At 47.1% G+C, this 131,598-nt stretch overlaps 16 protein-coding genes and 1 long non-coding RNA gene across 19 annotated transcripts; 11 read left to right on the forward strand and 6 right to left on the reverse strand.

The window, feature by feature from the left end:
• Window positions 1-28,176: 28,176 nt before the first annotated feature.
• LOC128730430 (O-phosphoseryl-tRNA(Sec) selenium transferase) lies at window positions 28,177-29,872 on the reverse strand. Its single transcript, XM_053823478.1, has 4 exons — window positions 29,756-29,872; window positions 29,558-29,687; window positions 28,552-29,463; window positions 28,177-28,466 (listed from the first exon to the last, which is right to left on the reverse strand). The coding sequence occupies exons 1-4, from the start codon at window positions 29,870-29,872 to the stop codon at window positions 28,177-28,179; spliced, it is 1,449 nt and encodes a 482-aa protein (XP_053679453.1).
• Window positions 29,873-30,737: 865 nt separating this feature from the next.
• Window positions 30,738-35,202, forward strand: LOC128730440 (epidermal growth factor receptor substrate 15 homolog). The gene is made up of 4 exons (XM_053823489.1): window positions 30,738-30,765; window positions 31,482-31,646; window positions 31,732-31,797; window positions 31,856-35,202. The coding sequence occupies exons 1-4, from the start codon at window positions 30,738-30,740 to the stop codon at window positions 35,200-35,202; spliced, it is 3,606 nt and encodes a 1,201-aa protein (XP_053679464.1).
• Window positions 35,203-35,566: 364 nt separating this feature from the next.
• On the reverse strand, window positions 35,567-39,818 carry LOC128731579 (acyl-CoA synthetase short-chain family member 3, mitochondrial). The gene is made up of 8 exons (XM_053824709.1): window positions 39,610-39,818; window positions 38,564-38,708; window positions 38,337-38,481; window positions 37,940-38,242; window positions 37,472-37,860; window positions 36,269-36,565; window positions 35,844-36,189; window positions 35,567-35,733 (listed from the first exon to the last, which is right to left on the reverse strand). The coding sequence occupies exons 1-8, from the start codon at window positions 39,816-39,818 to the stop codon at window positions 35,567-35,569; spliced, it is 2,001 nt and encodes a 666-aa protein (XP_053680684.1).
• A 1,936-nt stretch (window positions 39,819-41,754) lies between these two features.
• On the forward strand, window positions 41,755-43,118 carry LOC128731615 (dromyosuppressin). 2 transcript variants are annotated; one of them, XM_053824747.1, is made up of 3 exons: window positions 41,755-41,877; window positions 42,291-42,508; window positions 42,584-43,118. In XM_053824747.1, the coding sequence occupies exons 1-3, from the start codon at window positions 41,870-41,872 to the stop codon at window positions 42,679-42,681; spliced, it is 324 nt and encodes a 107-aa protein (XP_053680722.1). In that variant the 5' UTR covers window positions 41,755-41,869; the 3' UTR covers window positions 42,682-43,118. The 2 variants fall into 2 exon arrangements, with proteins under 2 accessions (XP_053680722.1, XP_053680723.1); XM_053824748.1 differs by having other exon boundaries at window positions 42,291-42,502.
• A 791-nt stretch (window positions 43,119-43,909) lies between these two features.
• LOC128732237 (C2 domain-containing protein 5) lies at window positions 43,910-48,387 on the forward strand. Its single transcript, XM_053825408.1, has 14 exons — window positions 43,910-44,086; window positions 44,194-44,309; window positions 44,389-44,558; window positions 44,619-44,779; window positions 44,841-45,025; window positions 45,098-45,300; window positions 45,364-45,528; window positions 45,597-45,765; window positions 45,831-46,151; window positions 46,220-46,837; window positions 46,925-47,334; window positions 47,432-47,595; window positions 47,663-47,935; window positions 48,047-48,387. The coding sequence occupies exons 1-14, from the start codon at window positions 43,910-43,912 to the stop codon at window positions 48,110-48,112; spliced, it is 3,198 nt and encodes a 1,065-aa protein (XP_053681383.1). The 3' UTR covers window positions 48,113-48,387.
• A 277-nt stretch (window positions 48,388-48,664) lies between these two features.
• LOC128732238 (innexin inx1) lies at window positions 48,665-53,226 on the reverse strand. Of its 2 annotated transcripts, none has more exons than XM_053825409.1 (5): window positions 52,825-53,226; window positions 50,085-50,486; window positions 49,877-49,984; window positions 49,300-49,808; window positions 48,665-49,237 (listed from the first exon to the last, which is right to left on the reverse strand). In XM_053825409.1, the coding sequence occupies exons 2-5, from the start codon at window positions 50,331-50,333 to the stop codon at window positions 49,003-49,005; spliced, it is 1,101 nt and encodes a 366-aa protein (XP_053681384.1). In that variant the 5' UTR covers window positions 50,334-50,486; window positions 52,825-53,226; the 3' UTR covers window positions 48,665-49,002. The 2 variants fall into 2 exon arrangements, with proteins under 2 accessions (XP_053681384.1, XP_053681386.1); XM_053825411.1 differs by lacking the exon at window positions 52,825-53,226 and adding an exon at window positions 50,685-51,120.
• LOC128732239 (uncharacterized) lies at window positions 51,785-53,276 on the forward strand. The gene is made up of 3 exons (XR_008411692.1): window positions 51,785-52,810; window positions 52,916-53,065; window positions 53,137-53,276. It is a non-coding gene; the product is annotated as an uncharacterized LOC128732239 (long non-coding RNA).
• A 1,911-nt stretch (window positions 53,277-55,187) lies between these two features.
• Window positions 55,188-56,730, reverse strand: LOC128731845 (innexin inx7). The gene is made up of 4 exons (XM_053824993.1): window positions 56,591-56,730; window positions 56,231-56,505; window positions 55,618-56,155; window positions 55,188-55,533 (listed from the first exon to the last, which is right to left on the reverse strand). Exons 1-4 carry the CDS (start codon window positions 56,728-56,730, stop codon window positions 55,212-55,214), a joined length of 1,275 nt encoding a protein of 424 aa, XP_053680968.1. The 3' UTR covers window positions 55,188-55,211.
• Window positions 56,731-57,976: 1,246 nt separating this feature from the next.
• On the forward strand, window positions 57,977-63,191 carry LOC128720550 (glutamate [NMDA] receptor subunit 1). The gene is made up of 12 exons (XM_053814225.1): window positions 57,977-58,144; window positions 58,329-58,451; window positions 58,619-58,840; window positions 59,013-59,215; window positions 59,308-59,473; window positions 59,548-59,653; window positions 59,753-59,913; window positions 60,212-60,428; window positions 60,506-61,075; window positions 61,148-61,421; window positions 61,496-61,922; window positions 61,995-63,191. Exons 1-12 carry the CDS (start codon window positions 57,977-57,979, stop codon window positions 62,250-62,252), a joined length of 2,895 nt encoding a protein of 964 aa, XP_053670200.1. The 3' UTR covers window positions 62,253-63,191.
• Window positions 63,192-66,577: 3,386 nt separating this feature from the next.
• On the forward strand, window positions 66,578-71,933 carry LOC128730572 (uncharacterized). The gene is made up of 8 exons (XM_053823640.1): window positions 66,578-67,014; window positions 67,091-67,202; window positions 67,268-68,341; window positions 69,364-70,035; window positions 70,109-70,796; window positions 70,866-71,100; window positions 71,177-71,409; window positions 71,556-71,933. The coding sequence occupies exons 1-8, from the start codon at window positions 66,578-66,580 to the stop codon at window positions 71,741-71,743; spliced, it is 3,639 nt and encodes a 1,212-aa protein (XP_053679615.1). The 3' UTR covers window positions 71,744-71,933.
• Window positions 71,934-72,735: 802 nt separating this feature from the next.
• LOC128722077 (biotin--protein ligase) lies at window positions 72,736-81,781 on the forward strand. The gene is made up of 11 exons (XM_053815896.1): window positions 72,736-72,862; window positions 72,939-73,397; window positions 73,458-73,645; window positions 73,714-74,535; window positions 74,610-74,755; window positions 74,827-74,965; window positions 75,029-75,229; window positions 75,295-75,480; window positions 75,550-75,699; window positions 75,788-75,931; window positions 81,272-81,781. The coding sequence occupies exons 1-11, from the start codon at window positions 72,736-72,738 to the stop codon at window positions 81,779-81,781; spliced, it is 3,072 nt and encodes a 1,023-aa protein (XP_053671871.1).
• LOC128722076 (kinase suppressor of Ras 1) lies at window positions 76,201-80,363 on the reverse strand. Its single transcript, XM_053815895.1, has 2 exons — window positions 80,006-80,363; window positions 76,201-79,925 (listed from the first exon to the last, which is right to left on the reverse strand). Exons 1-2 carry the CDS (start codon window positions 80,361-80,363, stop codon window positions 76,666-76,668), a joined length of 3,618 nt encoding a protein of 1,205 aa, XP_053671870.1. The 3' UTR covers window positions 76,201-76,665.
• Window positions 81,782-83,822: 2,041 nt separating the features above from the next.
• On the forward strand, window positions 83,823-89,045 carry LOC128731332 (homeobox protein unc-4-like). Its single transcript, XM_053824442.1, has 3 exons — window positions 83,823-84,366; window positions 88,396-88,598; window positions 88,665-89,045. Exons 1-3 carry the CDS (start codon window positions 83,823-83,825, stop codon window positions 89,043-89,045), a joined length of 1,128 nt encoding a protein of 375 aa, XP_053680417.1.
• Window positions 89,046-89,363: 318 nt separating this feature from the next.
• LOC128721022 (AP-3 complex subunit mu-1) lies at window positions 89,364-91,164 on the reverse strand. Its single transcript, XM_053814726.1, is given in 7 exon segments — window positions 89,364-89,630; window positions 89,736-89,900; window positions 89,964-90,264; window positions 90,332-90,491; window positions 90,560-90,885; window positions 90,976-91,063; window positions 91,130-91,164. Coding segments are annotated over 7 exon segments (1,272 nt in total). The 3' UTR covers window positions 89,364-89,433.
• Window positions 91,165-91,799: 635 nt separating this feature from the next.
• Window positions 91,800-93,528, forward strand: LOC128720301 (26S proteasome non-ATPase regulatory subunit 5). Its single transcript, XM_053813963.1, has 4 exons — window positions 91,800-91,966; window positions 92,029-92,771; window positions 92,831-93,017; window positions 93,081-93,528. Exons 1-4 carry the CDS (start codon window positions 91,800-91,802, stop codon window positions 93,442-93,444), a joined length of 1,461 nt encoding a protein of 486 aa, XP_053669938.1. The 3' UTR covers window positions 93,445-93,528.
• Window positions 93,529-100,606: 7,078 nt separating this feature from the next.
• LOC128730451 (nose resistant to fluoxetine protein 6) lies at window positions 100,607-112,709 on the forward strand. The gene is made up of 10 exons (XM_053823500.1): window positions 100,607-100,892; window positions 109,834-110,096; window positions 110,164-110,339; window positions 110,442-110,728; window positions 111,059-111,193; window positions 111,256-111,514; window positions 111,577-111,742; window positions 111,816-112,121; window positions 112,192-112,509; window positions 112,584-112,709. Exons 1-10 carry the CDS (start codon window positions 100,607-100,609, stop codon window positions 112,707-112,709), a joined length of 2,322 nt encoding a protein of 773 aa, XP_053679475.1.
• Window positions 112,710-118,778: 6,069 nt separating this feature from the next.
• Window positions 118,779-123,048, forward strand: LOC128721154 (uncharacterized). Its single transcript, XM_053814879.1, has 8 exons — window positions 118,779-118,931; window positions 118,988-119,209; window positions 119,281-119,420; window positions 119,491-119,696; window positions 119,961-120,565; window positions 120,676-121,430; window positions 121,510-122,179; window positions 122,243-123,048. The coding sequence occupies exons 1-8, from the start codon at window positions 118,779-118,781 to the stop codon at window positions 122,348-122,350; spliced, it is 2,859 nt and encodes a 952-aa protein (XP_053670854.1). The 3' UTR covers window positions 122,351-123,048.
• Window positions 123,049-131,598: the final 8,550 nt, after the last annotated feature.

The following is a 131,598-nucleotide window of genomic DNA, read 5'->3' on the forward strand; positions in this document are numbered from 1 at the left end:
GCGCAGTGGACGAAGGCGAACACGGACGACTCCACCACAACCCCTAAAGTCCGCGGGCTCGCGCGCAGTTGAAGAAAAGTTCACGCGGCGATGGCGCAACAACGACGGGTGTTAAAGATTTCGGGGTGCGGCGTTTACGCGCGCAGGAGAGAGAACCTTTTTTCGTGGGCAGAGGTGGCAACGACACACGCGCGACCCAGCAAAACCCGTGGGCCACATTTTGCCGTTATGGCTAACAGTACCTGTTTTTCCTGCCTTTCGATCGCGCCGAGTTGAAGAGGAAACCCTTGTGTGATCGGTTCGAAGTGTGATTCCAAGGGAAAGCAGCAGCAGCAGCAAAAACAGCGAACAAATATGCCGCGGTCACTTCACAGGTCATATTCACACAACCCTCTCCTACACCGTCATGTACCGTGTGGTTGCATTGGTCACCGACAGAAGAGAAAATGATCATATACGCGCATTCTCAAAAGGTGGCAGCAAGGTGGTAAAGGCAATGTGTGACGAATCTCTTACGGAAATAAATCAATTGACACGCTGCTAGAAACGCATCTTCCCAACCGTATCTCAATGGAAACTTTCCCCTCCACCCTTAATGCTGAAGACCAGTAGTACCAGCTGTAAGCCGCGAAAGAACTAAAATAGAAATAGAATGAAGATAACATGCGTTGCCGCTGTCTGCTGTAAAAAGCAAACAATAATTTATCGCAAAAATAAACAATGCATGCTAAATATGTCGCCTATTTAGGATTTTTTGCACAGTTTATAAATAACCTTTCTGGCTGTCGTAGATAGAGGATCTCTTATACATTAGGAAATGAAGGAATATATATGAGTATGAGCAAAAGATTTTGTTAAAATCGGTTAGAAAAAGAGCTATCACATCATCCTCGAAGCAAGCCCCCCATAAACTAAATTTCAGAATCATTTCCGACACTTATCATGGCCATAAACTTAACGGATCGTCGTTTTTCTCGCCCTGTCGCGAAGAACCTTAGGGTATATACCGTTTGATTACGCGCGCAATCGTGAGGTATATCGGCGCCGGAGAAAAAAGAACCTTAAGCATACACCACCCATCAAAGACGACCACCTTCCACCCAGATAAATTACATCCTGTAGCATCCACGCACGCGAACGAAATGGCACCATCGTTTTGTACCTTAAATTGTTGTATCGATTCTGAGACAGACATACTCATTCACGGAATGCGGAAAATCTTAGCCCTATGCGCGGGACGTGAACTTAAGGAATAGCGGTGCTTCTGTTGCTCTGCCGAGAAAGCTAGGGAAATCCGATCCTCCCCGTTATATAGTGAATCTTCTTGGACCTTACACCCTAAGATCGCCCCCATCGTTTACGTTTTCTTTGAAACTCTCCATCTCCCCTTCGTTCCCTCGCTAACTGTCGTCTTCTGTCGAAGAGGGGTTCGATGATCTTCGATAGAGCTGAAAACGGGACATATCTTCTGTCATTTCCCACACGCTTTTCCACCCGCTGAGTTCAGCTTCCAGCGATCTTTCCGCTGTGGTTCGATTTACATAAATACAGTTAATCGAAGCTGCACTAATCTCTAAATGAATTACATTTGTATGAAGCAGAGCTAGAAGACCCAATTCTTTTCTTCGAGGAAAACATACCAGACTGATCACCAATCTCGTATTGAGGTAAACATTCAAAGTTTTATCGTACACTTAGTTATACCAACACAGAAAATCAAGCGACACTCGGTGAGGCCAGCTGTTTCCTTTTTTCTCGATGATAAAGAAAACCAACATTGCATTGAATCTTGCTGGACCGTAGTCGTGGGTTGACACGAGACGTGTGCCGTACTGAAGCCGACATAATACACTGGCAGCTGGATACTTTATCGAAACTGATAACCAAGAAGCAGCTGTTTAAACGCATGAAGCAATCGTTGAGTAATGCTGTTCTTACGAAACTCAATACGTTCTCTACAGGAATACTTTCCAAAGAACATATTTGCAGGTGGCAGCATATGCGAGGACATTTGATCATTTTCGAACAGTGAAAATAAATTAAATAAAATTTCCCAAAACTGACGTTAAAATGTCAGAACTCTGTGTAACGAGCAATTAGCATGCATTTCAATGATTCTCTGCTTTGCTGGTCTCGTTTTCTTGAATTATTTCGGAAATGTTAAAATTATATGTTGGTGTGTTATAATTTTGAGCCTTTTTTCCATTTCAAGAGCGCTTCGCGCACGCTACAAGAGGCTACATGACTTCATGCTTCAGAGAGCAGCACCATCACTTATAGAATCCAAGCAAACTCGCTCGCTAGTGTATACACGCTCCTCGCGCTATACCATATCATTTAGCCATACATATGCACACCGCAGAAGAAAAAATTGGTCATTATTATACCAAAAGGAAGACGAGCATCAGATGGTGAACCGAACCACACATACCACATTTCCAACAAAATTTTGTGTAATAAATGGTTCGTCTTTGCTTACGATTAACTTCTTGACTGAAATAAATTTCTGACTACTTTATGAGTTCCAATTTTGAAATCTACAAAAACAGCGATACATACGATGCACAGTTTTTTGTAGCAAACGAAGAAGCCCTTTGAGTATCAACCCTACTATGGTGTTGTTTTTCCATAACAAAATACACTATGCTGCTTACCACAATTCATCATTCTGAGAGAAAATATCAGCCCAACGGACAGGAGAAACTAATACGTTTGATGCGAATGTTAATACCTGTTGATGTTCGCCCACCGGAAGACATTGACCACCAGTTGCTCGCTCTACAGAATACTTTAGCCAGTTCCCCCCCGTTACTGACCACACTTTTGCACCAGGTGCAAAGGAGTGTACGTTCCCCGGTGGATTAAGCCGACATTACTAGAAAGAACTTTCAGCAAGAGGCGTTTTAAAAACCCGGACGAGTTCGAAATATCAAGCAGAAGAAAAGTATATCTTGGAACACTTTCAACCCTCTGCCCAAAATATTTCCACCAAACACCCACCCAGCCCCTTAGCTGCTGGGAAATTGTCCGTTTCGTTCAAAATGAGCCTCAAAACCCGTCCCTGAAAAAGATCGACAAATGGTGGCGGAAACGGAGCAAAGGAAAAGGAACTGACTGCTAAGTTCTTCGAACCGCGTGTACGACGATCGAGAGTCTCGCTGCTAGTCTGTACACGATCGAGCGAACCAGCGAGAGAAGCAGCAAGAACAAGCACGTTCGGTGAGCTTCAAAAGAGTGGAAAAGAGGAGGAAGATATGGTGGTAACCGAACCGCAACTTGGACAAAAAAAAACATTCAAACCCGTCGTCCGACAGAGTCCGTTCCGGTTCGACAATTTTTCACTTAAACTACGCACTCCGCGCCACACACTTTAGTCCCTCTTTCCGCAGCGCCCACCACAGGGCTGCTTTGTTTCCACGATTTTCCATCCCGTTCACGCTCGTTGGGGTGGCGTTGTAAAGCGCGGCTTACTCTGATCGGCGTCGACACCAAAACGCCCGAAAAACGCCATCCAGTATCATTCGACAAAAAAAACATCAACGAGTCTCCCCTACTCCAGGCGACTAGAAAACCTGTAGCATGGTGGCTTGTAGGTTTGAAGATATGAAAACGCGATTGCTCTGAGTAATTCACTGGGTTCCGGTAACGCAAACCATTGAAGTGTGCACCACTCCAGAAACACCTCAAAAAGAACGAACGAATGATATTCAGGATATTCGCGTCATGCGCTATTCGTCAGGATAAAGTAGTTTGACTTGGAAAATTACATCCAATAAGACTGGTTAAGGTAGACGAGCAGCATATGTTATGCTGACCATATTTCTCGTCTTAAACAAAAGACCAATACAACAAAATCACAATTCTTGAATCTCCCTCTTTATGCTATTAGAAGGAATATTTTAATGATTAAAATACTGAAGCTATGTACAAATACTTACTAATAAGAAAAATATCGTCAAAAATTTTATCCAATATACACTGATCACTGATAACACTAAATTAGCTTTCAACAAAAGCTGGCTGAATTGGTTCCGTGGAATATTGAAAGATATATAAGATAAAAATTTCAAAGTATACGTAAAGCAGATTACTTACTCAGTCCACTGACGAATGCTTTGAAACGCTTCTGGTGCGCGTTGTTTAATGGAGCTCGCGTCTGTTTACCACGTTGTCCTGAGATTTTTACACACTGATCGAAGCACTTCCGAGAACCCGCAGAAGTTCACCATTATTTGGCTAGAGTCAAATCAACACCCCACACTTAAGCGCAAATCTGTCGTAAGAGAAAGAGGCTTTCGATGAAGATCCCCCGTTCTCCGTACGCAAATGAGAAGCCGTGCTAAAATATCGTGACACTAGCACACACCAATCATCCAGTTCCCACTCGTATGCACTTGAACTTCTTCCACCGGCCGGACAGGGTAGGGGCTAATTGGATGATCAATTGTCACAAACCATGAGCCACCAAGAGATCGAACTAAACGCACGCACCGCCGTATACACAAGGCTTCCGGACACCCGAGATTCGCACGCTGAGACACGGAGAATGACTATGACTCACTTGCGGTTTTCGGTTTTTGAAGAAGCGCGAGAACATATGAATGGTAAGATTCAACACGCGCTTCCGTCACACCATAGTCAAAAAGCAGACACACCGGCATAGTAGTTACGCACGTCAGCGCGCCTCGTTTGAACGCGGGGATAAATAATCCAGCAGGTCGTCTATCGCAGTTATACACACCCCAGGGATATACCAGGGAGTGTCAGGTTTTTGCAACCCTTCGACTGATCAGAGGCGTTAATCACCAAGACTTTGAGGGGGTGATTTGGAGTCTGTTCACAACTCAGTAACTTCCAACTAGCTTAACTTTATCCCAAGGACGACTAAGCCTCTACTCACCGCTCCAACGCCAAGCAGAGAAGAGCCAACACGTCCAACTCCGGCAACTGCGCGCGCACGAATGAACTGTGCAGAACGATCGATCCGTCTGCCAACTGCGACCTGGATCGCACTGCTACCGGAGGCGTTTTTTGCTTCTTTTGTTTCGCCCAAGCGTTTCGAGAGCACCAAGCGTTATTCTCTCACTTTGCGCTTTACGCTTTCTCTCACGTTTCACACGCTCGCGCTCTTATTTCGCCTGTCGACGGATGACATGGATTGGACGTTCCTGTAAGGCAAGAATGTTCTATACCGCCACAGTTCTTCTGTTATTGCGATAGACGATTTTTTGTTTGAAATTTTCAAGAATAATGCTTTGCTTGAGAAGGTAACATTTATTGTACACATGAAGACCTGAGGAACGGGTAAAAATATTAAAATGTATTCTACATTCCATTGGTTACAGGATTTTTTTCTAGTTCTTTCGCCTTTAGATTTCTGGCAAATATTTCATATTAATTTCATATAAGTGGTTTTCTCCAATTTATCGTTACAACCATTCATGCTTTAAATGTGGCTATGCTAAACCTTCTACCTTAAAACTGCATCGAAACGTAAGAAAGGCACACACACGTTAACGCTGGAGTATATAACCGTTTTGCCATTCCTTCTCCCTCACTTACATCCATGGAAAGCCGATCCTTTCGTGATCATACGATGCGATTCTAGATCGCGCTCCGTGCAAAGAAAAACATGTTCCAACGTTTCCGCGCTCCGCAGCATAAAAATTCATGCTCACACGGCTTCTGTCTCGATTTATTGCTTCACTCTCTCTCTCTTTATCATTTGTCTCTCTCCTAAGTCGATCGGTTTAGTGAGAGATATTATCTTGCTCTTCCCTCGCGCTACGCAGAATTATTTCTCGAGGCTCAACCAAAGGCCTTTTTGTAACTCATTTTCTGCTTTTCAAACAGTTTTTTATTCGGAGTTTTACATACAAAAGCATAAAAATGGAGGCCAAACCACGTTGCGTGTCAGATCGTACGTTACTTGTACGGTCATTTCATGAACCATTTTCATCAAGCTCTCTATATTATCGCCGTGAAGATTATACTCTATCTGATGGATTTTTAGCATATGGAAAGCATAATAAATCCCTCATACGCTCTGCTATCCAGAAGGTTGGAGCAAAAACATAAAAAATATATATAACAAACCAAACATTCCATCAAATGGAATGACGATTTTTTACACCTTCCAACCGGAAGCAAGACACACGGGTTGATACAACTGTTTGTATGCTAAAATTAAACAAAAAACCTAAAAAGAACAACAAGATTTCGGTTTGTGTTAACAGCGGAATTTGGACCAATACTTCCCCGTGAATGAAACACGTGGTTCGGCGTGTTATATTCTAGCACGGCGAATAAGAAGCTCCAATGGTCCGCCCAAGGGATTTCGATCGAAGATCTGCCATCACACAACCATGCATGAGATGTGCTGCTTCCAAACAACACGGTGCTGGTTTCCCTTAGTTTCACCCCAGTGCAACAGTTGATGCAACAGTTGTGGGTTGTGTGTTTGCTACCAGACCCTCTGCCGTTATCGTGCCCGAACCTTGACCTTGAGCGGTTGCCAGAACGGATTGCGAACCCGTTGTCGTAGGGGAACTAAGAACACCCTTTCGCCTATGGTAGGAAGGGCGTGCAGCATAAAGATCAAAACATGGTCGAATGTTTATGCTGTACGGCACACGCACACAGCGCCAACCGATTGATGCTGGTGGTGATGCAATTTTAAAACGGAGCCGAAACACCAACGTAATATTTGATGTAAAGAGAAATTACGCCGTATGCCAGGCCCGGCTTCGAGTGCAGAGAAACAGAAGAATAATTGAGCCGGTTGATGGGCATAGAAGGGCGAGCAGAAATCAGCAATTTATGTTGGTTGATTTTCGCAAACCATGCCCATGAAGTGCTGAATATTTCGAATTGAATATGTTGAAATGCATTACACGATTGTTTTGAGATGTATTAGCTATGCTATTTCCACAACGGAAAATCGAAGGCCGGCTAGATAGAGGATGGATGTTAAAATTATGCGAACAACGGACTGACTATCGTACCAACAGAATAAAATCTACAATTCCACTCCACCGTGGGGATGACTCACGCTCTACGTACGCATTATTTTGCGCATTTACTTTTCACCTCGGGCAAACACAAAAAGGGCCGTGGAACAACAGGGCGAACGGGTAGCAGGACGACAGCGCATGACGCGCCATTATGTGGAATAGCCACACACACACACACACACATACACACAGCAGAGCGACTTTCTGAAAACGTGGCGGGAAAACGAGCGACCAACCCATCAAGCGACCCGTCCCAACTCCAGGAAGGAAGGGAAAACAAAAGGGTCGCCGCGCCCGATCGAACGGCGGCAGATGGTACACGGGGCTGCGTCTCCGAACCTGGCGAAGAAAAAGGAAAGCGAAAGGAAGCAGAAACAATAAGTGGGCCCTAGCGTCGTCAGCTTTACATTTGGGGCGCGCGCGCGCACACTCGCACTCGTTCCCTTTTCCCAACGTGCTTTTGTCGCAACTCCTGTCGGTGCCATCGTCCCCGAGTCCTGCCGGTGTATTGTTGTCTTGTTTTTTTTTCTTCTGTCCTCCACACGGGCTGTTTTTCCGTTTGAAATAAATTCTACTCGATCTTGGGGGCCTCGAGGACGGGGCAACAGACCTGGTGGTGATCGGTCGCGGTATTCGCTACCTAGAATTCTAGCTCAAAAAAGGTTCAGCTCGTGCGGGTACATTATTTCTAGCGTGGAACCAAATTCCACACCCAAATTCAATGCGCCCGCGATTGTAAACAATTGCGATGTATGTCGAGCTGAAATTCCCCCCTTTTTCCGAGGATTTACGATAAGGGTGTCTACGTCAGCTCGATCGTGCACCGACAAACTGGACAATATCGGGTGCTTGCTGATTTCGTACCCGCAGCAGCGCTTGTTTCTCGGTAAAATTAGCCCACCACGTGGAGTTTCTTTGTCCGCAGGGGACTTCCGCGTGTGCTGTTAGTGCAAAGAAAGTGTTTGCTTTAAGCTAAAAATTTGAAATTTGTCAGACCCGAGGTTCTTTTGTTACTTGGGGTTGTAAATCAATCGAACCGTCGACGACAGTTCACTTGACGACAATCAAAGGATTTCCTGGAATTGTACCACATCCACCCTTCGACTTGATGTGTGTCATAGAAATTTATTACTGCTGACACGATATGCCACCATGCGTTTTTTGACGATCGCTTTCGTCTCCAAAATCTACCCGGTTGTACTAGTAGCACAAAGCTGTGCTGAAAACAAAAACAAAATGCAAAACATGTCTCGACCACCAAACAAAAGCGCTGCCACGTGGACAAAACGTGAACGATCAAGGACGAGCGAGACGCACAATGGGCGCTTCTGTTCCGAATTCAAGACACCAGGTGCACCGGGTTTGGCTAGAAAGGACGCGCGTGTGCCCGTAGGTTCGGAGCCTTCCTTTTGTGTCATTGGTTTTAATCTTTCTTCCCCCCTCTTCTGGGTGTTATTTTCGTTATATATATATTTTTTAAGACTCAGAATCGAGCAAACGACGTCCTTTTTTTGTGTCTTTTTTACGTATCCTTTCTCGACGAGGCTGTCGAGGGATTAAAGAAAAAAATAGGCGCGTAAAAAAACGTGTCGAGTCGAACGAAGCTGCCATCTGTTGAATGTTTCGCTCTCTCCCTTCACGGTTTGGTAGTGGGAAAGAAAACGTGGCCATCGCGGATGAAACAGAATGAAACATGTCTTATCCTGGATTTGAGACAGTTTTAAATGATTGCGTGCTGCAGAAATCAATAATATAGACCTACGAAGGTATGAATTCCGATGGTATAACCCTATCACAGCGCTATTCCATCAATTTGCTTGGCTCAAATAGACCAGAAAGCATCTTTGAGTGCTATAAAAAAGGTCCCGCATTATTGTCTGATCACCATCCCAAAACGTACCAAATACTCCAAGGACACTTTGAAGCTTGTTTTTCGTCGCCACACCTAAGATGAAAGTCCTTCCACTAAGGGAGTGGAACCGACGCACGTGGTCGAGACCCTGCTGTTGTTGATCTATAACGACCATGTTCGGCTCATGGTAGCGGTTTGATTGCGCCTCCCGTCTGTTATTATGCGCCACTAACCCAAGACATATGAGACAGGGTGCTCGTCAGGCTGCACACGCAGAACGCACTGATTGCATTTGCCTGGGTCGGAAGCGAGCTTCGTTGTGCGATAATTTTAGTTCTTGCGGGTCCCTTGCGTTTGTGGTCACCGTTGCCACCATCCGAGGGACCTTTGGCGTGGCTTTTTCGATTCGAGGCTTAAGTGGTAAGCTGCTTAAGCACGCGGTAGCAAATGACTGGCGTGGCGGTGAGGTTTTGGGCCCAATCGGAAAGGCGATGGCGCTGGTTTCGCTGATGGGCCAGTCGTTTGTGCGCTCGGGCGCAGAAATTACCCCCCAAACAATTATTATGCTAAGTGTTCCGGCTCGGGTAGCTGGCGGGCAAAAAAAAACGCCCAAAACGCGTTTTGCGAGAGCAAATTTTCGACGTATTATCTTGTTCCCGAAAATCGCTTTGGACAGCCGTGCATCGCAAGGCAAGAGTTTAAATGATGGGGTTGTTATTTGCTTCCCCAGAACTAGGCTTACTACAACTTTTTTGTTGTTGTAAGTAGAATGCGTTATAAAAAATCAAGCAATTAAAGAAATCAAAACAAGTTAGCCAAGTGCGCATAGATTTTCTGTGCGATCGACAAACTAAACCGACGCTTTGTTGTGGGGAATTGCAACCGCGCCATTGTGCCCCATACACCACCCCGTGAAGATTCGTTTCCTTGGAATGCAACTGCATTTCGAAGCTTAACCACCGCTCGGCGAGAAATCACTGATCGAGCCGCAATCAACTGATCGAAGGCCGGCAATGATTGCGTTCGCGATATTCAGCAGAAGTCGGCCGATCCGTTGCGGTTGAGCAGTTTCATCTGATCGACGAGGAATTCGCTCTCTACGGGAAACCGAAACGTGATGTACTATTTGTAAAATGTTGTTGCATCGTAATGGGTGCGAAGGCAACATTGTCCTTGTACGCGCCTAGAACGGGTTTAATTTTGCAGAGAATATTCGAACGTAATGTGTTCGCGAATAATGGAAAATTTTGTGATCATTATGTCCACGCTATATATCGCAATGCTTAAACCCTGAAACACTTTACGGTGACTTTAACAGCCAAAGCTGATCCATGCGTTGTATTTCTCGATCGAGAAAATAATGCCGCTCCTTTTAATCCGGCCACATTTGGTTGGTTGCCTGGTGAAATGCAATACATCTCGCCGAAAAATATTATCCCTCAAAACGGAAGTCGTAATGTATCCGCCAACTAACCGCCCAGATCATCGAACGAGCGACCGAATCGATCGAGTGTTTTCGTGCGTCCAGTGAGAAATGGCCGTACAAAACAGATCTCCGATCGAAGCGAAATAAACCTGAAGCGGATGCACCTGACGCATCATAATGGGCCGCCATGGTGTACGGAAAGGACCGTTTAATTCACCCTTGATTTAACCGGCAACTTTATGTGGATTCTTTTTTTGTATACATATTTTACAGTCAATCGTGCATTTATAGGTTTAGTGTACGAATAGATATTGGGGTATTTTTGTTTGGAAATAATCCTATAATTATAAACGTGTTAATGTATTTTTGGTAACACGATCGAATACATTTTACGGTTACAACATCATTTAAAAAAAACCCACGTGGCAGGTATTTGCGAACGAAAAAAGAAACAGCACACTGTTCAAAATTTAACTGCTGCACTTTGTTTGACCGACGAAATCGTAAAATCTCCGTAAACCAGACGAAACTGGTCGAAGGAGATGGAAAGCTAAATCAACCAAAGAGTTATGGTTCATCTCGCGCGGATTGTGCGCTCCTCCGAAAAGCCCTTTTTTTCGCACCACCATAGCCTGCGGCCCTGCTGATATTTGCTTTCGTTCGGTTGGTTCCAGTTGCTCAGAAACCGACGGCTGGGGCTTCAACAGGCTCTACCAAATTACCCCATCTGCGCCTCGGCACCCTCCGGCAGGTCGAATTCAGGGTCGTTTTCCTGACCAAAGGTTCGTCGCTTGTTGCCAATTTGGTTGCAGTCTTTTGATCGCGTTCTGCATTTCCTTGCGCAAATACTGCTATCTTTCGACGGTGGTAGGATGAGAAAGAGGCCAGAAGGTCCACGAAGGGGATTCGATCAATGATGCGATCAGAGTAGAGGGTGCAGAAATTGATGTTGTTCACAAGAAACCATTAAGAAAGGCTTGATTCGCTAACAAAGTTGAAACGCATAATTTTAGAAGCAATATTTTTTTTACTCCTTTTGCGCCTAGAATCGTACAGTTATAGAGAATTATTTATAAAAATAGCCAATAAGCGCTACTCAAAACACGAGTTAGGTTATGTGCTGTCCTAGCTTAAAGCGAAATTTGGCACGCTAAAATAACACTCACCGCCCTTGAATGGCTCTACTTTTCCACACAAAAAATTGGTCCCACCCGTTTGTTTTTGGGAGGTTTTATGTGGAGGGTCTTTATAAAAAAAAACGACCAGAGAACAAGGAAAAAAAACTCACCTCACAAATGCCCACAAGAAAAAATCTCTCTCCAAGCGCTCGGAAAGATAAAGCCTGTCAGGCCTTCCAAATGTTCGGCGTTTGGTAGCGGTTCGTTATTTCAGCCCTCGTCTGTGACCGGTGCTGTTTATGGAGGCAGATGTTTAGCGTTACCGCATCATTATATCCTGCATTCCCGGCCGGTTGCGGCCGGACGATCGAAAGAAGATCCGCTCCGTAGCGTCCTTCTCGCATCTCTCGGTTCCCCACGGTTATCTTGATCCACATATCCTTCAGGAGTGAGGAGATTTGTGCGCACGTTGCCGGCCACAAAAGCCCCGTGTCGGTCGGTGAACACGACACGCAAAAAGGGAGCCCCATCGTAAGGGAGCGTGTTCAAAATTTACCCCAAAATAGATCCCTTACCGATACTAACGTTAAATTTTGCACAGCTCTCAGCACAACGAATGTAAAGGTTCGCCTTTTTTTGTAATGGTGAGGTTAAAAAATAAAACAAATTGTACCATTACCTCCTCCAGAACGTCCAGATGGTCTGACGCTCAAAGCTGGAAGAGCAAGGAATCGAAGAGAGGAGAATCTGAACGTACAAAAAAATGCATGTTCGACCCCATCTGTTGCTCTGGTTGTGAGTGCACTCGGCCGGAGCGTGCAACCTGCATCGGGTGCATCGTGGCATCCTCACCGAGCGCCTCAACACCAAAACGCCCCCTCAGGGAGCTTGCAGAGCCGGGTGCCCGGGCTGCGCGGCGAATTATGATTGTTTTCTGCACCACGCTGCCACAACAATGCGCACCACAGATTTGTGCGCGAGAGTCAGCTGGATTCGCTAGCCGCGCGGAGGTGTTGTTGTGTTGGGTTTCTCGCTCTTCCTTTTGCTGCAGGGGGGCAGCCTTTTTTAATGCCCTTTCGCAACTGCTGCATTTGTTGCAATTGCAACAAATCGCTAACTCGCCGCCGGCCAATGAACCCGCTGGACAGGAGATAATGATTCTGGCTTCGTCGGTGGCAGAGATGCTGCTGTTAGCGCTGCTGGCGATGATGCTGCGGATCCGCACGCTGGGTTGTTGGGTCGGTTGGGTGAAAAAGGCGATCGAACGAAAGCTGCCGTATCGGAAGGGCGCGGCGTACACTTTGTGGTGGCCAAAGAGGTGCGCCCTCATCCATCCGGCAGATCAATCTGCATGTCCCGTTAGGTGGGCGATCCAGTTCGATACTGCGGGAATGAGATACGATTGGCTTTCGGAGCAGCTTGATGTTTCTGAGAAAATTGTTTCACAAACTGGCTGAAGCTGGTGGTAGGAATGCTTAATTTTGTAACAGATTTAACGTGAGATTAATTTCCTTTTAGATTATGCTTGTTTGCGAGAGCTTTTTGGAACGATTCAAGTAACGATTTATTTAAACAAAAAGATTAAATATTAAAACGTAAAAAAATAATTCTTAAAGCATTTTAGGTGTTTATGATAAGTAGTGAAATACAAGTTACGTTTTTCCCTAGTTTTTAAGTGAATAATGCATTAGAAATTTTTACATATGACCTTTGAAACACCCCCTGTTGCTTCCTACACATGCTGGGACTTTCAACGATCCTTTCTGGCGAATTCTTCAGTCCGAAAAACGGAGAGTGCATATGGCACAATTCGAAGAACCAGGGCTTTCACCTGATGAAAACTTTTGACCTCGAGAATGTTTCTCAAACCACCCATCGGGGGAGTGGCCTATAATTTGACTTAGCAGAAAAGTGTGCATAATTTTGGAGGCTGGTCCGAGCAATAACGAAGTCAAACTTTTCTCTAAACATTCTACCCACTAAAGGGACAGGTACCAAACGCAAACTTATTGGCAATACCGTCCGTCAGAGTACATCCTTACGGAGCAGATTTTGCATCAAGGACATTCTGCATGCACGCTGTCTGGATGGTTTGAGGGATGGCTCCCGGCAGTAGTACCTGTTCGGGAATGATCGTCGTAATTTCTAGGAGTGGAAAAGACAACCATTACTGACGGGTATCCCATAAATCTAGCAAGGCGTTGTTATAAGAACCTTAGGAGCATAAGAACCTATGTTTTTCGCGATTACAATGCGTAGTGAGCTTATGAACGATCGCTTTATGGTCAGTGGTAATCTCGGAGAGTAAAATTCCTAGGATCGAAAGTCAAATGAAAATTTTACAGCCACATTCCAAGGGGTTTTTTTTGGTACAAGTTGCATTGTTTTGTTGCTTTACAAGTTTTCATGGTGAATTTATTAAAATGCCCGTTCATTTGCATACATTTCCCTGCATCACTCAGACAATTATGTTTAAAATTTTACTAGAGTAACATCAAACCCGAAAGTGCCTCTTTGCCCATCCTTTCGGATATAAGCGGCTAAGAGCCCACAGCCCAATAGTTTGAGCTTCTTTGTTTGCAGCTTGTAAGCTCGCACCCGATGATGAATCCGGGCTTTGGATCAATTACCACCTCACATGCAGCCTTGCCAAGAACAATACCCGAACCGGCACTAATCGGCAGCACACCGACAAAGATTTTCGGTGATTATTTTGCTTTTCCTTGCCGAATCCGGCAGGGTCACCTGAGATACCCCCGCCGGAACCCAGCGTCCATTTCCGTCCAAACCTGCTGCGCTTCTTATCTCGCCCGTAAAGAGGAACGCCAAATTCAAACCCAGATTGGGGTGTTACGATCGATGCTTTCTTTTCACGGTTGCGCCGGCACAGTCGCAATGGTTGGGTGGAACTGTGAAAAAGGAACAACAGCTCTCTGTGGAGAAGCCGCCAGGTCTTCGAAAAATTATGTGCATGACCGTTCTGCGTGCGGTATGCCGTACCGCAGGAAGATGCATACATTGTGCTAGCGGGACGGCACCGACCAGAGCATAATGTTTTTTCTCGGAATTATGCAGGTGAGCAGCTTTACGGTCCATGTTTTATATTCACGCTCACCCGAAGCCCGGCCTTTTTTTGTTTTATTCTCCGTTGCTTAATGTTGCGTGGGGAGCAGCGTTTTCGGTGAACTTCACTCGAACGAAGTAAAAAAAAACGAACTAAGTGTTATGCATCTACGTTTTGGTTGGGCTTTTCTGCTTACATTGTGCAGCTCGAGAGAATGATCTGGTCCGGACTAAGTGCGGGATGATGGGTGGGTCATTTGAAGATTTTAAAGCTGATTTGCGGACAGTAAAAAATGGATTATGCTTAAATAAAAAGTATATTGTTTTTTTTTTCTTCAACAGTTCTGATGCTGCTCATTCTTGCACATAACAGTAACAGTGTTTTATGGCTAATTTTTTTGTGGATAGCAACCAAATGCAAGATATCATCAGCCGCGTTAATTGGCCGACACTTATGTGAGGTGAGTTATTGTATTAACGGGTATGTTCTGCATGACTGTTGCCAGAATAAAACGAAAGCCCATAACAACTCTGATGCAAAGTTCAGAAAATTGGTCATGAAATGAAGGGAAATCTAAAGAACATATTCGTATGCAGAGCTCAATATTCCGCTATACAACCTTCCTCGGCGCCATGTCTTATTGAAAAGATCTTTCACTATTTAGAAGTCAGTGAGCCCATCATACACCAGCACGATGCATTCCCCATCTAATTAACACCACCAACCGAAAGACGTGGTTAAAACAAAACGGCACAGCTCTGACGAGGCGCCCGATCAATTGATGGTCCGAGCATCTTCGGGCTGCTCTAATTACAACGTTCTTCCTGATTCGATGGTCCGCTCCGTATCTACAAGAACAAGCTCAACCGGGATCGTGCCCTGGGTCTTGGGTGGTTTCGGGGTCAGCCCGACGTGCCTAATTAATCATTTACGATTTCCTCCCCTGGCGTCAATGCCATAGCTCAGCACAGGCAGCGCCATACTTCCGACCGGTCAATTTCCTTCACCTTCGAACGGGACCGGCTTATGATCGGGTCGGGGGCAGGCGCTTTCCATTCCACGGCCGATTTGGCCACCGCCATCGATCTGCCGCGGTCCAATTAGTTGCACAATCGTCCCTTGCGAAGGGCCGCTTCTGGGCTCCGGAATAAGGTTATTTCGATGATGGCGGAGTTTAGCTTTTGGGTCGATGCCCAGCGCCGTAATGAGTGCATCGTGTTGAGGAATTTTCCGACCCAACAGATCTAAAGGAATACGCATCCGGTAAAGATGGTTCTATGTCTGATAACTTGACTCACAAGAATCGTAGCTGAAATTAAGGATTTTCAAACCAAACGGAATTGCAAATGGTGAAGAAATGAGCACAATAAAACTCACTGTAAGAGTTTTCATTTGCCCGTAAGAAGGCTTTGCATTACGCCGAATTGCAAGAGCCACGTTATCGTGCCACGTTGCGGCAGCATATCAATATGCGATCGCGAGAAAGCTACACTTTAGCGCGACACCTGCCCTTCACGCGGACGTTTTAATTCTAATTGGTTGCTCTTTGCGCGATGCATTCAGGCACGTTCTTGAACCTGAAGCGATTGGAATTTGCTGCTTCCACCTTGTAGTAAAAGCCAGCTGCTCGGCGTACCGATTCCACCGCGTCACAAATGGCACAACGGAGTGGCTCAAAAATGGGGTTCTGTTTTAGAGTTATTTCGACAATCGTTCGAGCAACCCTTTCCGGCTCGGAGCCACTCTCGACATGCGCGGCATATGCTCTCGGATCGTGCCCGTGCATAAAAGAGGACCTGAGGGTCCACTACTTTACGACAGCCTCGCTTATCGTGCCTGCCAAATCGTGAAGGTGTAGCATTTGGGGAAGCAGACGTCATAAAAGCCTCATCCGAATACCCTCGTTTATGGATGGGAAGAGGGAACGCACGCCGACCCGGGAGTGGTTTTTATTTCCTGCAATGCCAGCGAATTGACGGTCAATTGCGGGACAAGTTTGGAATCCGCTCACCAGCGGGTCCCATAAATCATTCGCCTCTATTGCAGCCCGAGATCGCTCGAAATGCTGTAGGTCCGCATAGGGCGAGGTTCAGTCGAGGTGTGGAAAATTAGACTAAAGTTCTAGTTTATGGCGGGGACATGTGCATGCTGACTGGTGGAAATGGATTCGGCTTATATGGCATCTTTTGCGCAGCATTTTTGTGCCCCTAACTTGCCATGCGGGACGTACAATGCACAGGAACACCTGAAGATCCTGGGGTGTGTTATCACGTGACTGCTATTTCGTTTAGAGAAAGATGAAAAGCACCCGTAACTGTATTGCGACGATCGGTGGGCTACAGGAAAGAAACCTTTTATGGGTCTTCGAAGGCCCTAGTTTGGAGCTGCAAGCGTACTTTCTAGTTTATGATCCAAAAATCCAAAGATCGCTGTCTTTATTTCAGAATGGTGCTTATTTATGACGGACGATTGTGTTTCTGGATTATGATTTTCTGCGTTAACATCGTGAGATGGCTGGAAACGTAATTTAAATATAACAGAACCGAAGGAAAAAGGTCCCATAGAAGTACATTTCTTTGTTTGGGATGAACAACTCGTCCCTTTTCGGTTAAGCGCATGACGCGTCGTAGCACAAAAGTAGTTTATAAATTCGCAACGGATCGTTTTCGCTCAAAAACAAACCGCTTATCGATTGTTTTCTCGACTGCACGCATTAAGAGTGTGATTAAAACCCCACAATAGGTCGCACGCTGATCCCTGTCCATGCGCTTATGCTTTTCTCAGCCCCTACGGATGCCGCTTCAGGGTACAGAGTGCAACGGCAGGTTCGAGATCCAATGCCTGCTGCTGTTGCGGTCGGTTGACATTGCGCTGCATACTAAAATATTAAGCTTTCTACCTCGCGCTTATGCCGCTTACCTCACGTTTATGCTGCACCCAACTTACCCTTTCGTTGATCCTTGTACCAGTGCGAAGATTCCCAAGCTTCTTTTACCTTTCGCCAGGGTACACATGGTTAGGACCTGGGTAGCAAATGGGTATATGATATGCTTTATTAATTAGCACCTCATTTGCCTGACAATGCGTGCAATGATAATCACTTTCCGCACGGGTAGCAACCGGATTCTTCTGGAAGGATTCCTTCGCCAAACCCTTTTTCTCGACCATCCGGATTTGGTCCGCTTTGGTTCAGGCAGACGACGACGGTGCAGGGAATGCGCACTTTTTCCCCCTTCGCAATCAGCCTGCTGTCCTGGAGAGCATCCTGCTTGGTGTCGTCCTTTTTCTTTGACGAATGGATCATTCCCAGCGGTCATACTGTTGCCAGCTCACCCGATTCAAATAAACCCCGTTGAAGTGGTAACGTTGTAAAAGGAGTGCGAAAAACCTTGAGCGGAATTTCCCCGGCAGATGGACAATAATGTTAGAAAAATATTGCACATAAAATGGTGTTTCTTTAGGGCGTGTGTCGGTGGAGGGTTTTTCCAGCAAGCCAACCCTGCAGGGCATCATTGAGCCACAGGAGAAGTGCATCTCGGCTGCGTGTCCTTCCAAGTGGAGCATATTATTTTGTAAAATCAGCTCACCCCCACCACGCCGTTAGTAGCAATGTGAAGGAGTGACGACCCGATTAAATCTATTTGCCCTTAGGTCAATTGAGCGTGCGTTTGTGGTGCACTAACACCCCTGCGTGGCCAAGAAGCAGTGAAACGTAATGCGCAATAAATCCTTCACACCAACCAAAAAGGGGGAGAGCGACTTTGCCGTGAATTCAATCCCGAGTCTTGTTCGGAAAATAATTTCGTTTTCCCACCCAAAGGGCACGGCTTGTGCTTCACTTAAGGGAAACATTCAATTCAAATCAAACGGTTGTTCTTTTCATCCCTCCTCCTGTATCGCATCCTGCAAGGAGGGTTGGCAAACCCTTGTTAGGGATCTCTTTCCGTTTCCCTCGTGCGCTTACATGCGATGATTTCATCGTTGCTTCGGTCGGTTTGCGAAATATTTATGACTATCAACACGAGACCACATCCTAAACACCCGTGAACAGATCGTAAATCGATCGTTAAGCCGTCATCGATCATGGGAGCTTGCAGTGCGATCGTAGTGCGCATTCCCACAGTGGACTTGGGGTTTTTTTCGGGTGGAAATAAATCACAACTACATTCCGCCGTAACGGACACCGCGAGACAGGATGCCTAAGGATATTCTAAGAAGCTGGGGGATCTATAAATCGACCATCGATTGGATCTCGCGTCCCGGGTCATATAGTGACAAAGAAAAATGGCACCCGAAGAAGAAAAGCCTCTTTAGGTAGCAGCCACAAATTAAATTCCTGGCACTGAGGGAAACAAAACTGCTCTAGTAGTGACAGTTTAACGAGCATACCATAGCCAATAAATAATCCTCGGCAACTGTGGACTGGGACAGTTGGTTTCACCCTCCATTGGGATCCTAGCTGAATAATTGAGACGGAAATGAAAGGGACAGTTTCGGCCGTTGGAGTGGTCAATTTCCAATCACGTATTTATATCCGCTCACCGTCTGTTTGTACAGCTTTTGCTTTCGAAAGTGCACTGTTTGGTGCAGTGAACGGAAGCGCATCTGCAATAATAATTACGCCCAGTTGCATTGAAGCGATTACATCCCCAAACACTCAAATTGTAAGGCGTTTGGTAGCAAAAAATAAACGATTACAAGGGCTGCATGGATGAGACTTAAACCTAGACAAATATTGCATCTCCTGTTTTAAAAGATGCTCGGGGAAACTATGCATCCTTATCGAGCCGCTGGACACGATGGGTCACAATGATGAGCATAAAAGGTGCTGTTTTTCCTTGCACAGCTCAAACCGGTAAGAAGCATCCCAGCATCATCGGGACCATAGTTAAAACGGTCCGCAGGGGTTCAAAGAAGAAACGCTTCCGGGGGCTGTACACCCCGAATCCCGTTGTTAAGGGTAGCGGCAGCAGTTTTGCTAAGAAGCGTAGCTGTGCGCATACGCAAACTAACGCTTCAAGGTCAGCATTTTGCAACCCCTAACTGGTGTACAGCCGGTACAGGCCCGGGGTGGAAATTACAAATGCTTCCTTCCCCGTCCCGGATGGACGGAAGGAAGTGGGGATTTATTTTGCAGCTTACGGCTTATGCGTGAGTTTTATTTGATTTTGAAAAAAATCCACACTCGATTTCGCACCGGGGTGGTAGTGTGCCCACAAAGGGTTGCGTTTGATCCTTTGCACGTGCAAATTTCGTTGTACCAACGGGGAACAGAAAACGGGATTCTGCACGATTTCGCTTCTGGAGGTGGACACCGGAAAGGAAATAGGGTAATTTTATACGCAAAAAAAGGGGGATGCCGTTTATGTGTCATACGAGCAGGAACGACACACTTGAAATCGAAAATCAAAGCATGCCAAGGCGACCGTTTGTTGATAAACAAAAAATGTTCTCGTATTTGAAATTTATTGCACCGATTTACTTGCTTTGTGGTGTTATTTTGTGAGAACAACATTCGACAACTACAAACATCTATTCGTTGTCGATCAAACCTGTCTAACTTGTTTCGACCAACTGGCATAATGCGTATGTATTTAAATCAAATAGATCACACCTTGGGTAGAGAGAAAAAAATGATACAGAAACAAAATAGCTTCTATTCTTAACCTGTTTCCCTTCGCTAACGAAGGGAGGGAAAGAGATTTTCTTACACGAGGACGAAAAATAACACGCCACCTTTCCCGTTTGCTAGCGTTTCGAGTCGGATGCATTTCCACTCCAGCATTCCTTCAGGCAATCCGTACAATGCGACGGACAGCAGGATGCAAGCCTTTCGTGACGAGTCCTGCCAGATGCAGTATGCACCGGTTGCCGTACTGGTTCATTCAACAATCCAAGCTTCTACGCTTAATGGCGGAACAATGCTCGGTGGCTCATGCAAAGAGATGAAATGAAGATCCGCCATGCAAGCGGACGGTAGCTTCCTCGCACCGGCACCAGACAAACGACACGCAAGACGTGAAATGAAATCAGACCACGGGGCGAAACTTCAAGATCCAAGAAGGAAATGCGTCTCGCACAATGTGAGGTACACGCTCGCGGGTTCTGCCAGCTCGGATGCGAATGTCCCGATGGCCCGACCTCAAAAGGAGTATGTTCTCACGCATCACCAAGCAGCAGCATCGTGTGGTTTGGTTTTTTTGTTGTTGTCGTTCCCTTTCGTTCGGTTACGGTTCCTAGCAGAAGACATTGCACGAAACACGTGAAAATGCGCTGCTGGGCCGCCGTAACTGTGGAAGAGCCGTGAGAAAACGGACCGAACAGTAGGCCGGTTTTTTTTGTGTATGCTACATCCTTTTGGGAGGTTTGATTTTGATCGAGAAAAATTATCAAGCTCTCTTTGTCGTTCTCCACGTGCGCCTTCCCATTTCGGGCGGTATGCTGATATGAGGCGAACGAATGAGAAGGATGTCAAAAAGGAAGTAGCTCCCCACATAGGTAGGATTAGAGCCAGGAAGGTCCCGAAGATGTCAGTTTCAATTTATCATAAGAATGGTCTACATTTGCATACCGTTGCCGTTGTTGCGGCTTCCTGGCAACCCAACGGGGCATAACCGAGAGGGCTCTCTCCTGTGGTTCCGTTGAGGGTCTTCGAAAATGCGTGGTGAGCTGGAACAATCTTAGACGTCCCTGAAACATTGTTCGTTTTGGTGGTCAGGCCAGGTTGGTTATCCGTTTTCTTGGTGGCTTTGATGGGTGGTGGACCTTCCGATCGAATTTATATTCCGTTAGGAAACTGTACGATCCACAAGCGTCCTTAAGAAGGATCGGGAACATACTTTAATAATAATAGCCCTCCTGATTGCACCAAAACTTGTCCTTGTCTCCAAGGTTTTCCTGGAGACTCCGTTTCCTTCGCTGATTTGTTGGCACGTTTGCAGGACATGGGCACAAATGGGGACATAGGTTAGAGAGCACGTTTACAGCACGCATTCAATCATCAATCCAGACCAAAGGTAGGCCATGTTGAGCTTCTTAGACCCGAGCAGCCGGCTTGGGTCGCACATTTGACACCCTTAATTTTAATTTGATTGTTTGTCCACGGGCCTCAGGTAAGAGATTAAAAATAGACTGACAGAATGCATACTGTTTCCCTTTCGTCCTTCGTTACTGCGTGCAATCGGCAAACGATACCGGGGAAAATAAGGATCGGTACGTTGTGGAAACATGAGCATAATATTACCATGCAATCGAGAGAAAATTTATAGTAATTTTAAATAGCTCATTTAATTTCTTACATTTTATCCACATTCCTACCATTACTTTGAACATTGAATGAACTGTTTGGACATCGAAACTGGATTTCACATGCAAAAAGTTTTTCACCACTGATTTCTATAATTGCCACAAATCCTTCCATTTTGAAATTCGCCACACACCACGAGAGTCTTGTGAAGCAAAAAAAGAAAAATCAAAACGGAAAGGACACCAGGAGTTGTGTATAGAAATGCAAATCGGCTTTTGCAGCACGCATTTCTAAGCTACCGGTGGCAGCTGGACCGAAGCGGAGGGAAGAATCCAGCCAGCTTCTCCATTCCGGTTTATTGAATTCTTTTGCCGAAGATGGATTGCCAGAATTACGATCCTGCAGGATTGCCAAGGTAAGCAGGCCGTGGAGAAAGGACCACCGAAGCGGATGGCAGACGTTTCGGAAGAATAATTCTGATCCAAGCATGCTTACAATAATACCAATGGTTGTAAAAGAAGCTGCCGGTCGTAAAAAGGGCGCATTGAAGGAAGATGCTGCCAAGGATGCAACGTTAGTGTAGATAGGCTAGAATCAGTAATGCTGTGATTTCTTTCAAAGGATAACCGGGCTGAGGCAGTTACTACAGCATCCTTCATCTTTGAGGTAGAATAACCGGAAACATGCGTTTCAGAGACTTATTTGATATCGTTAGACGTTCTTTCAAAACATTATTTCAGTTTATCGAGTGATCGAATGCTGAATAAGCAATGGTTAATCGGTGACGAGCTACATGCGAACCTCATTTGCGCCAGAAACTATGCACGGAAAATATCAAACGATCGTTGGAGAGCGCTCTAACCGAACACTAAGCATTTCGGGTGCTCACGAGTGGGGAGTATCGAGCCTGCTGGTAGCTGAAGGTGAAGGTCTCGAACGGCGCGGAATAATAATAAAAAAGGAACCGTCGAAGCCCAAAACCTGTCTCCGCCACCCTCACCCTAACCAGCGCAAAGGCAGCAAAATCTTAAGGGAAAGGAAACACCTGGAAATACGATCCGAGCGATATCCGTTATCCTCACGCTCCTCATCGCCTGGAACGAGCAGGCACACTGAGCGTACCTGCTCAAAGTTTTTCTTCCCTTAGTCCCTTAGTGTGTCCTTTGTTTGGCGTTCGTGTCCATTGCGCCGTGTGCAGTTGCCCAAGAGCAAATCCGTTGCCCACCGATCGTCATCAGCTCAGGATGCGTCCCGGTCGAAGAGGATCTACCGGGTTGGCTTGGCTGCAGGCGAAGAGAGAGAGAAAGACAACCGAAGGAGGAAGGAGCAATCTCGCCCGTAGAACCCGGGGAGAGGATCGAATTTCCAGCTGGACCCCTTCACGCAGCCACGCAGCGCATTCATCCGGCGGATTATCCCGAACCGAAGGCCCAACAGGTAACAAGAACCCACGTCCTGCAAGCTCCTGCGGCGGCACGGTGCAAGCGGCAGGACGACGGAGCCGGGTCCTTGTTTGGTTTGGCGATTGGCGAACCGGTGTGTGTGTGTGTTGTTGTTGAAGTGCTTCGTTTTTCGCAGCCACCGTACTGCCTCGCGCGATCGATGGGACGGACAGATTTCGTCCGGTTTGGGTGTGCGTTGGGTTGATGCAGTGATCGATGGGAAGGCTTCGGACGCCTCGAATCTCAGCAGTCGCAGCTGTCCGGGACGTGCTTGGAGTTGGGTGATGGAGACAACAGCGCACATCGCAACGTTGCGAGGAACTGCCTGTCGAAGGACATGCGGTGAAACCTTCGACGAAGAGGTAGGCCACGTGGCTGCAAATTAATGTTGTCTAAATAGAACACTGAAGCGAAGTAGCCGCTTCTGGATGGGTAGGAAACATGTACAATCACGTGGAATGAGGCCAAGGGAATAATATTTTATGGAAGCAAAAATTCTTTATATTTGCGTCTAAAGCTAGCTGAGAAGCTAAGTAAAAGAACTACAATTCGATGGGGCGTAAAGTTTCTCATAATTCTCAACCCATTTGAGGATAAGGCAGGAATTGGCGAAGGAAACGGGAAAGTTAAAGTCATAAACATTGGGTTTCATATGTGATATGATTGAAGGTAAAATTTATGATCAGTTGAAGAAAAGACCAAACCATTCGAAAAAATTCTACATGGCAATGCTATTTTTGATCGTTCAATTTTGCCGGATGTTCCTATCGTAAAATAATAAAACATCCCTTGGCGACATGGAACCGAATGTGAACCGTTTCGATATGCTGGTTTGTAGGGCTTAGGTTGCTTCAAACAGATTTAAGTGATTTTAGTTATTTCAGATCACCAGAGAGGGGGTTTTAACTCACCCTTATTCTCAGGTTCTCCGACCGCCCGTATGTTCTAGGTCAATCCCAATAGGCCGAAATTTAGGAGAGATTATTTTAAAAACCGTGCATTGGGTTTCACTCAATTATCAGAACCAAAACTCCACTCAAATGAAATCCCCAACCCACCTGTACCGCTCACATCAGATAGCGCCATGAGAGTTACCGCTGGCAAAAGCTAATCATGATGCGAAGGAAGAAAAAGGGCGCCCCGTAGGAAGTGCTATCACCCTCCAAAAGCGACATCCGCCGTGCGGAGACGCTTTGCCGGCAGAAGGTGGCGCTTAAGCGAGCGTTTGAGACACAACCTGCCGCTCTTGCTGGCTTGTGAGGATCGAAAACAAAACCCATCAACATCAAACCAAACTCCAGGATAAGGATCTTATAGCAAAAGGGAAGCAGGAAATGCTGGGGATACCGGTCAAAACCATACGGCAGACGACGCATCACCACCACCAGCAGCAGCGCGATCAACACCACCATTACCAAGGCAGTGGGAAGGACAACAGCACGAGATCATTTAATGACTCAACGAAGGGAGTCCAACACACGGGTTTCTCCGGTTGATCCGCAGGAGACGTCCAACACCTAGTGGTCTAATGTAAAATTAACGAAAAAAAAGGTAAGGTAAGATGCGAGACGTGCTCTTAGGAGAGGGACAGACGCTCGCACACGCTAACGGACTCGCAGCTTGAGCGGACACGGGGAAATGGCCTTGTCGGATGTGCAGCTGCCGTCGGTTTCGATGGGGCAGGCTGCAGGTTAAGGGCTGGTATGATGGCACGGCGGAAGGTACAACAACAACAGCACAAAAAAAACCGCAACAGCCAGAGCCACTGAAGATGGTCGAAAATTTACTCATGTAGGGCATTATTTCAGGGTAAAACTTGCTGAGCTAGGAGTTGGCATTTGAGGACTTTCTTTTACGTGAGCAATGTATTCAAAATTTAAATGATGCAAGGATATTGAAAAGTACGTGGTACTGCAACAACACATAAACTATCTCGCAGGATACCGACTCTGAGGTTGTTTGAAGCGGTGTAATTTTAAAGGAATTTCGTGTATAAAATGGGGAATTGTAGTGACAGGACACAGCTAAAAGGGCCAGCAAGCGGGACCACCAGCAACAAAATTGATTGCAAGCGATCCGGCAACACGTCTACATACCATGCCATGCGGTAAAATTATCATTAAGCTATTAATCGTACGGCGGATTGGCGCAGCTGGCGGATTTTTGCCTGCTGCCTGGAGTTTCTCAGCCAAAACCGGGCGCTGACAGAATTCATTATGACCTCGTCGCTCGTGGCGGCAGTTGGCTGGCTGCGCATTGCGATCTGGTTTTTGGGGATATGATTACGCTTTCGCTTTGGCGATCAACCAGCAGATGGTAAGCATTGCGATCGGCCCTTTCGGTACATGCGTTGTTTTTAAAAGGCACGTTTCGGTTGAAGGTTTTCCGTTAAATTTGCGTTGCTTTTCAACTGACCGGTGGTGATAGAGACGTTTCTATTTGCTTGTGAGCTCCAAAGTTTTACTGTTAGCATTGGTTTGCTTCCTATTGGACGCGATAAGGCATTGCATCCTGCTTTCATAAAAAGTGCCATGACAATTTCCCTGGCACGCCGAAACGAATGATCAAAAAGAGAGAACAACTGGCTGTAGTTGTTAATCGCGTGGAGCGTGTGGAGACAAGCGCTTCGCCTCGTCCTGCCAAGTGCAAGGGCACGCGATGCATTATCGCCGGGTGCCACGATGCAAGAGCGGCAGGTGCATTTAAGGTTTCGATGTAAAAGCGGCCCGTATTCGTGGGGTTACATTGTGCCTGTGTGTGGTGCTGCAATTTGTATCGCTGCTGCATCCGTCGATGGAGCCTTTTGGGTGATTTTTACACGTTGCTTTCTTTTGCTTGCTGATGGGCTTTAATGACTTTCAACATTTTAATAGCCGATAACAAGCGATGACTGGCTCTACACGGCTCGCGCCATCGCTTTGGATTGCTTTTTTTCCACAGCACATGAATGCTAGATATCATTGATCCGACAGAGGGTAGTTTTATTTTGAAAACGAAAAATAGAGCGCATATTTAAATGCCTAACAGTTCATGCCATTCAAAAAACCAACATAAATTTAACGAATTACTTCAGCTCAATATGGTTTGATCGTATTCTCCCCTCAACAACCAGCAATGGCACGACAAATGAGCAATCCATTCTGCCGATCCTTTTTTTTCTCATCAATTTCACACCTTTCTTCTCGAAAATAGAGGAAAAAGAGGAAATGGAACATTATTTTTCTTCTCCGTACAAAACGGTGATCCTTGTTCGGGATCGTTACCACGTGCTTGGCTTGCTTTTCTCGACACAAGGACATGATGATGCAGTACGATTGCTGCCCACGGGATCGACCCGATACGCCGATAGAAAAGGATCCGTTGCGTGTGGATGCGGCTCATGCCTTCGAGCGGAAACCCAAACGCAGACTTTGACCCGCCTGACCGATGCAGCTGAACGGTGCGTCGTTCTTGCCGCACAGGATACCGCAGGCAGCCTATTTCCCTCGGTAACCGAAGCGGGAAATTGCAAAACGGCCAAACACACAGGCACATACCAAGCAGATCGTTTCATCAATCTTCATTAGGGCGAAAACCCAGGGCGCCCTCTTCTTTGATGATTGGCGTCAAATCAATAGTTACCGGCGTATCGCATCATCAATCGTCCTGCGGTCTCGGGCCGTTCCGATCGGCAGGACGTTTTACTTTTCCTGCTTTACGTGTACTATGTTTGTTAGAGATCGCCGTTGATTGCAAGTCAGTACCGTTCGATGGCCATCTGCGGCGATCGATTTACTTTAGGTCACGCTGTTTAAGATCAAGAGATGTGTTTCGTGTGTCATTTTCTTCAAAAGTGTCTTTAAAAATATGAGTTATAAAACAAACATAAGCTTCATGAAGCATCTAAAAATGTGATATTGACTTTAAGCCATCCGTTAACAGTATTGGAATAGATTATAACGTAAAGGCGTATCGTTTTAAATTAGGGGACTTGGTCTTATCGAACAACTTTCCAAAAACATATATAAAATAGAAACAATGAATTTCTCTACTAACTGTTACCATTCAATTTGAGGTGAATGATTATAAAGTGCGCTGTGGTGTAACGATAACGTTAACGTAGAGTGATGCGTTTAAATTTCTCTTCATTTTGCTCGGATCGATTAGAATACCGAACGGTACAGTACGGGCTTGAAATAAAAGCTAGCTTCCCTCCGTATTTACCGGACGGCGTGTTCCAAAGTGCACAAGCACCACGGTGTACGACGATCCATCACAAGCCCGCCGGAAGTGGGAGCGGTTCTAATTGTCCGATCGAAATAATGGAAACCCTGAAATGAGGTGGAAAGCAGCGCGCCACACCTCACCGGATCGAATCCACGAGCTATTCTGCGCTGGTGTACCGTGGACAGCAATAAAAAAAACGGAAAACAAGAAGCAGTACCAATCCTCAATCAGAAGCAAGGAGTGGCCCCTTCTTCCCCATCGTGTCACCGGGAGCAAAATCGGTCGGGGCCGCACGTTGGTAATGGATCAGCTGTGGTGCCGGTGGCCAAGTTGAGCGTACGCTTCCATTGGAGCAACGCATCTAACCGCCGCAGGTACTACGAGTATGCACGCACCGCGGCCATCTGCCCGGTTCCCAAAGGGTGGCCATTCTGGCAGTCTCACAGTTCATTCGCTTTTGTGCGCACATTGTTTCGCGCGCTTTTGTTCGGCTTCAGTGCGTTTCGATCTCGTTTCGAGCGGTACACAGAAGCGATGATACGCGGCCGAAGGAGAGGTTTTGGGGGAGGTGTCGTGGAAATTTTATTCCCGGAAGCTGAGCGATTCCTTATTTTGAATCACTGCTTTCCTAAAGTAATGCTTACCTACATCCCTAACATCACAAGAGGGAATCATATTTAAATTACGAATAAAGCAATGCTTTTTTTGTTAGTTCTATTTACACCATTTTGAAAATGATTAGTATAACATAACAACACCACGTGGTTATAAATATACTTCCTTTGGCAACGGTTCGGACGATCCTACCTTTAACTCTGAGATGCCATGTGCTTAGAGCGATACTTACGTAAAACTTCATCCAACTTGGCGAGAAAAGCTGATACTTCGGCCGGCTGGACTCCAAGCGAAGCACTAGCCGTCAAGTAAGGAGTGCTGGCTCTCGAGCTATGTGCGCCCCAACGTGTAAAGCAATGTCCTTCGATGGTTTTACTATCGGCGGTGGTTACCACCCGACAGCCAGATACGCCCCGCTTCAGCAACATTGAACCGATCATCTCCAACCGGCTCGAAGCATTTTGGAACGTATCAAGTGACATTGCTGTAATGAAAACCGAAGGTTATAGAAAACAAATTTCCACCAATGTATGAATATCGAACTGAAATAGGCGAATCGCATTACGTACCTATTGAAATGGGATTACGGCAAGGTAAAATTCGCTCACCATGGGATTCTGCTAGCTTTGCTAAACCATCCAGCAGTAACTGGTGTGTTTGTTTACGTTCCACGGTTAGCTTCTTATATCCTTCTACTCCGAGGTTCAAAAGCGTCATCAAGACATCCAGTGACTGGGAACCGGAAGCTCGTCCAGGATACATACGAGCAACTGCATCCACTGTGCTGGTGTTAAATCCCGCAACTATAGCACCTCCGACGGGTACTAGTAGATTTTTGTCCGTGCTCTGAACAAACGCATCAATTCTGCCCGTTCGAGAGCCTTGATTTAGCTGGTGGCACAAATACGAGCTCTGCAGACCGTATGCGTTGTTCACCACGTGTGGTATATTGTACGTTTGACAAAGTTTGCCCAGCTCTATAATATCGTCGCTACCGCGTGGCGCAAAGCAGCTCGTGGTGGAGAGTATACAACAGATTTGGGTGGCACCTAGCTCTTCTATTTTGCTAGCAAATCCATGGAGGTCAGTTGCGTACGGATACGTCTGCCGCGGGACGCATAATTCGATTTCTCGGTTGTCCTCCTCTAGAAGACTGTCGATAATAATTGGTGTTAGTCCAGCGGCAAGAATGCTTTTGATGCAAGATTGCTGATCCACTCGCGACCACAAGACGAAACGTGACGAAGGTCTTTCCGTATGGACGGCTCGTAAGGTAAGCATCATTGTCATACCCGTTGCCATGGGTACAACTAGTGCATGGGTACAAGTCGGGATTCCTACCGAGCGGATTAAATCTCGCACCAGGCTATTGGTGAGATTGGCCATGATCGTTGAACCGGCAGCTTTTGGCTGTGCGTCCGTTAAATTACCGGAACGACCAATACCATGAGCAAAGTTGTAATGTCTTTGGCGGACAAGGCCTGCGATGCATGAAAAAAGATCATATCGTTCATGTAGCGACTTAAGTTGAACACTAACTTACTTATCAGGATCGCTAACTTACAAATAACTTACCACAAATAATTCGCCCTTCTCGTTCACCAACTCCGCAACGTGATGGAAAATTGTTGCTGTCCATCAAAGCTATTTCGCTTATAAAATATTCTATCATAGGTTCGCTCCATCCTGATCGTGGTAACTTCCGCTGGAAATATAAATATATCAGATGATATACTATGTTATGTAGAGAGTAACGGACATACGAAGCCTTACCTGTTCTAGTAAGATTTTGATCTGTTTATCACGTTCCTGCCTAGCATCATTTGCTAATGCAAGATAATTTTGAGGAACAAGAACATTTGCGATTGCTTTTACAGTATTATCGTTCATTGGAATGTAAATTTATCACTAGAAAATGCAGCGCAGAATCATGCGGCCGGTAAACTGTACCGCCAAAAACAAACAATGAATAGGGTTTGTTGTGAGTTTTAGATTTGTTATATTGTCAAAATGAGCAAGGCTGTACCATGCTGAATGTCGACATCATTTGAACTTGAATACGAACACGAACAAAGACTAGAAATTAAAAGGAATTTGGCTACACTTATGATTTAAAATTAAAAGATAAATATACTGTAGGATATGCATAACATTTTTAACTTCAGATCAAAATGGGGACTGTAAACTTTGCCAGCATACCATTTTAACCCACTTCAGACCTCAAAGTCGACATAGGGTGGAGTATAACAGTTTAACACTTGTTTACTTTTCACCTAATTTCACAGTTACAAAAAAATGAAGAGTTAAAAAGAAGCAAAATTGATGAAGTTGTTCATTTGTCTGGTTAAAATGGTGCTTAATGCACATTTTGTTCGTCCAGTCTGACTTCTTTCATTAATACTTCCCACACCACAGCGTGTTATCTCATACTAAAATGTTTCTACCGAAATGAAATTTATTCTGCGGCTGGTCTTTAAAAAAATACTTGTTCATTTTCGTTTCTTTTTGAAAACAAGGCAGCGGAGTACTTCGTATTTTCCATTATAACAGTCAATTCGAAATTATGACAACGGTATACCCGCCATTTATTGCTCTGTTCTCAAATTGTCTATGTTGATCAACACCTCAACTCGCCGCTTTAGAAGGTGTTGACATGAAAAAATAGTGTTTACTTGTTATCCATTGAATTACGGTATTTATAATACAATAATAAATTTGCTTCTGCTCTTAAAAATTCGCCTTCAGCAACATTTAAATGGATAAAGACGACTCATTTGTGGCGGGTAAGTGTGGTACATCTCATTTTGGGCTAAAATAACTATCCAAATGAGGGGGGATGGCTTTTGAGCGATGTATCTGCAGCTGCTACTCCCTCTGTGCTAACAAGAAGCAGACAAGGGTAGGAAAGAATGAAAGAGAAAAAATGTCTAAAGCAAATTATGCGTACACGGTGTAAATACGGTGCCGCGACTTGTGAGATTCTTTTTGTGTGGTAAAACTTATGCAACTTGAATTAAACTGTGCTGCAAATCGCATTTAAAACAAGTATTGTCCGTTGGATATACCGTCAGTACGCTCTATCAATAGGACGTACGGGAAAACAGCTTATAAAAAAACATATGACTAATCTGCATCACCGACGGAGCACAGGCAGCAGGTCTACGAGAACTGCGTGAATGACGGCGAACTGAATGTGAACAGTTGGGGCACCTTTGGCCGTTGCATGTGCGATAGAACCTTTAATATACTCGGACGCAATTGCACATTAACAAACAGTGTGTGAAAGATGACCTACCTTGTGCCGTTAAGGAACATATTGGACGTGTGATAAATCGTTCCAACCGACACGGTATGCCCTCCTAAGTGTGTACGCCGGTGGCGGCTTGTACACATGTTTGGCCGCATTCGTGGCTTCGATCTACGATGTAGCTTCAGTGCGGGGAGTCTAATATTTGGCAATGCTAAATAGCCTTCTAACAGAAGATTCTTTCATTCGCAGCTAACGTGGTAGATATGGACCCAAACATGACAAATCGAAGACAACAACGTACCGTAGTACTGGACGAAGGAGCACATGCTAGTACATGTTACTCCAGAGTATCTCCCCCCAAAGCAGTCATCGATAGCAGTCCACTACAGAGCGCCATGGACAAAAACAAAGAATGTATGTATCAGCGCGGCATTATGTTGTATAGTTGCTCCTTGGCTAATGGTATTTTGTTTATGTGTTTTCATATCGGCGATGATAGCACTCAAAGTGAAGTTGCAGTTACGGCGTTCCTTCGATCAGCTGGTGGAACAAGGAATAATGCCTTGTAAGTATATATGTTCTTTTTCATCATAGCGACACCTGTGAAACCAATCTCTTTCCAGTGCTCAAAACATCACCTGCAATATACGAGCAGAGCCGGCAGTTGGAGCGAGCCAAGACCGGCGATCTGTTGAAGGCAAAAATAAAAAAGCGCCCCGATCGCGTCGAGCTAGAGCAGCGCCACATTCTTGAGCAGTGTGATAGCAACATTGATCCCAGCCTAGCAGAAAAACGCCGCATGCTAGAAAAGGCCATCCTCGTGGATCAACTCAACTTAAAGATATCGCACCGGCCAGGTCCGCTGGATTTAATCGGCAAAAATATTCTTCACGTTGAGGAACCGATCGAGCGCATGGTGAAGGAGGGTTTGGTGGAATACGCTTCGACGCTGGACGAATCGAACGTTTCTGTAGCTACCCCCAACACTGTGGGTGAGGGAGAAGATTCCCTTAGCTCGGAAGGTGAATCATTACACAGCGTGGCGGTGGCGCTGGTGGGCCAACCGCTTGGCCAAGCGGGATCCGCTACTCTCTTGCAACATCAAATTCAACTGCAACCGTTGCAAACTGCATCGCCAGCTCAACAGACGCAGATTTTGGCTAGACAGCCCGAGTTTTTTACACTTGAACCGACGATCCCGATCGTCACGAACGATGGTACCGTGCTGGCCGCGATTACAACTCCCGTCGTGGCCGCGACAACCGTTGCCACCATCACGGCGGTGAAAGCTGCCAATATTGGATCCGTAGCGCATGTTCCGATGGATCAGGGCACCAGCAACAACAGTAATACAAGTAACAACTCTTCTACTGCAACTAGTACACTGCGACCCATACTGCCAACGCCAAGTGCCAACCTTAGTAACAATCTTGCTTCTGTCCGGCCGACGCTTACCATGACAACCATCCCTTCGGATATCAAACAATTGAGTGGCAACAGCAGCAACAGTTTTGCTCCCAGCAGTAGCGGTGGTGGCAAGGAAAAGCTGCCCAAAAAGAAAAGCAAATCGAAAAGCATCACAAAGGCAAAGCCTATTAAATTCCACGAATACAAGGGCCCTCCAAACGCGCACAGGGGCTCGTCATCCGCTGCAGGACATGGTTCGGGCAACTCCTCGAGTGACAGCAACTACCAGCTCATCATGCAACAGCAGTATTTACTCGAGCATCTTGAGAAGGTGTGCAAAAATCATGCCAGTGTGCCTTCACCTTCCAGCCGAGAGCAACAAGTTACAACCGACAGTGAGGATGTAGGCAACGATCAAATTTCTCACGATTCTCCTCTCGGGGCTGGCGGTGGAGGTGTGACAACGGGATCCACGCCGAGCGCGGTGGATCTTGCTGTCGAAACGCTCAACAAGTTAAAAGTATCCCAACTCAAAAAGTACTGTAAGCAGTACAACCTTGCCGTATCTGGCACTAAATCGAATCTTGTCGAACGTTTGAAACCGTATCTGAAAACAGTAGACCCACTGGTCGTACCCCTGACCGGATCACCGGCCATCGTCGGTACGAGCGGCCTCGTGAATGGGACAACAGAACCAGAGCTGGAAGATAATCTGCTAGCGGAGCAACAGAAACGAATAGCGGAACTGCAGTTGCAGCTCCAAAAGAGCCAGGAAGAGCTGCAACAGTTCCGCTCGCTGTGCAATAATCCTTTTGTCGGATCCGGAACTTCGGATCAGACAATGTTGATCAATCCGTCATCCCAAGCCTCACCGCCACCATCCACAGTGGCATCATCCCAGCAGATAAGCGCAGTTTTGGCTGCTTCCCCCTTCTCAATAGCTCCAGTCGATTCGGTCGAAACAAACTGCGGGGGAGATGGTAATGAGACTGCTCCTGATCGAGTGCCAGCCGATACGACGGTGGCGCCGTTGGAGGGCAGCTATTTTCTTGAGCGTCTCACAGGAGCTGATTCCACAACCGCCAAATACGGCGTGCACGGGCATGACATGCAGGACATTTTACATTCTGAGCACTCGAGCACGTTGCCCGTGGACCGTAGTCCAACGCATCGTCCTACGCTGGATAAAGTGCTAGGACAGGTGCAGCCAAGTATCTCCGGACTGACGATGAATGCCGACACTGGGTCGGATCGGACGGGCATGTCGTCAGTATCGGTTGGAATGGGAATGAGTTCTCTCCCTGGCACCGATATTGCTGCGAGTGTCGGTAGTTGCAATTCCAGAGTGGTTGGAGGTAACACCGTTGGAGACATGCATCATCTGTCGTTGAGCATGAAATCGGTCAATTTTGACACGGTTAATGACACCGGAGACAGCTCGATGCAACAGGACACGATTATGCTCAACGACTTTGAGGACATTGAGCTGGTGGACTTCCACATGCACTCGCTGGACAGTGATGGACCGTTTCCGATGATAACAAACCACGATCCGGATCCAAGCGGTACGGTTGGGCATGAGCCACACGGTACATTGCATGGCGAAATGGATGTAATGTGCAGTAGAGATGAATCCAACACCAGAAAACTAGTACCAACCGTGTTTTCAGACCAGCAGCAACAGCAGCAGCAACAACAACAACAGCAACATCAACAACAAAACATGCACGACGACGTGATGCACCATCCGCAACCACAGCACACGTTTTTAAATAATAACGACATCGGAAGCAGCGAATGCCTTGGTGACGGCGGTGTAGTCTTGCGGCTGGATTTGCTGCAACACAACGAACGGCAGAGGAATGCGTCTGGTTCTGGCTCTAAGCAGACACCGTTCGCCGGCCTTGATCACGGTTCTAATCAACACCTCTTACAGCAAAACCATCATCATCCCAACCTTGAGCATCATCGGCAGCTTGATGATAGCAACAATAATGTAAGCTTCGATGGGAACCAGTCTGCAATGGGATCACTTCGGTTTGCAGTGCAACAACAGCCAGTCGCAAGCAGCAGCACCAGCAGTACCAGCAGCACCAGCACTAGTCCTAGCAGCTGCTTCAAAGGACTTGGAACATTGTTATCGTCGAAGCAAGGCAGCAAACCGATTCACAGTTTAAACCTGCATCAACAGCAGCAGCAGCACCAGCAGCGTCAGCTACAGCAACGGGAACAACAGCAACATCCACATCATCAGGCTTCTTCTCATCATCTTCAACATCACAAAAATTTATTGGACCAACTTGCATCCCCATCCGCCTTCGTAAGCAGCAATAACGCCATCATTGGTGACCCAATCGATTCGTTTCAAGACAACGCGATGGATTTTGAAAGTTTGCTCACGAACGAAACCGACGGTGTGCTGGCGGCCAACAACTGCCACCGGATGATGCTTGACTGCTCCCAGGATAAGCCCATGTTCAACTACTTGCCAGAGTCGGGCATACTAGACATCTTCGATGATTGTAACGGGCACGATTACGAAATAAAGCATCTCGAGTACTAAACCGAAATAGCTACACAAGCGGTTGGAACCGTTTTTTTCGGCGGAATTAACCCTTATCTCCGCTGGGCACTTCAAATTGGTGGCATTTTATGGGGTAAACCTACTCCTACCTGCGCGTGAACGCTGCGAGCCGACGGGACTTTGTGACAGCGCCCAAAGTAGCCATTTCGGTCTTCGTATTTGTATCAAGTGCGCACGAAGCAATTTCAGGGTTTCTTCCTATGCCTTTTACCATGTTGCTAGTTTTATTAGGTGGATTATGATATCAACACTATGCAAGTAAAACGAACGGCGGAATGAAGTGGAATGGAAAACGAAATGAAAATACCAAACTACTAGCTATCGGTGCAGCGGTGCCCCCTATCTATCTTACGGTTTGTCGTAGTTCCGGATCGGGCGCGGTCATAGCATAACCCAGCTCGCGTAGGGCTCGCTTGATGTCGACAAACACGTGCGGATCCTCAATCGTCGCCGGGATGGCAATGTGTTTGTTTGCCGCCAGATCTGCCATCGCTTTGCGCAACGTTTTACCTAGAACCCAGCAAGGACATGGAAGGTACAAAACAAAAAAAAGGAGCCCAAATATTAGTGATTCCTCGTGATGGTAACGTTGCACGTGCACGGCACCATCGATCACTTACCGGATCTGGTTCGGGCAAGACTTTGTACTTGGGCGGCTAGTTTGAAGGCAGCAATTGGTCCAATCACCTCCCGGATAATGTTTATCAGTTCAACAGATATCTTGGCCGCTGGTTTGGATACGTTCGACTTGGTCACGTACAGGCAGAGTGGAATCTGGCCCTTGGTCGGTTCCGGCACACCAAAAACGGCAGCATCCGCCACATCCGGGTGCCGCAGGATGGCATCCTCGAGGCTGGAAGTTGAAATGCGATGCCCGGCAACATTTATCACGTCATCGTCACGGGCCGTTACGTAAATGTAGCCGTTTTCATCCTTGTACCCAGCGTCCATCGTGTCGTAGTAACCCTTGAAATCGTAAATACCAATGAACACCGGAGTGCTGGCGATTAGAGAAAGTGCGCCGATTGCGAGAGGTCCGTCTTACCGGAAATCGCTGGAAGTACGTCTTACGAAACAGCTCGTCACTGCGGTACAGCGTAGCCATATTGCCTGGTGGCAATGGCAGCTTCACCACGATACGTCCGAGCTCATTCGTTTTAGCCTCGCGGCCATTCCTGTCCAGCACATGGATGTCGTAGCCACAGAACGGAAGCCCTGTGGTAAATGCTGGAGTCTGCAAATTTTGCGCAAACCCGACACACGTCGCCGTGATGGCCGAACCCGTCTCCGTTTGCCACCATTGGTTCAGCACAGGTACTTTGAAGGTTTTGCGTATCCATTTCTGCAAATGAACGAGGGAAAAGCAAAGCCCATAAAGCCACCGACTGGAACAGACAAAGCGAGACTACTGAAGCTGCATGATTCAAAAAGAGCACGTGGTTTGTTCAGTCACCAAGTCCTATCTAACTTTTAAGGATAAAGACTATCTAATAGGAGACAGAAATTTGAGAAGGGAGTTTAAATTGTACATAGTGACGAGCTGCTGGTTCGGTATAGATTAAGCTTACAAAAAATACAAAACCCTGCAATGCTTAGAAACAAGCATGAGACACGAAACTAACATACCAATTTCTTTACATCTCAAATTTATGAACCATTTTGTTAAGTAATCATAATAATAAATAATCGCTTGTGATATTAAAGCTGCTTATAATAGTTCTAGTTTTTTTGTGGATTAAACAAAACTCGAAAAAGTGCTAAAGCTTTAGCGTTTCGGTTACGCAAATCGAACGTTTTGCCTCTATTCTGCATGCGTCTAGCTGCGCAACCCACTATTTCCGTAAAACCTGACGTTTCCTAACCGCTCGTACGTGGGAGTTGTTTGTTCTGTGATGCTCAGTTTTACCGCACAGCTGTTGTTGGTAAGCTCCAACAGATAGCTGCGATGTTGGGGCTAAAAATAAACCCCGTTGGGGTGGTTACGCATACACGCCTGCTCGTTGTTGCACGCCAACGTGCGCGATGCCAATCTTAGTGCTACAGAAGGAAAGGTAAAAAAAGAATCTAATATCGCAAAAGCATTGCGCTTGCTTGCATCAATTCCGGTTGCTTGGATCACGCACTGATCACAGATGACTCCCATAGATCAAATCTCAAAATTGTAATAACAGCTACATGCGAAGCAGATTCCCCATGTTTTATGCTGCGATGTTATGTTTTATGCTCCAATTGGTACTAAGCAACTTACCATCGTCTCCAGATCGCAGTGTTCACCAGCGATAAAGATAGTACGCAACGATTTGAGGCTGTACTTGCGGCCATAGGTGACATCCGGATCAACCCGTCGGATGACGCGGAATGCGGTTGGAACGGAAAACACTGCCGATACCTTGTGCTGGTCGATGATGCGGAAGTATTGTCCCGGATCGGGCGTTCGATCGGGTTTACCCTCGTACATAACGCTGGTCGCACCGTACAACAGTGGACCGTAGCAGATGTACGAATGTCCCACGACCCACCCAAGATCCGATGCGTTCCACCATACATCCGACGGCTGTAGACCGTAGATTGCGCTCATGGTGTACATCAACGTGACCAGGTGCCCTCCGATGGGTCTCTGTATGCCTTTGGGTTTGTCTGAAAGAAAAGCGCATCCACGCGATCAGTCGTAAGTTGCTTTTCGCGCAGAATTTCCCATTTCTGAGCACGTGCCTACCTGTTGTTCCAGAAGTATACAGGATGTACAACGGATCGTTCGCATCCACCGGGACACAATCGACCCCAACATCCAGCGCACTCTCCCAAGCAATGTCCAACGTCTCGTCTAGATCCGACATCAGTATGTTGGAGCGTCTGTAGATAATGTTCTTTAGCGGTTTCCAGCTCGACATCGCAACTGCCTCGTGCAGGATGTCCAGATAGTAGATGATTTTGTGCGGCTCGATTCCGCAGTTGGCCGCAATGATGACCTTCGGTTCGGCATGCTCTATTCGCGTGCACAACTCGCTGGCGGCAAACCCTAAAATATCGCGACCACAATCGCGTCAATTTACGTTACTTTCCCGTACAAACAGATACACAAAAAAAACATCTCCTCCAAACGGTCCCCCTACCTCCGAAAACTACGGAATGAACAGCACCTAGACGGGCTGTTGCCAGCATGGCGATAATGGCCTCGGGTATCAGTGGCATGTAAATCACAACCCGATCACCCTTTTGCACACCCAACTTCCGCAAACCGCCCGCCAACCGCGACACCTTTAAAGGGAAATCACTTATAAGTGCACGCGTTCGCTTCCGGTGCCCTTCGGTGCCGGGACAGATCAGGGAAAAAGCTTACCTTATCATAAAGCTCGTTGTACGTTACATGACGCACAGTGTTGGTTGTCGGGCTGTCGTGGATAAGGGCGACTTTGCTACCCTTGTTAGCCAGTACATGCCGGTCGACCGCATTGTAGCATGCGTTCAATTTTCCACCCACATACCTAGGATAGGATAAGAAGAAGAAAAAAAGACATAGACAAAGTTGAGGGTGTTTGCATGACGTGCACAGCGTCGCAGGATCTAGGGTGCATCTGCAGCTAAAGTCGAAACATAAATATCCCGCTTTGGTTTTTTTCCGGCCACATGTTGCGTTTTTTTGCGCATCCAACTCTCAGGACGAACATAATTTAACCATTGTCCTCATTTTCATATAGAGTGATAAAATTCGCCTCCACCGTTTGCATTGAAGCTGGTTGGCGTTTAGATAATGTGCGTGCATAAAACATGTCTGCACGTATGCAAAACCAAGCCAGCTAAAAAAAAAGTGGATGAAAAAAGGACGAGATAAAAGCACAATGGCTGGGGGTGGCCGCTGTCAACGCGTCCGTACGCATTATGAGAGGCACACTGCCGTAGACTATTGTGGGCACCAGGCTGATGGATATTGATGGCGTCTTGCGGAAAGTTTATTATCGATGCTGCCCAGGGGAACTCTCCTTGTCGGTGGTGCAGGAGAGTGAGACGTGCAGTATGACTAATGTGGGAATGATTTATGAGCCTGTATTAAAATAAGCTTGCCAGCGAAAACCAGCTGATGTGGTGCATGAATTCAAAAGGATTTTAGGGTAGTCCTTAGAAACGTTTGTTGGATGTACTCAAAGTCCAACATATGGATCTTAAGCTCTGGGATCACTTCTTTCGAAAGCCAGGATCTAAATCTAAGGATATCTAGCGTCATTCAAACGGCAATGTTCACTTGCAGGTTTCTTAAACAGATAGGAACCGAGGTAAATGGTGTCCGTAAAAGCACAGGACCCTTGATTGTCATAGTCACAAAAGAAGCGCATCTTGTTCTGAAGCAAACTCCACGGATAGTGCACACCATATTCACGCGATATTTACCACGCTGTGAAGGGACTGTTGCTATCATCCAGCACTTGCGTCCACGGCTGATCCCAGTCGATGAGCTGGTTCGCCAGATCACCCCAAAACGATTCCGGCTGCTCCAACGACTGACAGTACGCCTCCATATAAAGCGGGTTCACAACTTCCGACCTGCTAGAGCACGCGGACACTTGGGTGACACTATTGGACGGGGTCGGTTGGTCCATGATCAGCAGATTGTGTGGAAAATCGCGCACGTCTATCGAAACGATCAACCCACCGCAAAAGCTGCAGACTACACTCGAACTAGACAGCACACGACGAGATCGGTGTTGATCTGACGAAAGGCTATCACAGGGAAGCTTTAAAAAATTGCGCGTACAATTTCTGTAGATCCGGACACTACTTCCTTCCCGATTCGGCAAACACGGATTGCGATGGTTCTGTCCGATCGACGGCACACGACGTACTGATGTACGACATCGCTCCGGTCAGAAACAGGAAGGTGTTCCTGCTCACCACGCCAGACCTCCGGTGAGTTGGCCATCGATATTTCGACAGTTCTAGCCGCAAACCTGTGGTAGAACCCTGAGCTGCCCGATCGTCACCAGGGACCGTCGAGAGTGGTTGGAGCGCGGTGCTGCGTATTTGCAGCAACGATAATGTATACCATAACCTTTGCTTTGCTTTACGTACCGAACGCTAGCAGGCAATATAAATCAGTGATCCTGCTTCGCATTTTCCACTCCCCCCGCTCATGGCACTGGACAGGGCGGAACTGGGCAGTGTTAAATAGCTAAGCACTTCCAAGTAGTTCGGCAGCAAAGCAAAGGTTATGGCATACATTATCCCTGTGGCAAATACGCAGCACCGCACCCCAGCGACCCTTCGGGGAAGCACCACCCGGTTGGCCATCGTCCAGCTCATGGTTGTGGCGAGTTTGTGGCAGACCCTGTCGAAATATCGATGGCCAACGCTTCGGAGGCCTGCCCCAGCGGCTTACGGTTCGGGCGAAAGGTCATTGAGCACCCGTATTGGACGCCTTCGGTGATGACTGCTTGTGGCCCGCGCGGTTGACTATTTATCGGTCAGGGCGATCCACGATCGGAAAGAATCTTCTTTGGTTGGTTGGTGTTTTTTTTGCATTTTTTTTTCTCGTTCTTACCCTAGAAGCAACTATCTTGGACAATTGGTGCGGATTTAGTGGTCTTTGCTGCTCGTGACAAAATGTCGTCATGAAAGTCCACTGGTAAATGCACCGCATGGAGCCGCCCAGTTCGTTATGCGGGAGCTTTTTTTTATAAACATCGCTTTCACCTATACCACGTGACAGCCGACCTGGGGTTACGTTTAAAAGTATCATTCAACTTTTACCCAAAACAGGCACGTTCAAAGTCGATTCCAAAACTGAAGGTGTTTGTTGCGCTTGTGGTTGTGGGTTTTTTTTTGTTGAAATTTTTAATTATAACAGCAAATTAAAACGTATCATGCATGCGTTTGTTGCATAGCTTTACTATACGTTAGTTTTTTTTCTTTCAAATTCCCTTAAAATATTGTCTTTTTTCAATAGTATGTTCTGGTTCAATGCAGTGATTGTTTGAAATTTGGGAAAATTATCGTAGGTTTCAACCACGTTTCAACAACATTAAAGGGCAAGAAGGAGCACAACCATACGTAGGAGTTGTCGAACGCTTCGAGCAGCAGCATTTAATGAAATTTGAAAAATTAATCACAATCTCCCATAATCGTTTCACATTCCACTAGAAAATGAAGTCAACCGATTCCTTCGGACACACATTATGTCTCATTCGTTCGTGCGTCTAACTATCCTTATTTTCTTCGCATTTTCCTCGAAACCATTGCGCTCAAACAATGCAGAAGCAGGACCATATCGTCCAGGCACCTTGGGGACAATGGTGCGGGATTTCTAATATAACACGGGTGGAGGAGGAGAGCGGGGAAAAAGGCTGAAGAGGGGGAGGACATTGCAAACAGCGAGCACATGGAGGAAAATGATGACGAGCTCCCCGATTACTAACCGCCTACTTGTACGCGTTATTGAAGATGGAATCTTTTCTGCGCCGTCGCAGCTGACCATACGACCCTGCCCGGGTGAAATTCGTATAAAATCCAGAGCCTTGCAGCATTGCTGGAAGAGTCTGTTACACATTGATCAGCGCACAGGATCGCTCCGGTAGCCGTACGTGAAGTGATCACTTTTTGTCACCAACAAAAACCGTTGTGATTTGAAAGTATTTTACACCCTGTGGATTCCAAAATGTTGAGGTAATTTGCCGTTCTGAGGAAACAGTTTAAATTTCGCCATGTTAAAGACATTATTGTGCAATACTGTAGAATATAAAACTCTTTTCTATTATTGAGAGCTAAGAAGAGGCAATCTGAGGTTTAAAAAATTTAAACACTCTCCTTAATTGTGTCAGTTATAGAAGCGTTTATAGTATTTTTGAATTTTATAAGGAGATAAACTTTAGCTGTTTTTTATACGAGTTAGGTATACAAACTGCATCAGCTTGTTATCACTATTGAATCGCTGTTGCATGGATTTCAGATAAAATAATTATGCGCTCGTGACACGTCGATCGTTACGCCATATGACTAGTCTAGTTTTCGTACATGAAATGTCGTTTAGCCGTTGATTCAAATATTTGCATATCGACCTGTTGTATTTACTCTTGCAGCCAACAAATTTCCTCCCTAAAAGCAGTTACGTGTATGGTGCTGTTGCTGTCGATAGTGTGCTCTCTGGTGGCAGGCTCCGCCATGCCGCCACTTTGTGAGAATAGACTAATTGAGGAGTTGCCACCAAAGTTCCGGAAAGTGTGTGCAGCACTAGAAAATTCTAACCAGTTTGCAGAAGCTCTAAACGCCTACATACGAAAAGAGGCAGCTGGTAATGGTAGAGTTTTTTGTTGTTTAACCATTCATACACGAGTCTCTTATCTGATCTGTTAATGATGTAAACATTTTCCAGCTTTTCTTTATCTGGATGACGACATGCTGGTACCTGGGCAGAATGGAAAGCGAACGGACGTTGACCACGTGTTTTTGAGGTTCGGTAAACGGCGCTAAACTGTTCGGCTTTGCTATCGATTTTATCAATCGACTGTCTTGATGTACGACGCACAGCGAACGGAATCATTGAACACAAATATGGTGTAAATTGTATGATTGTACGACACATTCTTGAAGGAGAATACTGCAAATCGATGGAAGTCTTATTCATATAGCTATCTGCGCGAGGAACGGCATGGTTTTTATGTTTATCTTGAGTAGTTTGCACAATTCGAACTGAGCTCCCCATTCCCAGACAGTGGTGCGGTCAATATGTAATATAAATAACAGTATCAAGCATCTAGTCAGAATATAGAAATGCTACGAGAAGAAGGTGATTGAATGTATTCATATTGTGATTCAAATCATCAAACATGTCACAATAGGTTCCATGATTACATTCAAAAAAGCACGTATTGTAACGAAACAACTTTGTGAAATAAAATTGAAATATTTTATGACACACATTGCGTAGTAGTATTATATTCGGTCTAATTACTTACCTTGCTGAACATGAGTTCGAAGCCTTACATGTTCCAGTAATAAAACTCTGCGATCCTTAGTCAACGCCAGGATGAGAGATTCGTCAAACTATCCTTCACAGCCTATGGTAATTTTAGGAAAGTAATAGTTATTCCGGTTTGATGCCCAAATAATTGTTTTTCAATAAGAGATACACATGTTGTGCAGAGATTTCTCGATTGAAAAATTGATTGCTTTTTTGGTTCTATTCCATTTTCAATCTTTTATGTCCTAATAACATCCGGTTACATAGTTAATTCGGATTGTTTGTTGGGTTATGTTGACTGATCCAACCTTGCAAGACATCCGTCAATGGGAAAGGTGAGTGTGGGTGTGTGTGGCGATTTGTTTTGATCGAAAATGTTTGCAAAGGATTTTGTACAAAGTTTACCCGGTTTAAAATTAACTTAAACTCTTCATCTCGTCCTAGAGAATAATTGTTAAAGAAAACACATACGGGATAATATTTGGCAAGGTGTGAAAGTGTTTTGTTTTTGCGTGCATTTTTATGTTGTTAAGTTTTAAAAGTTAGATGTTGTGTATAGTTGTTTTTTGAAAATAATTTCAATTTTGTCCTGCAAATGCGTATTTCCTCGTGGTACCTTAGCATTTATTATGTGAAGCTATAATGTTTGCTTCCTGACAAACTCCCAATAATTTATTTTCTCTATGAGACGGGGCACATGGCACAAATGTAGTTAGATCATTCCAAGTGTCACGCAAGATGCCTGGAAAAGTGAAAGTAAAAGTTCTCGCGGGCAGGAACCTGCCCGTGATGGATCGAAGTAGTGATACGACGGATGCATTTGTAGAAATCAAGCTTGGAAACGTTACGTACAAAACTGATGTTTGCCGAAAAACGCTAAATCCCCACTGGAACTCGGAATGGTATACGTTCGAGGTAGGTGAACCGATAACTGATTGATTGATTAAATATTCGGAACGATGACCGTTTCTTTTTCGTCTACTTCTTATGCCCTCACTTCATCGCTAATCTGTGGAGCAAAGGTGGAAGATGCAGAGCTTCAGGATGAACCATTGCAGATACGGTTAATGGATTATGATACCTATACTGCAAACGATGCCATCGGCAAAGTATATATTAGTCTCAGTCCATTATTGCAGTAAGTAAAGAAAAACGTCCTGTCTTTAATACACTCAAACAATTTAAAAAACATGATCCTTTTTATTTTCAATTTTCAGTTCTACCAGCAAGTCAAGAACGGGCAAAGGATCTATCATGTCTGGCTGGTTACCGGTTTATGATACGATTCACGGTGTACGGGGAGAGATTCACGTAATCGTGAAGGTAGATCTGTTTACAGATTTTAACAAGTTTCGCCAAAGCTCTTGCGGTGTTTTATTCTTTCATTGTAAGTAGTGTAATTACTTATATGAACTCCCTTGGTAATTGTTGTTGAAACATGTTCTAGCTTCCAATATACCCTATGGCTACAGCATTGCCATGTACCATGGGTTCGTAGAGGAACTTGTAGTAAACGATGACCCCGAGTATCAGTGGATTGATAAAATTCGTACTCCTCGTGCTTCGAATGAGGCACGCCAACTAGCATTTATGAAGCTCTCGGCGCAGGTAAGTTTGGTTAGAGGAAACGCCAGTTGCGAGGATACTTTTACGAATTTTTGTTCAACAGGTTCAACGTAAAATCGGTATTAAAGCCATCGAAATGGGGGCCAATGCTGTGATAGGCTATATGCAATGCTATGATCTGGAGGGCGATGTTGGAGTAGTGGCCCGTGGTATAGGTACTGCTGTTTCGTTGACAAAAATAAACGAATCTTTTTCGCAACACATCGGTGAAGAGATTCTTGTGGAAGAGTAAGCAATGTGGCAACCGGTAGAAGCACGTACGCATTATACAACCAAAAATTGTGTTTTTTTCCTGCTCAGACAGCATCTTTCTGAAAGCTCCGATTTTGGAGACGTTGCTCGGCGACCCCTCGGGATGGGTGTTGAAGGAAACAATCATGCATCAGGCAATAGTCCAACGAAACAGGCAACTCCGATCGCAAATTCTCTGCTCACTAAGGAGACGATGTGTGTGCCGATATGTAGACGATCATCGGATTCCGATCTTAGCATTACACCCAAGGGTGAGCTTGACGAGCGTAATCGTTCGTAATCGGTAATTTCTAATACTGTGCTTCATTCGACAGGTAGTTCCTGTCCGCTGGATAAAAGTATCGGCATCATGCGCAATGTCGGAGCAAATAATGGCAACGCCAAATCAATCATGATTATGAACTATGACATGCTAGAAATGCTAGAATATCCCTTTTTCACCATGACCAAATATCCTGCCGGAATTATTCGTTACATAGGTTCGTAGTGGCAATAGTACGACTGAATCATTGGTTGATGTATCCCTTTTATTCCGTGATCGCTCCAGGTGCAACTGTTACGGCGCGTTCGGTGAAATTACTGGAACGCGTACCGAACCCGAACGAACCGGAAACTCGGGACAGTTGGTGGAATGAAATCCGAACGGAGGTTCGTTCCCATGCGCGATCATTAGGATGCAACGTGATTCTCGGTTACGTGGAGCAGACGACAATAGAGTACGTTGTTGTTGGAAGCTGGTGAAGGAAAGTTTAGATACTGATGTTTGCTGTTTAAATTTCAGCGATGATATATGCGTTCTCTCTGCTACTGGAACGGCAGCGGTTATCAATCTGCAATTCGGAAGCGATATGTGGATGGCAGATGCGTCTCTGAATGCCTCGGGAGAAGGCGGAGCGGAAGCTAAGGAGCACATGACTTCCTCGCTCGATAGGCATGACTTTGATCGGGAGTGCAGCCTTTCGAGAGAGCACACACCAAACACGATCGAGGGAGACACCGTGTACGATGCATTACCAGCCAACAAATGCACCTTGTGTCATGTGCCGTATTCCTTGGGAACTGTAAATTTTCGCATAAATGCCGTCAAGTGTTCCATGTGCAAGTGAGTATGCTGATGGAAATGTAGCGAGAGAGCACAATAATATCCTCCTCATATGTTATGTGTGTTAGAAATGGCATCGTTCCGGATGTACTTATAACGACCATCGAAATCCCCGAGGGTATGGCGGTTTCTGGTCGTGGAGGCCTTGTACAGGCACACACCTGTCGCCCAAAGCGAGACTTGAAGAGCGAAGCAAACGGGAAAGAAATATCTGATGCGCTACCTTTCCTCGAGTATGAACTGCACAAGTTGCTCGTAAACAAGCTTAAAATCAAAGGCATGAACGCTATCTTTGGGCTGCGGTCGAACATAACAATTGGGGAAAAAACGATCGCATTGATTGCAACTGGTACGGCAGTTTATCTTACGGCGTTACCAAAACCGTCACTACCACAAGTCGTAGATGGTAGCTCGTTTCCCGATGGACGGAAAATTCAGGAACTTCAGCAGCTGGTGCAGAGCATCGTGGAGCACAACATACAGGCGTACCAGTTACAGAGTGTTTACGATTCCGATGTTGACCAAGTGCAAGCGACTACAACCGGACAGGCGTCTGCAAGAGATGAACGCGAAACCAAGGAACTGGATTTAGTGTGTATGCAAAAGCCGGCATGTGTGCTGGAGCTGGATGATATAATCGATTTGGATTTGCTAACATTTGAAAAAGAACCAGAAATCGCACCCGAGTGAGTAGCAATGGCAGGTTGCAACATCGTATATCCAGTATCGAGTAGATGCCTTTAACTACTCATTTATGTTTTTTTTTCTCACAGTGGTTTTTATGTAACAAATTTACAAACTATGCCCGGGTTTTCATCGCAAATGTTGGACAATGTGCGGCAGTTCCAGATGTTCACGCAAGTATGGCGTGCCAAGCTACCATACAACCAACAGCAAACAAACCGAAATCTGAACAAGAGATTTCAGGGGCTACTTAAGCTAATCTACTACAAGCTACGCTCAATGCGTCCTTGCGTTTTGTGTGATCTAAGGTATAAGCTGGACTTTCCCGAACCAGACGAAATACAAATCGTCGTATCGGGCATGACACTGGCACTCGGTGATAGCACAAGCAGACTTAAGCGAAAATGCAGCACACAAAACCATCAAACCCCGGGACCCTCACCGTCGGTGCATGCAGGATCATTGAGAGAGCATTCTGCGACAATTAGGAGCAGCAATGGTAATTGATTGAATGTGGCACTTTGCCCTATTGGTCTACGTTGTTGTACATTATCATTCTAGATTGCGAGAAATATACAACGGTTGTTCCTTTGCAGATGACGAACTGATGTTTTCTTTAGACGAAGATTCGATGGATACTTCTGGACCACCGCCGGCACCTCCAACAACACCATTACCGGTATTGGTGAAATCTCTTAAAACACGTGGCACAAAATCAATGACAAATGTGCATAGCAAAATAAATCGCGCCACAAAAATGGTACAAATTTGCAAGATAATACCCTACTGGCTACAGTGCACTAATGATAATGTACAATCTTTTTAAGGTACCTTTAAAAGATGGCTATGGAGTGGATATAACAACGCTCAGTTACGTTCCCGGTGGCAAAATGGAAAAATATCTTGGCAATTTAAATTTCTTCTTCATTCGTGAGTGCACTTCCATTCGGGAGACGGGAGGAATCTGCGGTTTCGTGCATAGCTTCATCTCGGAGGTGTTGTCTATAGTCCGTGCGCACGTGACGTCGCTTGGCGGGAATGCGATGATTGCGTTCTATCTAAACGATTTGACGCTGTTGGACAATGTACACAAAAATCAGGTTCGTGATTTTCTTACTATAGTCGTCGTATAATTTTAATTTCATCTTCCCATATATGTTGGATCACGTCGTGGATCAGGAAATTCAATCTCGCTCATTCTTTTCTTGCAGGGCCAATGTTTAATCAGCGTTGGTGGTGATGTGGTTTTTGTATCGTTCCACAAGGATGATAAATAAACGATGATGAGACGCATTTTTCCTAGCCACAACTTAGACGGGGCATCATGGACACACTAATGGACTTCCAGATTGGTTCTTGAGAGGCGAATGTGCAATTGCAAAGCAAAAATTCGAAAACAAATATTAATGGCTATAAAGAAACCCGATATTTGCCACACGTGTTTTCATCATGTTCCCACTGCGTTTTATTCGCGGCACACGCGCAAATTCCGCAATCCCTCTATTCCACCCTTTGAAGTTTATTGCATCGGGTTTGTGCTTGTAGCTTGCATTTTATTGTTTGCCTTTGTTTTTCTTAAAACATAATCATACACTCTTGTAACGAACTAATGAGGATATGGAAACGATAACCTCGGGACTCGACGCTCGATATATATATGTATGTTGCCTCTGGGTGCGTAATGGGTTTCTACCTTTCTCTACCTCTATTTGTCGTTGAAAATAGTGCCCACGCGATAAATACGTTTCTCTTGTTCGCTTACATGATAGCAATGTCGCTACGCAATCGCAAGCTGGCGTCTCTAATGAAAAAGTTTACAACTCTAAAGCAAGCATAAATATAGATTCGATTCATTTAAAACAACAACTGTGGTGGCCTGTTTTCTCAAACATCCGTGGAATGTCGATCGTTTCTTGTATAAAAACAAACTTTATCGCACGCTTAAAAGCGTGTGGCACACTAGGAAACCTTATCGTGATATGTCTGGAACTTATGCGTGGAACAAAATTTCGAGATTCAAAGAGATTCCTGAGCGCGTATCTCTCATCGCTCCGTCGTCTTTCGTCTTTTTCCCGAACGGGGTTGGCAGCTGTGTCTTTTATGAATGTATGAATCATCCCTCAAGAAGATGGGACAGTGGAAGTGTGTGATAGAGAGAGCGATTATTTTACTGCATACGTTTCTTCTCGTTATCTGGATCGTTCAGTTCGATGCGTTTGGCTAGCTCCGTGGCCACGTCCTTAAAGATGATGGGATCCAGATTCCGGGCGAGCATGTACACGATCCACCAATCGCCAAGGTCCATGTTGGCTGAGATTGTCTTCGCGACGTCTCTAGGCACCATACGGTTTCGGGCGTTCAACAGCCGCGATCGCACGGAAGGCACAAAAATTATGACACCCCTTTTGGAGAGAATTTTAAGATCAGTTAGAATGCAATCAAGACGATCCACAATACAACTCACCTGTAGATGATCAACCCCGCCAGGAACATGGCCAGAATGATGAACCAAAACCAGATGAAGATGTACGTCTTTTCGTTCACAATGTTCAAAGGCAGGATGCACATGGCGTCGTGCTTCTGGATCGACCCAGACGCACCATATTTGTAGAAATTGCACTTTGTGACGCGTGGAAACACGAACACCATCGGGTCGGCTCGCTGTTCCTGTGGTTGCTCCGAGTATTGCAGGACATCCCAGCCATACGACAGAAACTCACCATTGAAGAAGCGATTCATCAGCCACAGCTGCACAATGATGTTGACAAAGCACAGGACCTCGCAGACCCAGTAGCGGATCGCGTAAATCTTGTGGCGCTTCAGGTGATTTAGGAGGTAATCCAGCAACACCTGCTTTTTGGCACACTTTTCCTGTTCCTTGCACGCGCCAATGTTGAGTCCCATCACGATCATTCGCATCAGACCTCCTTCCACGGCGTCCCAGATGAACTTGGGAGTGTAGCATGCGATGGCCTAAATGGAGGAGATAGCCTGTGTGAGGAGTTTGTTCAAATATCATAGACCTCCAACTAGCTACTAACCTGGAAGAACAACACGAAGCACACCCACTGGTAGTAGGTGTAGTATTTTTTCGCATCTTCATCATCAAAGTCGTTGGCTATGCCGGGATGGGCCACTTCACGTCCAACCTGTGGGTGAAAACGTCCGATATCCCGGAGAATGGAATCAAACAAAGGAGAATTAGTATCACAAGATAAGGAACCATCTAAACCTATGCAGTAGTTGTACCTGTCTACGGAACGCGTCAGGCATGGTAAAAGTGCTCGAGATCCAGCAAAACGTGTTGACCACGTGGGCTGGTACTCCACCAACAATACAGCTGATCGGATTGCCGACATATTGTGTGGCCGTTATGATCAAACTACACGCCAGCAGTAGCGCAGTTGTGAAGGTGTTGTGCAGCCGAAAGACTATGTTGTCCGTTTGGATGTCCTGCCATTTGAAATACTGTTTCAATCCGCCCAGTAGCTTAAACATGGCGAATGCTGTCTACAATATCTTCTCTCCGGTGTGTGATCTTTTGCTGCGGGGTTTTAACTTAGCAAACGTTGGGTTTCTAGTGGCGTTTGTTCAGTTCATCTTAAAGGACACACACAAGGCAGCTCTAGTATGGTTCTTCGATCGTTGATGCTGTAACGAAGCATACGACAAACTGATTAGCAATAGTTTTGTTGTTAAACATCCCATTGGGAATTGCTTTGAAATAACAACGATCTACGTGGTAGATAACCTTCAGGAAAGCAGAAACCCTTCCCAACTAGCGATAACGTGGCTGGAAAGGACACTCTGGTTTCGCTAGTGGGTTTTTGTTTACGATTATTTGCTTACTTTGCGCTTAAATAGACCGTTTTTAACTACGCGCACATGCTCGTCTGTTTTTTTACAGACCACCACCAGAGGAACCAAAGTTGAATCTGAGCAAATTAATTTACATGACCCCCTTGCCGGTTGTTAATAAAATCTAAACACTTCAACGAACGACAGCGTGCGCAAGTTACTGAGCGCATCAAAATTTCCTTTGAACCAGCGTGAGTTTGGCGCATCGTCTACCCTCGGGGCAAGGTAAACATCCGTTATTCTTACGCACGCCTTTTCCACCCTAGGAAAGGAACGTTTCACCCTATCAAATTCACCCGATTCGACGACAATGGCTGTTGAGCAAACAAATGAACATAAAACAATATTCACGTTTCCAGCAAGTGCTGTTTATGAGTGCACTTTAATGTTGTGCCATTTTTGTACACAGAACGTTGCGGACACGATAACTTAACTGACTTAAATAGATGATTACTAAGTCTAGCGCCAAGCGGCAAGGTGATTGAATTGCAGCTGTGCAAACGTCCCTAAGACGTCACATGGCTCAAATACTTGTCTTGGGTAAAGTTGTTCGTTGGAAAAGTAGGCTTATATTTTCTGCTCAACTTCACTGCACTGTCTTGTGGGTTGTATTTGGTGTGGGTTATATCCTCAATACCGCGTTGGTTTAATTTAAATTCAATCAGCATACGCGCGCGGCCGTTGGACGAGACGCAGTTGACTTGCACTGCCACGTGTCTCACCCTCGTGCACCCTTATCTTCTGCACCCGCCAGAGTTCCCGGGTTCTAGATGAAACGATCGCGTTTTCCTTCGAGATGTCACCATTTAGCAGCCAGCTTCGGCCTGATGGATCGCAACGGATCGCGAGGGCGTGCGTGCATTCGTGATCAAGGGTTTGCCCCTGTGTGCGTGCGTGTATGTGTGTTAATTGGTTCTGTCCACGAAGAACGCAATCGTCAGCAAGGGCAGGCAACCCGTGAGAAGGGGGTCCCTATTACCAAAGGCGGACAGCTCGAAAAGGTAAAGACGTCGACACGGTGGGTCGAGCGAGCGAGACGGGCGTAGGAATCCAATTCATTCCAATCAAACATTCCAATTCCATTAAGCTAAAAACGGGCTTGCCGCGGGCCGCGGCCAGTCGAGGCCATCAGAGGCCGTGGGTCTCGAGCTGCGGCTTCTGAAACGTGCGTGATGATCGTGGCGATCTGTCTGCGTGGCGATCCGTTCGAATTTCTGGATGGCAGACCAGCGTTTTTGGTTGGGATTCGTGTTCCTTGGGCCGTTTTTTAAAGGGTGTGTGATGGAAAAAAAGAAGCTTATGATCCCTATCCTGTGGCACACGATCGCGATCGTGGAGAACAAATTCCGACACCATCGGGGTTGATCTTCGCTTTCACACGCAAAATTTTCCTTCCAAACTCAAGCTGGTGCATTCTGTGATGCAATTTTGAGATCGTTTTGGAGCCAAAAGCACACACAACACGGCCACCGGCCACTAGAACAAAAACGATCGCCTGAACAAACACCCACCCGAGGTTTCCAACGGTACACTGCGCACTATTTGATCCACCGAGGGCCACAGGAAACCCACCCCTATTTGTGGAGGGTTGGGGTTTTGCTGCAGGACGCGCGGCAAAGGTTAATAAAAATGACACTTGTCGGGGTTTTTCGGAGGCGGGAGGGCACCGGCGGAATGGTATGGCGAGAGTACGCCATCTGTCCCCGCCTTCATTCACCCTCACGATCACGGGCTCTTATTACGGACACCGCAACCACGTGCCCTCCATTCCTGTGACCCCGCGATCCTCGCCGACGCCATTGTTCGTGCTCATCTCTCGCACCGTCTGTCCCTTTTGTGCACGTTCGTGTTGACCCCCCTGATCAGACCAGGCAATGGACCATTATCTCCGTGGCTACTTGGAACGTCTCGATGATGCTGCTGTTGCTGTGATGATGCCTGATGTGATCTTGCAGCAAAGGCACCCAGTTTTCCTTCCAACAACCACCGACAGCTGGGGAGTTGCAGCAGCAACCAGACGAGAGGACTTCACGCTCCGGTGTTTTGATTGTAAAAAGAATGACGCACACACGCACACACACACACGCTTGCCACCAAATTGGGGGCAATCTCCGGAGGTCTGCTCTCTTACCTTGCTGCCGTTCACAGCCACAACCGTTGCTAAGGGGTCGTTTTTTTTTCTTTCCTTTTTCACTGGCTGCTTTCCCTTCACCGGACACAAGCTGACCCCAGCTGAAGAGCGAGTACGATCGATTGGCTGCGTTCCGCAACACCCAAGCAAAGTTAGCTAAGCCTCCAAACGCAACTTCACAAACGGACACGATCAACACTCGCGTTGTTGTACGCGGGCTTTTGTTGACGCTCCGTCGCAGGTCACCAGACACTTGTTGGAGCACACACACACACCCGATGCTTATCGATTATTTTTTCTTTCTTTCTTCAGCACATCTTTATCACGTTCGCGCGCCTTTAGGTTCATGTAACGGGGCTTAGCGTGGAAATTGGCGTGGCGCAGGAAACAAAAACCAAAACACTACACCACTGCAGCGAGAGGAACAAAAACAACAACAAAAACACACACGCACGCTCCTGTTGCACGACAGATCGAACTCAAAACACTTTTGTTAACCGAAGAGGAATGGCAAAAACAAATTTGTAAATAAATAATAAAAACAGCCACCCCTCCCTTCACGGCATGACGACATCCAGCGAGATGATGCAAAAACTCTCTTGCTCGTTTGGTGACGAGATCCGCGTCCTTCGCTTTCGATCCGCTTGCTACGGCAGGAAAATACACTTTGTTGAGCGGAGTCTATCTGCTGCAGCACGGCACCGCCGAGAGCATAATCGTCCTCCCCACTGCTAGCCACCCTCCGCCCATCAGCCTCCCCGAGACCTGCTGACGTGCGGCCATGACCATTCATATGATCCGGCAGTGCCGCCCTGGCGTCGCTTTTCCAACCCCTCGAGAATACAGCAATCTCGCTCACTGCCATGACGACACCCGTTGGGCATGGCATGCTGCGTTCTCTTTCGCTCCAGCCCAACGGAGATGATTCGCGCGGTTCTCTCGTCCATCATAGGGGTTGGAAACACACGTTCACCTTGCAACCCTTCGCTCTTTGGGGTGGTTTTGGGACAGATTTAATGCTCCATGCTCACTGGCGCTCTCTCTCTCTCATTCCGGTCTTTTTCTCTCAGTCACTGAGTCTCTCTCGCCCTTTTCACTTCTCTTTCGTCTCTGTTTCGTACAACATTAGACAACATAAACCGCGTCGTGTTGGCCAAAAATGTCGCTGTTGCTCCCGTATGGTCCAGGTTGGCGTCCCTTTGTAGCTCTTTCATGCCAGCGAACGTTTCCATCAACCCCCGGGTTGTTGTACTGGCGGCCACGAAACCAATTTCCCCTCCCCAGGGAAAACCATGCTCGCCGAATTGCGTGTTCGTTTGGCGAACGTTTCGCGGGAAACGTGTCACGGTGTTTTTTTTTTGGGGAGGAGGAGGACGCGAACCGACACGGAGTACGATTTTTAACGAATAATTATCGCACACAGCGCTGGAGCTTCAAACGTGCTAATGGGGTATGGTAAATTGTAATAATCATATGTTTCTACTTTTCTGCGTTGCGTGGCTCATGTGTGAGGATAAATTTCGACCTTGATACAAGTGAGTTATAATTTCGTGACCCCGTTTCCTCGTGGAAAGGTTCTACGATGTTGTTTTTTTTTCATCTATGTTTTCAAACTACTCCTTACAGAGGACCTTTTTTTGTGGTCCTGAAAGGGCTTGCAGATAGCGCGAAAAGCCCACATTGTTGCTCCCTTAATAAAGCAGTTGGTCCAGCATTTCGACAAATTACGAAAAATACATTAATTACATGGGAACGATTCCCAGGGGGCAACTCACCAAGGGGGTGGCAGCCAATAAGGGTAGTAATTATTATTGTCTAGCTCGCGTCCCGTGGCGGAGTTTCGAACGCTGATTAGACGGATTGAGATTAGCATTTAACCCGCCGTTAGCCTCCGGCCATTGTGTTTTGGGTTACCGGTGGCATAGTGAACGGACCACGTTAGAATGCGAAACAAAAACAAATGCGGAAGTACAACAATTTGAATGGCAAAAGGGCTGAGAACCGTCAATTCTGAGGGTGTGTCTACGCAAAGCACACACGTGCCACAAACCGCCCACGATCTATCACGACTCGTAATCTATAATCGGCTCCGTTATCGAATCGGAGCACACGAGTTTGTGCAATTTTTTTTCTCGTGTGCGTGTGTGTGTGTGTGCCTACAACCCCGTCTACTCGCAACAGACTGCGCTTGGGTGGGGTGGCTTATCCTCCCCCCAAAACAATCTGCTGACATAAACACGGTTGTTTTGGCTAAGAAATCGCGCGCGCAAAACTAGACTCCGTTTGTGAGACGTTGATGTTTATTTAAAAAAAAAAACAATTACCAATAAAAACTGTAATACTTATAGCAAATGATCCAGGCTGCTCCACCGGTGTAGGTCTAGACTCTAGACCTTCTTGTGGACTGGCTTGTACTCGAACTGGGGCATGGGTTTTAGCTCCAACGTGTCTCGACTATCGTCTTCATCATACCGATGGCCATCGACCGTATCGATGGACGGGTCCAGGATCATTTCTTCAGGATGCCCTAATTCGTCCGTAATTTCCCGCAGCACTTTGCGGAACAGGTGCGCGTCCATGTTTTTCGCGAGATAGTACAGAAAGAGCCACTCGGTGAACCGCAACCGTTTCGTGATGATCTCGATGTCCTGCGGGTTGAGCCGACCGGGGCTGGCTAAGGATAGGATTGCTCCCGTAAACTTGAACGACCTGAGTGTGCGAGAAGCAGGCAACAAAAGGGACCTTTAACAGTTGTGAATCCTTGCGGGAAAATTCTCAACCACAAAACCCTACCTATTGTGCAGGATCAACGTGAGAACGCGCCATAGCAGCGCCAGGACGGAGATCGCCAGCAACACCACGTACCAGAACCAGAGAAAGGTGAAGATCTTCTCGTTGATCACGTTCAGCGCCATAATGCAGAGGGCGTCGTGCTTCTGGATCGTGCCGGTTGGACCGTACTTGTAAAAGTGACACTTGGTCACCTTCGGAAAGATGGTGTCGAGCGCGTCCATCTGACCAGTGAAGTCCTCCCGCAGGAACCTCGGTCCAAGATCCCAAAATTGCCGCCCGAGAAAGATGTTGGTGAAGACGATCTGCAGGACGCAGTTGAGCAGGTTCAGCACCTCACAGAAGATGTGGTACGTCGCCCAATGTCGCTGTACCATGAAGTGGTTGAAGAATTCGCGCTTTACCGTCCGCAATCGGGCGTCAACGTTGTCCCGTGACAGCAGGGTGTATTTGGGCCCGATTGTGAGGTTAGCAGTAGCCGTGTAGTGTTCGCTAAGCTTCGCCATATGCAATCCGTCGACGAGGTTCTTCAGCCTGCCACCTATGGGGGCGAGATAAGCGGACGTCAGCGAGACACTGAGTCATCCAAGCGGCAATGAGGCATCCGGACGTTTACCTTCGTTCACGCGCCACAGCAAGTGTGGCCCGTAGAATGTTAGTGCCTGTATGAAGAGGATGAACGGAACCCACTGGTAGTAGGCGTGCCGTTTGATGGGGTCCTCCGTGTACATCGGTCCAACACCCGGATGTGGAAGTACTCCTTCCTGGAGCATCGATTCGTTGTAGTGCCGCACGACGGTGAACGTGGTCGTGAAGAAGCAGAACGTGTTGATGACATGTTCCGGGATGGAACCTCCCGTGATGCACCGGATGTGCTCACCGATGTACTGTCTGCGTGGTGAAGGAGAGCGCATTCGTGAATACCGTGACACACTCGGAAGCACTCTGGCAGAAGCCGTTGGATGGCGTACCTTACCTGGAGGTGACTAGCAGCGTGCACACAAGCAGCATAATGAACGTAGCCCGGTAGTGGAACTTGAACGCCAAATTGTCGATTGTGATGAACTTGTACTTAAACTTAAGGTGCGGTGATAGCACCGAAAACGTGTTAAGCATCCTTACGGCGTCGTTAAGGCGTTGGCCCCGTTTGCTTTGCCTCGCGAACTCAACCAACGACGTGCCGGACGAATGCACGCAATGGTTTGAAAAACGGAACAAATGCGTCAAGATCTAGTGTCTTGCGACGAGGTGGAATCGCTGATAAACTAAAGACTCAATGGGCGATAACGTTATCGCTCTCGTGTGTCGTGGTTGCTCGTGAAGGTGGTGTCCCTGAAGTAAGAATGCAGGTACCCAACCGTAGATGGGTCACCTACCTGATAGCGCCCTCCGTCAAGCGTCCTGAACCGGTGATGCTCATGTTACCTTTCGAGAAGCATGTTGGATGCACTTTTGAAAAAAAGGACAATTTCGTATGGCTTTCAAACCGACAGCAGCAGATTTCCGATGCACCGTAGTGTATCAGATCAGATTTTAGCATGTCAGCAATCAGCTAAAGTCAAAGCAATCCAAATGGAGACCTTTCCCGATAGAGCGCTTTCTCAATTTATGTAATAAAGCAACCTATCGCCCGTGTGTGGTGTAATGAGTTTGGCATCATCTTAAGCATCCAATTAATGCATTCTTCTTTCGCATCTTCAATCAGCTCCCTGCTTTTAACGAAATCATTTAGCGTGTGCTCTTCCCATACGAGCACCGTTGCCATTTTCCAGGATTGCCCACAAGCGATGCGGTAACTAGTTGGTAGGTGCTGGGTAACAACATTATAGCAACTGAAACGTAAATAAGTTTCTCGCCTCCTGCCCGATAAAACGTTTTGCCACGGCAGGCGCGAGAGCTGCTGCTGCTCTCGTTGGTATTCGCGTCCTTCATCAATCAGCTGTTGTTAGGGTGTCCCTTCGGACATGCGCACCGGGCGGCGCTCGGTTCGATCTCAACGCCCCAAAACGCGCTCGTTCCTTTTGGCAGGAGGGCATGTGCTGGAATCCTTCCCGTTTTGACAGTTGAAATAGCTTTTTTGCTCAGTGCCAGTGGAAAAATGTGGCCAATTTCGACGTTTTCGCTGACTCTGCACCGCACGAGCGCTGCTGCGAGCATGGAGTGAGCGTTCCACGGGCACGGGCTAGAAAAGGGCGGTAGCGCAACCAAGAACAAGGCCTCCCCCCCTGCCAAAGGAGCCCGAAGGCTCGCCTAGCCACCTCGGACGACCTCTCACGGGAAGGACATCGGGGTGTGTAGCGGACGGTTCCGAAACTAAAAGTGCTATGCAGTGAAAGGCCCCAATAGGCTCGAACGCTTGAAAATGAAGTTAACACGAATGCTGCCCGCGTCCTGTTTGCTGCTGAGCCTGATGATACCACAGGCTCTGCTCGCCCAGCGACCCGTCGGCAGCGAAAGTCCTTCCTACTACAATATCGGCGGTGTGCTAAGCAATAATGAAAGTGAATCGCACTTCGGCACGGTGATTGCGGTAAGTGTTATCTAACCGATCCCGCACAGCCCGTGCGCTGGTGCGGACGCTTGATGCATCCTTGTGCGCTGTGTCCTGTGGTCCTGTGCGCTGTGCCGTTGCCGTTGCCGTTGTTTCGCGTTGTTTGCCCGCAGGGCGTTGTGTGTAGCGCCATTTGACGCACCTATTATTATCTCTCCCGCAGCATCTCAACTTTGACCAACAGTATGTCCCGCGAGGAACCACCTACTACGATAAGACGATTCGGATCGATAAAAATCCCATCAAAACAGCGCTCAATGTTTGTAAACACCTGATATCTCGGAGGGTACGTGTCCGCACCCTAAGGATGCCTGGATCCTGGAACACACCCAAACGCCTGTGGCCGTGTGGTTCCATCCGTGTTGCATTTTATTCACGCACCGCTGCTCGCTGGATATTTTTCTTCCCCCATTTTCATTTTTCTTCTCAATTTTTCCACCCCCACTTTCCCAGGTGTACGCGGTGGTCGTTTCGCACGAACCGACAGGCGATCTGTCTCCGGCCGCCGTCAGCTATACGAGCGGGTTTTACCAGATTCCCGTCATCGGCATCTCGTCGCGTGATGCCGCCTTTTCAGATAAAAACATTCACGTGTCGTTTCTCCGCACGGTACCACCGTACTACCATCAGGCGGACGTTTGGTTGGAGATCTTGAGTCACTTCGCCTATACAAAGGTAAAGGGGTGGCGTTACGCATCCGTTACCGGAACCGGAAGCGCTCAAACGGCTGCTTCGTGATGTAACGGACGAGAGATGATTGCAAGATGGTTCTATAACACAAAAAACACACACACCTGAGTTTGCTGCTTTTTCTCTCTCTCTCTCTCTTCCCTTGGTTTGAAATTAGGTTATCATCATTCATAGCTCCGACACAGACGGGCGAGCCGTGTTGGGGCGTTTCCAGACGACGTCGCAGACAAACTACGACGATATTGACGTACGAGCCACGGTCGAATCGATTGTGGAGTTCGAGCCCAAGCTCGACAGTTTCAGCTCGTATCTGATGGACATGAAAACGGCACAGTCGCGTGTATACCTGCTGTACGCGAGGTAAGTTGTAGCCCAAGTTTTGCGCTCAGTCACGCTCCGGTTGAATGTGATTTTTCCAACTTCTTATGCAATCCTTCCCATATGTCCCGTAGCCAAGAGGACGCGTACGTCATCTTTCGCGATGCCGCCATCCACAACATGACCGATTATGGTCACATCTGGATCGTTACCGAGCAGGCACTGTCGGCAAACAACACCCCGACGGGAATCATTGGGCTGAAGCTCAACAACGCCGAAAACGAGACAGACCACATCAAGGTACGTTGCGGATCTTGCGTGAGGCTGTGGTGGCTTACATATTAAAAGCACATTACGTTACGTTCACTTCCCAGGACGCCATCTACATTCTTGCGTCGGCAATCAAGGAAATGACGGTGAACGAAACCATTACCGAGGCGCCAAAGGATTGCGACGATTCGGGTGTCATCTGGGAATCGGGTAAGTGTTCCAGCGTTCCGGTGTTCCGCATTTTCCGCAAAGCGATTGGGTTACCCTGGTGATTGTACGCTGACGTTTGCGTTTACATTTGCGTTACAGGCAAACGGTTGTTTGGGTACCTGAAAACGAGAAACATACGCGGCGAAACGGGTCAGGTTGCGTTTGATGATAACGGAGATCGCATGTACGCTGAGTACGACGTCATTAACGTCCACGAGAACCACTCGTTTGTCAAAGTCGGCAGCTTCCACTACGACTCGGTGAGTAGGCGCAATTTCGCGCAATGTCACCAACGATTCTCGCTCCGAAAGAGTGTCCTTTACGTTAAGTTTTCATGGGCTGGAAAGTGGAACACGCCTTGGGTGTGTTGCACTTGTCAGCTGTGTTAATACTGCGTCCAGAAACCGGACTATGTGCGGATTGTCGCGTATCGATGATACGGTTTCTTATCAGTGTAAACCACCAGATAATGACGGTGCATTAAAGGACCACCGCGTGGTTATGGTCGTAGAATTGTGTCACGCGGAATAACCGTAATGTTGTTTGTTGTATTTGCAGGAGAAACGCAAGATGCGTTTGAAGATAAACGACAGCAGCATAACGTGGCCGGGAAATACGGGTAAGAAACCGGAAGGCATCATGATTCCAACGCATCTCAAAGTGCTGACGATCGAAGAGAAGCCGTTTGTGTACGCACGCAAGCTCCTAGACGATGAGATCGATTGTGCGGATGATGAGGTCGTATGTCCACACTTTAATATCTCCAACGGAAATGGTAAGATCGATTGATCTGGCAACCTTTTGGGTCCTTGGGAACTTACCAGATGCTTTGCTTGTACCATCCCTTTCCAGAGCAAGAATACTGCTGCAAAGGATACTGCATTGATCTGCTGAAAGCTCTCGCCCAGAGGATCAACTTCACGTACGACTTGGCGCTTTCTCCCGACGGTCAGTTCGGACACTACCAGCTGAAAAACCACACCACAGGCATCGGGACGACGGTGAAGAAGGAGTGGAACGGACTAATCGGGGAGTTGGTTGCTGAGCGGGCAGATCTAATCGTGGCCCCGCTAACCATCAACCCAGAGCGGGCAGAATTTATCGAGTTTTCCAAACCATTCAAGTACCAGGGCATCACGATCCTGGAGAAGAAACCGTCCCGTTCCAGCACGCTTGTGTCGTTCTTGCAACCGTTCAGCAACACGCTCTGGATACTGGTGATGGTTTCGGTGCACGTAGTCGCGCTCGTATTGTACCTGCTGGATAGATTTTCTCCGTTTGGGCGATTCAAGTTGTCCAGCAACGACGGAACGGAAGAGGACGCGCTCAACCTCAGCTCCGCGATATGGTTCGCGTGGGGAGTCCTGCTCAATAGTGGCATCGGTGAGGGAACTCCCAGGAGTTTCTCGGCACGTGTTTTAGGTAAGCATGGAAGTTTACTGATCGCATCCAGGAGCACGTGTTGACGATTGGGCGATTTGCTCTCTCCTGCAGGAATGGTGTGGGCCGGTTTTGCCATGATCATTGTCGCCTCGTATACCGCCAACTTGGCTGCTTTCCTCGTGTTGGAGCGACCGAAAACCAAGCTGACGGGTATCAACGACGCGCGGTTGCGCAATACGATGGAAAATCTAACCTGCGCCACGGTTAAGGGTTCCTCGGTGGATATGTACTTCCGGCGGCAGGTTGAGTTGTCCAACATGTACCGGACGATGGAGGCAAACAACTACGACACCGCCGAGCAAGCGATTCAGGATGTCAAGGATGGGTAAGCTAACTGCTAACACCTTGGATGTGACAGGATGTTCTGACCAGGGAATCGGTTTCAATTCGTGCTTCTAGCAAATTGATGGCGTTCATCTGGGACTCGTCACGCCTTGAGTACGAGGCATCGAAAGACTGTGAGCTTGTGACGGCGGGAGAACTTTTTGGCCGCAGCGGGTACGGTGTGGGGCTGCAGAAAGCCTCTCCGTGGACCGATGCGGTAACATTAGCAATACTGGACTTCCACGAGAGCGGGTTCATGGAATCCCTCGACAAGGAATGGATCTTCCACGGGAACGTTCAGCAGTGCGAGCAGTTTGAGAAAACGCCCAACACGCTCGGGCTGAAGAACATGGCCGGTGTGTTTATACTGGTTGGTGCGGGCATCGTCGGGGGCATCGGGTTGATCATCATCGAGGTGGTCTACAAGAAGCATCAGATCAAGAAGCAGAAAAAGATGGAGATTGCGCGTCATGCGGCGGACAAGTGGCGCGGCACAATAGAGGTATGGAAAGGCGCCGTGCGTCGTGCGTTTGTGTTTAGGTTGCTAATTTAAATCTACCACGTGTCGTTGCAGAAACGAAAAACGTTACGTGCTTCCTTGGCCATGCAGCGGCAGTACAACGTGGGATTGAACTCAGTTTCCAAATCGGTGAGCCAAAACTGTGACAAATCACGCTATCCAATTATGCCGCCACTCCCGCGAACGCCGGAACGGGCGTGGCACGGCAAGGATCAGGAGTACGTCGTGAACCGGAAGAACAACACCGCCAACAAACCGCCGCCGCGTTACATGCCCACGTACGCAACCGATGTGTCTCACTTGATAGTTTAAAACAAATTCTCGGAGGGATTTTGAAAGGGTCGGAACCGTATCCATCCACCCCACCGGTCTCCAAATTGCGCCTAATGATGAGTGTAGCCAACACACTTTACTACCGTTAAGTACCGTTGAATGGGACAGAAGATAACCGAAGAAAACTCCAATTCCGTGTGCGTGTTGTTCAATACAGGTAATTGTTTACATTTGTTAGATAAGTATACACTTTTAACGCTCTGCAAAGATGATTCTTCCGCCTGTACGAGACGACGAACGTATGGCGACACCGGCGGAGGTGTACAATCATTTTATGGTTTCCGATTCCACGCGTCTAAGCATATTTTTGTACACCGTTGTACACTGTAGCCAAACTCGAGTGCATTTGTATCAGGTGCTAGTAAGTTAAACTCAACTTGTTTCGTCTCCAAGAGGCATTCGCTTGGCACAACTCGAATATGTTGATATGTTAACTGCCACTTGTTTCGTTGTCGTTGTCGAGTTGAGATATATTTTTGTGTACCAAAGAATTGAGGACGGATTAAGGACCGTCGGTGGTGTACCAAAGGTCCTGCATAACAGTAGTTGATAGCCTAAAAGTCTCCCACAACATTACTAGCCATGACAAGAAAGTAATTTTATCACTGTTAGTTGTTAACGAAAGACGGGATGACAAAAAAAATTAACCAAGCTCAGTCATTTGCACAACAAGTAATGCCAAAAAGAAGAGAGTAGCTAAACGTACATTAAACTAAAGGAATAGATGATACAAGTCTATGTTTAAAATCGTAACATTAACATTTTAAAATGCCAAAACCCTTACTAAAAATGCAATGATGCTAAACATTTGTTAACATGTATAAGAAGATGTGACAACCTAGAGTAACAAAGCGGAGGCAAACGATAACAAATATACAGCCAGTCATTATATTGATTATGTATGAACAAACTGAGTAATAAAAGGAAACATATTTGAAATTGGATACGTGGTATGTTTCATTCTCCTCACTGACCACACCAGGTCCAGCATGTCCTGTGCCGTTGCTACCACGTGCTTCAACTTGACGAAAGTTTATTTGAATGTAACACGCCATTCGTGGATTCGTGGTGGCTGTCAGTTCCGTGTATCTATTAAGCCAAATTCGACAAGATTTAAACGATTGATACTCGGGAATCTATCTATGATGGGTTAATAAATGAGTGTTATGTAATGAATATTATTATAAATATGTTAAATCCACCACAATTTACAGCAAACGATAAGTTACTGTTGTAGTTTGACGCCCCGCTATAAACGTGAAGGTGTACTCTAGTTCCGAGCGAAGTGTCAGTTAAAATGACGTTTCAGGAACACCGTAAGTTGTTTATTCATGTTTTTACGAAAATCTCATCAAAATCTTTAGTTTAGTGGCATAAAGTGCTACGAAAATTATACAGATCTACTGCCTAAAGCTTGGCCACCGTCCATCCGCAGTATTCCGTCCACTCTGCCCTTCCCACGGACGGACGAGTGACGGAATGCGTGAGAAGCTGGACCGTGGCACAACCTCGTAAAAAGAAGAGCAAGAAGAATGTGAAAATCTGTGCTGTTTATGTGCATTACAGTAAAGATTATGCTGCTGGGCGGCTAGTGGCAGTGAAATATGCGGTACGCAATTTGCCGAGCCCCGTGTGACAAAGAGCGTGGTGTGTAGGAGAAGTTATGATTGCGGTGTGTGCGGTGAGGACAGCGGAATAGGGCTAGGAAACAACAATTGCATGTGGCGCGCAATGGTGAAGCGTGTGAAGGGGGACGGGCGAGGCGCAGCTTTCCATTCCCGAGGATGTGATGTTTGATGTTGTGCGTGCGTAAAAATAGAACACGGCCTCTTGCCGGGCATGTGAAGGAATGTATCACCTCCAAAAGGGAAAGGTGAAGCAATAGTTACGTCGGAGGAAACATTCCCGAAAAGTCGTACCGCGATCCGATCCAATCGCTGACGAGTGCGGGCCATTGGCGAATGTTCCGACGTGTTGATCCAAGTAGCAGCAGCAGCAGCAGCAGCAGCAGCAGCAGCAGCAACAGCAGCAACAGTAGCACCAACAGGAACGAAACGAACCGGTGACGTTGTCGTGATCTTCCACACCGTAGCTGCCAACACGGGACTCAATCGCAGCAGCCAGGGAGCGGATCGTGCACGGTTTGTTTGCTTTTTAGGGTAATGCAACGCAGCGAGACCACAGCGAGAGTAAAGCAAGACCAGCAGTAGCAGCAGAAGCAGCATCCACTACTAGCCATTTTTTTTATTGAAGACAGTTAGTACACTCTATACCTGCGTGGCCAACAGGTGGCGCGAGCCATGCAATCACGCTGGACACAAGCGATTTTGTTGCTCGATTTGCTTGCATATTATCTCATTTCGTCGCCTTTTTGCAACCCCCTGCGGTCCAGCCACGGTTAACCGCAATGTAAATAAATCGCAGCTGGCGGTGGGCAAATCGTTTTATCGCACCGAGGCAAAGCAGGCCTACCCGTGAAAGGTGGGTGCGTTTGGCAGAAAAAAAATGAGCCCCGGGGCGGTTGTGTTTTCCCACCGCTCACGCGCGCCCACAGATAACGCGCCTATCTGTGTTTGTCCGCCGTGACCAGCAAACCATCTCACCAAAGTGACCGAAACAGGTGTGAGACGACGGTGTGTTTGGTTCGCGAAAGCGAGTTGCATTCGCTCGCACGATCCCCCGGAGTGTTAGTAGCAGGGCCCCCACGGGACCGACTAGTCACGGTGTAGTAGACTGTACGCAACTCGGATGCACTCTAGTGTCGGGTTAGTTTCCCTCGCGGTTCTGTGACGCTCGGTCGCGCTCTCGCGCATTTTTTCTCTCGCTCGCTTGCACCACTGCAGCAGGCTAGGTTGCGTGATGAATTAGGAAAACGAGGTGGTCCACGACAGGTGGAAGCGGTGGCGGCAGGGCGGTGGGATTGGAATGGGATCAAAGTAGGTTTTCTCTCGCTCTCCATCTCGGGTGTGTGTTGTTGTCACTCGGCCGAAACCCGAGACCGCGCGATAGATCGGCAGATGGACAGTTCGTTGTGGCCTCTAGGCCGTGTACTAGTCTGTGGTCGTATCGCACGCATCAGCACGCACTCGTGGAACGTTAGTGTGGCCACGATTGGCCACTCGGAAAACTCGGAGATTCCGCTTCCGTGTGGCCACGGGGTGCCATCGTGTCACAACACTGCCGTTGTCCGTCTGCGTGTGTGCCCTTTCCCAAGCTCCCGCGGTTGGGCCACGGATTCGTGAGAGTTTTCAGTTTGGTGTTTCGTAAAGGTGTTGTTTTTTTTCCCTTCTTTTTATCGTTTGAAACCGCCGGGGACTGTAGTGTTTATTTCTTCGTTCGTTCGCTCGCCACTCCGCGTCACCCCGCCGTTGCTTAGGCTAACGGTACTTTCGCCCTCCATAGTACGGACCTTGCTATTTAGCTAGCTCGCGCGAGCCCGCTGAAGAAGCACGAGAAGAAGCAATGGGGAATGAAATGAAAAGATGAAAAAAAAAAACAGAAAAAAACAACACGACTAAACATCGCTGATGGGGTTTCTTTTTGTGTGTGGCGGCGCTATACGGGGCTCAAGTGACGCCAAGGGGACCGCATCCGGTAGGGCGCACTGGCTACTGCGCCTCGTACCCTTGGCGTGGACTATTTCACCTTCAAATCGGCCTACCATCGCTCGCTCTCTCCCTACCACCCACCTGCCGCCTGGGAGGGATGACCAACCCACGCAGAGGGCCAGTAAATGCGGGGCGGCACGTCGTGAAGGGCGTAATCATCTAATGGGCGAACGGTGTAACTGTTTCCGATGATTCGCTTCCCAGCTGTCCAGTTACAGCGCGATACCGGCTGGTTTGACTTCTTGATAACATCCAATGCATCGTACTCTCGGTTGGAGCAATTTGTTTTGTTTTTGAACCGTCTCGGAAGACACGAAATACGATCCGATAAGTGACACGACACACCGACAGAAACGGGGGTGCTAACTTTTGGTCAATTTCATTTTCGACCCTCGGGAGGATCCCGTGGTTTCATTTGGGTCCGTTCCGGTTTCGTTTGTCCACCGTTACGCAAGAGCACACAGTTGGCTAACAGCAGCAGCGTGTACGTGCTAGTAATAGAGGCATTTGCCCGTTTTGCGTTAAAAAAAAGTATGCAATCATCACGTGAGAGGGTGGGACGGAAGAGGGCCAATAATAGCATATGACTCGGATTTAGGCTAAAAATATCGACCGGAAATGGGGCGATGGGAAAACAGCAAAAACTAACCCTCTGTTTCTTTATGCCCGGACGATCGCGTCCACGACAATTCACAGATGGCGGCTGCTTCGTCAAATGGCAGCATCAGTTCCGGTGGCAGTGGCAACAACAATAATAACAACAATACCACCTCCATCATCAACAACAACAACATCGAGACGGATGAGTTCATCAAAAAGAGCCGGGTGACGCGAGCCGCACCACCCAAACCGGCCTACGATCCGTTGCAGTTTGTCCAGATCAAACCGGCCAAGCTGTACGATCTGAACAAGGCGAAACCCTCGAACGAGCGCAAAGTGCTGGAGGTTAAAGCGCACCGTGAGGTCGAGGACGCCGAAGAATGGCAGTGCAATTTGGACAGCTGGAAGTCGTCGCGCAGGAAACGCGTCGAGCACATCATCGACAAGATCACGGAGGCGAAGAAGATCGAACAAGAGGAGGTGTACCGGGGTCGGAAAAAATCGAAAACATTTTCCGAGATGCTGGAAAACAGGTACGACGGTGGGGTACTTTTTTGAGAGTCTGTATCGTTTACTTAACATACCTTTTGGGGCTTCGCTTCATTGCAGTGGATCGAGGAGACGGTTCATCCTGCCGGGTGCCGAGGATGACGACGAAGGAGGCAGCTTTAGCGATGACCCTCAGGAGCCGGGAGATGCGGGGTCCAAACAGCAGTACAAGGTGCGTGTAGGACACGTGTGATAGGGTGTAATATTTGAACATGTTTGTTTTTTCGCGTCTGGTAGGACGAATCGACGGATGATCGTGCGACAGACGACACGGGCAGTTGCTGTTCGTCTAAGCATCTCGAGGGAGGATCAAAAACTCCCGACTTTGAAGACACACAGCCCGCCCCAGAGATGAACGAATTTTCGTTGGCAATCGAAAACTACAAGTCTAAGTTTCCCATGACACAAGGCAGGATGTCGTCGTTGAACGGCGGCAACACGACCGTTAACGCGTATCCCTCCGTAAGCAGCTCAATCGAAAGCAACAATGACCACGAGGCCAGTATCGCTGGCGAAGACGGCAGCAGTGGCGTACAAAGCCCGGTGGTAGAGAATTCCCTGGCGCAAAGAATGTCTTCCCTCACGATGGAACAACGGGAACGGGTACGAGAACAACAATCTGATGCTCCGGTTAGTGGTACGGAGAGTAGCTCGTTAGAGATCGACGACGAACCACCACAACAGAAGATGCAGGACGATACTCCAAAGGTGAATGTGATAGAGCGGCGAAGAGTGTTCGAGCAGTTCCAGCAGATGGGCTGTTTGACTGACACGGCGCCACCGGCAGCTAACGGAGGGAAATGTTCGCAATCAGGATCCTCGGTTGGGCAGGACGATCGATTCCTCGTGGAAGATGGCTCAACATGCTCTCAATACGAGTCCACCACGACAAGCTCGGAATGGTTCGCTGCAGGAAGCATTAAGGAGCGGCGGGCAATCTTTGAACGGTATCAATCAAATGAAATGATCGCGGAAGAGCAGCAGGAACATGGAGGCGGTCGCAGCCGGAGTAGCAGCACGATCGTCGTTAAAAGCCGTTCCGAATCGAACGTTGGCTTTGTCAATGGAAGTACTGGCCGGTTTGAGCTTGCCTTGACACAGCTCAAACGGAACGGTGCCGATTACTGCGAGGACAGTGGCATCCAATCGACGACGGATTTGTCACGCAGCTCGGTCGTCTCGCAAGCGGATGATAGCGAACCGTCGATGTTACTACTTCCGGACGATGTCGCCGTGGGCAAAAGTCCAACCCGTTCGACGACGCTGGATTCGGCGAGTGAATTTTCCGACACGGACTGCAGCAACGGACAGGTATGTGTCGTTGCTTTCGATTGCATGAAAAACAAAAAAAAGCAACACCCACATCTACTTTGCATGCATGAGTACGCGTGTGTGTAATTGCGGCGAGTTGCAGGAATGCAGAGTCCGTTTTTTCGTTCTAATGGCGTTAAGTGATTAAGATGGCATGTGTAGCTGGTTTTGCGCTTACTCTCTATTTTTTTCTGGCAATTTTTGGCATCCCAACCGTCTCTAGCCTGTCGCGGATGACGAGTGCATGCTTTTGCAACTTACGTTTTAAAATTGGATTTGCTGCGTTTGGAATGCATGGGGTGGCGGAGGGGCGTTATGCACACGTCTGACAAATTTATGCGAGTGCATTCCTTCCGTTTGCCAAAACGTCTTTCCGTCTTTTTTTTTGTTGAGGTTGTTTGTTATATGTCATTTTACGTTACGATGTGTAATGGCGGTCGGTTGGCATTTATGATTTTGTTTGCTAGATTTAGCTTCCCGTTCCCGCGTGCTTGCGAATAGTTTAGATTGCACCTTTGATAACGTACGTGTGCGTGTGTGTGATGTTGCAGAACCCGTTTTCGATTTGCCGTTTGCTTCGTTTTGGATTGCAAACCAATCTAGGTCGCTGAAGGTTATCATGTTGATTCTTTCGCAATTCTAATAACTATTTAAAGGAAACGGCCCGTGCGGCGTCTGTTTAACCTTCCGGCCGTATTAGTCCGCTGCAAGCGCCAACGCTAAAGTTGTTGTAAAGCCTACGCCTTCTACTTTCCCGCCCAAACAAAGCATCGCGTCGCCCGTAACACACAGTCCTCGATCTCCTCGCGTACACAAGTAGACCCAGAACCGACGATAAGGTATTGCGAAATTGTTTATCAAAGGTATGAGGGACAGCTCGCAGAATCGGTTTCTTGCCAGGGTAGACTAGAGGCTAGCCGTGTGGGAAATGGTGCATTGGTACTCAGGCAATGGGGAATATGCTTCCGCTCTTACTATGCCAAGCTTTTCAACATTTCTTCCCTTTGCTTCATCCAAAATAGTTACTCGATAATGCACTCGATGTGGCGTTCGAAGAGATGGATAGCGAATTGAATGAGTCATGCATGGCGGAAGATGAGGACACCCATCAGGAGCAAAACCGGCAAGCGGAGCAGGATACGGCAATAGCACCATTGAGTGTCGTCAATCTGGCGCCCGCTTTTGATCCGGTGGATAAAGAATTTGGCAAGGAGCCACTCGACTTGATGACTCTGCCAGCGTCGGCTCTTACGCCACCAAAAGAAAAACCACCGCCTCCACCGGAGGACGATGAGCCGGACCTTGAGTCATCAACGTTAGCGCCTGGTTCAACGATCGTTACAAGCTGGATTCAAAAGCATACTCCAGTGCGTACGAATGGAAGCGAAAGGACTCACGGTAACGCCTTGCTGGTGGAATCGAACCCCTCGGATGGATATGAACAAAGTTTAAAACATGCAGCTAATAATGGGCAGCGGCAGCAAGAGCTGCTGCAGTTGGCGAGCGATCAGTGGAAGTCTCTCGAAAGCTACGAAGTGGTACAGCAGGTGCAGCATCAGCAACAGAAGCAACACGAACCAGAAAAAGGTCCCCAGGAGCGGGACAAGGACCAACAAGAGCTGATGGTGTACAGCAATCGCATCCAGCTGGCTCCACATCATCAACACCAGTTGTACGATCCTGGCGAACACGAGGTAAAAGAAAATGTGATCCGTTTAGCGACGTAACAATGCTCGTAATGCACATTCTGTCTTTATCTTTGCTTAGGAAATGGTCAGTGTTGAACGGGAGCTGCTGCAGATAGAGCAGGAAGAGCTTCAGCGGCGCAGAGAAAAACAAATGTTGTTCGAAAAGCTGACGAAAGCTGACCAAACGCCTCGCGGCACCGAGCAACCGATTCCACAACAGCAGCTACAAAATCAAATGCACCAGCAACCTAAGCCTATGCAGCAGCCACGACATCCGCAGCATGCGGCCTACTATTATGCCCACCATCATCCACATCATCAGGCGCCAAATCATCATCTCAATCATCACAGAGCATCGATGCCGACGATCGACAGTCGATCGTTGCAGAACGTAAACGCGTATGGTTCGTTCGAGGCACCGTTTCTGGACGATATGCATTCGTACGAGATGGGTTCGCTGCACCGCGAGTCGATGCCAAATCTGTCGAATGTGCATGTTGCTTCCTCGTCCCATCCTTCATCGTTGTCCTCGTACGGTGAGGAATATTCGGCCAATTCGGCGACCAGCTTTGACGGTAGTTGCTGGCCACCGGTAGATCCCCGACAGGGAGAGAATGTGCACGTTGATAAGCGCCCCGCAGTGGCTCCTCGGCCTGTAATAAATGGCTTCCTGGATCGGACCACACTGCCTCCCGGAGTAGTGGGTTACCCAGCAACCGGTGGTGGACAGCGATTGTCGAGCAATATGTTTGAGCAGCATCCCAAAGGTATAACCGGCAGTCGGTCGCAGAGTCGGTTTGGTGCGCTAACAGCTGGTGTTCTTTTCAACTCCTCAGATAGTAACAAAAATCCACACCATCCGGCAATGGTAAATCGGGGACAGACGGGTGCCGGAACTAATAGCGTACCGTACGGGCAGCACTGGTTGGTTCAAGAAGCAGAACAACGGCGCATAGAGCAGCATCAAAAAAGCAACACCAACAGCACGAAACGACCATTGCCAAAGTTTGTCATCGATGCTATAACGCAACGTGTACAAAAGCTAAACGCCGCCAGTCCGGAAAATTCGGAGTGAGTAGTTTTTGTGCACATGCTGTGGCGAGTGTAGTAAATTAATGCATGCATTTTATCCATCGCCCACGTGTAGTCGTAGCAATTTATCGGAAGACTCAGATCTGGCAATGATAAACTCGATGAAGCATCATCATCACCCTCATCATCATCCTCATCATCCGACGCAGTCGATTCCACCGCATCACCATCAACAGCAGCAGCCGCTTCCACCGCTCCCGTCACAGCAGCAAAAGTACTCCAATGCGAGCGATAAAGTACTCAGCGTGAGTGGGAAAAAGGAATGCTCCCACTGCCGAATAGAACTGGGTACGTGCTGATTGGCGTGGTTGTGGCATTAACGGGGCTTTCCTTGCAGGAAAGATAATCCAACAGCACGTGCACTGCGTGGAGTCGGTTATGCAACCGGTGCCTTCTAATCTGTTGAACGTTTGTTTTTCTTTCTCGCTTCGCAGGTAAGGGTGCGGCCATGGCGATCGAAAGCCTGGGATTGTTCTACCACATCGAATGCTTCAAATGTTGCGTTTGTCACGTTAAGCTCGGGGACGGCACCAATGGTATAGATGTACGTGTTAGAAAGTATCGACTCCATTGCCAAAACTGTTTCTCTAGTGAAGACGGTGTAAAGTTTAGTTGCGTTTAAGGAAGCAAGGGTAAACAAAACAAAATAGTAATTTATTATCGAATCCCTATCCATTCAGTCCATTACTAATACAATTGTGTTTGTACGATACTTTTGAATGATATAATGATTATTTAGTACGATTATTATGATGATTATTATTGAATATGTATGATTATTAATACTTGTTCGTTTCAATAAAAGCAATAATATTGAAAACTATAATAGTGGCTTTGTATTATTTGCCAATCCATGAATGATTTATGAAACAAGTTTGCAACGCACGTGGTAGCACCATAAAACCTGAAACGCACGTGGTAGTACCTTAAAATGACAAACGCAAGAGAAAATGGATTTTCCTCGCAGGTTCCTTTGCTTCCATTCACAGTTTACTCTTTTGAATTGGCTTCATATCATCTGTTGGCTGTTTTGGAGAAATGATATTTAGGATTGGATGGAATTTAATTTCGGTAAAACGTGGTTGAATCGGGTTTCCCTCATTTGCCGCCAAAATTGGTTGAGAATTGAACACTTGCATCGTGGAATATACATTTTTCAAGTCGCGCTTAGAGAGAAAGAAATGTCTCTCTGAATGTCAAAATAGTAGCAAAATCAAAACAAACTGGTAAATGTTTACAAAACATTAAATATATTAAAGGATAAAGATAGTCAATTCTAGTAAATGCTATTAGTAATAATTCTCAATTTTGCATGCAAATAATATAAAGGAAATTTAAGAAATGCAACCTTTGCTTGCCGGTTAATAATGTGCTAGTTCCCGGGAGATTCACGCATTGACTAACCAGGGCTCAGTTATCGACTAAAAGAAGGACAGTGTGGTTGAGTCTAATCCTAGTGCGTTTATTGAACTACTAACCATAGTTATCAGGTTATCTCTGTAGCATGTCGCAACAAGCAGTGTCCATCAACTAATCACATTTTGTCATCAAGCTTTATCGCTCCTCGTCACTCAACTTTTGCAATTGATCGTTGTCTGCAGATCTCTGTGCGCAATGTTGCTTACACTCGTTTATCTTGCAATGACCATTCGTACATCGCTCAAGTTTAGGTGTATAAGAAATAATCTCCGAAAACTACTAATCGATCGCTACGCCATTAGCTTTTACACTACTTCTAATGGTGCGTTGTGTAATATCGATCGATGCCTTCCTTCTTCATAAATAACACTGCTCATTTCCACATTCGTGAATTGTAGGTGATTCGACTGCTGGGCTCGATTCTCCGGATGCTGCTCTTTCAGCCCACGTGTCCTCCTGCATCTGGTTTCTTCCCAATCAACGTGGTTGCCTCGTATATCCAGTTCAACGGACAGCATTAACGCACTGGACCACCGTGCCGCAACAGCTACAAACGCTTCAGCTCGCTTGTGATAATCTAGGGTGTTCCATTGTACGACCGGCTAGCGATTCAATTCACGTGATAGTTACGCTAGAATCATTACGTGATCTAGTAGAATCGCATCCGTCTGAACAAACTGAGCACTCTGTTATGTTGAATCGATTTGGTAGGTTCTTAGCCTGGAATCGCACAGATCGTGGATTGCAAGTGCTTCTCGACACCGACACCGAACGATTGTTTCAACTCATCGTAGCAACCTTTGGCAGCGGACAGTTCCATTTGGATTCTGGACGATTGAAATTGGTGCAGCTGGAAAGTACGTAAGATTGGAAGGAAAACTGCGGGCAAAGCTTACTGACAGTGTGGTACTTTGCAGGTGTAGAAACGTTTGGTGAACCCATGCCATTCAAAGAGCCGAACAAATGGACGTCGCAAAGTCGTTACAATAGTCTGCCGACGGATGCGTGGCTTTCCACTTTGATGGATATTGAGAAAGAAACTTTGCCTGCAACTCAAGCTGCAATTGGAATTCAACCGGACATTATTTCATCAAATGACATAAGGGTAATGCAAACGAGTCAAGGACTAAAATTGGGATAAATCTTTTTACATAATGATTTGGTTTCTTACAGCTTTCTTTGGAAAAGATTGATGAAACCGCTTTACCTAGTCAATGTAGGCCTAGCTTGCTTTCGAGCGGAAGCAATTCACGCAATCGATCCCAGTTGGATCTAACCGATGGGCTAACGTCGGGAACTGATCACGGTGCCATGACACCCCTCGAGGACTCTATGGCATCGTCTATCGTTGCTGATGAAAAGACAAAAGAGACTGAGAAAGCCACCGAGACGGATACAATGCCTACAATTAACGATAAGGAAATGAAGCAACCAGTGGCACCAATGGTGGAGGTTGCAGAGGCCAAAGCAAAAACACCAATTACGGTACCACCGGAGGAACAAACAAATACTCTCAATGGAACGGTTATGCGGACCGAGGATACGATAGATGTTAAGCCAATTAAACCAGCAGATCAGGAAAAAGCGACCAGTTTGAAGAATGAAAAGACCACGCCGCATGAGTCGAAAGGAACGCGATCTTTGCGGAAAAGCTCTTTCCCATCGAGCCGTTTGAGGCTAGGCATTGACCAGACAGGCGTTGTAACGAAACCACCAAATATACTAGTTTACTCAGACAGTACTTCGACGATGGAGTACGTAATCGCGACTCTGAACAATCTGTTGGAACCCAACACGTGCACGATCTATCCGATCACAACGGCTCAGGCGCTGGCACGCAGCTGGCAACAAAGCACGGTGCTTATTATAGTTGCCGGATCGCTCGACATCAATGTTCGAAAGATTCTGCTCGATTATTTCCTGCATGGGGGAGTTGTATTCAGTTTGTGCTCTGATTTGCTCGACATTATATTACCCGATTCTAAAACCGCCGAGGTAAGTGTCTAACGATCTGCCATTGCCAAATGTGTCGTAATGAAAATGTTTTGCTTTGGAAAACTACTTTTCAGATCCGTGAAAGAGAGTTGGTTAGCTTTTCGTACCGTAAATGGAAGCAGATAAAGATGTTGCACCACATATTTTGCTACCAGCTATCTCCGGCCAAGAAACAGTTTTCGCTGGAATCGGAAGAAACCGCCACCCTGTTACCAGTTTCGTGAGTACTTTCACAAGAAAAAATGTGTCTTCAACTGTAAATTAACTATCCACGTGCATGTTCTCTTAAAGCTACGTGGATGTTACCGATCTTTCGGGAAAACAACACTCGCTTACTGTGGAGATATTGGCGCAAGAGGAAACGTGGAATACGCCCAGCATACTTGAGGCGCACAATCGAAAAACTGGAGGAAAAGCTATATTTTCACAAGTGCGTTTTTTGTGCTTTAAATTTAATCGTTTCAACTGATGTAAATTATTTGTTTACCCAAAGATCCATCTGGAGTTGGACCCCTCCCAATTCCAAAGCAACATCGATGCCGCAGACAAATCGCTACAAAATTCAAATCAATTGCGCTACGAAATACTGAGCGACTTGCTTGGTGGACGAGTTGGATTAAAGCTGCGAGATAAAGGCGCCGGATGTGATGATGCAATTACCTACAAAAATGCCTATTTCCTGGGAAAGCATGAGGTAAGCAGATAACGGCTTGTAAAATACGATGGGATTATGATATAATGCGTTCATCGATACTTTAGGCAAAGGTTGAGATGCTAGAAACGTTGAAAGACACCATGAGCCGGCCGAATGTAATCCAAACAAGCCAACTTACGTTACAATTTTGTGGTAAAAGCGACAAAACTCCCAACAACGCCAACGAAACGCATCTCCCGGTGATGATTGTACACTGTCCGGAAGATTTTTCGACCGTACAGTATTTTGAGGTATGCAAGGAGTTTTGTTCTTAACTGAGGAAGGATACCTACACTTAATTTATTTCATTTTTTTGCTAGAATCTGACAACACGCCAAATAGGACGCATAGGCATTTATGCACCAATTATGGCTAGCTCTATGCAAGTCGTTTCCAACCTGACGCTGACCCATGGATTTATGGTTATTTCACGCCACCAAACTAAGGGAAAAGGACGCAACAACAATCAGGTACGTGTATGGTGCCACAGTGTATCGGGACATTCCATATCCTTAAATTGACTGATTTGTGTTGCCCATTTTTGTTTCTTGCCTGCAGTGGTTAAGTCCTCCCGGTTGCGCCATGTTTTCGCTGCAGTTGCACATCCCCATGAGCAGCTCGCTCGGACAACGGTTGCCGATAGTACAACACCTAGTAGCAGTTGCCGTTGTTTCCGCCGTTCTTTCATTGCCAGGATATGAGGTGAGTGCAAAACACAGTGTTTCGTTCGTTCACTTGTTCCGAAGAATTGGGATTCGGTGGTTTGGAATTATTTACGTTTGCATGTAAATTGTGCCTCCGTCGCTCGGGTTCAAAGGGATTCGGCATTTTCATCTTTTTTTAGTGATATTTGAACTAAGTTGTGAATCATTTACCGCGCACACCCTTTCTTTCATTGAGAGCAATGCCTTTGGTCATCATGCTTACAACGTTTTCGCAGGCGTTGATGGTTTCGTATTATTTTTGTCACACTTTATTCAACTTTGAAGCTATTTTAGATTACAACTCTGATCCAATGATGTGATTAATTTGTTGTTATGTTGTCGTGTTTTTAACGATTTCCGCCCCTTCGACCGGCTGCTTTGCTTACCAGCGCCGTTTCGTCGTAGCCTCGAACTTAGCGCGTTTTACATCTCTTTTACGATGCAGCGGCGCGTTTGCTTCACGTTCGCGTTTTTGTCTGTCTATTCTCAACACCCGCAATGTGTGTGTTTCACCGTGCGATGCAGTGAGGGAGCAACCGATGTGAGCCCCAATCGGATGGGTGTCTAGAAGTTGGTTATCATGCTTTCTCGCACGGCGTTTGGTTATCCTGTAGGGAGCGGAACAACTTAGAATAATGTGTACAGAGTGTACACGTGTCCGCAAATCAATCGGTTGGATGGATGTTTTGCATCCATTTTTGGTTTCTGCTAGCGCTGCTACATTTCCGCCACCTAAAACACCGATTCTGCTGAGCGCGACAGTTGCACCGGATGGGAAGGTGACCGGGCTAGCCGTTTCTTGGGTAACCGTTCGAGCTGCGTCAGCAGTTTGGCAAAATCGGGCCTATCGTCTGGATGGTAGCTCCAGCAGTGCATCAGTATGTCCTTTACATCACGCGATGCCTGCAGGTTGGCCAGCGTTTGCTTCATGCCGCGTCCCACCTGCCAGATGATCGATTCCGCTGGTTGCGATTTGAATGGAAATTCCCCGCACAGCAGCTCGTACCACACAGTGCCGAACGCGAAAATGTCCGAATCCTTCGAGAACGGAAGATCTCCCTCGTTCGGTCGGTGCGGTGTTAGGTTGCGCATTAGTTCCGGCGCCAGGTAGCACAGCCAGCCACCGGGTATGCCCAGCCCGAGATCGCAGTACAGCAGCTTGGTTGCGCTAAATAGGCCAAAGTCCGTGATGATCACTTTGCCATTTTCGAGAAAAATGTTTTTCGTCTTCAGGTCCTTGTGCACGATGCCGCGCGCGTGCAGGTAGCCCATGCCTTGCGAAATCTGCTGCGCCACCAGCGTGGTACGGTTCAGATTAAACTTGTCTTTACGCAGGTGGATGTGCGTATAGAGCGTGTTGCCCTTGCACAGCGACGTTACGATAGCAAGTCGCGGCGGCTTCATACAAGCGCCCATAAAGAGCACCACATTTTCGTGGCGTGTCTTTTTGAAGGTGGCGACCTCCAGTTTGAACGCTTCCAGCGTCCTCTCGTCGGCCACATAGTCCTCTTTTAGCAGTTTCACGGCCACGTCGCCGTGCCAGAGCGCCCGGTGGACGGTGCCGAAGCGTCCGTTGCCGATTTTCTCCTTCAGATGCAGATCATCGTACGGAATGTCCCACTCTTTAAGCGAGAGCGAGTTTTGTCGTGGCCAGCTACTTTCGTGGTCGCGCTCCTCCGCCGAATCGAGCCTTATCGGTGTCCGATCGGAAGACGAATCGGTGCTCGTCGCACTGGCCGATCCGGTTTTGTCCTCACTACCGCCGGGTACGCTATGATCGGGAATGTCGGAAAACTGCAGCTTTGGTATCTCGACGCTGTTGTCCATGGTGTACCCTCCGCTGCTACCAAGGCTTCCGCCGAGCCCACACGAACCGCCAGAACCACCGCCGGGACCTCCGCCGATGGGATGCGTTTCGATCATGATGCCACCGCTTCCTCCACGGTCGCTCCCGGCACTCATCGCCATTGAGCCACCGCTAGCAGTTGACATTAATGATGAGCTCGTGCCACCTGCACCGCTTGGGACCTCTGGAAAGTTGAACTGCAAATACTTGGACGTGGCGGGTGTTTGTGGGGGCAGCGACAGCAACGCCGGGCTGGAAGGTGACGAGCTATTACAACTGGAACCGGCCGAGCTGCTATCGGGACCTCCTCCGCACGCATGGATAGCATGCATCGGACCTCGAGCCATGCCGGGTTTGTTAGGATCACCACGGCTACCTCCATACATGATGCCACCGCTCGTCACGCCACCTCCACTGCGGCCAATGTTGGGGGACACACTCGCCGACAGGAGCGTATCAGATTGGAGCGATTTCTTAAACTCGTCCACAAACTCCTGCGGAAGACCGCACGAGGGCGGTACGTTCGATTTGCAGTCCTTGTGGCAGCGGTACTTGCACTCGGTGCACTTGAAGCCAAAAAACATTTGCTTGAGGCACAGATCGCAAGTGCTTTTGGTGACTTTGAATTTTTTCGTAAACCGATGCTGTATTATGTGGCCCATGCCGCGCGTGATGATGGGCGTGCAGGGCGATTTAGGCGGCACGGCGGACGTCACAGCCGTAACCATGGACGTACCACCGAGTGGATGTGGCGGTACACCCGGATCCATGTTCGTACCAGGCTCTCCCGCTTCCGAAGCCATTCCCGGATTGCTGTTGCTTCCTGGGGCTTGCTGCTGCTGCAGATGATGAAGGTAGTGATGATGCGACTGGGCCGCTGGTTGATGAGAATGATGATGATGATGCAGCAGGTGATGAGGGTGATGATGATCACTTGCAGCATTCAAGACGTGGCTTGTGCTACTGTTGCTGCTACTACCGCTACCCGTGATCGTGGGTTCCGTATGCAGCCGGCTGCGAGGAAACGTCCCCATCCGGTTGGCACTTCCATTGCCCATCAATCTTTGCTGCTGCTGGGATACAAACGTTGTTCCCGCGATGCTGCTAGTGCCCCCGGGTGCTAGTATGCCCGTGCTGACCGTTGTCGTTAGGGAACCATCGCCCAGCGCGACCATCGTCGACGGAATGTTGTTATTAATGTGGTTAATGCTGTTGCTGTTGTTGCCGGTGCTGCTGCTGGCATGGCTGTTATTGTTGTTTGCGACCCCAGGGCCAGTGCCCGCTGCACTGCCTCCTTGCTGACCAAACTGCGACTCGTGAGATTTCGATTTCGTCAACGCCGTTCCTGCCTCCCCGGTGGCCGATGCACTACTGGTCGTGATGGTGGTGTTACTCGCACTTGCCGCAGTCGAAGAGCACGACGAAACCACCGTCGACGGTGAGCAGGACGAAGCTGAAAAGGAAAGCAACGATGTCTGATGCTTTCGCTTAGGAGGAGGCGTCGTAGGGAATCCACGTCGGTTTTGCTTGTTGTTATGCAGCAACACGTTGGAGGGCGAGTTCGGTGGCGATGGTGAGGGCGTGCAACCACTTGTGGAAGCTTCGTCCGGAGAAATTGCGTGATGCGGATTCAGCAAAGCCGCTTCCTGCGAATGATGTGCCGTCATGCTGTCCTCTGCCTGCGGGCTGATAGTGACACCAGCTGCGATCCCCATGTTTGCGGGTGAAGCTTGTTGGAGTGTCGCATGCGAATCGCCTCCGGGCGGAGGCCCATTATTGTGACGCTGGCTGTGATAGGTCCCGGAGGCAATGGCACTCTGCTTGCTGGTGGCGCACTTGTTGCCACCCAGCGAGCGGTTGACGCGAGGTGACGTCCTATGGCAGGCAGGCTGACGGTCCCACGAATCCCAGAAGAGATCGTGCGGTTCCGTGCCCTTGCGGCCACCACCGTCGGTAGCAGAGCTTTCGAGATGTTCGTGGCATCGTCTCAGGTTGCCGCAGGCACGCGTCAGTCGCTTCATTTCCTCTTCCCGGACGTACACGTTATTGCCCATGATTGTCCGCAGTTCCTTTTCGTCCTTCTCCAGCAATCCTTCCAGCGTGCTGACCTGTTGTATCACAGCGTTGAGTGATGCACAGCTCAGACCTGCGGCAAAAGTGAAGTTGATTAAGGCATGGCTCTCTTTTGAGCTCTCCCACCCCGTTAGGCATCCGGGCGCTACTTACCAACAACTCTGAGCCATTGCTTGAGTTCGTTTCCGGTTGCGGAAAGACCCTGCGCGGGCAGCCGTTCCGGAAGCTTCGATTTCGTAATCAATAGATCGGAAAACAGCTTCACGAGCTTCGTCTCGAGCGTGCGGATTTCCTGCTGCGTCAGCTCGGCGCTCGTAGCGCACTGCGTCCGCAGGCCCTCGAGCCGATCGGCGGATATATCGATCATGCTCTGTATCACATCTAGGCCCCGGCGAATATTTACCTCACTGTTGTCCCCAGTGGCTCCATCACCGCCATCCTCGCCGGCACCGGCATCGTTTGCCGGGCCCGGGCCAGCCTTAAGCTCACCGGAATTATTGTTGGGCATCATCTTTACCGTCAGCGGGTGGCTGCGGTAGAAGCAAAATCTTGCCCTTGCCGCCCGGGCGACAAAACTTGACCAGTGAAATGCAATCGTCGTCCGTGCGGATCCAACGCCGACACACTGGACATTCGTACTTTGTTCCGTCCACTTTGAGCACCAAATACAACCCTCGCAGGTCGCTCTCGGGTACTGTAACTACCGGGAAAACACTTCATTTCTTCAGCGCACTCGTCATCGTTGCTGCCTTGTGCGCCAATGGTCGATGATGGTCCTAAGATGGCCTAAGTTGCAACTATTCGCTTATCATTGCTCGCGTGCATCGTGCGGTGGTAGAATCCTGAGCTCGGGAAAAGAAGTTATCACGAAAAGCTGCAAATTTGCAGAGATCTCTTGCCTGTACACCCAATCTTTATGCACAACACTAAAGGATTCCACCAGGAGCAAGTGCAAAAAGTAGTGCCTCAGCAGACTCCACCGGCCACCGAACAAAGGGAAGAGTGTTTGTCGGATGCCTACCGCACGGTGCCAGTGGATGCGAAATCGCAAGGCAAGCTCTTGAGCCCAACCTTATCCACGGGCGCCCGAGGTAATTTAGCCTTACGCGAATTTGTTTGTCGTGGCCGTCGTTCGTTTGTTCGGGAGACACTTTGGGTTCCGAAAAAATCAATGAATTTTTTCACTGTCAAACTTGTTCTCAATCTCAAACAACTGTCATCGGGTTCTCTTTTTGCTTCTTGCTCTTGTTAGTGGTAGCCCAGTGAAAATGTTAGTTGTATAGGACTAGCCTGTGTTTAGATTTTGTTCGAGTTTATATCATCGCGAGTCTAAGTGTCGAAAAATACCATCCCAATTCAAATAATTCACGACTATTACTGCTTGTTACTGTATTACGATATTTTCGCTGCTTTTTTCAGAAATTACCTTTAGGTCTGAAGTGGCCAAACGATATTTATGCATATGGTGCAACTAAGCTCGGAGGGAGCATTTTCAATACGCAAATCGACGCAAGTACAGCAGTCGTTAATATAGGCGTTGGATTAAACTTGAGCAATAGCAAGCCAACGCTATGCCTGAATGATGTGATTGCACAGTACAACGCAAAGCATACCACCGTCCTACCATTGCTTTCTTACGAGAAAACATTTGCTTTAATCTTCAACAAACTGGAAGAGTTGTACGATAGCGTGCAGAATGAGGGTGTTGAAAAACTGCAGAACGAATACTACCGGCATTGGCTGCATCAGGATGCGGAAATCAGCATGATAGGACCAGAGGGTGAGTCGTTGCAAGGCACCATCGTAGGAATAGATGAGTACGGGTTTCTGTTGGTAAAGAAACAACCATCTGGAGACACAGTGTCTGTACACCCGGATGGAAACAGCTTCGACATGATGGAGGGATTGATAATTCCAAAATTTAATTAAACATCTATCTGATCCAAAGAGTTTTTGCTTATTGATTATAACGAATGTTAAGAATATGTTACTTAAAATTGAAACTATACTAAAGCTATAAAAATAGGATGTTGACTGCCTAATGAAAATCCATCATTCCTTAGAGCTGTAACTGTTAACTGTTTGAATCATGAATCAAATATTGCACTATGACAATGTTTGAACTTTGTTGGCTAATATATTACTATTGCGAGGGTAATTGAAAGGCATACGTTTTGCTTTAGCAAACACCATATACTGCCCTAGTTCTTTGATGTTGTACAAGTGTTTACAATCTACATGTGTCTTTCGATTCTTTCATTCCTCGATGCTTTCAACTCAGGTTCTTGGCGGATTGTAACATAATAAGACAACATATTAAATTCAAATCAATTAGCTATGTAATCGGATTGGAATTGCAATATTTGAAACCGTTATTTACTAAAAGTCTTTCACTGCGCAATGTTTAGATAGTAATAGTTAATCGTTTTAGAAAATATGAGATTGTTCTAGATAGCTGCAATTGCAATAAATGGCTTTGTTTTTATTAGGTTTTACTATCGACATAGAATGTCTGAAAGCTGATGTATTGTAATAACCAATGTAGTAGAACCAACTTAATCGCACAAGAACCGGATATCATGAGAAATAATTGAAAGTATGGAACTGTCTTAACGCAAGTTAAATCAAATATCGAAAACGAGGTTTAATTTTTTTCTTGAACAAATATTCATATCAATTAGGCACACAGTTTAGGCAATTATAATAATCTAGCGTGAGCTACACAATTTAAAAATTGAAAATTGTAGTTGAAGCCCAATTAAAGCAAGAATCCTATTGCAGCTGTTATAGCAGCTACGCATGCCACTAAATCTAAATCTCTTATCTGCACGTAAAAAAAATCATTTGTCCGGTAATCCTTCTTGGTGTACACTATAAATTAAATGAAACTCAAATAAAAGAAATGTACGTCCAGCACAACGAAATCGTGTATATAAGCTGTATTTTTTGATAACCACGTGTCAGCCTTATGCATGAACGTATGATCACACGATTGAAGTCCAAACTCTTATCTTTTGTGTTATACAACTTCTTATGCGATGGCAAATAACGTGATCACGTAAATGAATGAATTTTCAAAAAACATTTGGCAGAGTCCTTTAAATGCACATGCACAAGAAAGAAAACTCCGCCCACTTCAGCGCGCACACTTGCCGGTCCAATCGGAGAGCATGCGTGATGCAGAAACGGAAGAAACCTGATAGTATTTAAAATAATTGTGAACACAATTGAGGTTAATAAATGCTTCTCAAACAATATTATGATCAAAAACATCCACCAAATTCAGTATTAGTCGTAAAATATCGGGGACATCAAGAAGCAACACAGTATTGGATGTCCTATTGCCTGTTCAACTTTCATCGTCCATCTCTGTCTCATCGCCGTCCATGTGAGCCAGCAACAGTACGTGCCCGTTCTCGGTGGAGTAGCTTTTTTTCTTGTTATTTTGGTAGTGTACAACAGCCAGGCCATCCCCGGTACAAGGCCCTTGGTTTCCTCTCATTTGCTGCCGCATCCCCGTCAGGGCGTCAGGCTAGGTTACACATTTGATTTTAATTATCGAACAAAGATTGAAGCGAGCGGACGGTAGAATGTTGCGATCGCGACCCGAGTCGGAAGCAGGCAAACCACAGACGACGGAGCAAACCGCGAGGACACTGGGTAGCTGGGACTGCAGGCGGTGCATCAGCAAAAGTGCATAATTAGTGGAAATGTTTGGTGTGGCGGAACGCTAGAACCTACTGCGTCGCCACCCTGTGAAGCGTGCGCGCGTGTGCGTCAGTCGGCTCGAGAAAAAGGGTTCCTCAATTGCCGGAAAATTAAATAATTAAACCATTAGCGGGCTCCAAAGTGCACGGCAGTTGTACGGGAAATAATGCGAAGCGAAGTGTGTGTGTGAATACAGATTCCGTGGGATATACGTGTGTGAGAAGGAGGCGTAAGTGCGTCCTGACGAAACGTTGCAAGGAGCATGAATTGCTACGGAGCACCGGTGTCGGCGACATCGGCCTACGGTGAATCGGGGGATCCGGCATGCATCCTGGATGCACCAGGACAGCAGCATTTCGGTGAAAAACCTCCCGTCGGCGTGTGGTACATGACTCCGGTGGGTCAATCGCAGATACCGATCGGAAGTGAGCGTCATGGTACAAACAGCGGGTCTCCTAGATCGGGCGATCCAAACGGACGATATTATGGCACAGCAGGAGCTAGTGAGCTCGCAGGACTAGCCGCAGGACATCATCATCCGTTTGGGAGTAGTCGAACGATGATGGGCAACGAAAGGGCGCCGTTAGGGTATGAAGGAAGCAACGTTGAGCTGGGTTTTGGAGGCTTATCGATGGATGTTGACGTGGGGATTGGGATTTCCGGTGGGATCAGTGAAAATGTGGAGAAAAAACCACGCCACACCGTAAAGGATCGCTTTCTGGTGAGCAACCTGCTGCAACTGAACAGCACCAACAATGGTGTGGTTGTACCGACGGAACCACCACAAGTGTCGGCTGATAAGGAAGGTAAGTTTAAGCCCCATTAAAGGAAAGAACATTTTAGTATTTGCAAGGTATAGAGAGTAAGTATTATATGTAATAGTATGCAATTCAAACCAAAAGCACGTCCGGAGTAAAGTGCTTTTAAGAATCAGCACGTCTTTTAAAATACAACTCCAATACACTGAACTTCCTTCCGCTATAAAATATTCAAATTATTCAATCTTTAAATTTAATAGAAGATAAATTAAAAAATTGGACACTTTTTACAATATGCTGAAATAATAATGCCACACTGTTTCAGTGTAAATTCGGATGTTTTTGCCGAACATTTACAGCTCAACTTGCCGCGATAACGATATTGGAATTAGTGACCAAGAATTGTACCTTGCGTGCGTGATTAAAACAAACGATCAAAGTCTTGTTCTTCAGGCACGCTTGAGAAACCTGCGTACACGCGTAAACATCTGCTTTACGATCGTCATGCGAACCGTTTCGTGTTGTCAGGAAAAAAAGGAGCAACAAAAAAAAATGAAAGAAAGTAGACGCAACATCCTCCGTGGCTTTAATTTGGATTTGTCGTCTTGTAGCGAACGACAGGACGGCTGCTAATTGTGCATGACATTTTAATTTCGGTCCGCATGATCCGTCCGTTTTGCCGCTGAGCCGATGTTTTATTAGTCGCTTGCTATCCCTGGATCAAGGTGTGTCTGAGGATCGAGCGACGCGCATTTAGAGTAATATGCTCACTGTCGGCGGGATTCCGCGCGTACTTTTGGGAGGTTTATGCTATCTGGTGACGCGAACGGGCGCCTGCTGGGAGCCAGTGCAATAAAGAACTTCCGAAAATCAATCACCAGCTCGACCCGGCTGGTAGCGTGGGGCAAGGCAAAAGTGTGTAATAATTTAAATCTCATTTACAACCGCTTCCGAGAAGTGATTTCGGCCAGGCAGCCGAGGGGGAACGCACAAAACCCATACCGATCGTGATGATGGCGTGTTGCTGGTTGACGTGGTTGCTTTGGGAGAGCGTTGTTGTTGGGTTCATTATTGAATTTTCAACGACAAACGATTTTCCTGCCACCATTCCAGGTTGGTTGCGAAGAAGAGAGAAAAGATGGTTTTCCAATGTTACATGTATATTGTGGAGGATAGTTGTTTGATTTGCAACAAACCCCCTTTTCGAATATCTGGCATTCATGGCGAGGTTTTCCTGTTGATGAGTCTCAATGATTCGAGATCGAAAAATTGCGCTCTCGTTGGGATGGTGGGATTTTTTACCCTTTGGCTTACCCGGGAAAAGCAGTAAAAAGCGACACAGCGCGCGAGTGGAGTGGAAAAATTTATCTATTCCTTTGAAATGGATACCAAACCGATCGGCCGTCGACGACGAACGACGTCGGTTCTCGTTCCTGGCCGTGTCACGGCGTACGACGCGAGGATGCCCCCGGAGGGTCGCGTCGAAGGGAAGGAAAACCCGTGAAGGGCAGGGGTGCAGCATGAAGGGAACCACGGAGGCACGAAGGCAAACGCCCGACAGAAGCGGTGGCGGTGGTAGCAGATGAGGACATTTCAACAGGCTTCCGCCGTAATTGGGATTGATTGTTCCAAAAATAATTCAGCCATAATATCATAACCCCGTCCGTGGTGCGTTTGAGAACGTGAAGACGTCGCTTTCGTTTTGAGGACACGCGGATGCCAGTGACAACGCAACCGTAGTCAGCTCATCATCTGGTTGCCACCGTGGTTGTTGCTTGAAGGCGGAAAACGAGAAAAAAAACGTCGCTTTTCTCATGCACAGTGCGTGAAAAAATTATGGCATGCTGTGCGGGTACGCATATTATCTGCATGCTGGATGCAATTTCGTCTAATTCGCTCCACTGAAATTTGGCATTCCAAACCGAGGGAAACGGAAAACAAAATATATTATTAGTTTTACAACATTCTACTGGTTTGATTCGATTTGTTGAAATAGGGAAAATAATTTCCCGTACGATCTTGTCGCACATCGTCGAACGGTACTGTAGAGCAGCGTATTTGAAAAACATTTCCGTTGTACAACGGGGGTGCTTGTACGCCGGCAGTAACCATTTTTTACTCTATTGCTTCTTCGTGTACTGCAGAAAGGATTGCACCAGGACATGGTGTCGGTGATCTGTCGGGTGAACCTGCTTCTGCTGTTTAGAAGCGAAGAAGGAAAAGCAAATGACTAGCTACATGCACATTGGGACAAGCAGAATGAGCATAAAAAACTAATGAAAATTCTGGCCTTTCGTGTGGTATAAGTGAGTGTAAGAGATAGATCACCTAGAAAGAGGTCTTCAAGGAACACGCACGGAAAGCGGAAGTGATCGAGTTGACAAGCGTGCAAGCTGGAACGGAAGGCCCCTACGCGCACCAGTTGTTGCCGATAATCAACTCCAACTGGTGGTGATCGGTGCAGGATGACAAATGCAAGTTTTACCACATGAGCGGATCTAGTTACGCTCTTTGGGTCTCTTTGTGTGTACCGGAGCAGATCAGTGCATGATAATCGGCAGGAGTTTAAGTGCATTGCTCCTTTCATGCCAACGGCATCGCACGAACATTAAACGATACTTTAGCGCATGCTGCGTAGAAAAACGGCGATCGCATGCAAAACACAAACCCCACTCATTATTGCTTGCAGTTGTGGCTTTTGGTTCTCGAAGGCCGCCTCTCAGCAGCACCATCCATCATTTTCCCATTCGTCATCGGGCAGAGTGCGGCTCATCTGGCGCTTGTCTGCATCGAAACCCTTCTGAGGAGCATCTCGGGCCAGAACGGATTCGTTTGACGGGAACCGCAAAACAAACATAGGCCATAGCCCTCCGGGAAGAAACGGGCACAAGTGTGCGCCGGCTTGTGTGCCCCTTTAATAAACGGCAGCTCGTCGCCACTCGTGTCACGGGCATAAGGCATAAAATGGGTAAATGGGATCCTTCGCGCCGGCGATCCGAAGAACCCACGGTTCACGGTTTAGTGAGTTGTAAAATGATCTGATTTGTTGGGATTAAGTCATGTGTATCACTTTCAAACTGGCTTTGCTCCAGCCGATTTGCGTCGACCGTCGCATGGGAAGTCAGCCGCAGCCGAGGTTGCCAGGGCAGGCAGGTTTCCCATCTTCAAAGCCTTTTTCCGTTGCCGTACTTGGCATGATCAGTTTAACGAGGATCGTCTCGCGCAGTGGCAGTGTGGCGGGAAAACTGGAAAGGGTGAATTATTTAATTGACAACTTTTTTTAGTGCCCATATTTCACCGCTCCCACAAGCGTCTAGGTGACATCTTTTCGTTTCGGGTGGTGTATTTATATGTTTTTTTTTTGTTATGCGTGACTTCCATTGATGAAAAGAGTGAGATTTCAAGCGGGTATTTATACGCAAGAAAGGCTAAATTAAACACGAAATTTTTTGAAGAAAATACGTGCTAATTAATGTCTAATGTTTTAATCTTTTTATATTCCTCGCAAACCCTTTAACTAAAGCTGGCGACAAACGCCGCAATTGACACTCATCAATCATGTTACGGTGCATGTGGTAGGTCGAGACACGCGCTCGGGTTGGATTTGTTTGTCATTCCACGTGCACGTGCTTCCATTCCGTGGCATGGTGCATTGGAGCATCGCTTATGGCCGATTTCTTCCCATGTCAATCATCAAGATCGTACCGTTGTTATGACACCAAAAGTGTGGCACAGGAATCGGTGTGGGTTTTACACGGATTTTGGGGCGTAGACTGGACGAAAAATGATCGAGTTGATCATTGAAAGCAACCGGGAGAGTTGGTCGTTGCATTTTTGCACATTGGTTTAAGCGTCATGCTGTTTGTAGTACTTCAGGTGCGTGATTATATGTTGCATTATTGTAAATTATTTTAAACTATGTTATGCTATTTACCATTTTAGGAGCATTACTGCTTATGTTAAAAGCAAATTGTGTATCGTTTGTCATATAGCGCATTAAATATAGTTCACAAGATATATAGTACATAGTTCAATTTATTTCGTATGCTTTTCATTCTATTCAAATACTTTTGGTAGATGCCGAAGACAGTGGGCAAAAAGGGGACGTTGCAGGAAAGACAAAATCTTGTATACTAAAAAAGCCACGACGCAATCGGACCACCTTCACAACGAATCAGTTAACAGCACTAGAGAAAATTTTCGAAAAGACACACTACCCCGACGCTTTCGTTCGTGAGGAGTTAGCTAACAAGGTGGGCCTTAGCGAGGCCAGGGTACAGGTATAAAATGGATTACACTACTTGTAAACCAGTCAATAGTGAACCGATCTGATGCTCGATTTGCAGGTTTGGTTCCAGAACCGACGGGCAAAATTTCGTCGAAACGAACGGAGCGCATCGTCTGGTGGCGGGAACGGTGGAAATAGCTCAAAAGGCGATGATTTCTTTCCACCTGGACCCCTGCCTGCTGCCAGCGGGATTGGGTTTGGGGTGGAAAAATCAGAAGCACCCTACTCGCTATCCTTTTCAACACTCAGCTCCATCTTTTCCCCCGTGGTGTCACAGTTGCAGTCGCACCATCATCATTCTCACCATCCCGCCGGCAGTGCGAGAAATGGCCAATTCTACCCGCCCTACAAGCAACAGCAACATGAGGACGCCAGCTTCTGCAGCCAATCGTATCAATTTCCGAGCCTCAAATATTTAAATAACCTCCAGCAGACTTGATTTTAGCCTTGAGTCGTTTCAGAAAATACATTGAAAATATTGTTAATATTAAAGTCGTTTAACTCTTTGTTGCTGTTGCACGAGACGTCAACTAACGAAAGGAAACGGAATTGAATTTTGTATTTGTAGTCAATTTCACAGTTATTTCTTTATAGAATTATATTTATGATATTCAGGACAAGTTTAGGAAAGGAAAAGGATATTTAACTTAACATAAGAAACCCATTTTCTTTCTTATTTAGCACCAGTCGGCGATGATGAAACAAAATAACAATCACAATAAACCATGTGCCATAGAATTGATGCTAAACTTACAGTTTCGGCAGTAGTTTTCCATACTTTATTACGATATTTGCTAACCACATTTAAGCAATTGCAATCCGATCGTTTACATACGAATTTGGAATTTTCCAGCCTTGGTCACGTACTTTACACCTTTAAAAGGTTTGTATTTTTCGCCATACATGTCTAGCCGATTCACCTTCAAACCGGAAACGGCCATCTGGGAGATAGTGAAGTGTACTCTGTAATTGAGAAAGCAACGTTAGTTGGTGAACAAAAGCAGCATACCACTAAGAATCGTACCTGTCAATGGTAGTTTCTAGTGTCGAGTTGGTGGAAGCAACGGAAACCTGTGGTGGATGATAAAAGTGACAAAATGAAACGGAGTTAAATAACAGAGTACCCCACCAGGAAATCTTACCGTTCCGCGTATATTCGGAAGCTTGGCTGCGTCGATTCTGCCAATATCCCAGTGAAGAACTTTGTTGACCGTATCGTAAGTATACTTTCCCTGATTCACTACCAACGAGCAGTTTGTAACGGCTTTTGGCATACAAATGTCCAGCTTCACACCTATGGTTAATTGAAATTGGAGTTTTTTTTATGTTATGGCAGGTTTTTCATCACCTCACTTACCTTCGACTGTTCGGCCCATCGTAGTCTTGGGGCCAACAGTTATATCCAGCCGGGACTGTTCTCCCGATCTCAGCACCAAGTTGTGACGAACGTAGATAGGAATGGCTACGATACTTTGTGATCCAACGTGGTATGACATTAATCTAAAGTTACCGTCGGGTGGAATGAATGAAAGGATTCGTTCAGATTCCCAGCGTTTGAAGCGGACGCACGGATGGAATGATACATCATCGAAAAGACGTGGATTCATAAATGAGAGAGAAAGATCCGGCATGCCGCTTAGTTTTATGCAGCAATCAATCTGTGGAAAGAATAGAGTTATTATTTGCCTTTGAATTACCCGTGCTAATAAACGTAGCAAATCTTACATATCCTTGAATCTCGGCAAAGATTGTCTGTCCGTTTTTGTCGATAATGGCGTCAACCTCTTCGACAACATCGAAATACGCCTCGTTGTTCGTGTACTTTACGCCAGTTCGCCTCCATGGAATAGCCGACAATTGACCGGACGGAAGAGTACCACTGATGCTAAAAGGCAGAGAGAATAGTTATTGCAATACATTTTCAACAATCAATCAGGTCCATCTCGACAGTACTTGGATTTCCCTGTAACCGAGTTGGCAATCGTACGCAAAATGTTGGGAGGTTTGATTAGCTCTTTCAGAATATTGCACTCTGTTGCCAACGGAAACCCATTGTCCAGCATTTCGTCCAACAGTTCGTAAACGATGACATAATTTTCCTTGATAACGTTTTCGTTGCACTCGGAGAAGTAATCCTCGAATGTGTCCACTACGCGATGTAAGAATTCGATTACAAAGAGTGGTGGAAATTCTTGCTTGCATGCGGCAACGAGTGAGATTCCATTGCGTTGGATGGAAACTAAGTAATGGTGAGGTGTGGACAACACTGGCGGCACGTTCTGAGATGCATAGATTTAGCATTAGTTCAACAAAAAGCCGAGTCAATTTCTATGAGTCTACCTCTTCGTCAACTACATTTCCATACATACATTGGCAGATTCCCGATGAACATCTAGAAAGTAGGATACGCAGGTCCGCGACACTACACTTCGCCAATGTTTTTCTAAGAAAACGTCTCTGTGGAATAAATTTTACTCATTTGTAAAGATTGAATTTTTAACACTTCTTGGCACTGTTTCATACCCGCTGCTGTTAACGATAAATAAACTGTGTATCATTTTATGCTGACGTGTTTACAACTCTGAGAAAAAGCAGATTCCGGTTGATCTATTCTTTAAACAATAAATACTGAGATAGAATTCTAAATATTTAAAATGATATTCTATCTTTTTGAGATAACCACTTGTAGTTAGGATTGATGCGACTATAATAAAGTTTGGCTTATGTTTTCAATAAATTAGATGGAAGAAAAACGAAGTGCTGTGCGCTATCAAAAACACAGATCAAAACAAACCTATGCTCACGTATATGCTCGGATACACTTGACATGATGGAATTTTGATTCTGTCATACAGTTGAAATATTTCAATTATGGAGTACCTATCATGGCATATTTATTACATTATAATTCTAAGGTTTCTTCTTGACAAATTTATGGTTAAATTTGATATGGTATCGCTTTTGTTACATGATGCAAAGGAAAGGTTTGAAAATTCGAAAAAAGCAGCAGCTGGTTTGATGTATGTTTCTCCATCACCCTGTAGCTTCCTTCTCGAAGGAAACGTCACTAACAATGACAACAAAAAAACTTGACACTACGAGTTCTACAATAAACCAGTAAAACAACATTCAATAGCAAGTCGCATTTTACTACATTGAACGAATTGCCGGTCGCTTAATTACATTGAGAATCATGGATGTAAACCAACTGGAAAGTCTTATGCGTAACTTGGCGATCAAGGAAACTCGCACCAACAGCTTAGATATGTTGGAGAGCAAACTTGCAGATGTGGACCCCGAAATCTTCAAAGTTATGTTGTGTTCCGATAGTTTGTTCAAGTTTCTCGCGGATGCTAACAGGTAGCGATTTTTGAAGATAACAAAAAAAAAACAAATTTCAAGCGATTTGCATATTTTTTCAGCGATCAGCATACTACTGCGTCTAGAATCATATACGATAAAGCAATTGAATTCTTCCCCAACGGTTCACCGGTTGTTGATCAGTTCATTGAACGTTGCTTGACACATCCTAAAAGCACCGTCAAACAATTTGGAATGCGGGGTGCCGCCACGATGGTCTACGATTCGACGGGTATATCGTCTAATAACGTACAACTGGTCATTCTACATTGTCTTCCGATGAAGGAAGTATACGTTAACACGCTGGTAAATGTGCTGGTAAAATCGTTACCCCCGGTCTTTGCTGAGGTTGGCGTGCAGAAAAATTTGCTCTCTGTATTGGAATACGACGGAACGATACGCTGTCGAGTATACGAGATCGTCTGTACGATCCTTGAGAAGCATCCTGTTTATCTGCCGATTGCCGACCCAATCATAAAACGTGCATTGGCAGATTTGGATGGAACTGATGTTCTGTTACAGACAAGCGTCTTGCCAATTCTTACACAGCTGCTCGTCACCAAAGAGGGCTTTGATTACGTGGAGGCGATTGATTTATTTAACAAGGTTTACACAAACTTTGTCACAGTAAAAATGACACCTTATTTACGCTTCGTACTACCGAATGCGCTTAAATTCTACGCTAACGCGGCAGCGGTACAACCGGTCCTGTTTCTTTCGCGATATTCAAAGGCAGTAGATTTTATATTTGAAAACACTTTACTTGACGATTCGATGCTGATGGCCATTGCCTATGATTGCTTAGGTAGGTAGTCGTTAAGATATATGCTATCAGAAAATAATTACAACTGTTGCATTTTTAAGGCATGATTGGATCTACAAGCGAAGGTAAAATTCACCTTTACCAGCATAAACAAGAAAAAATGAATCCGTTTCTGAAGCAGCTGCCTGGAGTTATTAGCTCCACCACGGAGGCATGCAAAGTTCGATTTATCGAATGTTTGGCAAGTCTGATGTCTTTAGAAAACGGTCAATTCGATAATCGAATCTCGTAAGTAAAGAAATTTGTTTGAAACCCAAATTACACTTTTTTAATGTATCACATTTCTCGCAGGGACATTACCCAAAGATGGTACGAAACTATGACTGAAAGCGAAGACCTTGAAATGATTCTAGAACTGTTCAAGGTGCCCTTCCCCAACCAAAAAATGGCAACGCTGAAGCTGTTGTCTGCAATTGTTGATCATCGTTGGGGACAGCTATTTTTCCAGAATACTGCATGCTTCGCAGAGATACTACTCAATCGCATGCTGGACGTAGATGTCAACGTGACTCAGTTTAAGTACGATGTGATAAAAAAGCTTTCCCAATCGACAGTTATGGAAAACTTCTTGTTGGACATGCTTAAGCAGTACGTATCAGAAACAGCCTTTCACCAAAAAGCTCAGGTGGAGGTGGTCATTGAAGGTGGTCAATGATTTGTATGTTTTTGGGTTTTCATTTCTTATGGATTTGCTTACATTCATGTCGCTCGTGTCCTATATCTTATGAAATAAAGATAAAACATCTAAAAACTCCCAACGCGTCTCATTTACAGATTGCGATGAACTATATAATCATCGATATTTAGGTTTATTATAGCCTGCATATAGTAAAAAACTACAATACAATTACAGCACCTTGAAAATGGAAAAGCATGGCAAAGACCAAGGCTTGTGCAAATATATTATATTTATTTAAATCATGATAACATAAACGTATTATTAAACAACTGCGTTGCAATAACGTGTAATAAACAACCACGTTTTACGAAATTTCTCTTGAAGCGTTTTGTTTTACGGTTTAATTATTTTCTTAAACTTAAACGCAGTGTAAAGATATCTGTGTCAAGTCGTGAGAGACAAATTTAAATACCATTTGACACTTTCACTGCAAATTACAGAATGATTGACGAGAGCAAAATTTGACGAGTTCAAAGCGAGAAGGAAACGTTTCTCTTGAGCTTTAGACTAATTCATCTGTTGGACAGAATTATGTGTTGTAAAAAAAGCTAAAATAATATATAAAATTATCACGTGTTCCAAAAATTACGATGTGCTTTAGAAAGAGAGAGGTTCAAAGAGGAAGAAAATGTAATTTTGCTGCTTTCGTCTGTTAAAAAATATTTGAAAAAAATTAAACTCTATCATCAGTCCGTGTGTGAGATTTTGCATTTTGGCGCTCAATCGTTTTTTTGTTGTTGAAAAAAAAACAGCCAAAGTCAACCGACCAAATCTAGACGACGCTAATCGCTAAAACGTCGCTGATGGCCGCTTCTTGGCAGCATCCACTGGACAAGTCTATCGGATGCGGATGCGGATCCCAAACACAAACCAGATTTTCAAGTGATCAAGATGCCATACCAGCCTGAGAGCTGAGCCATCTTTGTGGTGTTTACTCAGGGAGGTCACGGTCACGGAACGAGCAACCCTCTACATGATCTCAACCGTACATCGATCGCACATTATTGGAGGAGGGCGTGTTACGATTGGTGGATGTCGCCAGTATTTATTCATCGCAATGGCGTTCTCTGCTTCCCTCCGGCGGGCACCTGTTTGCCTATGGCACGTGCACCATCATTGGTGGATTCGAGGGATGGACTTGCAGATCCGTGACGACGAGTGTTCTAAAAGCTTCTCTAACCGACCTTTTGTGACTTCCAGGTGGTGGCATTCTAGATGCCACGGTACAAACAGAGGGACCCCCTTTAATTGGCCGTCGGTTTTTTCTTTCGTAGGTTATACACAACCCGTCTGGGTGTTCTAAGCGAAGAGGACGTTTGCAAGGGGAATTTGAAGGAACCGGTGCCAAATAAAGATAATGAAGTAAGTCTTCGTTACCAGCGTTGTCATTAAAAGCTGGTTCCGCCAGCAAGCGACATAAGAGGGACTCATCGCACCGGAAAGTTTTGATTATGTATTCCGGGAAGCAATCGGTTGGTCTTCTGCTAGATTAGCTTAACGATTTGGTCGTACCTATTTGACAAAGCTCTCATATTCATCTTTCGGCATAACAGTTTATGTTTCATAGCCTTGAAAGTTCGCTTTTTGACACTTGGCGAGAGATTGAGATTTTATTGATGGCATTTAAGTGCACTCGTTCGATCGATCTTGTACATATATCTTCTTTTAAGCACCTGAAGATCGCATGTTTTCAACGTCATGCTGCTGACGAGTAGAGCACCAAAAGGTACCCATTGCCCCGAGAGTACGAGGAGGAAGTTTGAAAACGTGTCACGTGTATTTTCGTAGTACACGGATGTACTTCGGATGTTGGTTTCCTCGTATCACGGCGTACATTGCCCGAAGGCTTGAAACCACACGTCGAATACGCTGCTTAAGGCGACGCTGCGAAAGGCATTAACTTTTTACGTAATTACAGTCGCAGGAATGGTGAGCGAAACCTGCCGGTGCAGAGTATACTGACGTAGGGCATGAGATCAATTCTGATCCTCGGGGTGTACCTATAAATTATTTCCATACAACACAGCGCAGGTACCGCTATCGCCCTTTTGAACAGGCTGGTCCGTATCGCTCTAACACTCGCTAGTGTCGCTCCATTGACAAGTTGGGGTGTCGTGGGGTTAGGTGGGTTGAGCGGGACTAACCAAACCAGCCGACCAGCATCAAGCTTAATTATGGTTCAAGTAAAACAGGAACTCGCTCTAGCATGGCACCTTGGCGCGTGCTCACTGTCTGAGGTCCTCGCCTGAGGTGTCCGGGGTCTAGCTGAAGGGATGCCATGCATTGTTGTGTGTTACTTGATTGAACCTGGCGTGATCCGTCACCTCCAAAAATGCGAACCTCGCAGTTAGGCGATGATCGGGTAAGGTACATTACCGGATTTAAACGTTGGATTGCCTCAATCATGTACACCGCACAGTTATAGTTTGCCCGCGACTTTATGGTGCCTATGTCAGCAATCGACTTGATGTTGCTGCTTCTCCCCAACCAAACCTTCACCTCCCTCCCGTTGGCCTACCGCACGCCATAATCACATATATCCGCGACTGTGAAGTAAGAAGCGCCCTCTTCATGCACTATCGCGTTCCGAGCTGGCGTGGAAGGAATTTTAGGGTGCAAAACAAACGTACGAACCATGTCGTAGGGGCGTTTAGCAATGGATGATGGTGGGTTTTGTGGTGTGATTGTGGCCAAACGGCCATTAGGGGAAAATTAGGCGTCCGCCGAATGTTGCAGAATCGCTACCGCAATTGTACGCTTGCCAAAGAGCGCAAGACTTCGTGTACCACGAAGTTTGCTCAGTCCCTTCTTGGATCACACCTGGGCCGCTTTTGGCATAACGTTCGAAAAATGGATATTTAAAATCGGAAGGAAGTGGCAAAATGTCAAGCCACGTGTTATGCTTCAGAGCGTATTTTCGAGTTATCGATTAACACAGCCAACAGATAAAAGCGATAACAGAGTCACCACGCAACATAAATCAAACCACCACTCGGATGTTATTCAGTGACAGTCATCTCATGTGATCTTGTTGGATGATGGTTTGAAAAAATGGTAAAAAAAAGTTTAAGGACGATGGGTGATCTTGTGGAGGACGCGTATTTGAAGACATCCTGTAGTTTACGCACTTCAAAACTTCGTCGAATCATGTCGAACGAGTCACAAGAACCCATGCGCATCTAATCGGAAATGCGAATTGATTACTCTGCCACCGGAGAGCGGTGAAAATGTAAAGGTCACTGTTAGACAAACCAAACAAAAACCGCCAGCACCCCTTGGTGATATCCTAACGCTTAGGAGTACGAGAAACGGAACCAATCATCTGATAATGAACTCTCGATTTACACCCGTCCCTCAGCGTGCGGTCCTTGGCAGCTTGGTGTCAGCTTTAACGAGCAGTTTGGGTCGATTTGATGTGACATTTTGTGGGTATGCCAACCCCCATCCAAGGGCGCCGTTTCCATGGCAACCAACTTGATAGCCCTTGGTGAGAGAGTGTACGATAAATCCGAGGATGGAACCCGGTCTAATGGATGATATAGGATGAGCTACAGAGAATACGTTGGTTTATCGTTACTATCGACCTGCAAGGCAAATATTTTTCTACGTGGTTAAATACACCAAACATTGCGATTGTAAATTTGGTTTGGAAATGGGCGGAAAGGGCGAAATATAAATAATGGTAATTCGAATGGTAAGTGGTGGTAGTCAATTGTAAATCTGTGATTTTTTTAACACAAACTGACTAGTGATAAAAGTTAAGTAAAAATGTACGCAAACGTACGTAAGCATGCGGGCAATAACGATCGCGGGAAGCTGATTCGATCATGTGCCGATGAAAGTGTTGACTTTCGTAACCATTAATGACGAACGAAATGGCGTGTCGTTAAACAAAGTGTAACAGTTGCTGAAGTAAATGTCACCCGATTTTGCACATGGTTTTTGCGCTAAAGACAGGAAGAAAATCTGCCGATTGGGGTGAGGGTTTTTTTTCTCTCTTAGAAAGCACTACAATGAAATGTAATCCATGGTTGCTTCGCTTTTCGACCAGCTTTTACGTCGTTGCTGCAGCTTTGGAACCTATCGATATCACTTATTTGCTTTTCATATATACGGTTACGTGCGGTCTCGTTAGGTCGACGGCACGGTGGCTGCCTCCGGTTTTGGAGTGCGCCTTTTTGGAGGGATTTTTGGGACGAACCACCTCGGCCGCGTGCACACTCCGCACCATCTATTATGTGACGCTCACCGTCAGCACGCGTTTTCGAACGTTCCGTTGGAGTTTGTTTTTTGTCTTCGTTCGATTCGCTTTTCATTTTGCCATTTGTAACGTCCGATGGATGAACGTGGGGATTGATTTTTTTTTCTCCGCCACGGTAGCATAAACGGTGGAGCCTTCCAGTGCACCGGACCGGAACAGACGGCGTATGCAAACAACTCACGGTGCCCACCCGGAAGGGACCGGGTGCACCGGAACCGTGCCTCGACGAGGGCACCCGATGGCGACGGAACAAAATCTCCACCGCTCAACGTCGTTACGGTGGCCTGCGTTATGTGATGCGACGGTTTTTGGTGGGGTTTATTAGTATGGTTTTGGGCTGATTTTCGCTTTCTTCAAAAAACCCACCGCCAACTTTGGAGGAGCGCTTGCAGACCTCTTCGAGAGTCTCTTTCCGGTTCACTCAACAGCGAAAAACGCCCAGATGCCCGAGTGGTCGGCCACGATCGATAGCATCGCGAAGCGTAACGGCCGCTGGCTAGCGAGCTTTCCTTAGGCCACACGGCAAACCAATGGGGGTCCAAACTTTTCATCTTGTTATCATAATAAAACGGTCTTTGTGAAAATTAAGAGAAAAAAAATTCCAATCCCCCACCGTAGCCGCGCGCGATTACGAACGATCGTGGCGAATTTTCAATCCACTCTTCACGCGCTGCCGTTACGCCGGTCGGATGAAACGTCCGGTCGGATGGAGGGAAGGTTGATTTTAGCCCTGCCTTTTCCTCGACCGGTAACGCGGAAGTTTTCACTTTTCCCAACAATGACACCGACTCCGAGTGGCTTCGTTTGAGTGAAATACGGCAGCAGCTTCCCTTCGGCAAACGTCCGACGAATAAATTCACTCGCTGGCCGGAACCCACCTGTAGAGCCTCCGTAATGGATGCATGAATTCAAGGGTCTAACCTTGCGCCACTAACGGCCCAATAGTCGAACGGCCGCATGCGCGCCGAATTCGTGTGCGGTACGCGTGCGCTCGTGTACGCGTCCTTCACCGGGCTGGCGCGTCGAGGGTGGCCCAACGAGCCCCTGACCGAACGTTTGATCGGTATATGCAAGGCGTCCTTTCGATGCTCGTGCAACCCGCCAAGCATGTGTGTCACGGTATGCACGTGCTCTATCAGACGGTAACGGTTGGATTTGTTTCGAGTTCATCGGGACGACGCTAGAGGGCCGTCATGCTCCCGTTTTCGGTGCATCCTTGTGTTTGGTGCAACGCCAGCGAGATCTACATTGCTAAGGGAGACTTACGACTGCCGGGAGGTTGAAGGACACACGCGTGAACAACTAAACAAACACGTGGTGAATTTGTGCTGCGTCAGCAGGGCCGTCCCAGTGCGCTTGCTTCCCAGACGAGAGTGATGATGTGTGCTTTCTCTACGTCGCTAGGTTGCTTTGTTTGGTGGTACGATAGTCGTGAAAATCCGTCCAACTGCTGACGGGGTGGAAAAAACGCCACCACCCATTGGTCGCGTCACCTTCCACGTGCGGCATGCGATGTGTTTCCCGAGGTGTTGTGCTTGGTGGGTTTCGCGATGTGCAGTGGCATCAGAATTGGCGATTGTTTGCAAGAACTTCGTCTGCTGCTTGACCTCGAGCTGCTTCAACCGTCAGCCAGACCACTTATCATCCAACTGCAGCACACTGCAAGAGAAATTGCATCATTTGCCGAATTCTTTCAACGAACTTTTCAAATGCTGATTAAACATATTTGTCAACAATGAACGCCCCTGGCAAAGGCCATGCATCGATCACGCATTAATTAGCGACCTGCAAAGATTATTTTTTCAAAATAAGATGTTTTTGAAAATAATTTTTAAACAGATGATCTCATAGGAGGCAAGATCGGGCGGTGATGACATAGGGCACGTGAAGGTCAACGTGAAATGCTTCAGATTTTAATAAACAGATAAGAGTGCACTGGAACCGATAAGAATTTGGTTTATATATTTGACACGCTACATTTGAATACACTACTTCACTTGTCCCGTAGTGAATAGCTCAAGGAATATGAATATTTGTATGAGTGAATTTAATAAAGACATTTCCCAGCTCTCCTGTCTCGTTCTCAAGGTTGCGCCCAAATCGCTTCACCCGCAACGACTCATGCGACGCATCGATCAGCGAAACGGCTCCAACGGAAAAAGGCGACATTGTCTGCAACACCGTGATCGCCGACCTGCCGATCTGCTGCTCCTTTTCGGCGCGTGCCGCCACCATCGTCACCCCTTAGAGAAAGGGAAAAGACCACCCGACCGTAAGCAGCCTTTCGCGCGTTACGTCCACCAGCCGGTTCGAACGGCGCCACGGCTGGAGTAGGTTCAAGCCACCGCGCTGGTCATTCGGATTGCAGTCTTCGGGCGCGCAGGTTGTGCATCCGGCTCGCTCGCTTAAACCCTCGGTTTACCGTGCAGCGTCGAGTGAGATCAGTAGATCGTGCCAGGATCGTGTTCGGCCCGATCGTTCGGGTACGATAGAGAGTGCGCAAGACAGTGTACTAAGTGTGCTAATTCACGGATCGCGGAAATGGATGACACTTTTCGCGGGTGATTCGACGATTGTTACGACGTTTCGGTGAACCCTTTTCGTGTGGTGTTCACTCGCGTGCTTGGTGACTTCGATTGTGCGATTGTCGGTGTGGAATATTCGACGGTGTTACAGCATCCAGCGTGTCGCGAACGTGGAACTGCATCCCGTCGCTCCACTGGCTGGTGTTTTCGTGGCGCTTTTGCTCGATATTTTCGAACGCCCCAAAAGTGAAAAGTGAAAAGTGTTACCTGACCACGGTACACTCGAAAAGGAGCTAAGTGACAGGGGGCAAGCGTTGCGAACAAACACAAATACATAAACCAAATGAAGAAAATGAAGCACGGCAGGATCGGGTTACTGCTGGTGGTGCTCGCGTTGGCTCACCTGCAGCCAGTTCGAGCACAAGACGTCTCAAACGTGACGGTACCTGAATCGGGAACCGCCAGCGAAATTTCCTTCGATCGGCTTGTTCTGTTGGAGGAGAAAATGACGGTGTTCGACATCAAACGCATCGCGAGCGGCTGGAACACGCTGCGGCCTCAACTGAGCGGGCAATGTGGCGATCAGATGACGCAGTACCTGCTCGGGTTGCAGGACGAGAAGCTGTGGGCGTTAAAGAGTGAGTTGAAACATGCTGACCGCGTGCGTATACTTATCCGTTACATAACTATCGTGTAAAAGCGCACAAATTGCCCGGTGTCAGACAAGTCGATGTCAACATACTGTCACACAAAAGCAGCCGTTAAGTCGACATCGTGGCATGCAAACTTACATTTTCGTCAAGAAGTCAAAAAAAGACACGCACTACTCCCATAAAGTGACATTTTGAACTCCGGCCTCGGGGCAGGGTTACTTCGATCGCTGGCTTACCCATCCGGCACGAGTGTAGTAGGCTGTTTTTTCCCTCTGTAGGTCATCTTTGGCCGCCATTGAGGAAGAGCCTATTTCCTGCACAAGGCCGGCCGCCACCAGGAACATCCAGCGTAACATCGCCCCGCATTTGTAGCGCGTGTAATGACGCGCATCGAACTACTGTTTCCCTGCTGGACGTGCTACCTTTCTTCGCTTCGTTTTGCTATGCGCGTGTGTGGGGTTTTCATTGCGTTTTTCCCTCCAAACCGTGGCCTCCACGATCGCGGGTGTTTGGCGTTAGTGGTGCACTTGAAGCTGCCAGCTGCATTGTGCGATTCAGCTCCCCTTTCGGCCGTGTGGCATAATGTCATAATGACGGCATCGGCAAGCAACTGTGTAGAAACAAATCGACCAACAAACGCCTCGCTTCGTCTCACCACCTTCACCCCAAAAACCTTCTGGGAGGGTGGGTTTTGTGTGTGATTGTGATCCGGCGAATGGAAGCGAAGGAAAATGCTATTCAGGCCACGGATCACCGATGTCTTTCTTTCGCTCGTTCGCTCTTTCCGCGTTTTTCGTCGAAGAAAACGAAATGAAAATGCTTTGAAGCGCGCGCACACTCACACACAGCGGTCACACGAAACCCTCCCGCTGCATACGGTGTGGCCAGAGGGATGCTGGAGCCGGTGGTGATGGCGAAAGCTTACATAATGTCGTGAGCATACTGTGTTTCCAATCCGAAACGGCCTACGATCGAGAATAGGCGGGGGTTTCCTTTGCCTCGCAATTTACTTGGGCCGAAGTGGATTCTTTTATTTTTTCTCCCCTTTTTTGCAGAGCTTGCTAGCCCTTAGCTCAAGCAACCGATTGATGCAGCTCGATTAGGGTTGATTGGATTGATGTCCTCTCGTCTGCACAGGTGCCACTATCGGGGTTTCTTTCGCGTAGAAATTATTGGTCAAGATCGTTCGTTTGCGTTTTTGTGGATGACAATGCTTTTTCGATCACCCAAGTGGATCGTTGGGACATTTTCATCTAGTCTAGGCAATAACAGCCCATCAGCTTGCAAGGTAATTGTTTGGTCAATCGTAGCGCATTTTATGGATTGGAAAATTGTGTCAAGATATTGCTATCGAGCAAAGCAAAAACCCAACTACAGACAATATAGCCCCAACAATGTTTTATTGCTTGAGATTCGGAGCGTAATCAATTTCATGGCAATGGTTTTGGTGTGTATTTCGTATGACTAGCGATAATTAGCGGTAAATAATCGTAATGTGCCTCCAGCAGTCGACAACATTCGTCAAGTAGAATGTTCGCTGCGAGGCGCTACGGGGAAGTATGTCTTTCCCTTGTTTGAGCCGCCCATTAGTGTGCTGCTGTTAAGCGGTACAAGCAATGATACCATAATAAACAAGGGAAAATACACGGAGAATCTGTAAATCCTCGGTGCTTGGCGATCGCGCAAACACTTGCGTGCTGGTGCACATGACCCGTTCGAGGAAGCTACCTTTACAATGATAAATGTGGAATTATCGATACTTTATCCAAATGAGATGTATTTCCACGGGATGTAGTAACAGTGGGTAGTAAAACACGCGCTTCCCAGCGTGCCACATCACGTGCTGATGTAATTTTTGAGCTGAATATCAACGTAACCTTACGGGTCGTATAGATCCGGTGATTGTTGCAATGCAAAGACTTTTATTTTTATTTCTATATCTCGTACTCATCTCGATAGGTGAAGGTCATTGATGTCATCTTCGATTGTGTGGTTTTTTATTTAATATCGTATCGCATTTGTAAAAACGGATCAATGAAGTTCCATTCGGTCACAGTCAAAACGATGGCAAATATTTTTTCAACAACATTAACCGAAACAAAAGTTCAACCGGAAGATGCGGTTCGTTTGAAATAATAATTTACTCGAAAAACAATCTGTGGCCTTGGTTGAGCGGACTGCACAAACAAATGAGCAAATATTATTATTAAACATCCGATTGGCAGTCGATTTACTTTAATAATTTCAAACAAGTTTCTTCGATGATCCGCATTTGAACCGTGTTGCATTTTTCATCATCCACACAATCAAGCCGATCCGATTTTCCTTTCGTTCCACAACCCACAGCCATCTTTACGAATTATCTTTGGGCTATTTTCTTTCGGTCATCTCGTAACCGACCGCGGGGGTTGGTAATGTTTTACACCGAGCTATTTGGGGCGCAGCTAACGATCGCTTTAACGTAATCAAAGCAAGTATTTTATCTCAACGCTTGAAGCATCCGCTTCACTTTATACGTACATTAGCGCCGGACTTTTTCACAATTCATATCGTTTGTTTTATTAACACAAAACCCACGGCACAATGCGGTAACATGGCGCTTGGTCATTTCACACGAGCCGTCGAGCGTTATCCGGCAACAAACGAAAAAAAAAAACAGGTTGTCAGACAACATCCCAACGTCTTGCCGCCTATCTTCCGCAAATCTCATACCCCATCACTGGCTGGTCGCGGCCTGGACGATTTGAAGTTCAAACCTGATCGATCATAAAAAGTGAAACTGGTGTTGCCACTTCCCACCTGCCCGTGGGTCGAGCCCGGAAAAGTGCTACTGAATGTCAGGCACTTGATCCGTCACCGTGCATCCTTTCTTCCGTCCTTTGCGCCGCGGTCCGATGAACGGTGCAATCGTTTCCGGGAACGCTACGCATCGGTGCACGTGCACGAGCGTTCGAGTCATCCGTTGCATTCGAAGATGCAGACCCCGAAAAGGGACTGCACTTAAGGGTTGACATTTGGGTTTCGGCTTGCGGTGTGTTTTATGCAAACGAGATTTTTGCTTTTGTCCACAGCCGTTAACGTGCGTTAGATTTCCACAGACGACGGCATTCCCTCGCTCACAGGCAAAACCCTCGTTGTTGCGTTTCGCCACCATTTCCACGATCGCGCCCGCCCGCTCGCTCAACAAACGAATTCATAATTTCTCTCACTGCTGACTCAATCGGAGCTCGGCGATCGCGCGTAATAGCCAATGCGTAACAGATCCTCCTCCTCCTCCTCCTCCTACTCCTACTCCACCTCTGCGCCTCTGTCTCCTCCCTCACGGCCGTGGTTCGATTTCTTCACCTCGGCTCGGTTATACCGTGCACGCTTGACTGGGCTCAGCTGCTCCCAGCGCCCCACCAGCGTCATTCTTTCGCCCGTCCGTACACCAAAGCCAAAGCCGCGGTTACGTCACAACCAAACACACAACTGAAGAAAAAAAGTGAAAACGAAAGTACCGAAAGGAGAGTGAGTGCATGCAGCGCTGTTAACCCTTGAGTGACGCGAGTGGTGCGTGTTCGAGGTGTTGCAGCACCGCCACGTGCGCGACCGTGTCGCCATCACCCGTGACCAAGCCGTTCTCATCCCGACCTGGCCACCATCGCGTGCCGAGCTCGTGGAAAACCACCTCCTAATGGTGGAATGGCATGGAAGGGATAACGGGATGTTTGTGACAGTGAAACACAAACAAACAATGCATAACTTTTACCATCACCACCACTACCATGAGCACGGGCTGTAGCAGGATGATGTAGTGGGAGGATAGTGATGCGAAGGGCATCGCATCAACAGGGACGCATCGGCCATTGCGATGGGTAGGATCCGTGGGCTGCCCGGCGAACCTGTTTCCGTCCCTTCTGCCAGCTCTACCGTGTGCTCTTTCACTCGCCGCGGTCAGCGTTATATTCGCCCCTTCACGATCAGGTTCACTTTTTGTGCCCCCTTTCACCGCCAACCCGCTGTCCACACAAGGGAAGTGATGCAATACGTCAGGCATCATCGTTCCCGTAGCCGATTGCATCGTTGTCATCGTGCCGGGTGGTAAGAGGTAACACCCTCGTGCCAAAAGCTTGCATTGTTATCAGAGTCGTCACCAAACTGGTCTTTCCTAGCGTTTTTTTTTGGGCCTGTGAAAAGAAGGTCACGTGGCCGGGTAATGTGTAATAAAACATGACTTGCCGTAGTGAGGAAGATTTGTGCGTGTGTCTGTCTATTCGGTGACTATTTCTTTTCGTAGAAATTCACATTTGATCATAACCAGTTGATTCAAACCAAGTGCCTTGACCAAATGTTCAATGAAAAAAGGGGTTCGTCGCTTGTTATTAGGTGTTCGCGCGTTTAAGTCTTTCGTATCCATAGAGCGTTTGCGCCTGAAATTAGCTTCCATTGGTCGTCGGAACGGTTTTTCTTATTTTTCGACGTTCATAAACCCAAATCAATCACCCGTTATGCTTGCGTATCGTCCGAAATTACGTTCACCGGGCTACTAATACGCCAAACTGTGAAGAAAATGTGTTTCGTTTTCTGCTCTTTTCAAAACACCGCCGCATCGCTTCGTTCGCATCTTCGAGGGGGATGCACATTCGTAGGGGGGAAGTAGGTGGGTGCGGGAGATGATATAAGGGTTCGACTGGCTTCATAACGGTGCGTGTTGAGGTGGCAAAAGAGGGGAAGTCAAAATTTAGGTCATTGTTTTAAGGTAGCGACCTGGGAGCGCAGAGTCGGTGAGGGCCAGCGCGTTTGAGGGTTGAAGTCGATGCCACTGAGTACGCGGTTGCGTGTGTGCGTTGCGTAGACTTCATCATCGTTAACAGAATCGCGAAATCTGGTTTGAACTTTGCACTTTGATAATAGCAACCCTTTTGAGGAGTTTACAACGAGAATTACATCCCCAGCCAAACTCAGTGCTCAGCAGAGCTAGTCGTTTAATCCATTCCTTTGATCATGATTAAAATTCAAAAGATGCTTGAATGAAGTGTGTTTTTGCCAACGGCATTAATTATAAACATAATGTTTGTGCCACTGGAAACAGTGCAATCCAATTATAAATCTGTCTAGATATTGTAAAGAAATATGGCTTGGCGAGTTTCACCAGCGGCACGGATAGCCGCGGGAGAAATTTCTGCAACCTCACGCGCTATTACGACAGCACCGATCTCTAGCGATTTGTCTCCTAGATGATCTGTGTCACTATGCCCGCGCGCATGAGCAATTGCCTGTTTTGGCTGGCGGGCTGGCTCGAATTTAGCGTTGAAAATTTCTTCGCCACCACTAACCCAGTGGCCATGAATTTTTCGACACCGATGCAATTTAATGTCTGACCCGGATTTTTCTTCGTGCGCAGTGACGCAGCCCTGGAGCTACCGCGCGGATAGGCAATAGTTGATTCGAGTTGACTCACGTTTCGTAAACCGTTCCATCCACGTCCCGTCGTTGGGAGGTTACCATCATCGCCCGTAGCCCCGAGGCAGGAAAAGGCACCCTTTGGAAAGCTGGCCACATAGCGATCGTGCGGACAATGGGACACTTCAGCTCGTACGCACGTTTGATGTCGCATTCCGCGGACATCCGAATCGGACGGATACGTGGGCTTGTCTATTTCTTTTTTTTTGTGCACCTCTCGCTTCGCGTCTCCTTTCTTGGGGTTTTCAATGTCAACCCAAAATGTTTTTGCCCTTCCACTTGGCGCTCAGTCGGGGGAGAGCGCTATGGAGCGATTGGGAATTTTTGACACGCGCAACTCGGGTGGGAGAGAAACAGAAACCATAAGCGAGCTCTGAGGAATCACACGGCATAAGCCGGTTGGGGAGCATTGGCAGTTGACCGTCGTTAAAGAAGATGAAAGGGAAATGCAAATTTGGCTTCATATCTCTCGAACGGTCGCCCAAAACATGCTCTCCCGAAAGCGGCACGCTTGCAACAGCTTCACGTGCATTTCAGTACCGTCCGGGTCGTTAACGTGCGTCCTTGAGTGCATCCGTCCGAGCTGTGTAAATTTATCTCAACGAACGTGATACGCAAAAAAAAAGAATCAACAGATTTAACCACACCACACTAGGTAAGGGCATGTGGACTTTCGAAAGCTCCTTGCGGGAGTTCCTTGCCTCGGACACCCTTCGAACAGCCTTCGGGTTTCGAATCCGAGTTGCAGTTTTTGCATTTTTTTCTTAATCCACAGACTCCATCAAGCCGGCGGCCAGTTTGTCACTTATTGTGCACGTTTTGTTGTGGACAGATTACATAAAGGAAAACGGCTGCAAGGAAGGGCACCACGCGCCAACGGCTCAAGGGGACGGCTCATTATCGGTGCACCAGGGCTCAGATACACACACACACACGCTCGAAGGCTACCGCAGCAAGGAAGGAGAGTTCGATACGGTGCGATTAACGACGCCTTCTCCTTCGTGCGAGTGCATTAGCCAGGCGTCCAGACGACCTAACCGCGGGTCGCAAAACAAACGCTAAATTACTCGCGCTCTTGCTCAAGCTAATCCACCGCTCGGATCGCTCGGTTTGGGTCGGCCTAATAAGTCACCTCCTTATGGATGTCGATTAGACCACGGTGGTCGGTAAATGGGTCAGCTGGTGGTCGCGTAATAGCGCCCGTGCCGCTGTTTTGCATTTTGGCGCAACACGGACCCCGCGTGCGGCTTCGCTTTCGGTTGAGAGATATTCACTTTCGGTTGAGCGAGACGGCGAGGAATGATAAAAACGGTGAAAATAAACACGCAATCAAATCGGACTCGGGGAAGCCCCGGCTGCCAGGGACGCCACTAACTTAGATCTGCCTGCGATGGACGCGGTTATGCCACCATGTGTCGCGCAGCATCGAAACAGGATCCTTTAGGTGGTTAGCTTGGTCATACCTACTGCTCCCCTGACCGATTTTCATCGTATGGGACTTTACCTGGGGGAGTTGTTACGTCAAAACAGCGACCAGGAGTAGGTCTAGGAACGTCTTAGCAGGGTAGAAGACCACATGCAGTCACAGAACCGGGTGGTTGGCTCGAGAATCGATCAAACAAGGTCTCTAGTCCCTGCAGACTGGCTGCAGTGCGCCAGACGAGTCGATACGAATCGATACTCTGGAACGTAAGCCGCCAGTTTGAATGTTTCTTCGGGAAAGTGAATGGATTTTAAACATGGTCAGGAGCCACGGTGGTTACATCTACTGCCGGTAGTGAAAGGAACAATCCTCGGGAAGTCCACTCAGGACTCCGCCGAGGTCTACAAGTACTGTGTGTGTTTTTTTTTTAATTTTTTGCAATGGAGTGGGATGAATTTCTTGCAGTTGCACTTTTTGCGGGAGGCTCTTGCTGTATGAGAGGCTACTGAAAAGAAGAGAAGAATGAAGACGCGTTCCTTCAGTGTACGGAAGAAGGCCTGAGTAAAGCTGATGACCTCCCAGCGGGTTGGTTATTGACTGGCGAAAAACGTGTTCATCGCCGTTTCTAAATGTCCTTCCTCTGTCTGTCTTTTTCAGCCGCACAAAAAGTGATGACAGACGCAGCACTATTTTTAATCAGACGATGGTGTTTTATCTACGTTGCGTAATGGGCACTAAATCTCAGTTATATAAATATGGAGTCTTCTGCCGAGGGATTTCGGTTTGATCGCTTAACGGTTCCTTTAAACTAGCAAAATGTCAAGGCGTAGTGAAATGAACTCTTTCGTCCTTCATGTCTATGAGTACGGTGTCGTTTGGTAGCCGATTTATTGTTTTTCATTACACCGGTATTATAAAGCGCGAGTGTGCGCGACTAGTAATTGTAAAAGAGAACTTTCCAGAACGTTCGCTGAAGGCAACGTCCACGCAAACTATCTCTGAATTCTTCGTGTAGATCCGAGCATTGTGAGAACGCCAACCAATTCCGTACGAATGAGTTTTCATGGTCAACCGGATTTGTAGTCCGAATAAAAATAAATTCCAATGGTAGACTGCAGGTTTTTTTTTCTTAAAATTTCGATGCAAAACTCTTGTTTGTGTATGTGGTAAGCATGGTGCTGATATTATAAAAAATCTTCAAGCTAATGGGTCGGGTTTTGCGTTGTTAAAATATTGCTGTTGCATTATTAGAATTAATTTTGCAAGCTGCCACCAAAAGCTAGTGGGGTTACTTAACACTAACTCCTCCGAATTTCCGTGTGGCTTATGTCTCTTTCGCATGGGAACGACGTCTGTGATTATGAAAACAAAACTCTCCACTACAGGGGCCCCACAGACATGGGTTCGCGGATAACGATGAAGAATTTCCGCTTGTGAGAAGTTTTGTGGCGACAGTGAGAATCTCCACCTTCACCTTACGTAGGAAGTCATAAGGCACAAGGTCCGGAGGGCAGAGGTGAAGTTTATGGTTGATGGCGTATGGGAAAGCACTTTGAATGTGCCTTCCATCCGGTGATGATTGATTTATGTCGCGTAATAATGCGCAACTCAGACGGGTCGAGTTTCTATCCAAGGTGTGGTTGAATCATTTATCATGCGTTTAGTGTCCCTTTTGCGGATGGTGGCTTTTGCTTTTGAGATGACAATTTAATAATGTTGTAAATTCTTCTGGGTTAATCTACCTTTTAATCTAATAGAATGCGATTAGAGAATGTTGGCATTAAAGCTTCATCACGAATGTCGATGCTGATACGTATTTTATTAATTTTGTAGTTATGTTAAGCTAATGGTATGTTTGAACAGTATTACTTGAATGATAAGTAACATTTTCACGTTGCTTTTCCGCGCATACCTTAAGCGCCTGGTGAGTATGCAACGTGCATATCATTTGTGATCTTTAAGTTCATTGATCAGTTTCATCTATCATTTATCTTCGTAACGACCAACAAATATCAGCTGTTAATTAATGTTTCACTTATTTTTTGCGTCTTTTCACAGTGGATGATTCCTCGGGCAAATACACCAAAGGTTTCTTCTGGGGTAATAACTACTGGACCGGTTCGATGGATCAGTGTTCGTACATCTATCAGAATGACAGTGGAGATGATCCGGCCCCGAAGAAAAAGGGCCGAAACACGGACATTACATATATTAACGGAAACTTCCTTGGCTCATCTGAAATGGTGCATCAAAACCCACCGTTCATGCCCGGCTTTTACATGGCGAAAATTCTTATCAACGGATCCGAATCATTCAATGCGGTAAGTTGCGAGTTCGTACGGTAAGAAACTTCACAGGACTCGAACTAAAAAAAACTTTTCGTCATAGATTCGCACCGTTGTCGTGGGATTATGCCTGCCCAGTGGCTGCAGTATTGCCGATGTGGAGACACTCCTAAAGATGGACATCAGCCGCAGGCATGTTGCTCAGGAGCTGGTCGGTGTGCGGTCTCCTACGCTGAACAACTTCTCTCTTTGGGATGACATCACCTTCCGGATTCTATTGTAATGCTTCGTTCCAGTATACGCTTCATCCACGAGCACTATTGTCTCGTTTAGCAACAGCTCTAGCATAAATGGTTTTCATTTGCTTGCGTTTTCTTGCAGTGTCTTCTCACTGATCGTCGTCATTCTGCTGATCAGCGGAACCGGCTACGATCTCGTCCTGCGGCGCCGCTACAAGGCCAAGATGCGCATCAAGAGCTACTGCAAGGAGCTGACCTCGGACATGTCGAATGGGTTGGGTTGCACGACGTACGATCTGACGCGACGCGAGCCAGAAGAGAACGGCAAAGGTAACTGCACCGTAATCCGGGTACCGGCGAGCGTTAACAATAACAACTCTGATGAGAACCTTGCCGTGGAGCTGACCGCTACGGAGGAAACGAAGTTGAGTAAGTTCCGCCCTGGTCGGATCTCTGTTGCTCGAGCGCTTCTTGCGTTCGTTCGTAGCAAGCAAAAGGGGTTTCGGATGCCGCATTGTTGGTTAGGCAGTGGCGTTCTAGGATGGCTTAGTTAACGAGTGATAATCCTATTAATTTAGCGCTTGATGTAGCAACCCCTAATCCTTTGTCTTAATACCGTTGCTAACCCGTGTACGGTAGACTCACCGGAACTAGTTGGCACTCCGTATCCAAATCGCACCTCCATCCCTGTCCAATTCCTGTCCAACCAGCATACGGCGAAGAGCTTGTGTAGGTTTACTGATGTGCTTGTTTTTCCAGGTCTGTGGGCCGAACTGCTGCTTTCGTTCTCGGTGGTGACCAACTTTAAGGCGATCTGTGATAAGAACGTGGGCAATGACACCATCCCGTCGATCCATGGGCTGCGAGCTATCTCGATGGCGTGGGTAATTCTAGGTAAGTCGTCGAGGACTTCGAAGTATTTCGTTTAGATCCGATAATCATGTTCTTCACCGCAGGACACACGATGATTGTTGTTTTCAAGTACTCGGACAACATGGAGCTGCGTAAGGTGGTGGAGAAGGAGTTCCTGTTCCAGATAGTGCTGAACGGTGCATACAGTGTCGATACGTTCTTCTTTATCAGTGGCTTCCTGGTGTCGTTCATCTACTTCCGTACGAACGCCAAGGGCAATCTCGAGAAGCTGACCAAGGGCGTGAACGAGGTAACGGCCGGCACGTTCCACTTTTTCGGCCTGGTTGGCTATCGATTCGTGAGGTAAGACGTATTTTCGAGAGCTTCCGAGTGTACCAATGTTAACTGAGCTTCTTCCGTTGCAGGCTAACGGCTCCGTACTTGTACGTACTTGGAGTCGTCGAAGTGGTTATGCGTTATCTTGAGCAGAACTCTGTGTTTGAGCCCCCGACACAGGATCACATCAATTGCCCGAAATACTGGTGGCGTAACATCCTGTACATCAACACGCTATTCCCTGTGGAGCAAATGGTGAGTTTGTTTGTGCTTCCTTAACCACCTTACCAAGTATGACTGACATTTTCGAACATTTTGTTGCTTTCAGTGCATGCTCTGGAGTTGGTACCTGGCGGACGACACGCAGTTCTACATCATCGGAGCGTTGATCCTCATCATCGCTGTGCGACACTTTAAGTTTGCCGCCGTCATGATGTCGGTGTTCATGGTTTCTGCTTGGGCCACTACCGCCTACATCGCTTTCTCGAACAACCATATGCCTGATGCAGATGATCCGTTTGCGCTGTTCGACAAGATCTACGACAAACCTTGGACGCGACTTGGTCCCTATCTCGTGGGCATGAGCGTCGGCTGGATTCTGTTCAAGACGAACTGCAAGATTAAGATGTCACTGGTAAGGATGTCCCGCTGTAATGCTACGTTTTCCGGAGATTAATGTGAACCGTGATTTCCATTCTTCACAGCTGACCGTTATCTCAGGCTGGGTGACATCCACAATGATGATGCTGTATCTGCTGTTCGGACTCTACAACACAACGCTCACACAAACGGCTGCGGCCGCGTACAGCTCGCTCAGCCACACGGGTTGGGCTATCGGATGTGGTTGGGTCATCGTGGCGTGTTCGTCTGGCTACGGTGGATGGGTCAACAAGCTGTTATCCACACCAATCCTGTATCCGTTCTCACGAGTCACGTACTGCGCCTACTTGGTGCACCCCATCATCAATCGAATATACGCCCTAGAATCGGATTCTCCCATCCACATGACGCCTAATGCGCTGGTAAGGCCCTCTGGACTGCTCCGGACCATTGGAACCGTGATTAACCCCAACTTATCTGCTTCTCTTTTTCACAGACCACCGTCTACCTGGGACAGGTTGTGTCATCGTACGTGCTCGCATTTATCATCTCACTCTCGTTCGAGGCGCCCGTTGTGACGATGCTGAAGATACTTTCGCCGAACCGGAAGAAACGAATCTGAGCGCTGGATCCTTCCGGGTGCCTTCGGTGAACGTCCGTCCGTCCGAACGTCAACAGTGCGTTGCTTTGCAAATTATGGCAGCGCGACAGACAGCGGCGATTTTGATTCCGCTTATTTGTGTGCGCACGTGTGTATGTGTGTATTTAGCGTGACCACGGAAAACTGAGCTTCCATACCTAACCCGTTCCATTCCGCTTGCGAGGGCGGCCACAGGTCGTCTGCTAGGGCTAGGGCATCGTTCTAAGGCAGCACGGATCCACTGTACAGTGTACTAGCGAGTGGTGATTTCGTTCTGCGTGCCTCATGGGTGGCATGCTTCAAAGTAGGATTAATAGGAAGGTTAAGTGCTAGATACCGTATGAAAACTGTGCTCAGTAAGTGTTTTGTTACAGTAACTTAGACTGATCGAGACCGATAGCGATGTGTATAATGTAAATATATTTTGGGTGTGAAAACATATTTAATAAAACCATAAAACAACACAAAGTTATTTTGTTACTATTATATTTTGATATTGTTTTGATGACATACCCTGTTACAATTGGAATTTGCTGCAAATAGCGATTGGTAATAGAAATAAGATCGCTATATTCAGTTACACCCATCTTTCTGCTGAGCTTTATCTGACAGGTTTGATGAAAAGCTCGCATGTTGAAATCATGCTGTCATGTTGTTGAAAGCTTTCAAACTATGCTACAAAAGCTCGGCTTGGGTATTTCAGGTTGAAAACATAGGTTGCATATTTTAAATCACACCAGAATAAAATCATTTTCGTCGAGCCTTTGTCTAATCAATAACAACAACCGACAGCTATTTACCCAATGTGATCGCTGCTTGACGACAGAAGAAAAGCCGTAAAAGTATAGCGACCCATCAATGCATTTGGGTTCCTCGCTTGATCGCCCGCAGCAGTCTTACGTAATAGAAACGTCAAAAAATGCCTCTCCCAAAGAAGCCCCATCGCAGCTGTGGGCTCGATTCGGACTCCCTGCTTCATGTTGTCATCATGAGGAACGCAACGACGCATCACACCACTACCGAAAAGCCCAAGCCCAACAACACACGCCCGCCAGCGCCCGCTCAAACACGGTCACTGATCTTTCGTGCAACCGCGAGAGAGCCCCGAGAGAGTCGATCGTGCGATCGTGCGATCGTGTGAGAGTGATCGAGCTAAAGTTGTCTGATGAGCGAGCCAAAACTTGTTTTCCACCGTTCGGCCCCAACCAGTGAGAAGTTGGCGCTGGCACCAGCAACAGCTCCATCTTTGTTGAGGTGCTCTCGGGCGCACGCTGCGCCGTGCTGGCTGTTCTGTTTGACCTCTCCTGTTGGTCGTCTCGGTTCGTCTTCTAGTGGTACGTGAGGCGCATACTCTAAATCACTGTGTTTTGTCGTTGCGACGAAGGGCACACGGCAGCTGTTGGAGGTTTTGTTCGTAACGGGGGAGCAATTTTGGGGAAAAGTCCACCCAGCTGTTACCCGTGCGGTGTGAACGCAGTGAACAATGGGTGCTTGAGGCTCTAGCGAGCAGCGATCGTCACGGTGAAAGACGAGAAACGAGACATCTCGCTGCCCTTCTCTCGCTCAGCCGCCGCTCTCGTGCAGCCTCACAGACCGCCATTACCGCGCTCTAGTGCATCGTGTTAGTGATTTGCTTTTTTTTGTATTATTTCTTTTCGTAGTGCACACGGTACGAGCGGGCCTTTAACGGGAGTGTAACGCCGTGAGGCTCGTGCACACGCAACCACTACCGAGCCCGTGTGTGACGCGTGTGTGAGCGTACGACGGGGAGCCCCGTGAGGGAAAAGTGAATGTAAAAGTGAATCAGCAAACTCGCTAAAAGCTACCAGTCTCTGTTTTTACAGGGGTGGAAAAACCCCCGTGCAAGCGTGCGTGTGAGTGTGCACACAAATCTCGCGCAAGTGCGATCATCGCGAGCCCTTGGATGGAATTCCGGGAGGGAAACTGAACTGCCAGCATTTACACAGCACTGCCAGCAAAGGTGAGTAGCGAATCCTCCCGCACGATCAGGATCCACACCAGCGCCTCTCGAATGGACTTTTCGAGCAGCTGCATTCCTGCACTGCCATCTTTTCTCCCACACACGAGCAAATAAAATGCCCCCCCCACGCGCGTCTTTCGCACGACGATCGACTTACATAAAGCGATCGAGGAGGCCATTGGTTACATTTTCCGCTTGGAAGTCGCATGTTCGTGTGTGTGTGTGTGTGTGCGTGGCGCATCCAACCGATCGTCGCTCGTCTTTGCGTCCATTGTTGTTTGTAGCCCGTTGCTGGCGCATTCACTTACCTAACGCACGGTTCTGGTGACGAACGGGACAGATGCTGCAGGCGGATAAGCTGCCCGTTGGCTCTTCCGCGAGTGATCGCGAGGCCAACCAGTGGGGTCATAAAAAAAGCCCCCAACACTAAACTTTCTTACCGACCTGCAAGCTGCGACCCCAAGCGTACTCCCGCGAGGTGCTGCATTCGATTGCGAACAGACCAACCCACACCAAACCACCCAAACACAAACGCGCGACCACGACGACCAACAACCTTGAATCGGACGGTAAAGGTGGGGTGAATTCCGCTGGTGGACTCGCGGACTGCTGCGCTTTGCTCCACTGGCTCCACTCGCGCGCCCCCTTTTCCACGGCTTTGCTGAACCAGTTTCCTCCCCAGGAGGGTTTGCTGGCAACGTGGGTGTGCTTTGCAGACGCAGAATCCACCAGCGTCTCAGCGTGGCGTTGATTTTTCGCCCTCGCGATTGCTCGAGTATGCGTCGTTTGATGACGCACGGAGCTAAAAGCGTCCTTTTGCAACAGACTCCACGCGTGAGAGTGAGAGAGAACGAACCTTGCTGTACCTCCGTTGATCTGTAAATCCGTGATTTCGATGTCGCCTTCGGATCTCTGCTCTGACCATTTTAGTCGAGTGGTTCTCGATCCGAGGGTAACCACAATGGCCGTTCGTTCTGGACGACTTTTGTGCTCCAAATCGCTGGAGGTTTTTGGCCTCCACACCCACGCTCACGGTTGGCGGAAAGAGGGCTTGATCCTTTCCGCGTGATTGACGGATCGCTTTGCGACGGGAACCTGAAACCCCCCGAGAGCGCGCGAATGATTGATGTTGGGATAATGCGTTGCGTTGTTGCATGGTTTCAAAGCCCCGAACGAAACGTGCGAAAAAAAGGGAACCAAGTCCCGCAATATCGGCTCGATAATTATGTAATTTTCTCCCCCATTCGCACGGAATCGGTATAATCCCTTGCGCAGCCGATTGGAAGCGCAAAATGGCGTCGCCAAGATGAAGCCCAGAATGGCGCGTAGGTTGACCCTGGGCGCTGCTTTTGCATGCACTCCCACAGAACCCGTCCAATTGGCTCCATGCAAAAGGAGACCTCGTCCAGCAAGAGGTTTTTTTTTTGTTTCGTTGCTTTGCGCGCTTTGCCCCAGCATTCCCGATCGGGTCTTAACAGCGCGAAAAAAACCGGTTTGCAAACAGGGTGTATGGAAGTTTATTGCATTGCACCGCGATTAGCCCGCGGGAGGAAAGGTCTCGTATGCGCTGCGCGTTTCACGTTTGATTGATGAGCGGGAAGCGCGATTTGCCAGCTCTAAAGTGCTCCAAACCCTACGCCTTTATGAGCCCGTTGTTCCAGAGGTTGAAGAAAGCGCGGCACCCGTGCGCTTCACGGTGCAGGAGACTAGCGACAGCGACCAGAAGAGTCCGCTTGTGGGGATAAAATGGGCTTGTAATTACGCCCAATTAGGTTGGCATTTTGGGGAAGTTTTTGAAATTCGACATTCCGAAGCACATCACGCTCTAAGCGACGCTTCATCGATTGATTTTACTGGGGCTTGCCACGAAAGCCAGAAACGCCACACACAGGAAAGTACGAACGATCGACCATAAATGGGGGAACGAGAAATGGCTCCAACGCTCGGTACGATCGTCAAGTACTCAAGAGGGCACAATCGCCCTCGCGCCACAGCCGGAAAATGCCAGGGCGGAAAGCAAACCACGGCCAACTCGTTCTATTTCTTTCACCGCATCTAACGGGGGTTCGTCGCTTGCCAGTTGCCAAAAGACTTCAACGGCCCACTTTTCTCCGTCGAGCCGCTCGGGCGGGCTTGAAGTTGTCTTTACGATATTTGGGCACATCGTCGCAGGCGGAACACGGAACCTTCACGCTGACGTCACCTCCGGTAAGTTGTGGCGAGAAAACTTTTCGACAAAGCGAAAAGCGAAAAAGGCACGCAAAACACCGAGACGTTTGCACGGTGGGGATTAGTTTGTTTTCTCCGGTGTTTCTTCGGTCACCGCGAACAGGAAGGCAATCATTCATCAACGAGGAAGCAGCGGCAACACGTACGGCAACACCACCGTTTGGGCCATCGGTTCTGAATGATTCATGTGCCATTAAGCCCTCGACACAATCCCTGGCCCGCCGGTTCTGAGTACCGCGCGTGACGCATCCATCCGGGCGGTGTCGGAATAAATATTACCGCCATTAGGGTGACGATTTCATTGGAATTCTACCTCACAGGGGAGAAGTGATACTCCACGAGGCCAACAAAACACCCCCGTAATGGTTTGTTAGCGGTGCAAGTGGCGAGGAAAACTCTCAAGATCGCAAACAATTTCGCATTGCTAATGCAGCCCGAGGGTTGCAAATCACGCCCGCTAGCGAGATTACCCAGCGAAGCAGCCATTAGAAGCTGTGAGGCACCACGTACGCCTCACGATGCGCTCTGACCCTGTTCCATTTTGAAGAGGGCACGCGCGTATTGAAGCAGAAAAAACACGTCCCACACGCATCTGCGTGAGCGAACGATCAATGTGGTCTGATCTGAGACAATGCGCCCTCTGTTTGTGGGTGGAAAAGCCACCAAACAAGCGTACAGTCGACCGGGAAAGATGCAGCAGTTTGCGAGCGAAATTCTTACCATTTTGTGTATCATTTGCTTGCAAACGTAGGGAGCGCAAGCAAAATGCACCAACTAACACCCGGTGTCTTTCCAAACAGTTGTTCTGTGGTATAATTGGCTACGCGTTCGCAAACGCGGGCACTTTTCTTAAGCCCACAACCGCAACGACTCGCTGCAGCAACGCAGAGGTCGACTCCCGATAAACCAGATAATGCAGCTAAGCTAAACCAACGTTGTGGCAACGGTCTGTGGCTCAGTGCAGGTGGGATTTTGCATGCTATTTCTCAACCAGCCGTTGGTTGGTTGGTTTAGCCGAGGCTCATAAATTCGTTTCACCGCGTTCGATCAGCAACAGCAGCAGCAACAGCAACAGCAACAACTCCATTGAACCACGGCCATACCACGCCATGACGTGTGCAACCGGTTTCGATTGCGCAAAAATGTCATGTCCATTTTCGATAGGGATTTTGTACGTTTTTCTTCCTCTCCATCGACGGGTTGTGCGTATGTACGCGTGTGTGTGTGTGCGTCTGCGAAAAAGCAAACCCGCTCTTAAGGCCCCACGATCGCACGATCGAAACTCCCTTGGGGTGCTTTTGTGCCGCTGTTGGGGCGGACGCAGTAGCAGAAAAAAAACCACCAACAGAAAAGGTGCAGAAGAAATAAAGTCACGGACGCTTGATCGACTCGGAAGGATGGATCAATACCAGTAACAAAAAACACGCACACACACACACAGCCTGGGTAAATATCGAGCCACGGATGATGGGGTGCTTAAAGCTCCAAAAATGAAAGTACCGCGAGGCAAAGAGGCCCGCGAATCATTAGAGCCACATCGGTGGCGGCGTTACAGCTGGTTAGCTATGCCATTAATTATTCCTCGGGCATGGGGCTTGGATCGTTGGTAAGGAAGCGATTTAAAAGGTGACTTTGATCGCTATGGGCGATGCACAGCGTTCAATTATCAAATCCGACAAGCTCGGTGGGTTACTTTCGGTGGCGTTTGAGCTTGTTTTTTGAGATGATCTTTTGCAGGGAATGCCACTTATCTGGGGATAAATATCGCTTGTATGGTGCAGGTCCTAGCAGCTACCATGTTGCTCCAAGAATAAAAGAACGATCTTCCACCCCTATTTCAGATGAGTCCGATGCGATGCCTTATACTATTCGCCTGCGCCGTTGTGGTAGTGTGGCCAGGACGAGCAAGGGCCCAATCAAACTACGCCTCGCAAGCTAACAGCATCGAGTACCAGGGCGAAGGTCTACCGGAAGAAGCAACCCTCGATGGCAAGGTAAGCGTGATGTCTTTGAGTCAACACCTTCTCCTAACATCCGCGATCGTTTGCAGGTGACAAAACTGGACGACCTAAGCCCGATAATCTTCCTCAATCGAACGAAAGCGGCCCTCAACTGTGCCGCCGGCTTCATGCAAGTGGAGCTGAAGTTCAACGAACCGTTCTACGGTAAGGCTTATGCCGACTACGACCGCAACAGTGCCTGCCAAACGAGTGGAAAGGGTGATCTAAGCTACCGGATCGATCTACCCTTGAAAGGATGTGGCACGAAACAGGTATGATCGCAGATTCACGCCCTCTACAGGTTGGTCTTCGAACTACTGCTGGTTTTGCTTCTATTCTACAGGGCCCTCAGCGGGTTTTCACAAACAACATCGTGGTGAGGTTCCATCCAGGACTCGAGATGGATGGAGATGAGATCATCACGATCGTGTGTCGGTACCCGCCACCAGTCGCCCCTATCCCGGCAGGTCTACCGGCTCCGATGTAAGTATTCCCAGGATCCTCGATCCCTCTGTTGAGTCCTTTAAACATCTCGCCCTGGCTTCATTCACAGCATCAACGAGGCAGCCATCATCGAGCCACCACTAAAGGGCATTCAGATCCTGTTCATCATCTGCGCAATCATGTTCCTGACGCTTCTTCTGCTCGGTTTGGGTGTTTCGTACTACTGCTTGCGTCGTCGACCCATCCCGATTGTGCGCCGTGTCGTACACGTTGGTAGTGGGTCAGAGATCACGGCTCTGGAGAGCGGCAGTATAGGTAAGGGGTTGGGGATACACCACCGCCCACTACCACCGCCCACTAGCGTTGCCCCTTTCCCCGTCTTGCTCTGTAACCACTCTTCTAACGGCCCATTTCAACCGTCTCTCTCTCTCTCTTTCTCTCGCTCGCTCGCTCGCTCTCGGTGCGTACAAAAAACCTGGCGCACTGAACGCTGCACTCTAAACCCACCGCACACACGCACCACCATCACCATCACGCTACCCTTCTTCGGCACCACCTAACGCGTGTCAACCACGGCAGGAAGCGTGTCAGGCTTCAAATTGGCTCGCCCTGTGGTGGCGATGGTGCCACCCCCAATACAGAGCTCATCCGGTAGCGAGGGTGCGCTCATCCCTTCGGACTACCCTAGCGAGTCGCAGTCAGAGAACGAAGAAGCCGAAACAGGCTCGTTGCCGGTGAGCTCACGTGGCAGTAGTAGCGCTTACGAAAATGGTGCTTTCGTACATGACGGACTCAGTTTGGCCTCGGCTGAGCATCATCTGCAACACCTGCAGGTGGCTCTAGCACCACCCTCACCCAAGTTTGACATTCAGGTGCGTGTGAAACGATCACCTCCACCACCGGCTTCACCACCTTCCAGCCACTCGGCCACCAGCCGGTGTTCGGACAGCGACAGTAGCAGCAGTAGTACGCTGGTCAGCCATGGTGGAGATCGCAACAACTTGTCCACGATCCTGGAGACGCAGGAAGATCGCGAAAGTGTGATGACCACGGAATCCCTTGGTGCTGAAGCGGCTCGGTCTCACTTTACGTACGTCCCAGAGTTGCACACCGTACCGGCTCATCTCGACTATCCACCGAGTCCACCGCAACGTCATCGTGCGCATCAACACCACACCACCACGGTATTAATATTCACCACTACCCTTTTTAATCCCCCCAAAAACCACCCCCCACGCTCCCCTCGTTTGCTCACACCCACCCACTAACGAACTGACCGACACATCTCGCGCAGGTCTCGAGCACGGCCACAAGCCACCTTCAACGGAGCTGGCTAGAGGCACCGGACGGACCAGGTCGCACGCACGACACACACTCGCTGACCGAGCTGGTCGATGCGTCGCACCGGTACACCGGCACGGAGGACGCACTTCAGCAGCTACCCGAGCCGCCGATCGCGGTCTACAAAAAGCCTGAACTCAAGTCTCACGTTGTAGATGATCTGTTCCTTACGACCGTCACCGAACGCACCACGATCGAGGATGTCGAGCGTCACCGGCGGCTTGTGACGGAGTACAAGCCACGTCCGTTGCAGGCACCAATGCCTCCGACACCGCCACCGGCACCGACACCACCGGTGCCACCCCTCGACCCAACCTGGGACGTGACGATTCGGAACTGTGGTCAACAGGCGCGCCAGTGGGAGGACTTCTCGGATGTCTCGAGTGCGTCAGGAGCACCATCGGTGGCGTCGGTTGGAAATATGCCAGTACCGTCGTCGACCTATCTGCCGAGTGCGTACGCTGCTGATGAGTTGCGTAGTCCTGAGCTTGTTGGCAACATGAAACCGGTTGAGTTGCCGCCTGAGGATCGATCCGTTTCGAACTGGGATGTGTTGATTCGCGTGTTGCAGGAAGTCGACATGCCGGATACGTCGATCTCGACGGCGGCCTTACACACCGATTTGCATCGATATCCGCTGCAGCGACAGCTCAGCTACGATGATAAGCTCAAATGGCGAGAGATCATCACCACCGAGTCGACACTTCGGTAGGAACCAGTGTCCTTAGGGAGTGTCCTTTTATTTATGCGTTGTTTCTCTCTCTCTCTCTGCGTCTGGCACTATTAGCACGATGTTGGCTGAGGCGACTGTACGGGAAGACTTCGAGCGCATCCGGTCGGATGCACGTTACGAGAACCTGTTTGAGCCGCGCTCGTGGGACGTCATCATCCGTATCCTTGCACCACCGGAAGACGTCGAGTTGCGTCAATCCAAACGAAGCAAGAAGCGTGAAACGTGGGATACGCGCTCACGTCGCAGCTCACTACCGACATTGTACGAGTACGATAGTGATGGTGATTCGTCCGTGCGTACGATCACGCAGGAACCACAGCTGGTGGTGGCGACGTCACTTGGATATGGGGCACCTCCACCACACGGTGGTTCCGTGGCCAGTGGGTCACGATCACGGCGCACCTCGCGTTCATCGTACAACTCCAACAACATCGACCTGCGCTCTATGTCGGAGGTGATTGTCGACTTTGGTCGATTGGCTAGTGGACCGACGCGTGCTGGTAGTGGTGGAGACCCGTCTGAGGAGGGTAGCTCTTACATCGTCGCACATGGCAAGGCTTACTTCGATGATGATGACGATGAGGATGATGAGGAAGCTCGCTATGATCAGCATTCGCTGCAGCGATCGTTGAGTCACCCGAGCCTGGCGAGATCCGCGAGCGAATTTACCGAACGTTGGGTAATTCCTGAGGATCACCTAGACCTGCGGCATGACACCGAGATGGTATGTGCAAGAAAGAAGGCTCTCGCGGACACTGACTAATTGCTCTCTCTCTTTCACCCTCAGAACCAATCGTCGGTGTATGGCTCGGGCACGCTGGATGTCGACTCGCGTACGACTTACATCAAGCAGAGCCGCACGACGATGAGCCGCGAGCGACGCGACAACTGGTAGGGCTCCGCACCCTCACACCAGTATCTCACGTGCCAAGCCCTTCCCGGTCCTGCCTCCTCCCGACCGACCGCCAACCCCCACAACTGCCCACTAACGCTAACACACCTCGAGGATTGCCACCGCGATGGATGGTCGGGTCGGGATTTGGGTGGGACGGGTTCCGGGTACCGAAGGAAGGGAACCTGTTGGGGAGAGCGTGAATCTATTTTTTTTTCGTTCGTTTTAAACGGTCACCCCACGGACCGACACTAGGTTTAAGTGGCAATTTTACTCGATCCAGCCAATAACACTGCTAACGGAGTACGCCGGCGAGCGGACTAATATTGTAGGTTAATTTTAAACGACGTGCGCTCGAACCGAAACGTGCACCCAGGCGGGATCCTGGCGGGATGGCGGACCGGTTGGATGGAGCGTTGTGATACACCCGGCCGCAGGACACCCAGTTCGGCCTGCTTTGCTCCTCGTCGGTTCGATGCCTAAAGATAGGAAGGCGAAACTGAAACCAGCGTACATTTGGTACAATCGTAAGGGTGGTGGGATATTGGGGATTGATTTTATGCTTTTACTCGAACTACCGCGCTAGGATAAGGCTCGAACAAGCGACTTCACACGTGCACACAGCGCACACCTACGAACAGACACACAGAGAACACACGAACAGACCGTACACACTCAACCACACCCAATAAACTAACCGATATGTCTCACACGTACGTGATTTATGTTTTCTCTGGCGAAAGAACTAAGCTTTGGGGAACTATGCACAGTACTCTATTTGCTCTGCAATTCGGCTTCTCCGTAGTCCTTGTGCAGTGTCTCTTATTTGCCTCCATGAACGATGGTACACGGTTTCACATCTAGATGGCGCTGCGCGGAAAATGATGATTTGAATGAACGATACTATACACTGCGGCGTGCGTTGTTGCGCATGGAATACAAATTTGTGCACACAGGATACCTTACAGGATGAAGCCGAAATAATGTCGTATACTTCAGGATGTGTACCAATAAGACAGCAGAATTTGATAAGAGCTTTTACTTCTACACACGGAGTAATGGCGGCGTAAATGGCAGTTGCTTTCTTTCGTTAACGAAGGAAAAGACTGTGTTGTACAGATTTTTTTATTTTGTAAATTATATTATAAATGTTTTGTATCTTTGTTAAAATTTACATAATGTTATATTTCAATAATATGATTTCAAAATTAAAAACGTCTTTTTGATATCTTGACATCATTGCACTGTTTTTTTTTCGTAACAAGGATTGAATTAAAATTTTCTTTATTGAAGTTTTTTTTTCGTTTTAGTGGATATATGAATTGTTCTTTTAGAATTATTTCAATATTATGATCTTTTTTCATATAATAACCTCGCTGTTTTTTTCCTTGTTCGCTACGTTTACTTTTGTTTAAATCGTAAAACTCCTTTTCTTTATATTGGTGTCGTGAGTATGTTCCTAATGTAAATCAATCGCGATAGCGTTTTCTCTATACTTGTTTTATATTCTTTTTTTAGTTTTGTTTGTTTAGTTTCGTTTTGTTGTTTGTTTGTTTGGTTGTTTCTGCTTTGTTCTTCCCGTTTGTTTGTATTTTATTTATACGATAGAAATATCAGACAATAGCCCAGAAGTGTCGGAGTGGTGTGAACACATGCTTCAAATATTCCGTCCGTTCAGTGATTTTGGCAGTGATTTCTTTTAAAATACGATGGCCATACGTACGTAGAACAAACGGCTTCCGTTGTTATCCCGCAACTGAACGCATAATGCTTAGTGTGCTGTGTATTCTCGTGGATGCCTGTATGCGTATGGATGTCTACACGAGTGTGGGCAACTAAGTGAGCAATAGTGTATATCGGAGAAGGCGAGAAATTTCCACAGGCTTTTGCCATGTCTGTTGCGAAGAAGGAAGAATCCTACCGGAGTAAATTCGACCTTTCGCGCTTATCTCCTGCCGGGAATATTAGCACGAATGTGTGACTTTGAGTAGGTGTATGTGTGTATGTAAGAGTGTTTGTTCGCATATAGAGTCGCTTGCATGTGCCCTGAAGGTAGACCTTGCTAGAATTCCTCGATCAAGGGACGTTCGTCGTGGTTTGGCTCACTGTTTGCCTCACTTTTCCGGGGCGCGCTTTGTTTTATGTGCTTTCCTCTCTAAAAAGACGATGGCTGCTGCTGGGCCCTTATACGGCCTACTGGGAAGAGCGGCGAAAATGAAATGGATCCCTAGAACCAAATGCATGCGTTTTGCGACCTTCTCTCTTGCTCTCTATATGCTGTATTATCAAGACGCGAACTGTGTCTCTCTTTCTCTCTCTCTCTCTCTCTCTCTCTCTCTCTCTCGCTCTCTCTTTCTGCATCTCTGGGTCGATTTTTAACTGATGGTCGGTAATTTAATAGCTTCAAGCTCAAACTCAATCAGCTACCATGGACCTGGTCCCAACAAGCTACCTGTGTGTGTTGTTTTTTTTTGCATTTGCTCTTAACATCGTAATTCGTACTAGTTTAGCTTAGTGTGTATTCACCGTTAGCCGCCATTTCCGAGCCACACAGTACTTGATGACCGTAATGGCGGCCTCGTGTAATGGCGCCATAACAACGCATATTCCGTAATCGCAAGCTGGTGCTTACTTTCGACACAAACAGACAAACGGAAAAAGAAACGAACAATATGCGCTAAGTCTGTCGAGCTGCTCACGAAGCAGCTCGCCGTCTGCGTAATGATGCACCAATGCTTAACAAACGAACGATTCGCCAGCCAGCGTCCTGGCGGCAATTGGCTCCCACACTCTGGTTAAGTTTAGTTTGCCTTTGTTTTTTTTTCTTTAACTTTAGCTTTCGTTTGTTTTAGTTTCAATTATCGCTTTATGATTTTACTTTCAATTAAAGACTTTATTTCGCTTACTAATGAACAGTAGGTTAAAAGTATTCTCATGCACAACAGAAACGGACAGCGCTCAACATGCTTGGTGTTTTTTTGGCTTTAGAAGTAAGTTCCTTTTTTCGCTTTTTTTACGTTAAGGAAGGAGAACGAGTAGTGTTACTAATGCAAACCGAACCGGCACCGTTGCGTGCCTGCCCACAGCCCTACTGCTCTAACGGAGTGCTTCCGATACCTGTGTCACCGATTCGCGGGCCATTTGCGTTCGACTTTAGGAGTCTGAAGCGCGCCCTTGAGCCGGTCCTTTCGAAGTTGGCTCTGATATACCTCGCTCGCGCGATCGACGGTTGCGGTTTGTTTCTACTTAATTGAATGAATATTTAGCTATAACGATTGCACTAATTAATATGCGCAGCGTGATGCGCGCGTTTGCTTTTGTGGACAACGTCGCAAAAACGTGGCTTGTTTTGACGATTCCCCACGCCATTGGGGGGAAGGAAAACTCGGAGTTCCTGTATGTGTCGCTTAAGCCTAGTGTATATTCGATCCCTTTCGCTTCCCTGTGGCTCGCTCGTTCGCGTAAAACGGAAGTGTGCTGGCGATGCACCTCGTGCCTCCGGCACATACCGGCACAAGGATAAAGGAATGTAGAGGGCAAAAAGCACCGCCCGTAAGGGATGGCGAGTGAAGGGCCGAAATAAGGGGGTACCGAAATCAGCGCTATAGTGGAACGATCGAAATTTTACATTACGTTGCTGGAAGCACTCTGGTAATAAAGTTTCATTTTGTTTTCTTCATATTTTCGCGAGTCTACAAGCGAGCCCTTCGGGATGGGCGCCGCCCGAGCGCGTCGCTTGGATAATTTTTGTTTTCAAGTCAATGCGTTACATAATTTGGTGTTTGTTTGGTTTCGCTTGTCTCGCTACTTTTCATCATCATCATCATCATCGTCATCTTCAACATCATCGTCATGCCAACAGCACACATACACGAGGGATGAAGGGATTTTTCCTGCTTTCCTGCTTTTCATCGATAACTAATTACCCCCAGCTTTTGGGAGGCGGATGCGATCTACCACTAGTGCTAAGACGTGCCTTGTTGATCAACGGCTGCTTTTATTAGAGAGGAAAGCCCATTCAATTACATGCTGCCAGATGAGAGACCAGGCGCCTCCACCGCAGAGCACAGCATTACGTACCACCGCCACACGCGTGGTGGTGAGTCCCGATTCCCGATAATAATAGGAACAGGATCTTCTCCTGCGATTGCGTACGTGTGATAGTGTGGGGATGAAGAACGGGCGATGCGGATAACGAGAATTCCTTATTGGCTCTGTCTACTCACTGATACTGACCACCGTGCTGCCTAAGAGTGTACGCGCGTGAGTGGGTTTACTGATTTTGTAATGGCCTCCACGCACTTCTACGCTGATCCGCCTGACTTTTTGGTTAGTTGTTTGATTACGTTTGCTGCTTATGGCGCAAGTGTAAGCGTGCGATCGGGGCGATCACTCCATAACACTTCACTCTTGTTTCCAGCTCGGTTTGTTGCTCTCGTGTTGCGCTAAATTGTTCACCTTTTTTTTTGTTGTATTAATTTTTTGCTTTGTTGTTCATTATCCACTATCTAGGTTTGGTTTTGTTTTGGTTTTGCTTCTATCCTGCTCGCCGGTCGCGCTAGTTTATCGTTCTTAAGATACGTTTTCGTTTGCTTTATTACTTACACGTGTGAGCGCGGCTTGATGGAGGTGCGTGTGTATGTGTAGGTGTATATGGAGGTTCGGCTCGCGCGTATCATGACGCTGGACGCTGGAGTGTATTTTCAGATTTCTGTACAAGCAAGTAGTATCATTTTAATGTTTGTATTTGCATGCTGTCCTTTATTCTCTGCTGCTCCGGGAGCATCTTGTGTTTAATGTATTCAGTAATGTATCGTAGGTGAGGAAAAAGTTAGGGAAAGAATCAGAACGCAAAACGAATGCTCGAGATCGAATTGGATGAACGAACGAAACGAGCTTAGCTTTATGTGTAAAGGGCAATCGTTGTAGCTACTTGTAACCCATTGTTTTTTTTTTGTTTGTTATTCCTATTCATTGTATTTTTACTTAATTACTTAACCCCTACCGCCCTACCGCTACACAGGCCCCGTCGGCCAGTGAACCCTAAATTCGGCTCGATTCGATTATGGTTTTGTGTGTTATGTGTTTGTGAGTGTGTGTTTGTGTGTGTGTTTTATTTGTTCGTTTGTTTGCTTTTTGTTCACTAGATTCAATTCTTAAGCTAGAACCGTTTGCGTCTCCTGTGCAATCTTGCGGCGCGTGGCTGTGGCTGACTCCTTCCGTACGATCTGCGTGTTTTGCCAAGGGCGCGGCCACGGGGGCAGTTTTCATTAGATTAGTTTTGTTGTTCATTTTGTTTTCCCTTCATCCGCTTTCTAATTGGTTTCCTCGCTTTTTTGCTTGTTTCCTCGTTCGCATGAAAAACGCAAACAAAACTTTTATTTTTCATACCCTAGAGAGATTGGTGTTTCATGTTTAGGTAGTATTGAATTAGAACTTATGACTATAAGAGTTAGAGCATTCCTAAGACCACTTTTACCGATGTAAACGCGTAACCTTGCTGAAGAATGTGTATGAGTAAAATATGTGTGTGTGTTTGTGTGTAGGTGTACGTGTGATGATGCTTCATTAGGCGTGTTGAGCTTTAGTCTGCTGTGTTGTCGTTGTGTGTCCCATAGTCGATTTCGTATGAGTTTTGCCTCCAAAATGGAGGAGTAACATATTTGACGAAAACAAAAAGATTATCACTAACGGTCTAACTGTTGTGCTCAAATCAAACAGTACTAGTTCACAACGTATCCAGCACAATGCTGCGTGGACAGCACAGTACGCACGAGAGGTGCTTAGATGAAAGAAAAAAAATCAAACGCATATGGTGTTTTATTCCCAAACGAAAAGTGCGGGAACAAAGTAACAGTACTCGTCAAATCAGAACGTATGTATTTTTTTTTTGGGGTGTTTGTCTGAGTCAGGATGGTAGGAATGATCCTACGGGCTCGCAGCATAGCCCTGACCGGCTGATCTAATAATGGTAATGGTTGACGAGTTGGATAATGCTGCAAATAGCTTGCGCTGTGGCTGATTTGTGTACTTTTCGCGAGCTTCCCAGACATTGCCGGCTCGCACTCGGTTGCATGGATTTATTGTATACAGGCAGTATTTACAGATGTGGCCATCGGCCACTGTCGCGAGCCGTTGCATCGTGCTGCAGTGGCGTATGCAGTTGCGTGTTTTTAGTGCTGCTTGGACTCGCGTTGTCACGTTTCTGGTCACGTTTCGTCCTTCGGCTTCTGCAGAACGTTCGACGTCCGTCTTGCACGCACCGCAGTTGATCTGCGACGCGCATTTCGCTTTCTAGCCGCTCGTCATACCAAAGAAGATACGGTGTGTTGGTGTTTGATGTGTATATGTTTGCGATACTGTGTACACTTCACCGGATATTGCTCCTATCCGGTGGCAGTACGTGGTCGTTTTTTTTTGTTTTTCGCTTGGTTTACCGTGTTTGTATAGTTTCATACTTTGTCATTCCACCGCATCGCGTTTCTTACCGTAGTAGCTCTTGCTTATTCGATTTTATTTATTTATATGTATATATGTATATGTATATATACATATATTTATATATATATATTTATATAATTATATAGTAATGTAAGGCAGTAACTATTTTTTCATTGAACTTATAAGTAAAATAGTACCCAAAACTTTGTAACAAAACCAATGTAATGTATGTACAGATAATGGTACCAATTCAGATATTTTTGTGTTCGCTTACCTTGGCTTTATTTTCTGTTTCTTCGTTCTATAATATTTATTACTGTCACCCTCAACCGATAAGGTTTAGCCGTAGCGTTGTGCCAGCCATGTGCCTGCCTTCATTTTCGGCTCATGCGCCTACTCGCCTCGCCCTACGTCTACTGCATTTTCAATAGAGTTCGCTTTTTTCGTTTTTTTATTTTATAAATTTTTATATGTTTGTGTATGTGTGGCTTTGTTTTACTTTCATTACTCTTATACTTGTCACCTGCCGCTTACTTTACTCTTCAATAACATATGATAATATTCGATTTCTATTACTAATAGCACTTGTTGGTGTTTTAGTAGTCAATTAATGGTTTATGTTATGCTTCGTTTTTCTCTCTTCTTGTAATTTTTTTTAATGTTTACCATCTTTTCGTCCCTCTGTAGCATCGCGATGTTTTTTTTCTCTCTTTATTACTTATAATTACCTATATTCACTGCCACGTTGTGTCTTGATCGATGACAACGTTTGTCTAGACTTCTTGCTTGTTTTCCTCGTTTGATTTTCCCTCTATAATTTTGCTTAGCAATCAATAAAATATTTATATATATATATGTATATGTATATGTATATATATATTCATGTATATATATTTAGTATAACTAAGTTTGGTCGTTATTAAAATTGTTATTTGTATTTCTATAAAATCACTGGATTCGGCCTTCCTGCTCTCCTGTCCGATGCTGCGTTTGCTTACTATTCTACCTCCTGTTTATGTGTATGTTTTTTTTCTGGGTCAGGAAAAGGGGAAGGAGGGAAGGGGATTCTTCCCTTTACACTCTCTCTGTTGCTCTCTCTTTTTCGCCCTCTCGCTCGAGAGTATAATGTATCAAGTTCAATTCATCCACCACCAGAGTCCGAGCTGCTGCACCGGCGCGACTGGTGTTGTGTGTATGTGTATGGTTAATATCCACGTAATGATCAGCTTTTGATTGTTTTATGTACACGGTCGAAGGAGATTGGACGAGTGTGGACTGCAGCGTGATACGGAGATATCAATGGACACAGTGGTGAGTGGGTCTATTTTTTTCGGCCGAACCACCGCCAACGGTCAGCTGCACTGTTGCGAACACGATATTTGATTAGATGTTCGTAACGCTGGCTAAACGCTGTGGTGATTTCCGACGTAGCTTCCGGCTGACAGCGGAGCGACTTTTCCGGAATCACGGGAGCTTTTCCGGTGATCCCGTTCGTCGCCCCGTGCGACGTTGGAAAGCGTCGGTTTAAAGGCTACGGTACCAAGCATGAGCGAGCGCGAGCTTACGCGCCGCCACGGGCTCTATTGCTTATCTGCCTCCTATTGCACACTTGTATACATCGTCATCTTGGGATATAAAATTACCCCAGTTCCTCGCGACGTGCCTGCCGAAGCTCCGTCCCCGCAGCGGATGGCCGGAGCACGGAATTTAACAGCCCAACAGCGTTCGATCCTGGATCGGGTTTAGCTCGGTAAGACTGGACTCGGTAAGACAGCCAAAAATTCGTCCCATTTTCTAAGTACCTCTGGTTTTTCTAGCTCTTTTTCTCTTTCACTTTTTCTTTCTCTCTCTCTCTTTCTTTCTTAATTTCCCTGTCTCGCTCGCTCACTCTCACTCATGTTGTCAGAAGGACTATGCGCCGTGTGCCTGTTTGTCAATGAGAAGTAAATCGTTTTGGCAAATCAAGTGTTCCGGTGTTGCTGATGAGTGCGTTCTCGTTCGCTCCCTGCAGCTCGAGGGGCGTTTAAAACGTGACCAAGACGTCAGACGCGTGTATGTACAGAGAAATGGGTACCTATGTTGGTTACAAATTCGAATTTCGCGTTAGCCGTCACGTTTTTACTTCCGTATCGGCTTCTCGGCCACCTGTTCTATTCTGTGTCCTTGCGTTACGCCCTTGGCCCTTGCGATGCCCTTCGACCTACCACTTTCGCTTCGGTTGCTTTTAGTGAGTACGTTGTATTATTGCTTATTAATGATGCATGATATTTTCAATGTTATCATCTGCTGCTTCCCTGCCGCGGAAGACCCACGGTTCGCTAGTATTATCTCGCTTAGGTATTAAAAATATATTTAAATTCACAATCGCGCAGCATCGAGTAGTGGCGTATAGACTTCGATTCGATCGCTCGCCTGCAACTGCAACGTGTGCAACATGCATGCTGATTCCTGTTTGCTGTATTGTGTTTGCTTGAATATGCTTGTCTGTTTGTTCATTTGTAGCTGCTTCGTCCTCATGCGCCCCAAACCGCTGGTTTGCTTTGAGGTTTACCTTCGCTTGCCGCTCCGTATCCGTATCCGTATGTGTAATAAGGTTGCCAATGCCCACCGCTAGTATTTTGCGCTTAATTATACAGCTCAATCGTCAAACCCTTATGTACAATCGCAGTCAGTGTGTGAGAGTTTATTTGATTTTAAAATTCATGTAACCGTATTCCGCAAGTATCATGGCGCCGAGCGTAACGTACGTAAACGATGTCGATCGGTGTGGTAATTGTACAAAAGAAAAAAAAAACCTTCAATCAAGGGTC

Source organism: Anopheles nili, chromosome 2 (genome assembly GCF_943737925.1).
Source record: "Anopheles nili chromosome 2, idAnoNiliSN_F5_01, whole genome shotgun sequence".
Classification (NCBI taxonomy): Eukaryota; Metazoa; Arthropoda; class Insecta; order Diptera; family Culicidae; genus Anopheles; species Anopheles nili.

Bases quoted from the DNA above. Each gene is read 5' to 3' on its own strand.
- LOC128730430 (XM_053823478.1), bottom strand. From the start codon at position 29,872: ATGAACGATAATACTGTAAAAGCAATCGCAAATGTTCTTGTTCCTCAA. The intron at 29,688-29,755 runs GTAAGGCTTCGT...TTATATTTCCAG, and splicing joins TCAAAATCTTACTAGAACAG to CGGAAGTTACCACGATCAGG. The intron at 28,467-28,551 runs GTACGTAATGCG...TTTTCATTACAG, and splicing joins CCGTAATCCCATTTCAATAG to CAATGTCACTTGATACGTTC.
- LOC128730440 (XM_053823489.1), top strand. From the start codon at position 30,738: ATGGATAAAGACGACTCATTTGTGGCGG. The intron at 31,647-31,731 runs GTATGTATCAGC...CGGCGATGATAG, and splicing joins CATGGACAAAAACAAAGAAT to CACTCAAAGTGAAGTTGCAG. The intron at 31,798-31,855 runs GTAAGTATATAT...ATCTCTTTCCAG, and splicing joins GGAACAAGGAATAATGCCTT to TGCTCAAAACATCACCTGCA.
- LOC128731579 (XM_053824709.1), bottom strand. From the start codon at position 39,818: ATGGACCAACCGACCCCGTCCAATAGTGTCACCCAAGTGTCCGCGTGC. The intron at 37,861-37,939 runs GTAGGCACGTGC...CTTTTCTTTCAG, and splicing joins GTATACTTCTGGAACAACAG to ACAAACCCAAAGGCATACAG. The intron at 35,734-35,843 runs GTAAGTGATCGA...GCTGGGTTCTAG, and splicing joins TCTTGCCCGAACCAGATCCG to GTAAAACGTTGCGCAAAGCG.
- LOC128731615 (XM_053824747.1), top strand. The intron at 42,509-42,583 runs GTAGAGTTTTTT...AACATTTTCCAG, and splicing joins AAAAGAGGCAGCTGGTAATG to CTTTTCTTTATCTGGATGAC.
- LOC128732237 (XM_053825408.1), top strand. From the start codon at position 43,910: ATGCCTGGAAAAGTGAAAGTAAAAGTTCTCGCGGGCAGGAACCTGCCC. The intron at 44,559-44,618 runs GTAAGTAGTGTA...AACATGTTCTAG, and splicing joins CGGTGTTTTATTCTTTCATT to CTTCCAATATACCCTATGGC. The intron at 45,766-45,830 runs GTACGTTGTTGT...TTTAAATTTCAG, and splicing joins GTGGAGCAGACGACAATAGA to CGATGATATATGCGTTCTCT.
- LOC128732238 (XM_053825409.1), bottom strand. From the start codon at position 50,333: ATGTTTAAGCTACTGGGCGGATTGAAACAGTATTTCAAATGGCAGGAC. The intron at 49,809-49,876 runs GTTAGTAGCTAG...TCCTCCATTTAG, and splicing joins GCTTCGTGTTGTTCTTCCAG to GCCATCGCATGCTACACTCC. The intron at 49,238-49,299 runs GTGAGTTGTATT...TCTCTCCAAAAG, and splicing joins GCGGGGTTGATCATCTACAG to GGGTGTCATAATTTTTGTGC.
- LOC128731845 (XM_053824993.1), bottom strand. From the start codon at position 56,730: ATGCTTAACACGTTTTCGGTGCTATCACCGCACCTTAAGTTTAAGTAC. The intron at 56,506-56,590 runs GTAAGGTACGCC...TTCACCACGCAG, and splicing joins ACGCTGCTAGTCACCTCCAG to ACAGTACATCGGTGAGCACA. The intron at 55,534-55,617 runs GTAGGGTTTTGT...TCGCACACTCAG, and splicing joins ACGTTGATCCTGCACAATAG to GTCGTTCAAGTTTACGGGAG.
- LOC128720550 (XM_053814225.1), top strand. From the start codon at position 57,977: ATGAAGTTAACACGAATGCTGCCCGCGTCCTGTTTGCTGCTGAGCCTG. The intron at 58,841-59,012 runs GTAAAGGGGTGG...GTTTGAAATTAG, and splicing joins GTCACTTCGCCTATACAAAG to GTTATCATCATTCATAGCTC. The intron at 59,216-59,307 runs GTAAGTTGTAGC...TATGTCCCGTAG, and splicing joins GTATACCTGCTGTACGCGAG to CCAAGAGGACGCGTACGTCA.
- LOC128730572 (XM_053823640.1), top strand. From the start codon at position 66,578: ATGGCGGCTGCTTCGTCAAATGGCAGCATCAGTTCCGGTGGCAGTGGC. The intron at 67,015-67,090 runs GTACGACGGTGG...GCTTCATTGCAG, and splicing joins TCCGAGATGCTGGAAAACAG to TGGATCGAGGAGACGGTTCA. The intron at 70,797-70,865 runs GTATAACCGGCA...TCAACTCCTCAG, and splicing joins GTTTGAGCAGCATCCCAAAG to ATAGTAACAAAAATCCACAC.
- LOC128722077 (XM_053815896.1), top strand. From the start codon at position 72,736: ATGTTGCTTACACTCGTTTATCTTGCAATGACCATTCGTACATCGCTC. The intron at 74,756-74,826 runs GTGAGTACTTTC...GTTCTCTTAAAG, and splicing joins GCCACCCTGTTACCAGTTTC to CTACGTGGATGTTACCGATC. The intron at 74,966-75,028 runs GTGCGTTTTTTG...GTTTACCCAAAG, and splicing joins GAAAAGCTATATTTTCACAA to ATCCATCTGGAGTTGGACCC.
- LOC128722076 (XM_053815895.1), bottom strand. From the start codon at position 80,363: ATGATGCCCAACAATAATTCCGGTGAGCTTAAGGCTGGCCCGGGCCCG. The intron at 79,926-80,005 runs GTAAGTAGCGCC...CTTTTGCCGCAG, and splicing joins GCAATGGCTCAGAGTTGTTG to GTCTGAGCTGTGCATCACTC.
- LOC128731332 (XM_053824442.1), top strand. From the start codon at position 83,823: ATGAATTGCTACGGAGCACCGGTGTCGGCGACATCGGCCTACGGTGAA. The intron at 84,367-88,395 runs GTAAGTTTAAGC...TACTTTTGGTAG, and splicing joins AGTGTCGGCTGATAAGGAAG to ATGCCGAAGACAGTGGGCAA. The intron at 88,599-88,664 runs GTATAAAATGGA...CTCGATTTGCAG, and splicing joins TTAGCGAGGCCAGGGTACAG to GTTTGGTTCCAGAACCGACG.
- LOC128720301 (XM_053813963.1), top strand. From the start codon at position 91,800: ATGGATGTAAACCAACTGGAAAGTCTTATGCGTAACTTGGCGATCAAG. The intron at 91,967-92,028 runs GTAGCGATTTTT...ATATTTTTTCAG, and splicing joins TTTCTCGCGGATGCTAACAG to CGATCAGCATACTACTGCGT. The intron at 93,018-93,080 runs GTAAGTAAAGAA...CATTTCTCGCAG, and splicing joins CAATTCGATAATCGAATCTC to GGACATTACCCAAAGATGGT.
- LOC128730451 (XM_053823500.1), top strand. From the start codon at position 100,607: ATGAAGCACGGCAGGATCGGGTTACTGCTGGTGGTGCTCGCGTTGGCT. The intron at 100,893-109,833 runs GTGAGTTGAAAC...GTCTTTTCACAG, and splicing joins GAAGCTGTGGGCGTTAAAGA to TGGATGATTCCTCGGGCAAA. The intron at 110,340-110,441 runs GTAATGCTTCGT...GTTTTCTTGCAG, and splicing joins ATCACCTTCCGGATTCTATT to TGTCTTCTCACTGATCGTCG.
- LOC128721154 (XM_053814879.1), top strand. From the start codon at position 118,779: ATGAGTCCGATGCGATGCCTTATACTATTCGCCTGCGCCGTTGTGGTA. The intron at 119,210-119,280 runs GTATGATCGCAG...TCTATTCTACAG, and splicing joins AAGGATGTGGCACGAAACAG to GGCCCTCAGCGGGTTTTCAC. The intron at 121,431-121,509 runs GTAGGAACCAGT...TGGCACTATTAG, and splicing joins ACCACCGAGTCGACACTTCG to CACGATGTTGGCTGAGGCGA.